Source organism: Dama dama, chromosome 33, assembly GCF_033118175.1.
Source record: "Dama dama isolate Ldn47 chromosome 33, ASM3311817v1, whole genome shotgun sequence".
In the NCBI taxonomy this organism is placed as follows: Eukaryota; Metazoa; Chordata; class Mammalia; order Artiodactyla; family Cervidae; genus Dama; species Dama dama.
Genome location: NC_083713.1, coordinates 37,492,631 through 37,636,809, shown reverse-complemented (window position 1 = coordinate 37,636,809; position 144,179 = coordinate 37,492,631). Strand labels below are relative to the sequence as shown.

General features: G+C 36.7%; 2 protein-coding genes across 5 annotated transcripts; both read left to right on the top strand.

Moving 5' to 3' along the window:
• Positions 1–26,763: 26,763 nt before the first annotated feature.
• Positions 26,764–126,449, top strand: PSMD14 (proteasome 26S subunit, non-ATPase 14). Of its 4 annotated transcripts, XM_061135310.1 has the most exons (12): positions 26,764–26,925; positions 35,185–35,314; positions 37,580–37,631; positions 82,974–83,045; positions 83,271–83,390; positions 85,399–85,469; positions 86,457–86,607; positions 100,619–100,726; positions 107,038–107,112; positions 113,123–113,248; positions 123,526–123,588; positions 126,034–126,449. In XM_061135310.1, exons 3-12 carry the CDS (start codon positions 37,584–37,586, stop codon positions 126,130–126,132), a joined length of 933 nt encoding a protein of 310 aa, XP_060991293.1. In that variant the 5' UTR covers positions 26,764–26,925; positions 35,185–35,314; positions 37,580–37,583; the 3' UTR covers positions 126,133–126,449. The 4 variants fall into 4 exon arrangements, with proteins under 4 accessions (XP_060991293.1, XP_060991295.1, XP_060991296.1 ...); XM_061135312.1 differs by lacking the exon at positions 37,580–37,631; XM_061135313.1 differs by lacking the exons at positions 35,185–35,314; positions 37,580–37,631.
• Positions 126,450–131,284: 4,835 nt separating this feature from the next.
• Positions 131,285–138,869, top strand: TBR1 (T-box brain transcription factor 1). Its single transcript, XM_061135757.1, has 6 exons — positions 131,285–131,976; positions 132,592–132,746; positions 133,111–133,232; positions 133,814–133,972; positions 134,904–134,965; positions 138,011–138,869. Exons 1-6 carry the CDS (start codon positions 131,285–131,287, stop codon positions 138,867–138,869), a joined length of 2,049 nt encoding a protein of 682 aa, XP_060991740.1.
• Positions 138,870–144,179: the final 5,310 nt, after the last annotated feature.

Below are 144,179 nucleotides of genomic sequence, written 5' to 3'. Positions count from 1 at the left end.
GACCTCACAAGCCGCCATATTAGCGTGATCACACCAAAATACCAGCTTGTGTTTACAGTTTCAGTCCTCCTGATGGCGGACGGGCGCGTGTACGCGAGCACTCGCTCTGTGTGCGCTGAATAGGATCACGATCCGGAGAGCTGAAAATGTAAACACAAGCTGGTATTATGGTGTGGCTGGCGGTTTGTGGTTCTTTGTTTGAATACTTTAAAAATGGGCACCCTGGCAAGAACAAAAGAGGCAGAAACAGAACTGCTCTGAAATGGCTTCTCTCATCTTTGTCCCGCCTCAGGTAGGCCCAAAATAACTTACCCACTTTGACGGGGTTCCCCGCAACCGTTTGTTTTTGCCTAGTTGGCTACACTTCAATGCAACAGTTTTGTTTTCAAAGGCAGGCCGTTCATTCTTTGCCTTTCGTAATTATAAATTATTTTCTGAGTATTTGCTAGCACTATATTTCTCCAGTCATTATTTACATCAAAATCTTCCAAGTGGCAAATTCATTGCAATGTCTGATGAGTTTAAGCAAGAACCTAAGTGCCTTCTGTGGCCTTGCTTTAATATTCACAAATCAGGAGTGGTTCTTTTACTTCAAATGAGGGTTGGCATCAGTATAACCCCATCAGACAATGTATCTACCTAGTGTTTTTGCTCATGCTATTTTAGTCATTAATTTTGAAGTGCAGAAGTTGACCTTAAGAGAGATGTAAAGGGGATAAATGCTTGAAATTATAAACTTTAGTTTAGCATAACATCTACTTGCATCGGTGGACCTTTCGTTTTCTCTCTAGCCTTTGTCATTTTTCCATCTTCACACTAAATATGTTCAATCACTGGTTTCCCACTGTGAAGTTTGATTCTGAAATAGATTTACTTGTAGGATGAAGAGATGAGCATATCATTTCAGGGAGAAAATTAAGACATATAAAGAAGAAGGCTGAAAGAAACTCATTTCCTGAAAAATGTCAACGTATCTCATGCTATGCTTGACTTCATAGTAAAGTACATTATCTTGCTTTTTAAAAAACAAAATTTTCTCTTTGGAATTAGGTATACCATCACTACCAAAAATTGATAAGCAAAGGAACAGTGGGTAGTATGGCAGGTCCCTTTTCTTAAATAAAAATTGCAAAATTGATTTTACACCTATTGAGGCAGCCATTCACTACTGTAAACTTATTTCTGACAACTGTTTCTTTTAGAATCTAATAAGTAATTGAAAAACAAAAGTGATTTTCTCAATATAATCGAAAGGCAGTTAATGTAAAGACATATACACAAACAACTCATGGTTGTAGACAGTTTTGATGTAGACTGCAGTACTTAATAAAGGAATAAGAGGGATCCTAGCTTGGGATTTTTAATGAAATGCCATTCAAATGGAAGCAAGTGATTTCAGAAGTGTTGTCAGTCACTTTAGACTGAAAAGAAATAACAAGAAATAGCTTTTAAGATATCAAATAATTTGCACTCAAATGCTGTACTATAGCACCTCGTCTTTGAATAGGCCAACAATTTGCCTTGTTTGTTTAAAACCTATTGTACATGATCCCTTCACGAGACTGCACAACTTGACTGATCTTTGCCATCTTATATCTTTCTTCTCTCTCTCCTTGTGAAATCCCTCACCAGTAGAGCTTGCAAGCATTTCTCAAATTATAATAAAGGAACCACCTACATGTACATCAATACTGACAGATCTCAATCATCTTATTTTCACGTGATGTATGTTAAGGCTCAATTGATGACTAAATTATGGAATTAATAGATATACTGGAAAAGTGAGTTTGGTCTTATCTTACACACCCATTTTAAGAACAGCTGTATGAAGCTATTTTGGAAACTCAATATCTATGGTAATATGTTCAAATATACAAATAATTAATGTACAAAGAATTGATATTTTCATAGATTTTATCTGCAATATCATATAAGTTCATATCTTGTGTGCTATATTTCATATTCCAGCAGAAAAAGTTTGTGCTACAGGATTTCATAGATTTAGTTTAGCTTTTAGTTTTAGAGATTCTTTTAAAAATTCTTTATTTCAAATATATGATTGTAATTTTGCAGAAAATTTAGAACATTCTTGAGCCTATAAACATTCTTATGACTGCTCACAATTTGTGTTGGCCCATACTTGCTAATACCATCATTTTCTTTAGCTACCTCATGCCACTAGTATCTGTCGATAGCAAATACAGACAAACAGCATTTAGGTTAGAAGGACTTTGGCAAATTTGTCTTGTGGAAACCTGCTAAGAAAGGTAAAATGGAGGTCAGAAAAGCTGTAGCAATGGTCTAATTCTGCATCTGTAGCAATAAGGGTTAAAAAGAAAAGGATGGATGATAGAGACGGATGATGGTGATGATTGTTCAACAGTATGACGTTACTTAATGCTACTGAACTATGCACTTAAAATGACTAAAATGGTGAATTTTATGTTTTGTGTATTTTACCACAATAAAAAACTTAGAGGTTAAAATTGTCTCTGATGAGAACTTAGAGACTGACTCTAAGAACCTACTTGCCCAACAAAAAAAGTGATTTCACTGCAGAAGAGATATAAACATATGGGAAAACAGGAACACCAAACTTTCTTTTCAATTCATTGGAGCAAACACAAGAATTCTTTGCCGTTGGAGTTGATTCAAGCACAGATTATCATGTAAAATCACCAAGCGATAATAGTAAAGTGAGACAAAGTTTATCAAATATTCTTTAGTTCCTCTCTATATTTTTTTGCAATTGGCCATCTTTTTTTTCTAGGTTATTTTTTTAAGTCGATGCACATGAGCATATAACTTATTTGTATGACTATTTATAAAAATGAAAAGGAATGAAGTTAAAAGTAGTGAAAAATAACACTGCCTTAAATACTAATGAATTTTAAGTAGTTGAATTTTTAAAAACTAAACCCTCAGTCATACTGTAGGGCCTACTTTCCTAACTTTTAATAGCTTTCTAAAAAAACTCCAACCTTGAAGTGCATGCAATTAGAAACATGCAACAGTGAGGCTAGGCTTAGTCACAGTACTATTTCAACGCAAACTGCTTCTATTTTTGGTGTCCTACAGAGAAATAGAATTAGAATGTTCTAACCTCTGCTCATTCTGTAGGTGAGAGTATAAAGCTGACTGCTTAAAAAATTGCGGTAGGGGGAGTCCTTCCAAGCCAACTCTTTCTCATGTTTTATGTATTAGGTGATTACTTTACTATGAAGTGGACAATTGTTTAAGGACAAATAATTAATTTTGTGTAAGTAATCAGTTCCAAACTCACTACGACAGATTGTCATGAATGTGGCCTCTCTATGGGCATCAGAACATGGTTTATGCCTGGTGGGTTTTTTTCCCTGCTATATGGTTTTGTAAGGCTAAAACAGAGTAATGTTAAAAGTTTATAGACTCATAGAACTGGGTGAATTTTGAATTCATCCAGTTCAAGCACCCCTTTGATGCCTGAATCTCTTTAAGTACTTAACACAGCCTTAGTATTAATATTTCTAGTGATGGTAATGCTTACTTCTGCTGGAGCATACATAATTGAGAACAGGAAAGCTGAGAAGTCAGGATTAAATTACAATTTCTTCATCTGTAAAAGATGTATACAATTGAGGGTTAAATGAAACAACCTATACAATCAGGCCTAGCACAGTACTAGAAATATAATGCTTATTAAAAATTTATATCACACTTACTCCTCTTTATGTTTCAAATATCTAGTGCTTATTAATGTCACATAATTTGAGAGGAGGTACCTGGTTGTCTGTTACTATGTTGGGTTCCCCTGGTGGCTCAGATAGTAAAGAATCTATCTGCAATGTGGGAGACCCTGGAGTAGGAAATGGCAACCCGCTCCAGTATTCTTGCCTGGAAAATCATAGGGACAGAGGAGCTTGGCAAGCTACAGTCTGTGGGGTTGCAAAGAGTCAGACCTGACTGAGCAAATAACACACACACTACCTGGTCGTCTGTTACTGTGTTAAGGTTGGGGTCACTGAAGCATCATTAGACTAATATTATGATATAAAACCGGGTCACAGTTTTTTTAACATAAAAAATGAAGCTACTTCTAATACATTAGATGCTTGTGGTGTTAGAGTAATAGCTGTGTCTTCTTGTTGTTCAGTTGCCAAGTTGTGTCCGATTTTTCGAGACCCCCTTGAACTGCAGCATGACAAACTTCCCTGTCCCTCACCACCCTCTGGAGTTTGCCCAAGTTCACGTCCATTGAATCAGTGATGCCATCCAACCGTTTCATCCTCATGTCATGATATATTTACATAAATATTTACCTGTTCAAATTTGGTTTTACCTTCCTACTCACTCCGCTTGTTCTAAACTCTCATCACAAATTTTAAAATCACCAGAAATTTTATAATAGCCTCAATTATGCTTGTCTTCAAAAATACATGGTTGCCTTTTTTCTTTCTTTCATTTACATATTTTGATTAATTAGATATTGAGTACAAAAACCTACTAAATTCCACATCTAGAATATCCCTATTTCTTAATTTTATATTCAGATATTTTAAAAACCCACAAAACTATGCTGTGATAAAATTGCATTAAACTAACAACTATAGTCTCTGAGCTGTTTTTAAATATTCCTAAAAAATTTCTAGTTCTATGATTATGATTATTATTAAAGCAATCTAAATATAAGCAGTTTTGTTGAAGATAAAGTAATTCAAATTATGAATATGTAACCTAAAACTTCTTAGAGTAATTAGCAGCTCTGGTTTACCTGAAAGATGCAGTTATCAGGAGCATGTAGTTTAATATTAGCACATCTCTAATATCGATGTTATTTAAAGCCATACATTAAGAATCATAAGCATCTGTAGTGACAGAAGAAGCATGCAACAAAGTACTGAAAAACTGGAATAGAATTAATTGGTTTTGGTCTACCCACTTCAAATGAGAAAATAGCAACAGAAAAAAATTAAACACTAAATGTATTCGTTAGGCAGGATCAGCAATCCTGCTGCCCACACATGATCTGCAATTAATTTGTAAATAAGAAGATTCATCACCTGGAGGATAATAAACTCTAGTTTTATGGCCCAAAAGACTAGACAAGTAAAAACCACTAATGAATGTACTGTATAAACATAGGGGCAAGAATGTACATTGGTTGAACAAGTGAGGATAACAAGGAGACTCTATTTTGTTATTAAAGTAGACCAAAAGATACATGACACATATCTGGAGATTTTTCTGAAGTGTTAACACTGCTCAAAACAGGGTCACTTAAAAGGCATGGAAAAGTGTTACTACAAGGTAAGAAAGGCAAAAGTTGATTTTTAGAAAGAATGTTTTTTTAAAAAGTAAAGATCAGTGTTTTTTAAAAAAAACAGATTAATATCTTAATTTTAATTGATTTTTCATAACTGCATATTAGAAAATCTTACTAATAATAAACTGAAGTGATTTTAGTTTAGATCTTAGTTTAGATTTAGTTTAGATCTTTATATGTGACTTGGACTATGAAGAGATGCCTTCAAACATTATTTATTGAGAAAATAAGTATTAAATGGAATTTCCAGTATTTCTGCACTTTGGGAAGAGGCTTAGATGTGAAAACTATTTTCCTTCCTCTAAGTTACAGTTGTATAACATGCCTTAATTTTAAACCATAAATAAAACACTCAACTTTATGTTGAACACACAAATGAAACTCCATTCAGATGAGAATTTATTCTTTAGTGCCAACTGAGAATTTTGAGAAACACAGAGAGATAAAAAAATCAATTTGGATGTTTATTTAAAATACAGGGTCCCGGTCTCCACCTCATACCAAGTGAAATACAATCTCTGCATGTGAAGTCTTGGCATCTGTATACAATTGTAGCAAAACCTCTTGTTGACTTTGAACCATACTAAAGTTTAAGAATGACTTTATTGTTAGTAAATATTTATTAGTTGGACTAGCGCCAACTAATTGATGCTTTTAAAGTTTGGTGTTGGAGAAGACTTTTGAGAGTCCCTTGGACTGCAAGGAGATCCAACCAGTCCATCCTAAAGGAGTGTTCATTGGAATGACTGATGTTGAAGCTGAAACTCCAATACTTTGGCCACCCGATGTGAAGAACTGACTCCTTGGAAAAAACCCTGATGCTGGCAAAGATTGAAGGCGTGAGGAGAAGGGTTTGACAGAGGATGAGATGGTTGTATGGCATCACCGACTCAATGGACATGAGTTTGGGTAAACTCCGGGAGTTGGTGGTGGACAGGGAGGCCACGGGGTCGCAAAGAGTCGGATATGACTGAGAACTGAACTGAACTGATTAGTTTCATTAGATGTTTCCTTTTCATAAACAAAATTTATTTTAATAGACACAGGAAAATACTTTTCCAAAGTGTAAAAATTAGACCTAAATTACTTTTATGAAATAAGTTCTTAGGCCTGGAATCACCTTAATGGGATCAATAATATTAGTGCTAAAATTAAAAGGAGAAAGAACTCAAGGGAAGTCTTAATACAGTAAATAGTATACAAAATTTTGAATGCTCTAGAACTTAACTGTTATTTATAAATATAGTATATATATTAAAATATATCACTTATTAAGCTGTTTCAAAGCTGAAACGCCAATACTTTGCCAACCTGATGTGAAGAACTGACTCCTTGGAAAAGACCCTGATGCTGGGAAAGATTGAAGGCAGGGGGAAAAGGGGTCAACAGAGGATGAGATGGCTGGATGGCATCAGCATCACTGACTCAATGGACATGAGTTTGAGTGAACTCTGGGAGTTGGCGATGGACAGGGAGGCCTGGTGTGCTGCAGTCCATGGGGTTGCAAAGAGTTGGACACGACTGAGTGACTGAACTGAACTGAACTGAAGCTGTGTCAATTATTAAAATTTAGTACTCAAAACAAATGTCATAAAGTATTCAAAATAAATGCTATAAAACATGCAAAGGTCTATGCAATTCATCAATAGGATTTGACCCAATTCTTTTTTTTTTTTTTTGGATTTGACCCAATTCTAATAATTCTATCTGCCTGCTTTATTTGATTATTAACATTAGAAGTAGCTGCACTTTAAAACAAAGTTGGGGGAAAGGGAACATTTGCTGCTAGCAGTTGCTTTTAAGAAGTGATATCTGGAAATAGAGCTGTGATGGCTGGGTAGGTAAGGCATTGGACTCAAAATCCAATGGGGTCTCCCTGCTCAGATTATAATCCTGCTCACAGCATTTCTCAGTGAAATTAAAAGATGTTGGCTCTTTGGAAGAAAAACAATGACAAACCTAGACAGTGTATTAAAAAGCAGAGACATTACTTTGCCTACAAATGTCCATATAGTCAAAGCTATGGTTTTTCCAGTAGTCATGTAGGGATGTGAGATCTGGACAATTAAAAAGACTGGGCAGTAAAAAATTGATGCCCTTGAACTGTGATGTTGGAGAAGACTCTTGAGAGTTCCTTGGACTGCAAGGAGATCCAACCAGTCAATTCTGAAGGAAATCAACCCTGAATATTCATTGGAAGCACTGATGCTGAAGCTGAAGCGCCAATACTTTGGCCACTTGATGCAAAGAGCCAACTCATTAGAAAAGACCCTGATGCTGGGAAAGACCAAAGGCAAGAGAAGGGGACAACAGAGGATGAGATGACTGGATGGCATCACCAACTCAATGGATAAGATTGAAAGCCCGTTTTAGAAAGATCTTAATCTTTATTGTTTAAAATGAACTTTTCTTTAAATCTTAAGGAGATAAATTTCACCAAACCTGAAAATTCACTTATGGGATTTACCTCAAAGGAAGACAGGGTTTTTTCCAAATAGTTTAACTTAAAGGGTAGAGAGTGTTACTTAGACATAGGCGCCATCTAGTGGCAAAGGGCGGTAGTTTGGGGGTAAGTGTTTTTTCATTGGATAAGAACAATATGAAACTGGCTACGTTTAGAAGTTTTGTTAAAGGCTTAAAAAAATGTCATTTTAAATTGTAGAGATTAAACTGAAAATTATTTACTGAATTTCAAAATAATTTATATTAATGAACATCACAGAACAAGGAAGAGGTTGAAAATTATGAAGGTAATATCAGCATATATAGTAAAGATATGGGCGATATAAAATGGAAAATCAATACAAATAGAATTTAAGAAAAAACTTTATTGAATATTGTTATAGATATTTACTATATACACACATTTTATGAAGAATGGTCTTCCTATGTTCAGAGCTCATTTTAAAAATTATTAATATGTGGAATTCTCTTTTCTCTGATGAAAGTGGTTACATCACTATATATTCAAAAAATTAGCCCACTGTAAGGAAAATTGGACTTTCTGATTATTTATAATTAACGAGTAAATGTTTATTAAGTAGATATTGTACATAACTAGGTTCTGGGGAATTAATGTGATTGAAAAAATATATAGTCTCTATTTATAATCTAACAAACTATAGCTTACATGACAAGAGATTAATTACAAAAGAAAATATTTAGTAGGAAAATTAATTTAAATGACATTCAAAACATATAACCACTGTATAAACAAAGCTCAAGGAAGCACATACTTGCTTATTCTGGTGCTTTGTACCAGCTCCAGAGAAATCATCTCTATTAAAAGTTTATTATGTCTGCTCATTATTTGGTCTGACATATATCTCTATAATTTCTTCCACAGGCATGTTCAAACATAAATATAATGTTTTCTTATATAAAGAATAATGTCGATTGTATGAAACCATATGTAACATGGCTGGGCCATGGTAGATATTTAGTTCCTTTAATTCTTTTAATCTTTAATACAGATAATCAAGAATAGTTATTGTGAAAACTGAACAAGTACTGAAGGGGAATGTTTTAGATGGGGTATGATTAGATAAGGGAAGATATAAGATGTTTTGAGTAAGATCTGGAACAGGGTGATAGGTATAAAAGGACAAAGAAGTAGCAAAAAGGCATATAAAATAGGAGCATAAAATTGAAAGTTAACATGTTGTATTAATGATTTAGAGATCTGTGTAAATGTATAGGTCAATGTGGAACGTAAAAAGAAATAACACAAGAATGTGATTAGAATCATGCAAGGAATTCTCTCTTAAAGATTTACTTTGTATCAATATGATAGGCAATAGGGAAAACTGTACTCGATATTAGGGTTATAAAGACTGATAAGATTAGATTCCTGAACTGAAAAAACACATAATAAACTAGGGTAAAAACACTTGCGGGGTATCCAAAATTATTTTGAATTTTACTCAGTTTATTGATAAATATATCCATTCAATGTTTTTATTTCTAAAGTGTTAATTTTCAGATTCTCATGCACTAATCACAGAGAAAGTGTCCATAGTTCTTTTGGTTGAAGAACCAAAGAACCATATCCCAGGACGATCCCTAATGTCAGTGCATTTTTCTCGATCCTTATGATTTTCAGGGTGATTGTCAAGATGTAGTTTGGCCATGAAAGTCCTCCTTAGATATCATTTTTTAATTCAGTATTCTACAGCAAGATTTGGAATGACTTGATGAGGTGTGCTGAATATTTTCTGCTGTTCATCCTCTTCACCCTGCTTTCTGCCCTAGGAGACTGGTTCCTAAAGACCAAATCATCTGGAGGCTGGTCTTAGCTTGAGACTGTGTGAATTCTGCTAAGGTCAGAGTTCCTGTCAGGTTGCCCATCCCCCAGAGCAACACTCATTTCAGCTTTGGTTACTACTACCTCCCTTTGCTGCTCAAGTCTAGGGAGAGTAATACCTTTATGTTGGCAGGTACTTCAACTGAATTCCTGCCCAGATCTTTGATTAAACTATCTTTTAATGGTATCTTTTGAATGTGTTTCTGTTTCCTGCTGGAATTCGGATATAAGGCTTCCAGTCACAGTCCCCAGAAGGAGATTATAGAAAAGGAATATACACTAAAAAAAAAAAAGACACTAGACAGAAGAGGCTATGTTTATGTTGTGGTAACAAACAAGAACTAAAACCTTAGTGGTTAAAAAAAATAATAAAATAAAATAAAATCTTAGTGGTTTAACACATAGAAGATTATTTCTCTGTCACTCAAAGGTCACTATCATTGATGTAATTCTTCAAGGCAGCTATCATTCATGTGTCACTTAGCAATCTCATCTTCTTTGGTTTTCTGGCTCCAGTTTCTTACCACAAGACATCCACATTTGCTGCTGCAGGGGGAAAAGGAACTGGAAAATTGCACAGTGGCTTTTTACTGCCTCAGCCGAGAAGCAAAACACGTCACTTCTTCTCATAGTTGATTGACTTGAAGCATCAGATCTCCCGGGCCAACTCCTAAGGGGCTGGGAACTTTAGTCCTGTGTGAGCTCAGGAAGGAAAAATGACATAGAATACCTACTATTGTGGTATAATAAGCAATATGTGCATGCGCAGTCACTAAGTCCTGTTTGACTTTTTGCAACCCCATGAACTGTAGCCTATCAGGGTCCTCTGTTCATGGGATTTCCCAGGCAAGAATACTGGAGTGGTTTGTCATTTCCTCCTCCAGGGGATCTTCCCGACCCAGGGATCGAACCCGCAACTCCTGTGTCTCCTGCACTGGCGGCAGATTCTTTATCACTAAGCTACCTGGGAAGTCCCATGATAAGCAATATCTTTGGCTTTTGTCCATGGTTCCTGGCACAGGGCTCCATTTTAACTTTCTGAGTGCTAGGAGTGACCCTTGTCATTCATAATAAGCCCGTTTATATCACACTTAAGTTTGTGCTGATGAGATAACTTAGAATAAGATCCCTAGATAGCCTCAGGATGGAACTGGTCACCAGAAAGACCAAACGATTAGTAGGAACTTGCACCCCCACCCACTGACTTCCAGGGAGGGGAGAGGGGCTGCATATTGAACTCTTTCAAACTCCTGAACAATGAAATTTAGAGAGCTTCCAGACTGATGAACAGATCAAGTTGGTGGGAGGGTGGCATACCTGGAGAGGACAAGGAAGCTCGGTGCCCTCCCCACCCAGTACTTTTCCATCTGCCTATTCCTTTGTGTCATTCATAATAAACTGGAATTACATGCATAGCATTTTCTTGAGTTCTATGAGTCATTCTAGCAAATTATCAAACCTTGGAGGGAGAAGAGGTAATAGGAACTCTGGAATTTGCAGCCAAGTTAGACAGATGTGGACTGTCTGGTACCAGGGACTTGGTACTTAGGCCTGATGTTTGAGTGAGAGCAGTATTATGAGGTTGAGTCCTTAAACTTGTAAAGTCCAACACTAACTCTGGGTAGTTAGGGTAGTTAGTATCAGAATAGTATTGAATTGTAGGACACTCAGATGGTGTCAGAGAATCAGAGAGTTAGAGATGTAGTGTTGGAAAAGACTAAATGTAGACATTGATAAGTTAAATTGTCATGTTAAAATTTAAGAGTAGCAAATGAAAAAGATCAAATATCATATACAAACTCAATTGATTTATAGGTCATATGCAATAACTATAATAATAACACATAATGTTTACTAAATGCTTTACAAATATTAAGCCATTTAATCCTCATAACAACCCCATTTAACAAGTAGCATAATTGTCCACATTCTGGCTCTAGAATTCATGCTATTAACCACTAATGCTAACATTTTATATATGTCTTTATTTGATTACAATTGCAATAGATATCAGCTTATTTTATAAGGTAGCAATAAACAATAGTAAATGTGGCATGAAAAGATATACAAAATGTTAACAATTAGTATATGAAACTGAAAATCTTCATAGTTTAGAAAAAAAAAAAATTTGCTCTTGGCAGTTGGTGGAGATAGACTCATCCCTAAAACTAAAGTACTAGAAAATAGAAACGGTGGTGGTTTAGTTGCTAAGTCGTGTCACTCTTTGTGACCCCATAAACTGTAGCCTGCCAAGCTGCTCCGTCCATGATTTTCCAGGCAAGAATACTAGAGTGGGTTGTCATTTACTTCTCCAGGGGGTCTTCCCTGATCTTCCTCACAGAGGGATCAAACCCATGTCTCCTGCGTTACAAGTGGATTCTTTACCGATTGAGCCACCAGGGAAGCCAATAGATTTGATGATATGTGAGAACTTATTACAGAAGTGTGACATTTCAAATCAGTAAGATAAAGACAAATTACTTAATAAAGTGAAGAACAGTTAGGTAGTAATCTTGAAAGAAATGAGAATTTAGAGACCTACTTTACTCCTTACACAAAAGTGAAATCCAGTTGATCAATAATTTTAAATGTAAAAGTGTTTGAAGAAGGAAGAATGATTGTTTAAAATATTTTTATGCTGTGAAATCCTTTTCTTTCTGGGTTGAGTATATCAACCTAGAAGCAAAAGCAAAATCAGCAAGCTTTCTTTGAAAGTTTTGTGCAGTAAAAAATAACATAAACAAATTTACAGAGGGTGCCAGGTTTTCTCACCCACCACATCAACAGAGCAGTTCGGCATTATTCTGTTTTATGTACTGATGCTCCATGTAAGGTTCTATCTGACAAAATGTTCTTGTACTAGAGTAAGATAAAGAAGAGGAAGAAGTTGAAAAACACTCTCTAGTTGTGCACACTAAGGCCCAGAGCAGTTAAAGTCACAAAGTCACAATCTGCTCTAGACTTGTGCTGTTTTGTTGTTTATTTTGTTTCTTTTTATTATCCCTTTGTTAAGATTAAAGAAACACTATATTGCCATTAAAATAAATCCTCTTTTTCAGTAATAAAATAGCCTATTGATTTTTTCAGTTTGTTTAGTCCTTAGTAGTTTTGAATCTTTTTCATGTGTCCTATTATTGATTATTTGATTACTTATTAGCACTGTCTAAAAATATGTAGGTTAGGAAAAATGGAATAGACTTTGCAAAGAAACATACAATGGGTGTGTTTCTTTTACAGTTATTTAAAAATTCTTCCAAACAATTAAAAATTCATTTAAAGAAAGTGAAAGTGAAGTCGCTCAGTCATGTCCAACTCTTTGCGACCCCATGGACTGTAGCCCACCAGGCTCCTCCATCCATGGAATTTTCTAGGCAAGAGTACTGGAGTGGGTTGCCATTTCCTTCTCCAGGGGATCATTAGAACTGCCTTAAAACTCCTTTCATAGTGTAAGCAAAATCTTGTGGACTCTGTCAAGGTATCTTTTTCTTATGCAGTTGTCAGGTGTGCAAGACAAGTACTTGTGTTTATTTGGAGTTTATCCTCCTAATGAATGCATTTCATTAAAAAAAAAAAATCATTAGAGGCCTTCCTTGATGGTCCACTGGTTAAGAATCCTCCTTGCAATGCAGGGGACACACGTTTGATCCTTGGTCTAGGAAGATTCCACACGCCGTGAGCAACTGAGTCTGTGTACCACAACTTGTGAGCCCACAAGCCACAACTACTGAAGAAAGAAAGAAAGAAAGGAAGGAAGGAAGGGAGGGAGGAAGGAAGGAAGGAAAGTCGCTCAGTCCTGCCCAACTCTTTGCAACCCCGTGGACAGTAGCCTGCACCAAGCTCCTCCGTCCATGGGATTTTCCAGGCAAGAGTACTGGAGTGGGTTGCCATTTCCTTCTCCAGGGGATCTTCCCGACCCAGGGATCGAACCTAGGTCTCCCGCATTGTAGACAGATGCGTTTCCATCTGAGCCAAGCCTGCATGCCTAAAGCCTGTGCTTCTCAGCAGGGGAGAAGCTTGTGCTCTGCAACAAGAAAAGACACTGAGATGAGAAGCCCGTGAACCACAACTTGAGAGTAGCCCACACTTGCTGTAACTAGAGAAAGCCAGCACTCAGCAACGAAGAACCGCTAGAGTCAGAAAGTTAAAAATGAAAATAAATAAATAAATCTTTTTAAAAAATTCATTAGCAACACACAGCCTAATGAAATTTGGCTTAATGCCAAATGTCCAAAATATCTTATTATAAAAAAGATGTCACCTTCAAGGCAATTGCATAGCACAGATACCATGGTTGGTATCACAACTCTAGAAAGCCGTTTTAACATGCTAGTCTCATAAAGTTACTTCTTATAAATATACGTAAATTAGCATTTATACATATGTGTACATATATGATTTGATGTTGCATTGCATGTGAATATTAATTTAAGTTTTTTTTATCAGAATGATTAATATTTCAGTTGCTCTTGTAAGTATTGATGGTCCAATCATGTTTTGAAACGTGAAATAAAAAATTCTTTCTCAGTAGGGAAAAGTAATCTGTGTTTATTTAATTCTTGATCAAATTATTTGTACTTTGAACATTGTACTCAATGGCTGAGATTTATTGTGAATGTTACCATCTACCTACAGAGAACTCTTGTCATTCATGAACATTAAATCCTCTTCATGAATTAGTTTATTTTTTCCCAAATTGTTTGGAATTCATTTATTTACACTAACATTTTTAAAGCTTAATTAAGGTTATTGCTTAATTTATTAAATACACAATAATTATACAAAGCTATCACAAAATGCTAAGAAAAAAAAGATTAACAAGGTTTATAGTGAACTAATCTACAAATAAGTTCATTACAAAAATAGTTATACTCCAGTAATAGGACTCTTTATAGATCCAATTAATATCATCCAACAAAGATAATCTTGTTTAAGCTACGTCATTAGAGGCTAAGAAAGCTTTTGAAGCTTAATTGGAGCAGTATTTTCTGATATTTAACACATTTTTTATTTAATTTTCCTATTTCTAAGTGGATCAAATTTATTTTATAAAAAGTTCAGAACTTTATGTAAGTCCTAACCAATGGTTCACTAATATTTTTCTCTTAAAACGGGAGCTAAGTGTAAGTTTCTGGATTTTATAAAATTAAGAAAAAATTTTTTTTCTAGTTCTTAAGAAGAGAATGGATTTTATGCAAACATTGTGCATATTGAAACAAATAATAAATGACAGTATTTTATTTCTCTGAATCCTGGGGTAGAAAAGCAGTTGGGTTTTTAGTAGTGATCTGATACACCCAATTGCCTTGAGTGAGAATACACATAAATAGCGTCTCCAAGTGATCACTTAAAATTAAAAAATAAAAAGAAGCCATAATCTAGAGACACTGAGCTACTAGGTCTTCATTCTTCTTCCTTTTGGGCACTCTCTACCCTAACAATTTTAGGAGAGATACTTTAGTTTCATTCACTTATAAACTCCCCAAATAGTAAATGGAAGATAGGACATTATCAGTCAAAAAATTGGGTATCTCCCTGTACCTCTTATTTTAAAAGAACTGAAATATTTGATACTATCCTTGCCAATGATAAAGCCTTCTTTGATTATAGCTAATGAAGCTCTTCAAAACTGTCATGCTATATCTTCTGTGGAATAGAGAACATTCAGTATTTTTCTTGAAATAACATTCAATTGAATTCACCTGTTAGAGTTTTATTTTCTAGGTTAAAACCCCCAAATTACTCTCATCTTTATTCATGCTTTCTATTATTAAAACAATTACTATTGTTGTTTGTTCGTTTTCTTGAAATGTGATAAAAGCTAGACATAGGATTCTAAAAGGGGCCTAGTCAATGGCAAAAATAGGAAGAAATTACATCCTTGCATATGCTTTCTTGAACAGGAATGGGGAGGGGGAGGTTAAGAACACAAATGAGAAAGATGGAGGTTGTGGTGAACTCTGTAACTGTAGGTAGTGGTAAGGAGACAGAGATATACCCTAAAAGCACCGAATGTGCCTGTGAAAATGGCCAGAAGCATAACACTATATGGAAAGGGGCAGGCAGCTTTGGGGGGTGAGGAGAGAAAATATGATGAAGATTGGTCATCCACCAAAATGGAAAATAAATTTTTAAGATTAAAATTAAATGTATTCTTTATCAGCCATCATGCGTGATGAAGTCAGCTTTTAACTGTGGATTACCACAGTCATTTTTCCTGTGTATGCTAGCAGAATTACATTACTTGCCAGTTTCAACTCACTGAAGAAAGTGAAAATTTGGGAATATTTATGCAAAGTTAATAACAAAACATGCATATTTTGAAGCAAAAAACAATGAAGAGATCTTAAAAATAGACTCAGGAATATGTAAAACCATTAGAAGGGGGTCAGATGGATTGGGTAATGATTTTAAGGATTTGCTTGGGGGCATTTGTGTTGGGATTTAAAGTATGATAAGCAGGATTTGATTGTTTTTTTGCTTTTTTTGCTACAAAGTGAAACAGGTAGACTCTATAGATGTGAAATAGTGGTCACTGGATATTTAAATATGAAATTCTTATAAACAAAATTCTGTGCAAAATGACTCAATATCATATATCATTTGCTTCAGTTCAGCTCAGTCACTCAGTCGTGTCTGACTCTTTGCGACCCCATGAACCGCAGCACGCCAGGCCTCCCTGTCCACCACCAACTCCCGGAGTCTATGCAAACCCATGTCCATCGAGTCGGTGATGCCACCCAACCATCTCATCCTCTGTCAACCCCTTTTCCCACTGCCTTCAATCTTTCCCAGCATGAGGGTCACATTTGTATATTCAGCTTATAGGCCACCATGGCTATTCTAAATATACTATTCTGAAACCAGAGCTTTTTCTTATAATTAATATTATCTATTCCTTGAATTTGGGATTATTAGAAGTGAAGTTTAAACTATTGGATAATTCTACCTATCATACCATACTCTTTGGTTATCCATATTTTCCAAGTTGAATATGCTTAATTCTAAGTACTATCCTAGACAAAAGTTACAAATCTGCTTTTAAAGTCCTATGTAAATATGTAAGTAAATATTAAGGTGTTCTAAAGCCAAAGTATTTGAGAAGAGAGAAGGTGTGAATCATTAGAAAAGATTGACCTGGGCTTGAAACTTGTGTGCTATATGCTAAGTCGCTTTAGTCATGTTCAACTCTTGGTAACCCTATGGACTGTAGTCCACCAGGCTCCTCTGTAAATGGGTTTCTCCAGGAAAGAATACTGGAATGGGTTGCCATCTCTCCTCCAGGGGATCTTCCCAACCCAGGGACCAAGCCCCCGTCTCTTATGTCTCCTGCATTGGCAGGTGGATTCTTTACTACCGGTGCCACCTGGGAAGCCCCTGGGCTTGAAACCTGAATTTTCTAAATTTCATGCTCATCATTTGAAAAGTGATGGTGTTGGACTTTTAAGTCCATGGTCAACTATTTTCTTGTTAACTCTTTGCCTGAGGTAGTTGAATCTCAATTTCCTTCTAAGACCCTAAAGTATACAGTGATAATCAAGACAGATACAGTCCCTGTCTTATGGAACTTAGGGTTGAGTGATAGTAAAAGCTGACATTATTTTTATAGGCCCAGTACTATGCTAAGTGCATCATACGCACTATTTCATTTAGTCACATAATCCTACCAGGTTGTTAATATTATTTTGATTTTATAAAGAAGAAGACTCAAGCTTATAGAGATTAGGTGACTTGCCCAAGGTAAGTAAAAGATGGAACCAAGATTTGATTGTAGAACTGTCAGATACCACGGTCTGGATTATTGCAGCCATGTAATAAGTCTTAGAGTCAAGTAGTATAAATAATTTACCTTTATTTTCTTTTTTTCCCACAGTTGTTTTGGTTATTTTAAGTCCTTTACATTTCCATATGAATTTAAGAATCAGCTTGGAGAGAATTGATAACCCAGCATTAAATCTGATTCCGTTACTTAGAAATATTTTGATCCTTTGGGGTCCTGCTTTTAAGCTTTTTAAGTAGGACCAAAACCTGCTTTTCACATATGGCTAGTCATTCCCCATTACTGAAACATACCATTCTTGGTGCTCTTACTGATGCTGTTTTAATTATGAGGTTTTTCCCTAAGGCTAGCTTTTATTATTGTTGTTATTCCCGGCCCTAATGAACCACTCTACCCTCTAATTCTTTCACACGGTTCTTTCCCCAGCCACATGCATGTACTGATTACCAATCAGCTGCATATTCAAGGTGGTCACTCTAGATCTCTGGCATTCTCCCTGTGTATCTCTCGCCTCTCTAGTTCTCTGCCTGATGAACTCTAGCAACCTGGCTTCCCCAGACTCCCACCTCTGTTTCTTCAATTCTGGTAGGCCTCTGGGTTCACCTGAGTTCTTTTCTTCCTGTGTTGAGACTTGGACATTTTCTCCAGGCAGTGAACTGGGACAACTGGAAGAACTAGAGCACTCTGCTCACTTGTTTTCCATCCCTCAGTGTTCATTGTCTTTTTTTTTTTTGGCTGCACCATGTGCTTTTGGAATCCTAGTTCCCCAACCAGGGATCAAACCCAGGCCCTCAGCAATGAAAGCACAGAGTCCTAACCACTGGACCACTGGGGACTTCCCCTCATTGTCCTTTGATGCTTGATGTCCATTGTCTTCTTCCTTCCCACTAGAGATGACAGTCTCTCTAACAGTTAGCCGTGAGAGTGTAAACAAAAGTGATTATGTGTAAGTTCTAGTTCAAGCTCTCAACTAAAAGCTGCTTGCCCCTAATTCCTCTTTCCCTTTCCTACATGCCATGATATGAGAGGATAAAGGCACAGCTGGGAGATGGACCCCAGGCTTCTGAGAACCTCATGGAGCAGTGCCACTCTGACCCCCTCACTACTGTGATCTTCAGGTGAGATAGAAAGAAATGTGATGACTTGTTTTGCTGCCGTTCAATTGCTCAGTTGTGTCTGACTCTTTGAAGCGCCATGGACTGCACCATGCCAGGCTTCCCTGTCTTTCACTATCTCCCAGAGCTTGCTCAAACTTGTGTCCATTGAGTCAGTTATACCATTCAACCATCTCATCCTCTGTTATCCCCTTCTCCTCCTGCCTTCAATTTTTCCCAGCATCAGGGTCTTTTCCAATGAGTTGGTTCTTCACATCAGGTGGCCAAAGTTTTGGAGCTTCAGCATCAGTCCTTCCAATTAATATTCAGGATTGATTTCCTTTAGGATACTGTTTTGATCTCTCCTTGCTGACCAGGGGACCCTCAAGAGTCTTCTCCAACGCCACAGTTCAAAAGCATCAATTCTTCGACACTCAGTGTTCTTTATGATCCAACTCTCATGTCCATACATGATTACTGGAAAAACCATAGCTTTGCCTATACTGAACATTGTAGGCAAAGTAATGTCTTTGCTTTTTAATATGCTGTCTAGATTGGTCATAGATTTTCCTCCAAGGAGCAAGCGTCTTTTAATTTCATGGCTGCAGTCACCATCTGCAGCGATTTTGGATAACTTGTTTAAGCTATTACTATTTCGGTCTTTGCTAAAGCAACTCATATACTAATCAGTACAGCCAAGGAAAGTAAATATCTTCCCAGATTCATACACATAGGAAGTAATACAGTTAATTTATCAATGCAGATTTATCTATGATCATAATCATTGTCCCAGGTTTCCCAAATTTTGGTTATATTTGTGCCATTTTCACAAGTTTTGCCATATCCACTTATTATTTGTGTCATTGTTTACTTAATATTTTTCCTTAAATAGATGCTTTTAGAAGAAATTGTTCTCTTAAGCAATAATAGTCATTAAATTAAAGGTCTGATATGCTCTTTATATATTTTTCTAGTATATATCAAAATAAATATATATCCATTAATATAAAAGATGTCCCCAGATGTCCAAAATCATCTTGTGTACCACCCGTGGTATTCATGAAAAACACTGAGAAATACACTGTATTTTGATTTTGCCTCTTAATTAATTAATCACAATGAGTAGAGATCACAGTGAGTAGAAAGACCAGACTCATCTGGAAGAATTAATTACATGATACACTTCCCTCACTGTATCCTCAAGATATTCAAGATAGTTGTTCACCAATTTCCTCTATTATTTGCCAATGTTATGAACAGATCTATGACTTTTCAAATTTCCCTGTTGAGTGTCGTCTCCTTGGAGCAGCATTCCAATCTCAGTGGACTGCTAAACCCATGCATCTGCCTGTTTTAGAAAGAAGGTAGTCACATACATTCTAAAGTGTCACAGACATCTAAAATTATACCTCTTAACACTTTAGAAAAATAAAATGATAACACAGAAGGAAGTGACATTAATTGCATATCAGTTGCTTTTCCACCAAATTAAAAAAAAAAATCACTAGTTACTATGAATTTTAGTTCTGCTACTAACTGGCAACAGGACCTTTGTCATGCAAAGTATCCTCTTCAGGTTTCATTTTACTGAAGTGAAAAATGAAGAGTTCGAAAATATGCAAAACAATAATAATAAGAACTCCATAGTAAAGAATGTGCCACAGTCATGACTTGGCATTTCAGAAAAGAGTAAATATAAATGGTCAACAAACACTTGAAAGATATTCAACTTTATTAGTAATCAGGAACACGTAAATTAAAGCAAAATGATACATCACTGTACTTTCATTAGCTTGGCAAAAATTAAGAGGTCCAACAAAATTAAATACTAGTGATGACGTAGAGCAGCAAGAAAGTTTGAACGTTAAATGGGATTACAATTTGACATTATCAAGTTAAAATTGACAACATGCATGCCTTTGAACCCAGCAATTTTGCTTGTAGGTATATAGTCTTGAGAATCTCTTGGTTAGATAGACCAGGGAATATAGAGAATGTTTATAGCAGCGTTGTTCATAATAGCAAAAAACAAAAAAACTAGAAGCGATCCAAATGCACATCAACTCAAGAATGATAAATGGTGATATAGTAATCAGTTCAGTTCATTTTAGTTGCTCAGTCGTGTCCAACTCTTTGTGACCCCCTGGGCCCCCTGGCAGCACCCCAGGCTTCCCTGTCCATCACCAACTCCTGGAGCCTACTCAAACTCATGTCATCCAACTATCTCATCCTCTGTCATCCCCGTAATACAATAACAAAAAAAACCTGGAAAAGACAGACAATAGAAATTTGCAAGTCTTCAGAATGTACATGGTAATTAAAACTTTCAGCCAGAATAAAATAGTACATAAAGCCCTATAGAATGAAAGGAGAATTGGATGGACAATGGCAGAGGAAAAAGGACCAACAAATTTCCTTTTCAAAAGGCAGAGGAAAAAAATCCATACAAAACCTTTAATACTCATCTAGTATCAATTTCCTTTACCCATTATAAATCAAATGTTATTTTCTGTCTTCCATATAGTTTCTTTCATCAGAAACCCTTTTGTATTGATCAAAATTACTTTGTAATACAAATTATCACTTTTTTTAATCTTTTTTTTTTTTTGGCTACACTGGCTTCCCTAGTGACTCATGTAGTAAAGAATCTGCTTGCAATGCAGGAGACTTGGGTTCGTTTCCGGGTTGGGAAGATCCCCTGGAGAAGGAAATGGCTACCCACTCCAGTATTCTTGCCCAGAGTATCCCATGGACAGAGGAGCCTGGCAGGCTACAGTCCACAGGGTCACAAAGAACTGGACACAACTTAGCGACTAACACATGCAGCAATGTGCAGGGCTTGCCCGATCTCACTATCCTGACCAAGGAATCAAACCTGTACCCCCAGCAGTGGAAGGGTGAAGGCCGAACTACTGGACCCCGAAGGAATTCCTCCCTGCTTTTTAAAAATCTTAACAATATATTTGGTTTCTGAACTTAAGGGATGTCAATTTGGAATCATTTGAGTTATCCTGTGTATTTTACTTACTTTGCTAGAATGCAGTAAGTTAAATTTTAGAGGCTTCTTGGAAACAGAGGTTATGCTTTTTTACCCAGTAGTAACTTGAATATGTACTCTGAATTCTGATTTATCCTTTTTATGGCATCTTTTCTTTGTAGGTGCTAAAAAAATCTTTGTTGAGTTATTTGCTCAAACAAAGAACAATAAAGAAATTACTTGAGAAAATTAAATTTTATTGACACCAAGGATACTTAGGCCACATCACCAAAAAAAATTATGGCAATATCAGTAGTGCCTTTTAAATTAAATGACAAATTGGAAGTGTTTAACAACATATGGTCCCTTTTTCTTGACATATATGATTAAGAATATATCTTTTTATCAAAATGTAAAATACCATCTGGCAGAAGTAACAATTATTCTATTGGCTTTATACATTAAATCACTGTACTTCAAAAAGTAAATATTTTCCTATTTTTCCTTTTTCTTGTGCTAGATCTATTTATAATATTCAAAACTGTATAATTCAAACACTATAATTAGGTATAACAATTAAAACTGATTTTGAATTTTGAACAGAAAACAATGTTTCTTAAATTTTTCCAAACATTTCTTAAAGTTTCATTTTGCAATAGCTCTTTTCTAATATTCATGATTGTAAATTTAGGCTATCTGAAAACCTACTGTTACGACTTCTTGTTAGACACATAGTTAGACTTTGTATATGAAAGGAATTATATGTATATGCATGTAGTGCTGTTTACAAAAAGGAAGGAATTTTTATAATAAGGTTCATGCATTTTGAACATATGTAGTAATGCTAATAGCCAGAGTTATTCATTCATTTGACAAACCTGTCAGGTTCAGAAGATACCAAAGGAGCAGGAAAAGTTTCTCTCTGACACAGGTATATTATATATCTAATAAGGTAAACTTCTGCAATATATGATTTTAGGAAACATATCAAACAATTCACAATTTTGTGCATACAGTGGGACTATATAGCCACACTGGGACTAACCCAAACAATGAATGCTTTAAGCATTAGATGTAATATTTGTATCAGATATGTGGCCTGAATTCTATAAATTTTATTTAACTTTAAAGAATTGATAATTTCAAGAGGGGCTATTAGATTTTAGATATTTCTGATCCTTTTGAGTATTCTTAGCAAGCAAACTACTTGAATAAATATCATTCTAATATTTAAGTATCTATGATGGCTAGGCCCTACCCACTGCTCTCAAGAAGCTTAAAATTTAGATGCCAAGGCAGACAAGTAAAATAAGGATGATAGAGTAGGACTGTAGGGTAAGCAATGTGAATGTTATTTACTGACCATACTTCAACCACTGGGGTAAAATATAGGGATGGGAGATGGAAGAAAGGACATTTTAGACAGAAGTCATACTTTGGTATGACTAAATAACAAATTTGAGGATTTTCTTCTCTTTTATATCAACTATATTGTAGTATAAACTATATACAATAAAATGTACTTAAGTGTACAGTATGATGAGTTTTGATAAACCACCACAATAAAGAAATAGAATATTTCTGACCACCCAAAAAGTTCTTTCACACCCCATGCAGCATCTAACTCCACATTGAACCCCCAAGAGAATCACTGATCTGCTTTCTGTCACTATGTATGTGATTCCATTTGTTTAGAGTTCATTAAAATTGTGTTTTACAATATGTACTCTTTTGTGTCTCTTTTCCATTAGTATGATGTTTTTGAAAGTCATCCATGTTGTTGCATATATAAGTGGTTTCCTCTTTACTGCTGAACATTATTGTGTTGTAAGGACATACCACATTTTATCCACTTACCAGTTGGGAAACAGTTGGATTATTTCCAGTTTGGGGCTATTATGAATAAAACTGCTATGAACTATTATGTTTAAGTCTTGGTGTGGACAAATGTTTTTATTTACTTTTGGTAAATATATAAAGTGGAGCTGCTGGGTCAAATGGTATTTTTTTTTTTTTTTTAGCTTGCAGGATCTTAGTTTCCTGAACAGGGATTGAACCTGGGCCACAGAAGTGAAAGTACTGAATGCTAACCATTGGACCACCGAGGAATTCTCTGGTAATTGTACTTTATAACTTCATTTTTTTAAAAAAAGAGGCCAGAATCGGAATTCCCTAGAGGTAACAGTTGTTAGGACTCTGTTCTTTCACTGCCTAGGTCTCTGTGTAGCCTGCTGCCATGCTTCCCTCCCCGCAAAATCCAACAATGCCAGAACAATTTTCAAAGTGGTCAAACCATTTACGTTACTGTTTGCATGGTAAATGTACTTTTTGTCCTCTTAGTTTCAAAATGTTTTGTCTTTAAATCTAAAATGTGTCTTTTGTGGCTTGCATATAGTTTTTTTTAAAACCCATTCTACAAATCTCTTTTAATTAGAATATTTAATCCATTTGTGATGCATTTATTTAGTTACATTTAATGTAATTACTTATGGAGAAGGCAATGGCACCCCACTCCAGTACTCTTGCCTGGAAAATCCCATGGACAAAGGAGCCTGGTGGGCAGCAGACCATGGGGTTGCTAAGAGTCGGACACGACAGAGCAACTTCACTTTCACGCAGTGGAGAAGGAAATGGCAACCTACTGCAGTGTTCTTGCCTGGAGAATCCCAGGGACGGGGGAGCCTGGTGGGCTGCCGTCTGTGGGGTTGCACAGAGTCGGACACGACTGAAGAGACTTAGCACTAGCAATGTAATTACTGATAAGATAGTATTCATGCCTGCCATTTTGCTATTTGTTTTCTTAATGTCATATATTTTTCTGTTCTTCTATTCCCTCTTACTCCCACCTTTTATGTTAAATACTTATTTGTACCTTTTAATTACATTTGTACCTTTAACTACCAGTCCATCCTAAAGGAAATCAGTCCTGGGTGTTCATTGGAAGGAGTGATGTTGAAGCTGAAACTCGAATATTTTGGCTACCTGATACGAAGAGCTGACTCATTTGAAAAGACCCTGATGTTGGAAAAGACTGAAGGCAGGAGGAGAAGGGGACGACAGATGAGATGGTTAGATGGCATCACTGCCTCAATGGACATGAGTTTGCGTAAACTCTGGGAGTTGGTGATGGACAGGGAGGCCTGGCGCACTGCGGTTCATGGGGTCGCAGAGTCAGACACGACTGAATTACCTTGTCATTTCTTTTATGATATATATTTTTGAGTATCTTCCTAGTGGTTGTTCTAGGCATTACTCAGTTTTGTTCTCTGAACACCTAGCAGGGCAGCTAATGGGTAAACGCTGTTGTCTTAGCGGTGGCTCCTATGGCAGGAGGAGAAGGGGCGACAGAGGATGAGGTGGTTGGATGGCATCACCAGTTCAATGGATTTGAGTTCGAGCAGGCTCCAGGAGTTGGTGATGGACAGGGAAGCCTGGCGTGCTGCAGTCCATGGGCTCCCAAAGAGTCAGATCCGACTGAGCTACAGAACTGAACTGGGGATTACAAGTACCAATTTAGAACAATACAGCTTGGATTAATACCAGTTTAATTTCAATAGTATACAAAACCTTAGCTACTATATAGCTTCATTCCTTCTTGCTTCCTTTGTACTGTAATTATGATACAAGTTAGGTCCTTATACATAATGTGCCTATCAACAAAGATTTTTAATTACTATGCAGCTGTATTTTAAATGGGAGAAAAAAGAATTATAAACAAAAAATACATTTATACTTTTATAATTACTTATATAGTTACAAGTTTCCTTTATATGGGTTTGAGTTATTGTCTAGCTTTTCATTTCAACCTGAAAGACTCCCTTTAGAATTTCTTGTATGTCAAGTTTCCTAGTGACAAATTGTTGTTATTTTTGTTTATACATGCATTTGGGGAATGTACTAATTTCTCCTTCATTTTTGAAGGATAGTTTTCCTGGATACAGAAGTCTTAGATGACAGTCTTTCAGCATTTTGAACATGTCATCCCACTGCTTTCTGCTTCAGTAGTTTTGGTTGTTTATAAATCTTATTTAGGATTATGTGAGGAGTGGCTTCTCTCTTTACACTTTCAAGATTCACTCCTTGACTTTCGTTTTCAACAGGTTAATTATAATGTGTCCAGGTGTGTATTTCTTTGAATTTATCCCACTTAGACTTTATCAAGCTTCATGGATGTGCGGATTAATTTTTTTTTTTAATAAATTTGTAAAGTTTGTGACCATTAAGTGTCATCACATAGTATCAATAGTGTATACATGTCAAACCCTATCTCTCAATCCTTTTTGTTCTCCCCTTTCCCCCTTAGTATCCATCCTTTAGTTCTCTACATCTGTGCTGCTATTTCTTCTTTGCAAATGAGATGGTCTATGCCGATTTTTTAGATAGCGATTTTTGAGTGGGAAATTCTGTATAATTGTGCCACTCAAACAGTTTTGGATTCAGATGTCGGAATCTTTCCTTTCCCTCTATCCAGTAGATTGACCACCTTTCTTGATTTAGGAATGCTTTAAAGATGCTAGTTATTTAGAACATATCTGACAAAGTGAGAGGGGCTTGGTAAACGTCCTGCCCTAAACAGAGCCTGTGCTGAATTGTGACATAAACTTGTCAGTAGTCATTTCTCGGGCGGTTTTGCTCTCTCAACACCTAGCAGGGGAGCTAATGGGTAAAAGGTTATTGTTGATAATTACTAGGAGAAATGTGAGTAAATTTTTTCTTAAGTTTTGTAAATTAAATTGGGCTTACAACAGATGGTTTCGCTATTAAGCAAATGTTTGTTTTCTTTGAAATTCAATCTTCACAAATTGGTAAAGACAAAAAGATGAATAGACTGCACTATGGAAAAGAACATCAGACCGACCGATTTCCACTGTTTTCACACTTCTCCCTTTTCTCTCTTGCTTCTCAGGTAACCACGTTAAGTTTAGTTCAACTGAACCTTTTCGTTTTGAAGTAGGGCCGGCCGCGATGAACACCAAAACGAGAGGAGTTCTGGACTTCGCATTCCTACACTTCCATTTCCTATCCAGTCACCTCCCAGGGAGCGCAGGCCAGCGTCTCGGGTCTCGGGCGGGCAGAGCGCGGAGAAGCGGGGAAGGCAGACGTGAGGGCGGAGCAGCGAGGATGTCCGAGGATGTCCGGCGCTAACTTCCGCCTCGCCCTCCAAGCCTGCAGTCAAGAAGCTGGCCCGCTCCGTCTGTCGCGGGCGCTACTCCAGGGACGCTGCCCGACTCCCGAGTCGTCTCCAATTGGCCGTCGGAGGAACGGAAGCCGAAGAGGAGCAGTGAACCCGGAAGTGCTTCGCAGCGGAGGCCCGGGCGACTCTTTTGAATGGAATCGGGCTGATTCATCGCCGGTTCGCCGAGCCGGAGCCGGGCCCAGTCCGAGCTGCTGCTGTCGCTGTCGCTGTCGCCGCGTCATCGCTCCTGGAAGACAAGGGTCCAGACCGCGACTTCCCGCTCCGCCCGCCTTCAGGTAAGCCTGTGAAGGCAGGCCTCAGATGTCCGCGGAGGCAGCCGCGGTAGGCCGCTGCTAGCCCCGTGCTTTCCTGAGTCACGTTGCCCAGCCGAGTTGCCACTGGGGCCCCGGGCGGTGAGGGTGGAGTCCAGGTTCCTTCGTCCTCCTCGCTGGCTTCCCGGGTCTCTGATTAAGTTAGGTCTGGATGTAGTTTCCTTCCGGGCGTTTCTGCTCCGCTGAATTCACCAGACTTTGGGAACCTCTGCTCCCTATAGAGGGAGAATCCTTGGTTTTGGCCACTGTTTGTGTTCTGTTGAAAGTTACCCCTGTGTTGAAAAACTTCCCACCAGACAGGAAACAAGGGTGAGAGAATAAAATGAACTTTACCGTTGACTGCATGTTTGCTTTATCACTTCTCCCAAGGATAGGCCTTGACCCATTTTCTTTTAGTTTTAGGTTTTTATCTCCCTTCAAAAACAAACAAAACCCAGAGTTGCACTGGTTTTTAACCTTGAAACTCTTAAAAACAAAGTGCGGTTATTTCTGCTCTGCCTTTGAACTTACTTTCAGTTTGTCCTAATTGAGTAGTTGTTGATGAGTTGATTACATTTCCTGTTTTCGGTAAAGTCGAGATCTGCTACTGTGTGTTACATCTTGGAACTCAGTTTTCTTGGGGACACTACATTGTATCAGTCAAAGAAGAAAAATGTAAAGTTCTTGGAAAAGTTTGGAAATAAATCCAGTGATCGAAGGAAAAATTCTTGAAATTAAAATGCTATCCAAAAGTTGGTAAAAGATTTAATGGGAAAGGTAAGGAAGAGGTTTTAAAAATGAGCAAGAAATGTACTTCTAGAGTGAAAATTATTTTTTTCCACTGCCCACAAAATTACTTAGTCCTGCTGACTCGATGTTTGTGAGTAAGCAAGACAGCCACTGATAATGGTGAAATAACAGAAAAAACGGAATACAGTTGTAATGCAGATGATTAATATAGTAGTCTTCTAGTTTTGTCCTATAAAACTACCAACTGGCTCATTTAAAGTTTAAATTGGGTATGTTTTAAACATTCAAACTTAAGTGGGTTACTGTGCATTTGAAAAGATTAAGATATATGGTGGCTGAAAATTAACTACAGGATGCATTTAGTGAAGTGGTGTTTCGAGAAAAACCTGAATATTGTCTTGATTTTGTTTCAGAACAAAGTTACATGTGGCCAACAGGAGAAAGTTCTGAAGTCATGATCTTTCAATGTAGCCTCACCTGTTGAGTTTGGGAGATGTTTTTCCTCCTAGGATGCTTGATGAATATTATATTATTGTTCTAATTGAAAAGCTGAATTTTTAACCTGTCTGACATGGGTTTAATTTACTTTTATACCTGTTTGTAAACCTTGTGTTTAATATCTATTTTCAGAACCCTTGTTTGAAAATCAGTAACACAAAGCGGTTGTGCTTAAAATTTGTTTTTAGTTTTTATAGCAATGTTTGTTTCCTTAGTTGTTGTCCACCTGTGAAAGCCTTACCTAAACACTTGTGATTATTACTCGTGAACTTGTCTTATACCCAGTTTGTTGCACTCAATTGACACTCATTATGTTTTTATGATATTTTGGTGTCCCCGTCTGTAAAGTGAGAATTGGATTAAATAATCTCTTCTGGCTCTAAGAGAATCCTAATAACAGTTACTGAGTATCTGTGAATGTCTCAGGTACTATGTTAGGTGCTTGTATTTTTTTTTCTTACAGCAGACTTGCAAGAAAGATACTACTCTCATTTTAAGGTGAGATCTGGAGTCTAGATCTAGAGTTTAGAAGAAGGGAACTTGTTCACGTCATATACAGAGAGGGTAGGTGAAGACTCCAGGATTCAAATCTAGGTCTGATTGCCTCCAGAGCCTTTCCAGCTGAATCTTTTCACTTTATGCTTTTTCTCTTGGGTTTGTATCATTCCTCTCAGGTAGAAGGTGAATTCTTTTGGTGCAAGTCACTAAATTCGTTAGTGACTCTATTTCTGTATCATCTTATATACAACGGTCATGAAGCCCTTATTTGTTAGTAAGTTGTGTCCCACTTTTTGTAAGTCGTGTCCCACTTTTTGTAGCCTGCCAGGCGCCTCTGTCCATGGGATTTCGCTGGAGTGGGTTGCCATTTCCTTCTCCGGGGGATCTTCCTGACCCAGGGACTGAACCTTGGGTCTCCTGCATTGACAGACAAATTCTTTATCTCTGAGCCACCAGGGAAGCCCTATATTCTAGGAACTATTTAATAAATGTTTTGTTTCAGTGCTGTAATTAGGAGATAGCACAAGATATTTACAATAATTCTATCCTTACTGTTCTAAATGGGGGGGGGGGGGAGATCTTGATTTCCAAATCTTATTTATATAATTAAATTTAATGTTGACTGTTTCTATTTCTTTAACTGAAGAAAGCCCTGAAGAAAGTGAGAGAAAGAAATTCCTAATTACTTTCCACAAATCAGAGAGTTAAGGAATTAGAAATACAGTGAGATCACAAATATGGAGTAAAGGATTTATCGTCTGAGAATAGTGTATAAGTGCTGCATGGATTGAGAAGTAAAAATGAAAAAATGAACTAGAAAACAGAAGAAAAACTCGACCAGATAAGGGCTTCATGATTTTGTTAGCTTAGTTTGGGAGGTGAGAAAGTGGAAAATCATGAGGATTTTGAAAGTACTGATACTTATTTTGTACTAGTTTTTTTACCAGAGTTCTAGACATTATATATGACATGTTAGGCATAAACACTATTCATATTATCTGATAATTTTTTAGCTAATAATATCGTGAACGAGCTCTTGAGTCCTTTTTTTTTTTCTTTCCTTTTCTTTTTGATAAATGTGAAAACTTAGTTTTGACCCATAGGCATTTTGCATTGCTTTTATTTCTGAGTATTTTAAATATTCTTTTTTAGTAAGTATTCTTTTATGTTCTAGTGTAACAACTTAAATTTTATGACCCCCTTTGCTAAGTTCTGCAAAAAACAGGTCCCTACTCTTCAGTGTGATTGATTCATTTTTTACTGTGAAATATGCCCAGTGTTTTGAAATTTACTAAAGGTCAAACTCTTTAGAAAGAACCTGTGTTGAGTGAGCTGTAGCTATGCTCATAGGATGAGCAGCTGATGACAGCAGCTAGCAGTCATTGTTTACTTCCTATGTGCCAAGCGTTATTAAATGTTATTTATGTTCATTGTCATCTTTAATATTCTGAGATAGATATTATCATTATCCCCATTTTACAGATGAGAAAACTGAGCCTGAGAGAGGTAGCCGACCCAAGGACACAGAGCTAAAACGTGTTGGAACCAGGGTTTGAATCCTGGCACTGAGACTCTAGACTCTTAAGCTCTTAACCTTAATACACCAAGAAAAACTGCCATCACCCTTTACCACCTGGGTCCAGTAGATCTTTTAAAATTTCTTACACCTTTAAGTCAGATCTTGAATAATTTACAGAAGTAAAAATAAAGGAATAGTAAAAAAAAAAAAAAAAAGTGTATTAGAAATGTTAATGAAATTTAAATATAGCGCATGCAGATTTTTGTTCTGTATTTTCCTGGTTTTGAATGTATATGTACCTGAAATGGATAACGTCATTTAAATGTAATTAGCTGTTCATCATCCATCATACATGAACCTACATGTTTTTAATAACGTCTCTTCAGAGGCCTTAGCTTATTTTTTCTTCTGGTTCTACTGGTACTTGCAATACTTTGTGTGTGTGTGTGTGTGTGTGTATGTGTTTTAAAATATGCATGTAATAAAATTTACCATTTTGACCTTTGTTAGGCTTACAGGTCAGTGGCGTTTAAGTACATTCACATTGTGCGATCACCACTATAATCCATCCCTGGAACTGTTTCATCTTCCCTGATGCAATAATTTTTAATTGTATAAGATAGTTTTTATTTTTTTATTTTTATTTTTTTTATAAGATAGTTTTTAAAGTAAGTTCGTAGTTTTGCTGAAGCAGGGATAACCATCATCTTTGCTCATAAAACATTCTTTTAGATTTATGAACACCAGATAGATAGTCCAGTGTTTTTTTTTTTTTTTAATTTGTGTTCTTTCCTTTTACTCACCTTCGTGTACACTTCAGCATTTGTCCACATTTGAACTGTATCGACATCATAAATGATAACAGAATATGTCAGCTCTTTTGCAAAACAGGTTCTTGTTAAAGTATGTAAAGAGTCCTTCTTGTTGAATACTAACTGGATATTTCATATTTCCTTTTTGATCTTAGAAATTCATTGTCCAACTCACCGATCCTTTAAAAAATAATTTTTGAGGTAAAATTCACATAACACAAAATTAACTTAAAATTTTTTTTAGTTATTAATTTTAATTCACGTATAGTTGAATAGTAATTTATACCAATCGGCTGTACAGCAAAGTGACTCAGTTATGCACATATATATATTCTTATATTCTTTTCAAAATTAGCCATTTTAAAGTGAAAAGTTTAATATCATTTCAGTTTAGTTCAGTCACTCAGTCGTGTCTGACTCTTTGCGACCCCACGAACCGCAGCACGCCAGGCCTCCCTGTCCATCACCAACTTCTGGAGTTTTCCCAAACTCATGTCCGTTGAGTTGGTGATGGCATCCAACCATCTCATCCTCTCTTGTCCCCTTCTCCTCCTGCCCTCAATCTTTCCCAGCATCAGGGTCTTTTCCAATGAGTCAGCTCTTCGCATCAGGTGGCCAAAGTATTGGAGTTTCAGCTTCAACATCAGTTCTACCAATGAACACCCTGGACTGATCTCCTTTAGGATGGACTGGTTGGATCTCCTTGCAATCCAAGGGACTCTCAAGAGTCTTCTCCAACACCACAGTTCAAAAGCATCAATTCTGTGCTCAGCTTTCTTTATAGTCCATCTCTCACATCCATACGCGACCACTGGAAAAACCATAGCCTTGATTAGATGGACCTTTGTTGACAAAGTAATGTCTCTGGTTTTTAATGTGCTGACTAGGTTGGTCATAACCTTCCTTCCAAAGAGTAAGCATCTTTTAATTTCATAGCTGCAATCACCATCTGCAGTGATTTTGGAGTCCCCCAAAATAAAGTTAGCCACTGTTTCCATTGTTTCCCCATCTATTTGCCATGAAGTGATGGGACCGGATGCCATGATTCTTAGTTTTCTGAATGTTGAGCTTTAAGCCAACTTTTTCACTCTCCTCTTTCACTTTCATCAAGAGGCTCTTTAGTTCTTCTTCACTTTCTGCCATAAGGGTGGTGTCATCTGCACATCTGAGGTTGTTGATTTCTCCCGGCAATCTTGATTCCAGCTGGTGCTTCCTCCAGCCCAGCGTTTCTCATGATGTACTCTCCATAGAAGTTAAATAAGCAGGGTGGCAATATACAGCTTTGATGTACTCCTTTTCCTATTTGGAACCAGTCTGTTGTTCCATGTCCAGTTCTAACTGTTGCTTCCTGACCTGCACACAGATTTCTCAAGAGGCAGGTCAGGTGGTCTGGTATTCCCGTCTCTTTAAGAATTTCCACATTTTGTTATGATCCACACAGTCAAAGGCTTTGGCATAGTCAATAAAGCAGACATAGATGTTTTTCTGGAACTCTCTTGCTTTTTGGATGATCCAGCTGATGTTGGCAATTTGATCTCTGGTTCCTCTGCCTTTTCCAAAACCAGCTTGAGCGTCTGGAAGTTCACGGTTCATGTATTGCTGAAGCCTGGCTTGGAGAATTTGGAGCATTACTTTACTAGTGTGTGAGATGAGTGCAATTGTGCGGTAGTTTGAGCATTCTTTGGCATTGCCTTTCTTAGGGATTGGAATGAAAACCTTTTCCAATCATTTAGTAGTTTCATAATGTTGTACAATTATCCTCTGTATATATTAATAGGTCTGAAACATTTCCATTCTTCTGAAGTAAAATCCCCTATCCATTAAGCAGTTTCTCCATTTTATTCCTTTCCCTGGCAATTATTCCTTCCCCTGGCATTTATTCCTTTCCCTGGCATTTGTTCCTTCCCCCTGGCAATCACCAGTCTGCATTTTATCTCTATGGATTTATATATTTTGGATACATCATATAAATGGAATCATTCAGTATATGACGTTTTGCACATGACTTCTTTCACAGAGCATGTTTTGAGATTCATCCACTCTGTAACATTTATCAATATTTAATACCTTTTTATAGTTGAATAACATTCCATATATTCCACTGTATGTATATATAGAATTTGTTTTATTTTTTCCTCCTTTTATGGACATTTGGGCTCTTTCCACCTTTTGGCTGTTGTGAATAGTGATGGTATAAACATGCGTGTACATGTACTTGTTTTGAATACCTGTTTTTAGTTCTTTTGGATATATACCTGGGAGTAGAATTTCTGGGTCATGTGGTAATTCTGTGTTGAACTTTTTGAAGAACTCCCAGAGTTTCCAACATTCCTTGGATTTTAAGTTTGAGAAAATTATCTAGGATATTGCCAGTGGTCTGAGATGTTTATATAGGGTGATTTTACCTGAATGATTTGGCAATGTCTGGAGACATTTTTTTTAAAGTATAGTTGATTTGTAATATTGTGTTAGTTTCTGGTATGCAGCAAAGTGATTCAAAGTTTTATACACACACACAGACACACACACACATTTGTATTAGATTGTTTTCCATTATATGTTATTATAAGACATTGAACATTGTTCACCATGTTATACGGCAAATCCTTGTTACTTGCCTATTTTCTGAATAGTAGTTTATACTGTTAATCCCATGCTCCTAGTTTATCCCTTCCTCACCCCCTTTCCCCTTTGGTGACTGTGTTTCTTTCCTATGTCTGTGAGTTTGTTTTTGTTTTGCATATAGATTTATTTGCATTATTTTTTTAGATTCCACATATAAGTGACATAATTTTTATCCTCTCTGTTTGACTTTGCTTAGTATGATAATCTCTAGGTCCATCTGTGTTGATGCAAGTGGCAGTGGTTCATTCTATTTTTTATGGCTGAGTAATATTCGTGTGTGTGTGTGTGTGTGTGTGTGTGTGTGAAATATTCTTGAACCAATCATCTGTTGATGGGCACTTGGGTTGCCTCCACGTCTTGACTTTTGTAAATAGTGCTGCTACAAACATTGGGATACATGTATCTTTTCTAATTGTCATCTTGTCCGGATATATGCCCAGGAGTCGGATTGCTGGATCATATGGTAGTTCTAATTTTAGTTTTTTAAGAAACCTCCATGTTGTTTTTCATAATAGCTGCACCAGTTGGCATCCCACCAACAGGGCAGGAAGGTTCCCTTTTTTGGAGACAGTTGTGATTATCACAGCTGTATTTGCTATGGGATCTAGTGGGTAGGGGCCAGGGATGCTGCTGAACATCCTGTAAGGCACAAGACAGCCCTCTACAACAGAAAAATTACTTGGTTCTGAGTGTCAGTAGTGCCAGAGGGTTTAGTCAATTTTATTGTCATCATTAGAGTGCTGGTTTTTTTTTTTTTTTACATTCACCTCGTGAATCTCTAATAATTGTGAAACTTTTTCTCTGTCAGTTCTCTCTTTGCTGTTAGGGGAAGAATATGAGGGATTGTGAAGTACTAGTTCAATGAAAGCTAACAAAAAAGACTACAAAGATGGTATCTCTGGTATTTTGTATCTTTTTGAAAGATGAAGCAGTGCTTTGGGCATCACCATAAAAACTGAAAGATGATGCAGTGGCTATAATGTATTTCACTGTTGCATTATTTGGGGTGATTACTTCACTATTGCATTATTTGGGGTGATCCTCCATTTTCTCCTTAGTTTAGTCTTTTTTGGCATAGTTGAGAATTATTGATTAGGACATGTCAGAATAATTCCTAGGATAATGAACTAACAAACTTTAAAGATATAGGGAAATTAACCACTAAGATTCCATAATATATTACAGATTTCTAATAATGTGCAATGAACCTATATGGTAATTTTGTTCTATTTAAAAATGAATATATCTTCTTTGTTCTTTAAAATTCCTCTAGAAAGACTGAAAGTCATGAGATAGCAATCTTTATATATAATTAGAACAGCTCAAAAAAAACTTTAGGAACAAAATTTGGATACAGGGATAATCACTATGCTCTATAGCTCCCTTGGGTGGTATTTCACTCTGTACTCTCAGGACATTATAATTAAAAATCAATTTTGATTTCTATTTTGTTTTTAGAAATTTTGCTTGATATATTTCCCTCCTTAGTTCTCAAAATAATTATATCTTATTTAATTAATTAATTAATTAAATTTTTTTTAGGAGAGAGGGGGAAAAAAAAAAGCCTTCAGAAAAATTATACCTGCCAGTATTAACAAGAACTTGAATTAAGAAATTTTTCATACTCAGCAAATTGAAGCTTAACACCACAAGAGCTGTAGCTACTGACCAGGTAAGAATTAAGAATGTATTTTACTTTTATTTATTCTTTCAGGATATTGTTATAACAATATTACGAAAATGTGTTACTTTTAACACAGATCAAAAGCCCAGATTTAAGAACTCTTGAAAGTCACAAGTAGCATTTTTGTTCTTGTCTGCTTTCTATAAACTTCTTAAAAGTAGTGTAATTTAGAACACTTATCAATATATTGCATTTCCAAATGTTGGTTTTTTATTAAACCTTATTATCTTATCTTAAATGTTTTAGTTTGCTAAATATTTTTTTCTGTTTGCTGAGACATCTCATTTTGCTAAAAACACAAGTTTGACCTGCCAGATTTTCTTTCCCTCTGCTCCCCACATAGCTCATGTATATTCACAGCATCTGGAGTCTGTGTAAAGTCATCAGAAACAACACAGGGGGAATAGATAAACTGAACACAGCTGGGAATTTACTTTGGCCTGGAATATATAAAGTGTCTAAATTTTTTCCCCCATTTGTTCTTTATGTTAGTAAGCTTGCACTGATCCAAAAGAATTTTTTTTTTCTTGGAAGGGAATAGTATTTTGCAGAGGAATAAATGTCTTTTATATTTTAAATACACAGGGCTTTAATTTGTTTTGTTTTCAGTCAACAGCCATTAAAAAGTACTGTGTATTGAATGCCATATTTGAGTTATGGAATTTTAATGAGAATTTAATGGAGAATTTATTTGTAAATGTTGCTGTTAGGAGTGTTAGTTAAGATTGTGAAGTGGAAGTTTTGTTTGGACTATCAAGTTTTCTTATGTGCCTTTTTGTTTTTTAAAGAGAGTTTATCTGTTATCAGTCTCACAAACTGGTGGCGTGAAGGATGCCAGACCCAAAACATGTTATTTTGTTTATATAAAACTCAAAAACCCTGAGAAGGTGTGCTGTTAGACCTTGGAATTCTACCTTTGCAGGCTGTTGGAGAATAGGAAGGGAGCATAAGAGATTCTTAGGTGCTGGTAAGGTTCTTTTTTCGTCTAGGTGGTGGTTATGGTCGTATGTTCACTTTGTACAGATTCCATGGTTGTTGTATCATTTGGGCACTTTTCTAAATTAGGATTTGAATGAAGTTTGCAGTATTAACAGTGTTAAATATTTGCAGGATTAAATTGTTAGCAGTTTCAACAAACATGATTAGGCAATAGTGTAATGATTATAAGTTAGTAGAGTTAGTAGAGCTGTTCTAACTAGTATAACAAAGTGGATAAGTGACTAAATTAATCTGTTAATGTTTATTTAGTTTCAAATATTGTTTGTAGTAATACCATTTTCTAATACATACATGTAGGAAGAAGAGGAATTTTAAGGCATAGCAGCAGTTTTCAAGTAGAAGAAATTGCCTCATTATTATTTAGTTGTACTAATATTAATTTTTATAATTTGATTACTCCTTTTTGTGTATTTGTGGCCATATTAGTACCCTTGATATTTTTTCCTTTGATTTCTTCTGTGAAATTTTTGAGCTTATAAGAGTATCTTCTGTAGTTACTCCAGAGATGAAAAAAATCAGATCGACATTTCAAAGTTAATCTTCTTTGTATTGATTTACTCTAAAATTGAGACCAGCAGCCGAATTTCCTTGGTGAAAATGGTGTATATCTTCACAGTATCTGATATAATGCAAACTATCTGTGTGGATTCTAGAACACTATCCTAATGCATTTAATGTTTACTTTATAATATTTCATTTAGGATAATGAGTGTGTTTTAAAGCCTTTGATGCTAATTCAGAGATCCATAATCTGCTCACAATGTCTTTCACATGTAGTTTTGATGATAACTGACAAGCTGTAAGTTAATTAGCACAGAACTTACTAATGAGGATGTTAAAATTTAATTTAAAAGTGAGGATTTTTATTTGTACACTCTGGACAAATTGAAGGAGATTCAATCATACATATGATAAGCATTTCAGGCACTTTTCCTCATTCAGGTACTTTATTAGATAACAATAAGAAAATATAATTAACTTAATGATAGCAAAGTTTTGAAAGTATGCTAAGATTGCTTGTCTTTAGAACTGGGGATAACCCAAAACCAAAGCAGTAAAATAAGGTCTGTTAATTAGCATGGAAGACAGCTTCTTGAATTAATATGTGGTGTTAATTAACAGGAAGTCTGATGTTGTGTTGTAATTACCACCAATATTTTTGACATACTGAGTGACTGAAGGTGCATTACATAGATAGCAACTGAGTCAACACTTTTGTGCTCAGGAACGTTTCTCTTTGTCTCTGTTTTCTAGAAGTATGGACAGACTTCTTAGACTTGGAGGAGGTATGCCTGGACTGGGCCAGGTTAGTATATGGACTGAGTGTTTCTTTGTGTGTTAATTACAAGCCTTTCACGAGTTATCCAAACAGAAAGAAATCACTCCCAAGAAATTCTCCTCATAGATAACCTTATGGTGAGAAGCTTCGCTTACTGCTGGGCGTTGTATACCAACACTAAGTAACTTGTGAGAATATGTTCTATTATCTTAATTTAATTTTCTCCTCGGAATAAGAATTTTCCCTGCTTTGATTTAAACTTTTGAGATATGCAAGATAATCACACTTGCCTTTTGGTTAAAAAAAGAGAGACTCATAATATCCTATTTCTGGTTTACAATGTAGACTAAAAGTAACACATGAAAAAGTAAACATTGCATACTATTGGCAAGATCCAGAAAACCCATAGAATGTATGTACGATCTTAACACTGATAAATTCCTTCTAGTAATTATGATACATGGATGAATAAGTAATACCTCTTTTTCCTTTAAATTTGGTATATATGATTTCTTTCACATTCTTACTAAAATTAAATTAATTTTCAGTTAGTTTTAATATTATCTTTTATGTTGTTCTGTACAGTTGAGGCAAATAGCCTCCAGATAGATTTCTATCTTAGGATATTCTGTCTACTTTCAGCTGAAGAAGAAATTTCTGCTTTTTTTGAATTCTACAGTGATTGTCTTCCCAGTCTTCCAGTCACAAAAAAGATGACTATGTGAGACTTTTATGTAATATATTATTTTATGTCAACATTTTGGGAGTATTTTTCTAACCCACCTTTAGAACCCTTTTAGTGATCAACTTTCCCATATTTCCGTATCACTATCAATGACTTTGTCTTCCTTTATTCATAGTAGTCTAATATTTTGTGTGAGAAATAGTTGTGTTTGAGATTTCATGAAATTTTCAATGTTTCTTAGGCACTTTTACAAGAATTCTGTGTTAGGCCCATTGTGCTTGATGACTAATAAACCTTTTCCTTTTAGGATGTTGAAATCATTTTATGATTCTGTATTTTATCCTTGCATAGACCATTTGTTAGTTTTGGCTATTTCTCATGTTCCTTTTCTGTAAGCATGTTTCTTTATGATTCTTCATTTTTCTAAAATCTTTGTAATATGTTTGCTTAAGAGGTCTAAGTTTCTCTGAACTTGGCCCCTAAAGTTGCTTTCATACTTTTGCAAACATTATAGATAGCTTCTAGAATTTTCTGATTCATTCTAAAATCAGCAATAATATTGTTTAAGTATATAAAAGTGTCAAAAGTGAACTGAGGTGTTGTATAGACGCTTCACATTAGCCTGCAAATTACATGTAGGTAAAGGTATTACCTTACTGGAATTCTTAAGAGAAGTTGCTTCAAATTTAAATACCAAAATAACTTTTCCCTTAAGTATTAGATGCAGTAAATTATATATCCATGCCAGAAATCCATGCCTGGAAATTGCTGGACATGAAATGATGGTTTGACGGACCACAAATTGATATACAACATACCTCGGTGACCACTGTAGACCTTTGCATTGAGCGGAACACTAAGTTGGTTCAGTAACCTGGCCTTGGTTTTGGATAATTTCATCAGCACGTGTTCCTCCTCAATTTGTATTCTTATTTGAACTTAAAATTGTGTTGTCTGAGAATCTGTTACTTCATGTGTTTCGTTTTTCTGATTAGATGACAGACTTTCAAAAGAATGATATATGGGGTTCTTATTTCTGTGATAACCTCGTTTGTCAAATACTAGGTGTTCAATAATTATATTTTTTCTTAAAATTTTATTTTGCTCTTGTTCTAGCTGTTACTTCAACAAAATGAAGTGTTGTGTATTATTTTGTAACAAGGAGTGGAAAAAGTTAAGTATTGTTTATTAAAAAAATTTGTTTTTGGCTGTGCATGCATGGCATACAGGATCTTAGTTCTCTGACCAGGGATCAAACCCACGCCTCTGCAGTGGAAGCAGGGAGTCTTAACCGCTGGAGTGCCAGGGAAGTCCCAAGTGTATTATTTAGTTTTAATAAAAAGTCAAAGTTCTTTGGATTGATAATAGCTCATTTCCATTTGATAATGTGTAGCAGCCAATAAAAGTAGAAAAGGAGATATAAGTTGTTTTATCCCTCCAAAAATAAGTGGGAAATGTTACTGTCTTACAATAAAATGGAAAAGTCAGAATTTCTTCATAAATAGGGGCAGGTTACTTGCTGTTAACGTTGCTGATGGCCCTTTAAAACATTGACATTGTAGCAGAAGTAAGTTTTCCATCCATCCTACTGACTGAGCTTTCTTTGACTAGAAATGACATTTCTCTTTTCCCTGGCCAATCCTTTCACTTATTCTCTGATCCCATCCTGTCTTGAAACCTTACTCATCTCCACTGACCTTTTTCTCTGTTACAAAGATATTTAAATGTCCTGTATCCCCCCAAAACTGCACTGCATCCTGCCATTAAATGTTTCATTTCCAGAATTCCTGTAGTAATAGCTTAGACTCACATATTCTACCTCCTTACTTCCATTGAGTGATGAGATTATATTCTGGCCTCCTCCATTACTGTACTAGAATTGTTCAAATTGTCAAGTGAGCCATCACTTTGAGTTCTCTTTTCACTGTTTTAATATATCGCATTGTTCACAGTGTCTTTCTTGAATCTTTCTTCCATTAACTTTATCCTGTTACTTTTCCTAGTTTTTCATTATGGTATGCATACCTTATAAGACAACTTAAAGTTTTTTAAAATGTTATTATTTGAACAGTAGCAGGCTAAAATCATTAAATCTGTCCATAATACCCTACTTCAGTATAACTTATCAGTAGTGAAGCAAAAACAGATGTTTTATTAGAACTATTACAGTTTGTAAATGAATAGCTTTTTGTTTCAAATATGTTTTTATTTTCTTTGCTACAGTGCTTATGAACTTGAAATTACTGAAAGATGTGAGATGATTGTATTAAAAGCATTTATTGCTCTCCTTAGACTGCTTGATTGTCTTTATAACTATCCCAACCTAGGTCTTGGCAACTAAGCTATTTCCAAAAGCAGTCAAGACTAAACCCAAGAGATGGGCATAGCCAAAGCATAGTCAGCAGTCTCTAAAAGTTTCTTTTAAAATAATTTAATAATAGTTACTTTATTTTATTTATTTATATTTTGGCCTTGCCACGTGGCTTACAGATCTTAGTTCTCTGATGGGGGATCGAACTCGTGTTTCCTGAAGTGAAGCTCAGTCCTAACCACTGGACCACCAGGGAATTCCACCCACAAGTTTAGGGGCTTCCCTTCTGATCTAGTGGCTAAGACTCTGCACTCCCAATGCAGGGGGCCTGGGTTTAATCCCTGGTCAGGAAACTAGAGCCCACATGCCCGTTCATGCCACAACTGAAAGATTCTGCATGCCACAGCTGAGACCTGGTGCAGCCCAATAAATACATATTAAAACAAATTTAAATAGAAGTTTGAGTTTAAGTCTGTTGGTCAATTTTAACTTTAGAAAGAGTTGAGATAAGATTAAAAGTAAATGAAACTGGAGTAAAATGTCAGTGGCATTATCTTGTATTTGAATTCTTTAGACCAGTGTTTTGACTTTTTTAATATGTTGGTTGGTATGCTATAGGGAATACCAAAGTAAACGAGAATATCATTATTTAGTCTAGGGACCTAACAATCTAGTAGACATACAGCAGTTATGTTTTAAGGGCCTGGCACATATTAACTACTTCGAATTAGCAAATGTTAGTGCTTATTATAAATAATGTGATTTTTATAGGATATGGTATTTAATTTTTTTACACAAAAAGGGAAAGTGAGACTGAATTGAAGAAATGATGCTTGAACTAAATTTCGTATTATAACCAAGAAATAACTGAGAAAAGCCAGGAGAGTAAGTGATATGAGGGGAAATAGTGGGAAAGGAAGCTGGTAAGGGAGTCTGGAGTAGATTAGATACAGGCATTCAACAGGTATTGAATGCCATTCTTAGTGATTTGACTTTTTCTCCAATTGTTGTACTTTGATGAAGACTTTTTATTTTTTTATCAGAGCTGTGAGATAATTCCACCTGTGTTTTTGAAAAGTAATTCTAGTGGTAGTTTGGAGAATAGGTAGGAGGAAAGAGTTTAAAGTCATCAATTATATGAAATATTATTGGCTTTTATCCTTCTAGGAACATAGTAGGATTATGCCTTTCCATCATTTTTGAATTTGGCCTGCTTGTGATTTTGCTTTGGCCAGTTGAGTGTGAATTGGAAATTAACAGGTCACTTTTAGACAGAAACTTTAAGGATCGGTGTGTGATTTGCTTGCCCTGGTAACCCAGGAAGCATGGAAATGGAATCTCTCTGAATGGAATCTCTCTGAGAGAGAGAGACATAACAACCTGTAAGTCAGAAATCCTATGACTTTTGTGTGAAATTCTTGAATTTTTTTAGTCTCTAGTTTTTAAGAAACATGGTATAGGCCCAGCTAAACACAAACTAAAAGCATATGTTTTACCTGTAAGTTACCAGATTGTATCTTTCTAACACTGACTTCAGTAACTTCTGATGCAAAAATAAGGGAAAATACTATAGGGGGTGGTCAGAAAAAGCTTTCTGAAAGTGATGAGATGTAAGATACATTTTGAAGGATTATTCTGGGTGACTAGACTTAAAAAAAGCTTCACAAATTGAATATGATCTTTTTTTATTTGTTATAACTCCCAAATCCACAGTGTATGGATTTTTTATTTAAAACCAATAACTATTTGTTGGTTTCTGTTATGAGTCTTGGAGCAGAAATGTTCTTTCAATTATTTATCGTATAGGTTTTAGTGTAACATTTTATAGAAGGGATTAATTTAATATAGTAATGGGGGAAATGACTGGAATAAATGAAGAAATAACACCATTTTCATGAATGATGAGTTTCAATATCACATGCCAGTTCTCTCCAGTTAATCGTAAATTCAATGCAGTTCCAATAAATATACCAACCAGAATTTTCATGGAATTAGAAAACTGATTATAAAATTTATATCAGAGAAAAAAAACCCAAGAATAGCAAAGAGATTCTTAGAAAGGAAAAAGAAATTTTGTTTTACCAAATATCAAAATATATTTTAACGCTGTGTGACTCAAGTAGTGTTTTGCTGGTATAGAGAGATAGGTGGTGGTTGTTGTTCGGTCACCAAGTTGTGTCTGATTCTTTGCAACTCCACAGACTGTAGCCTCCCTGTCTGTCACCATCTCCTGATCTGCCCAAGATAGAGAGGTAGATCAGTATAGTCGAATAGAAAGTCCAGAAATAGACTCATGTATATACGGAAACTTGATTTATAGTAGAGATGGTATTAAAAATTAGTGGGGAAGGAGAGGCCTATTCATTAAATGATGCTGAAGCAGGTGGCTTGCTTTATGGGAAGGAAAACTAATACTAAATTCCTACCTAATTCTGTGCACAAAAATCTATAGCAAGTGGATTAAAGATCTACCTATGAAAATTAAACTTTATAATTTTGGAAGACACACCTATTAGGATAGTTATTATCCAAAAAATGTAGCAAGTAAGCAACTGTTGGTGAGAGTATAGAGAAACCCTTGTGCATTGCTGGTAGGAATGTAAAATTGTGTGACCTCTGTGGAAAATGGTATGGTGGTTCCTCAAAAAATTAAATAGAATTATATGATCCAGCAATTCCGTATCTGGGTATATAGCCCAAATAATTGAAATTAGGGGCTCAAATAGATATTTGTACAGCCACTTTATAGCAGCAGCATTTGTAATAGCCAAAAGGTAGAAGCAGCTTGTATTTATTGATGGCTCACTGGATAAACAAAATGTGGTATATTAATATTGTGGATTATTATTCAACCTAAAAAGGGCTGACACATGCGTCAACATGGGTGAACCTTGAAGACATTATTCTGAATGAAATTAACCAGTCACAAAAGGACAAATATTTTATGATTTCGCTTAAATGAGTTACTAGTCTGATTCATAGAGACAAAAAGTAGGATGGTGGCTGCCAGGAGTTGGGGGTTGTAGTGGAATAAAGAGTTGGTGTTTAGTGGTACAGAGTTTCAGGTTGGGAAGACCAAAGTTCTGTAGACGGTGGTGATGATTGTACTGCTGCTGCTGCTGCTGCTAAGTCGCTTCAGTCGTGTCTGACTCTGTGCGACCCCATAGACGGCAGCCCACCAGGCTCCCCTGTCCCTGGGATTCTCCAGGCAAGAACACTGGAGTGGGTTGCCATTTCCTTCTCCAGTGCAGGAAAGTGAAAAGTGAAAGTGAAGACGCTCAGTCATGTCCGACTCTTAGTGACCCCATGGATAGCAGCCTACCAGGCTCCCCTGTCCCTGGGATTCTCCAGGCAAGAGTACTGGAGTGTGTTGCCATTGCCTTCTCCAATGATGGTACAACAGTGTGAATGTACTTAATGCCATGAAATTGTACACTTATCAATGGTTAAAATGGTAAATTCTATGTTATGAAAATAAAACAAGTGTTAGATTAATTTTTTTTAAACAAACACTTGTGAAGTGTTAATGAAGACTTAGGAAGCAACAATTCTCATGGAAGCCTTTTTTTCCTTAGGGTTGGTCTGGGTGTGACAGTTTGGATTATTGAAAAATTGCAAAGTACTTAAGTATCAAAATGCATTATGATGGAATATTATATAGCAGTTAAAGTGAACTAGGTTCTATATCTCAGTATGCATAATACAAACATATTAAGAGAAAATTTCAGGTTGTAGATATATACATACACTATGAAAGCATTAATGCTAATTCTTAAAACAGAGTAACTTTTTTTATTTTGTTTTTAGAATAACTTTTTTTAAAGGTAAAAGTATTACAAGTTCTAAAGCATCTCTGTCCAATAGAACTTTATGCTGTGAAGGAAATGTGCTGTATGTGCTAATACAATAGCTATTAGCCATATGTGGCTATTATTAAGGACTTCACAGGTGGCGCTAGTGGTACAGAACCACCTGCCAATGCAGGAGATGTAAGAGTTGCAGGTTCGATCCCTGGGTTGGGAAGATCCTCTGGAGGAGGGCACGGCAACCCACTCCAGTATTCTCACTTAGAGAGTTCCATGGATAGAGGAGCCTGGCAGGCTATGGTCCACAGGGTTGCAAAGAGCAGACATGACTGAAGTGACTTAGCATGCACACATGGCTGTTATTAAGCCTTTGAAATGTGCCTGGAACAACTGAATTTTTAATTTTACTGAATTTTAATTCACTTAAATTCCACAGCTGCATGTTGAGTCCATGATATGTACCAATATGACTTGAAGAAGTGAATTTTAAATTTTACTTAAATTGGAGTAATCACATGTAGTTAGTGGCTACCATGTTGTATACCACACGTCTGAATAACCCACATCAAGTTCATGAGAATGGAGGGAGACAAAAGGAATTTCCACTTCATAAATAATGTCCTGTCTTTTTAATAAGAACAACAATAAAGAAAAAGAACAACTCAGTGAATAACATTAAATAACATTTTCCTTTAGTTAAACTTCTTTTAAAAGCTGCCAAGTAAAACAAAATCAGAAATTCATTTTAATTTTATTTTCATGCCTTACTTAGATGTTCCATATTCTCTCTTAATCTTGGAGTTGAAGAGGGTAACACTTTAGAGGTTGCCAGAGACTAGATCATGTAGGGCCCTGTAGGAAATTCTCTTCCAAGTGACTTGGGAAGTTGTTAGAGATGTCTGAGCACAGGAGTTTTGCTAATCATACTTCCATTTTTAAAGAACCTGGATACTCTTGAAGATGAGACTTAAGGCAGGAATGAGTGTACTGTTGATGTTTACACCTGTCACATTTGAAACAAAACTTTTGTTTATTGCTGGTGCAGTAGCTTGAAAATAAGCAGATGTTTACAAAAGGCTTTTTATGAGTTTTTTATGTTACTGAGCTCTTTAACCTGTCTGTATTGACAGTTTTTATATACTGATGGATGCTTCTGGTTACGTTTTACCCCCATTTGATTCTTTGAGTATCTGTCCTGATGTGATCCTCTGAACATTTACAAAGAGCCTTTCTAAACATTGATAGATTAATTTGGTCATTTTTCTTCCTATTAAGAAGTAGGTAAAGTGTGAAAGTGTTAGTCGCTCATCATGCCTGACTTTGTGACCTGATGGACTGTAGCCCACCAGGCTCCTCTGTCCATGGAATTCTCCAGGCAAGAATACTGGAATGGGTTGCCATGCCCTTCTCCAGTGGAGCTTCCTGATCCAGGGATTGAACCTAGGTCTCTCGCATTGCAGACAGATTCTTTACTGTTTGAGTTAAAGGGTCAATAAACTTGAATTGTTTTATTTCTTTGCTTGACTACAGATAAATAGTGATTTTGCTTTAGAAACAAAGTAAAAGTACAAAATGCATGTGATCCTCTTCATTTCCTGCTCTTGACGTAATAATTTTATTATTTAAAAAGTATAGTTCCTCATTATTCATGTACTTGAGCTGATGTTTCTACTGTAGAAAATTAAGAAAGAGGTCAGGTCAAAAGCAAGCTAATTAGAGCATACTCTTTTTAGGTGTCATTGTAATGTAATTCTTCTGCATGGATATTAAACCCTATGAAAAATGTGATGCTCCTGAGAAGTCTCAAATCTGTTCTTGGGTGTTCTCAAGTAAAAGGGAAACAAATTTCTGGTCGTTGCACTGTGGTTAATCTGTGTTGTTTTGTTTGAACTTTCTAGTTGTGACTGGTCTTTCAAGGGGAAAGGTCGTTGACATTTGTGAATGTTAAATTTCTATTTCAATATGAAATTACCATAAATGACTTTGCTTGAATTCTTTAGAACATAAGGGGAGCAGAGATGTGTTTTCAATTACAGTGAAATTGTCTTCCAGAATTGATCACATTCTGATGAAATGAAGTCAAAATTCTGAGGAAAAACAAAATGTTAAGATTTTTAAAGTCAAGGATATGGTGGATCCATGACAACTGATACTGCTTTTGATAGAAAGGGTATATGGAGTGAGAAATAAGAGAAGATGCTTTTGTCTAGTATAGGAAAATAAAATATTATAGTAATATCTTAATATTCCAAATGTGTGGGATGTTATGATCATAAAAATTCAATTTATATCTTTTCCTTCCTTACCCTCAGCATCATTTTACATGTTTGATTTACTGGTCAGCTTGCTCATTTGGTACACTGATCTTCGGGCTTCCAGTCTTAAATTTGCGTAAACATGATTTCTAATTTTTTAGTTCATATTATCATTTGGACAGTTCTTTAGGTATCATGCTCACTTAAAATCTGGACAGTCATTGCCAGTGTTCTATCCCACAACATACGTTCAAGGTGGTTCTTCATGAGTTATTATCTGGGTTGAGCATCCTGGAAGTACGCCCCAAGAGCTGGTGATGGTCTCTACTGGGCAGCCTCCAGTGCTGCTTTTCAGACTGTCGTCAGTGATTTCACATGCTCTTCCCTCGAGGAGACTGAATGAATGCCTGTGTTGGGCACAGTGGGAAGGCTTAGGGACAATAAAAAGTTAAGTGATGACTGGGATAATTGTACTTTTCTGTTTCATTGTATATACATTTCCTATCTTTTTACCTGATTACATTCTTACCTGCCTGTGGTATCTCTCTGTTAACTGTCAGTTCTTTGTAGTGTTCTAAACACAAGAACCTGAGTAATTAGAAGCAAAATGCTTATCAAAAGTAGACAGAATGATAGAATATAATTTTGGAAAAACACCCCTTTCTCTTTTATAGAAAAGATGTTCTTTTACTTCGTGGGAAATTATTGTTTTATTACCTAAAAAAATACTTTTTTGTTACTATTATATTGCTGTATCACTTTAAGGAGATAATTGTAATTTTACTTCAGTTTGTAACTCGTTCCAGAGTTTCTGACTACGATTGCCTTCCCCCTTGCAGGTTCTGATTACCATATGCATTTCCTAGTTTCTGCTTTACAGGTAGAAACTGAGGTCTTCAAATATTTTATAGCTCAGTCTTTCTACAAGGTTCTTCCTTGGTGCTTTCCTTGGGGTCTGAAAATTGTAGGAATATAGGGAGATAGCCAGATTATCTGAATAGGGAATGTAGGTTTCAATGGGATTGGAGCGAATGTATGGACCTGTAAAGAGAATGCACATATTTTGACAGTTGTATCAGGATTCTTCTCTGGAATTTATAGAAGTAGGGGGGGAGAAAGGGATGAGAGCTAAATGGACGAATGCTGAGGGCTTGCATGATTTAATGTGAGTGTTCTGTGTATATAATCTCCTCATTTAATCTTCACAACAATCCTCTATGGGTAGGGATAGTTATTTCCATATTATTGGATCAAGTCTTGGAACTAACAGGAAGTGGAGCTAGAGTTGGAACCCAAGTCTTTCTGAGGCCAAAGCCTATTCTGCATCAACACCGTGTCCTTAGGTAGATAATATCTACCATGTTAGATACTTGCTTCATATAACATTAAGCTACTTGCTTCATAAATTAGAAAGCCTTAACAGTCTGGAATTTTTATTGGGCAAAATGTAGGTGAAGAGAAGATGCCTACAGTTTTTTTAGGAAACCTAAAATATTTGAGAGGATTTTTATTGGGCAAAATGTAGGTGAAGAGAAGATGCCTACAGTTTTTTTAGGAAACCTAAAATATTTGAGAGGATTTTTCTTTATGATGACGTTTGTTACATGGCCTATGTTTTTAAAATATTTAAGGAATGAGTAACTATTTTATTCATTTTAGTCCTTATGATTGTATCTCGACATTGATAAAGACAGAGGAAACAAACAGTACAACTTTTAAAAGAAGATTTACGTTTCTTACTCCTTTTAGTTTATAAAACATTTTCCTTACTGTTCAGAAACTGATTAGTACTCTAAGCTAGTTGTTAAAATGTGTGGTTTCATTAAAAAATTTATTTTGGGAAAGAGGTTTCTATTAATCTAATTTGAATGACCAATCTTGTTGTACCTTGACTTGTAATAATGAAAGAAGAGGTACAGAGAGCTGTTTTATTTGAATAATAGACTTGCCAATTAGCCATCAAGTGCTTCCATCTGTGAAATTGTTGATCAGATGGGTTAGCTGGGATGTTTCCAGACTAGGGCATCATAAATGGCACTTGAAAACTGTCACTTTGATGATGAGGTTTCAAGTATTATACTGCTTGATGCTGTGGAACCTTTTTTTCCCTTTGCAGTACCATGTTTTTTTAGAACATACTGATCCCACTTATGAATTCTGTGGCATCAAGAGAACTTGGGAGACCTGCCACTGATGTAAAGTTCTGCTTAATCTGCTCTGGCCTGTGCTGAGATTAAACCAGAGTATTAACAGCTTCTTTCATGGCCTTCACAGTACTGTTGGTTGGTGATCTGACTGGCAGAGGCAGGCGGTGCTCATTGCCTGTGGGCAATGGAACTGGCACATGTTGACAAGTTTCTTTGCACTTTTCCATTAATATAAACTCATTTTCAGATGTTTACTCCCCTCAGTAAATGTATAGTAGTCTAAGGCCACATTAAGTGTTTCTATGTAGTAATCATAAGAAGTGAACTTAACATCTGTCCTATATATTTTTAAAGGATTTAACTTATATATTGATAATTATTATATTTAAAAATTTAATAATAACTTGGAAATATAAATTTCTGGAAATAATTGTCATATATCCTTCTTTACAATGCTGTGTCTTCCTTGCTTGGTCTTATATTTTATAGGATGTTTTCATTAGTAAGTTGACTTCCTTGAATGCTTGTGGATATGATTAGGTGTTGGGAGTCCCTGTATGATTTTCCTGTCTCATAGGACTGTGTCTTGCTTTTCTTTCCCTATAAACCCAGATTCCTCAAATTTGGGCAGACTTCCTGGTCACCAGTCTGTGTGGGGACAAATTTATGCCCTTTTCCCTTTGTGGACACCAGCTTGCCCTTCTGTTTACCCTGGCACAGATCTCTGACCTGCCTAAACTCATTGTGAAAGGCAGTATGTTTTGGGCAATGGTGAAAGGCATGCTCTGGACCTAGGCTAGACCCAGCAACGGCTGAGCTCTCCGGAAGAGGAAGAGAGTAAGAATGCTGTGTCAGGGTGCAGGAAAGTGGATGGTTTGGGATCTTGTTCCTATTTGTTTTTCTCCCAGGGTAGATTTTCATATATTTGAATTGTCCCTAGGTCCTTCGGCTTCCCTGAGCTGATCCTCTGTCTCCGGATGAGAGAAAAGTATCAATTATAATGTTTGGTTGGTTGTTATTTGGGAGTATCTGACCACTGTACCTTTTTGTTCTCAAAGGTTTGACTATTCCCTCTCCTAGGCAAAAATGTCCAGTAGTAAGTGAATAACATTGATTAGGCAACAGGTTTCTGTTTTACAGGTGAGAAAATTGAGGCATGTAACAATTCAGTTGTTCAGTGTGCTGTGTCATTTGAAGAAATAGGACATTTGGGGAAAAAAGTGACTTCAAAGTAGAACCGAGACCGTCACTGTTAAGTGCTCTTCTATAGAGCTTTAAACAGAAGTGTAAGAAGAGAAGAGGTGTGACGGTATTACCTGTACCTTTCTTCCTAAAAGAACAGAACTTTCTCCTGTGCCTTTTGACCGTAGTTACTCTTTCATACCTTGTAAGCATTTTTTTCCTGATGTTTTTTTCTGTCCCTGTTCCTTAATTCCTCAGAAATAGCAGCTCTGTAATTTTTTTGCATGGTGTCTCTAATAGTATTTTGAATAGAAGAACAGTTCGTACAGTTAGGGTAGTGGGCAGGAGCATTTCTAGGCAGTCTAGGAGAGAGGATTTCTGTCCCTTACCCTCCAGCTGTTATGCCTTAGAACTTCTGAGCCTTTTATGCTTCTGAGTAGCATAAATCATGCAATTCTTTTGAGAACCAAACAAGGTATTTTAAAAAAGGTAAATCATTATTTTAAAATAGGTGATATTTGACATGTTACAGAGTTAAAAAGTTAACTGTGCATATGTGAAATGTGTCCATGCCTTTTCTTTCCCCTTCCCTAGGAACTGTTACTAATTCCTTTCTGTTCTTCCAAAAATATTCTGTATTGGTGCTGTCCAATAGAACATTCCTTGAGCATAGAAATGTGTTATATCTTGCTGCCTAGTATGGTAGCCACGAGCCATGTGGCTATTAAGCCCTTTAAGTATGAGTGGTATGACTGAAGGACTAAATTTTAAATTTGATTTTAAATAGTTTAAAGTTTAAGCACCTGCATATGGCCAATGGCTACTGTATTAAACAGTGTTGTATGTATATTTGGGTTGGCCAGAAACATCTTTTTTTTTCCCCCATAAGATGGATCTAGTAGCACTTAGTTGTCTTCAACTTCATTTGAAACAATTTTGTTAGATTGTATTGTGACAGCTGTCATATCAGTGTGCATTAAAAAAAAGCTTATCAAAATAGGTGAATTTTTGTGTAGCTGTTTTAATATTGAAGATTGAAGAAAAAGCAACGTTTTAGGCATCTTATGTCTTATTTCAAGAAAGGTAAAAAATGCAACTGAAATGCAAAAAAGCAAAGATTTGTGCAGTGTATGGAGAAGGTGCTGTGACTGATTGAAGGTGTCAAAAATCGTTCGTGAAGTTTCGAGCTGGAGATGTCTTGCTGGATGATGCTCCACAGTCAGGTAGACCAGTTGAGATTGATAGTGATCGAACTGAGGCTTTAATTGAGAATAATTAATGTTATTCCATGCAGGAGAGAGTCAACATACTTAAAATATGCATATCAAGTGTTGAAAATCATTTCTCGCTTTGATGTTTGGCTTCCACGTAAGTTAAGTGAAAAGAACCTTCCTGACTATTTCCACATGTGATTCTCCACTTAAATGTAGTGAAAATGTTTGTTTTTGAAACAAATTATGATGGATGATGAAAAGTGGCTACTGTACAATAATGTGAAGCAGAAGAGATTGTAGAGCAAGCTAGATGAACTTCTACCAGCCACACCAAAGGCCAGTCTTCATCCAAGAAGGTGGTGGTATGTATATGGTAGGATTGGAAGGGAGTCCTCTATTAGGAACTCCTTCTGGAAAACCAAATGATTAATTCCAACAAGTACTGCTACCAATTAGGCCAAATGAAAGCAGAACTCAACAAAAAGCATTTGGAATTAGTCAGAAGAAAACGCATTCTTGTGTCAGGATAAAACAGGACCTCTTATTTCTTTGATGGCTAGGCATAAACTGCTGGGGAGTTCTGACTGACCCACTGTATTCACCAGACATTGTACCTTCAGATTTCCATTTGTTTTAGTCTTTACAAAATTCTCTTAATGGAAAAACTTCAGTTCCTTGGAAGACTGTAAAAGGCACCTGGAACAGTTCTTTGCTCAAAAAGATAAAAAGTCTTGCTTGGGAAGATAAGAATATGAAGTTGTCTGAAAAATGGCAAAAGGTAGTGGAACAAAGCGGTGAATACTTTGTTCAGCATGGTGAAATGAAAATTTGTCTTTTACTTAAAAACCGAAGGAGATTTTTGGCCAACCCAATACTTAATAGTACATTCTGGAGATTGGCCCCTTGTGTATATTGATACATGTGTATATAGGTGCCTCCTTTTCTTTAAATGGTTGTTTGCTATTCCATTTTATGTATGAACCATGATATATTTAACCAGTCCTCTGTCAATACATGCTTAATTTGTTTTCTGTCTTAATGTTTTCACAAGGATATTTACTACATCACTGGCAGCTTTGAATTTAGGCTTTTCCACTTACCTTGATCACCTTGGAGACATTGATTGACTTTGAGCCTCGGCTTCCTCATTTTTACATGGCAGGCACAGTAGTATCCACTTTGTAGGATTATGTGATTATTAGAAGTAATTTATGTAAAAGATTCAAGAATGGTATTAGGAGCTCAAATTAGGTGTAGTAGATAATAGCCTCACTGTTACTTACTGTTTTAATAATGAGACCATAACAACTCCAGAGGCTGATGTTTAATGTTAAATTGTGGCAGAACATTCAGGAGGCTTTGCTTAGCTCATTTCAGGTTTGTAAGTACAGACAATCTCTACCTTTTATTCCCTTCTGTGAATTGTACATAGCCATCTGTGGATTACTTTTCATATGCTAATTTAGAACTTTTGTATATCAGCTGGCAAAATTGTACATTTCAAGCTCTTAACATGGTGCCTTGCCTGTCAGCCAATGGTTAAATTTAAGCAAGATCACAGTCTTAATACAACATTGCCTGTGCTTGAATATTTTATAATATATTTGAATATTGGTGGAAAACAGGAAAATAAAAATGCTGATACTATTTAGAAGCAGCCATAAAATTACATGGATTAGGAAGCATAATTATGAGTTTAGATATAACTTTTTTCTTTAGTATTTTCAGTGATATTGCTTATAAAAAAAATCTTTAGAAGTATATTGAAAAAGTAAACTTTTTGCAGTATGAGTTCTTGACCACAGGTGATTTTTACGTTCTTAATACACTGGTAGCTATTACACTGGCAACTATTAATAAGTGTATTTTAAGTTTTGCTTGACTTCACTTTTCATAAAATTTAAGATCTGTTGTTAACACTTTGCACTGTCATAAGAATTGTTTTCTTATTCAAAGTTCTTTACAGAAAAGTTAGTTTAATTTTTTAAAGTTAATAATCAAAATTTTAACAGGTATACAAGTATACAGATTAAGAACCAATTTCAGGCATGTTCTTTGTCTGTATACTATGAAGGATGTGTGCTGGGGGTTTTTTGTTACTGTTTTTAATCTCAGTACCTAAATGGCATGTATGTGAGTGAAACTCAGTTAAAGAAAAAACAAAGTATTAGCCTTGTTATATCTAAATTTAGTTAGCTTTAATATTGATATTTATTTCTAAAGCATATTTACACATTGTATTAAAATTAGAATTGCTATTTTTTGATAGACACTGGTATTTTAAATATTATAAATTTGTCATTAAAACTAGTAGGTGGGATGGTAGCAGCTGCGTGCCAGGTACTGTACATGTGCAGTGTATGTTTATGCCGTTTAATCCTTTAATAACCAGGACTGTGGGTGTGATTTGCCCCATTTCACAAGGGAAAGTGAGCCTGAGTTTTAAACTATGCAGTGAGGCATAAACCTCATATTTAGTTTTCTAATTCCAAAATAGTTTGGGAGGGAGTTTATCAGATTGCTCCTAAGCAGCAGCATCTTCCTTATGTACTGACTTTATAGTAATTACCTGGTGCAAATGGTTATTTTTTGTTCATAGTGAAAGTCTCCGGACTGCCTCTGCATATGATTTTGGGCAGCAAGTAATAATAATTTTAGTATTTGTAATCATTGAAATGATACACTGAATCAAAGGGATTGGACTGTGGGCCAAGAGATTTGGTTCCGAATATACCTGACATGTAGATTGCAGTTATTTAAATTATCTATGTTTATTTTCCTATGTGTATCTGTTCCTATCTGTATGTTCTATGGAAGTGTGATTATACCTCTTTGACTGCTTCATTGTTTTAAGGATCAATTAAAAATAAAACAATGAGAGGATTTAAAAATGTTTTGTAAAGTCATACAGCACTCAGCAAATACTTTAAAATATTGGCTGTCTCTAAGCACATAACATTGTGGTGAGTTGTCAAGTCTTGATGAAGCATCCCTAAACTAGATTTGTCTCCTTACACCATAATTTCTCTTAAGTTTTGGAGCTGCCTTTGGAACTGCAAATTATGAGATAGATTTGGAGACTGCAGAGAGAAAGAGGGGGAAAGTGTGTGTGTGTGTGTGTGTGTGTGTGTGTGTGTGTGTGTGTGTGTGTGCGCGCGCGCGCTATAATTCAGTTACACTGTAGATATAAGCAGGAGTTGATATTTTTTTTCTGAAAGAAAAGCTCTTCTTACAAAGTTTTAATTGGCATCTCTGAATGAGTGCTGTTTTTTGCCATGATGCCTGAATTTGCTGAATAGCTGTAACAGATCATATTATCTACCCTGTTTGTAGGTCTTTTTTCAGTTTTATGCTTACAAAAGAGTTTTATTTTGTAGTCGCTATATTTAAGAATGATTGTAAGAGAAGGTACTAAGAAGGGCATTAAATAACTTCAGAATATCTTTGAGTTATAAAAAGTTAGGATAGAAGTATTTATAAGCCTTTTGTTTTTGTTTTATTTACTAAGATATAATTAGCACACACTAAACAGTGCATACTTAAAGTATGTAATTTGGTAAGTTTTGAGATGTATACATACACTTATGAAGCCATCACTGCAATTATGATGGTAAACATCCACCAACCCCCTCCCCTCAAATTTATTTAGATACTTTGTAATCCCTCTCCTTTTACTCTTCCTCGGGCAACCATTCACCTGCTTTTATACATTAGATTTAATTTTCTAGACTGTTAAGCACGTGGAATTATAGAGTAGATACTCTTTTGGTCTGGTTTTCATTACCATAAGTATTCTGAGATTCTTCTCTGAGTGGTTATCAGTAGCTTGTTCTCTTTTATTACTAAGTAGTAGTATTTCATTGGCTAGATGTGAGAGTTGGACTGTGAAGAAAGCTGAGCGCCGAAAAATTGATGCGTTTGAACTGTGGTGTTGGAGAAGACTCTTGAGAGTCCCTTGGACTGCAAGGATATCCAGCCAGTCCATCCTAAAGGAGGTCAGTCCTGGGTGCTCATTGGAAGGACTGATGCTGAAGCTGAAACTCCCAATACTTTGGCCACTTCATGCGAAGAGTCAACTCATTGGAAAAGACCCTGATGCTGGGAGAGATTGGGGGCAGGAGGAGAAGGGGACGACAGAGGATTAGATGACTGGATGGCATCACCGACTTGATGGACATGAGTTTGAGTCAACTCCGGGAGTTGGTGATGGACAGGGAAGCCTGGTGTGCTGTGATTCATGGGGTCGCAAAGAGTCGGACACGACTGAGCGACTGAACTGAACTGAGACATACCACACTTTATCTATTCACCTGTTTATAAGTATTCTAGTGTTTTCTGATTTGGGGCTGTTACAAATAAAACTGCTATGAACATCGTGTACATGTTTCGTTTCTCTTGGATAAATACCTAGATGTGGAATAGCTGCATTATATGGTTAAGTGTGTGTTTAACTTACTGAAAACTGCCAAACTTTTCAAAAATGACTTACTGTTTTCCATTCCCATCAAAGTGTGAGAATTCCAGTCCCTTCACATCCTTGCAAATATGTGGTATGTGTTATGGTTAATCTTTTTCATTTTAACGATTCCAAAAGGTAGTATCTGATTATACTTTTAGTTTGTGTTTTCTTAATGATTATGATGTTGAGCATTTTTTCATGTGCTAATTTGCCATTTATATATATATTTTTTAGTGAGGTCTTTATTCAGGTTTGCTGCCCAGTTTTTACTGGGTTATCATATTAATGAATTTTCTGAGTTCTTTGTACATTCTACATATAAGTCCTTTATCAAATATGTGATTTGCAGATATTTTCTCCCAATCGTTGGCTTACTTTTTTACTCTGTTAGTGTTTTTCAAAGAGCAGAGTTCTTAACTTTACAGTCTATAAAAATTTTCTGTTATAAATTGTACTTTGGTGTGATATCAAAGACTTTTATGCCAGTTTAAGGTCACAAAGGTATCCTCTTTTCTTCAAGAAGTTTTATAGTTTAATGTTTTACATTTAGTTCTGTGATCCATTTTGAATTAGTTTTTGTATATGATGCAAGATATGGATCATGTTCAGTTTTTAAAACAACTTTGCATGTGAATATCCAATTGTTATAGCACCAATTGTTGATTATTTTTTCTCTACCTCTGTGTTGTACTGTTACTGGAAATCAGTTCTCCCTATATGTGTGGTCCTATATCTGGAATCTCCATTCTATTCCATTATATTTATCTTTTTAAGCCAATATTGCACAGTCTTGAATACTGGAACGCTATAACACATGTTGAAATCAGGTTGTGTTAGTCCTCCAGGGTTTTTTTTAATAGCCATTGTTAAATGTTGTTATTGGCCATTCTAGGTCCCTTTGTATCTTTATATATGCTTAAAAATTAAGTACGTCAATTTCAATAAATAAAAATCTGCTGGGGTTTTGACTGATGGTGTATCAGATCTATACATCAGTTTGGGGAGTATTGACATCTTAACCATATTGAGTCTTCTAACCATGAACACAGGTTATCTCTATTTATTTAGATCTCTAATTTTTCTCAGTAATTTTTTGTAGTTTTCCGTGTACAGAATTTTTATATCCTGTAATGTTTATGTCCAAGTATTTCATATCTTTGATGCTATTATAAGCAGTATTTTTCTTTCATTGATTTTCTTGTCTATAAAAAAGGCAGTTTTACTTTTTCCTTTCCAATCTGGATGCCTTTTATTTCTTTCCTTATTGGACTGACTGTAAATGTCAGTGAAATGTTGAATAGAAGTGGTAAAAGTAGACATTCCTGTCTTGTTCCTGATCTTAGGGGGAAAGCATTTATTATTTCACCATCAAGTGTGGTATGAGCTGTTTGTTTTAAATAGATGTTCTTTATCAGATTACAGAAGTTCTCTGCTTGCTGTTTTTACTTTCTACCAAGTTTTCATCAGGAATGGATGTTGGATGTTTTTAAAATTCATATTCTGCATCTTTTGAGATGATCATATCAACTCTTTATTGATATGTAATGTTTTCTTTTAGCTCTTGCAATGTTCTGTGATCTGAAATTGTTTGATAGCATCCCAGCTTTCTTTTGATTGCTATTAATGTGGTATATCTTTCCATGTCTTTTTCCTGTTAATATATTCGGGTCTTCATTCAACCTATTTGAATTATCTTTCTTGTAAGCAGTATATAGGTAGGTCTTGTTTGTTTTTAATCCACTCTGATAATCTTGGCTTTTTTAATTGAGATTTTAAGATTATTTGCATTTAATGTAATTATTATATAACTAAGTTTCAGTCTGTTGTTGTTCAGTCACTCAGTTGTGTCTGACTCTTTGCAACCCCATGGACTGCAGCATGCCAGGCTTCCCTGTCCTTCACTATTTCCTAGAGTTTGCTCAAACTCATGTCCGTTGAATCGGTGATGCCATCCAGCAGTCTCATCCTGTGTTGCCCGCTTTTCCTCCTGCCTTCAGTCTTTCCTAGCATCAGGATCTTTTCCAGTGAGTCGGCTCTTCATATCAGGTGGCCAAGGTATTGGAGCCTTAGCTTCAGCGTCAGTCCTTCTAAGAATATTCAGGATTGATTTCCTTTAGGATTTTGACTGGTTTGATCAATTGCAGCCCAAGGGACTCTCAAGAGTCCAACACCACAGTTCAAAAGTATCAATTCTTTGGCACTCAGCCTTCTTTACGATCCAACTCTCACATCTGTACAATGACTACTGCAAAAACCATAGCTTTGACTATACGAACTTTGTCAGAACAGTGATGTGTCTGCTTTTTAATGTTTTCTAGTTTTGTCATAGCTTTTTCCCCAAGGAGCAAGTGTCTCTTAATTCATGGCTGCAGTAACCGTCCACAGTAATTTTGGAGCCCAAGAAAATAAAGTTTCAGTCTATTACTATTTTCATAGTATTTTTCTCATTTGTTCTTTTGTTGTTTTTTCCTATTTCTACCTCCTTCAGGTCATATAATATTACCTCACTTATAGCAAATGAATGTTAAAATAATATATTTTGTATCTCATGGTGGCATGTTGGGCTTCCCAGGTGGCTCAGTGGTAAAGAATCTGCATGCCAGTTCAGGAGACTCAGGTTTGATCCTTGGATCAGGGAGATCCCCTGGAGTGGGAAATGGCAACCCACTCCACTGTTCTTGCCTAGAAAATTCCATGGACAGAGGAGGTTGGTGGGCTTCAGTCCATGGGGTGGCAAAGAGTTGGATGCGACCTAGTGACTGAGTGTGCACTGGTATATTGCTGTTATACTTTTTAGTCTTACTTGTTATAAAGTGTATAGTTTACTTTTATTATTTTTGATTGAGTAGTCTTTTTTTTTTATTGTACTAAAATATTTGTTAACAAAGTTTGCCCATTTAACGATTCTTACGTGTATGGTTCAGACGTTAGGTACATTCACACTGTTGTGCACTTAACACCAGCATTCCACTCCATAACTTTTTCATCATCCCATGCAGAAACACACAGAAAAGAGGGCTTACCTGGTGACTCAGACAGTGAAGAATCTGCCTGCAATGTCGGGTCCCTGGATCGGGAAGATCCCCTGGAGCAGGAAATGGCAACCCACTCTAGTATTTTTGCTTGGAGAATTCCATGGGCAGACAGTCAGTCCATGGGGTTGCAAGAGTTGGACATGACTGAACAACTAACACACACACATACATACAGAAACTCTGTACCTCTTACTAAGCAATAATTCATCATTCCCCTCTCTTCCAACCCCTGACAACCACCATTTTACTTTCTGTTTCTACTCTCGGTGCCTCATAATTGGAATCAGAAAAGGTCCATCTAGTCAAGGCTGTGGTTTTTCCAGTAGTCATGTATGGATTGTGAGAGTTGGATTATAAAGAAAGCTGAGCACCAAAGAATTGATGCTTTTGAACTGTGGTGTTGGAGAAGACTCTGGGGAGTCCCTTGGACTGCAAGGAGATCCAACCAGTCCATCCTAAAGGAGATCAGTCCTGAGTGTTCATTGGAAGGTCTGATGTTGAAGCTTAAACTCCAATACTTTGGCCACCTGATGCGAAGAGCTGACTCATTGGAAAAGATCCTGATGCTGGGAGGGATTGGGGGCAGGAGGAGAAGGGGACGACAGAGGATGAGATGGTTGGATGGCATCACTGACTCAATGGACATGAGTTTGGGTGGGCTCCAGGAGTTGGTGTTGGACAGGGAGGGCTGGCGTGCTGCAGTTCATAGTGTCGCAAAGACTTGGACATGACTGAGCGACTGAACTGAACTGAACTGATATAATATTTGCCCTTTTGTGACTGGCTTGTTTTGTTTAGCCTAATATCTTCAGGGTTCATCCACGTTGTACCATGTGTCAGAATTTCCTTCCTTTTAAAGGCTGAATAATATTCCATGTATGATATACAACATTTTGTTTATTCATCTGATGTTGAATATTTGGGTTGTTTCAACCTTTTGACTATTGTGAATAATGCTGCTGTGAACATTGGTGTACAAATACCTGTTCTAATCAATGAGTTTAATTCTTTTGGGTATATACCCGGAAGTGGAATTGCAGGATTAGTTAATTAATTAATTCTGTTTTTAAGTTTTTGAGGAACTGCTGTAATATTTTTCACAGCAATCTCTTTTAAAGAGATTTAAATAATAAGAAAAAAAATCATATATTTACATATGTCCTTTTAGTTTTCTGTGTTCTGTCTTTTGTGTGGATGTATTTTATCTGGTATTTTCTGTTTGCCTGAAGGACATAATATGTTTTGCATGCTGATCTGCTGCCCACTAAAAAACAAAAAGAAAAAAGACTATTTTTCTTTTAGTATTGAGCTGTTAAAGTTCTTTACATATTATAGACAAAATCCTCCATATATGATTTGTAAATATTTTCTTCCAGTCTATAGGTTCTCCTTTCACTTTTTAAAATTTAATTTCTTTATTTTAACTGGGGGCTACTTACTTTACAATATTGTGGTTTTTGCCATACATTGACATGGATCAGCCCCAGGTGCACATGTGTCCCCCCATCCTGAAGCCACCTCCTTTCCCACCCCATCCCTCTGGGTTGTCCCAGAACACTAGCTTTCAGCACCCTGCTTCATGCATCGAACTTGCACTGATCATCTGTTTTACACATGGTAATATACATGTTTCAATGCTGTTCTCGCAAATCATCCCACCCTCGCCTTCTCCCACAGAGTCCCAAAGTCTGTTCTTTACATCTGTGTCTCTTTTGCTGTCTTTCATGTAGGGTTGTCATTACCATCTTTCTAAATTCCATATGTATGTGTTAATATACTGTATTGGTGCTTCTCTTTCTGACTTACTTCACTCTGTATAATAGGCTCCAGTTTCATCCACCTCATTAGAATTGAGTCAAATGCATTCTTTTTTGTACCCGAGTAATATTCCGTTGTGTGTATGTACCACAACTTACTTACCCGTTCATCTGCCAATGGATATCGAGGTTGCTTCCATGTCCTAGCTATTGTGAACAGTGCTGCAATGAACATTGGGGTACATATGTGTCTTTCAGTTCTGGTTTCCTTGGTGGTACACCCAGCAGTAGGATTGCTGGGTCGTATGGCAGTTCTATTTCCAGTTTGTAAAGGAATTTCCACACTGTTCTTCATAGTCACTGTACTAGTTTACATTCCCACCAACAGTGTAAGAGGCTTCCCTTTACTCTGCACCCTCTCCAGCATTTATTGTTTGTAGACTTTGATGGCAGCCATTCTGACCGGCATGAGATGATACTTCTTTGTGGTTTTGATTTGCATTTCTCTGATAATGAGTGATGTTGAGCATCTTTTCATGTGTCTGTTAGCCATCTGTATGTCTTCTTTGGAGAAATGCCTGTTTAGTTCTTTGGCCCACTTTTTGATTGGGTCGTTTATTTTTCTGGTATTGAGCTGCGTGAGCTGCTTGTATATTTTGGAGATTAATTCTTTGTCAGTTATTTCATTTGCTATTATTTTCTCCCATTCTTATGGCTTCCTTTTCACCTTGCTTATGGTTTCCTTCATTGTGCAACAGCTTTTAAATTTCATTAGGTCCCATTTGTTTGTTTTTGTTTTTATTTCCATTACTCTGGAAGGTGGGTCCTAGAGGATTTTGCAGTGATTTATGTCAGAGAGAGTTCTGCCTATGTTTTCCTATAAGAGTTTTATAGTTTCTGGTCTTTTCACTTTCTTGATGATGATCAGTCTTCTTTTATGATCTGTGTTGTTTTTTCCCCCCCTTTGGCTGCACTGTGTGGCATGTGAGTTCTTAGTTCTCAGACCAGGGATCTAACCCATGACCCTTACAGTGGAAGCAGTCTGTTAAGTCTGTAAGCAAAGACTTAACCACTGGACTGCTAGGCAAGTCCTATCACTTGCGCTTTGATATTGTATTGAGAAATCAGTGTTTAGCCGGAGTTCATGAAGATTTACTCCTTTTTTCTTAAGAGTTTTATGATTTTAACTCTTACATTTAGTTCTGTGATCCACTTTCTACATGATGTGAGGTGGGGATCTTGCTTTTGCATGTAGATGTCTCGTTGTCTCAACACCATCTGTTGGAAAGACTTTTCCTGTTGAATTGTCTTGGCTTCTTTATCAAAGATTTATTGATCATAAATGTTAGAGTTTATTTCTGAACTTTGAAATCTGTTTCATTGTCTCTTTATCTGTCCTTATTCTGCAATACTTGAAAGATTTTTCTTCTTATCGCTTGTTTTTAGTTGTGATGGGTAGTGATGTAGGTTTCTTCATATTTCTTGTGCTTAATGTTTTACTGAGCTTCCCGTATCTATAGGTTTATTATTTTTGCAAAGTTTCAACAAAGTTTGAAATTTTTAAAAGATATTTTTTTCTGTTCTCCTACCACCTTTCCCACCCTTTCAAGAATCATAGTGATACGTATATTTTTCTTTTTGTAGTAGTCCCGTTGTTTTTGATGGCTCTGTTAATTTTATTTCCAACGTCTTTGGTTTCATTTCCTGTTGCTGTGTCTTCAAAGTCACTCTTTTTTTTTTTTTCCTGTCCAGTGTCTGATCTTCCATTAATCCTATCCAGTATATTTTTCATCTTACAGCTTTTTTTTCCACTTTTTGACCACCTGTGGACACCCTAAAGATAAAGCTCCCCAAGTGTCTCTAGATTCACTGCATACTTTATCTTGTTGCCACTGATGAATTGTGGCATTCATTAGAAGAAGTTTGATTTGAGTCATTTTTATATCTTTCATGTCTCTAGTTAACTTTTTGATAGGTATAATAAGATTTTAATATCCTTGTCTATTATTTTTTTACCATCTTTTTTATTCTAGATTGGTTTTAATTAATTGATTTATCTCCTAGTTGTGCATGCGTGGTAATTTTTTTAACTAGGGCCTGACATTGTGAGTTTTGCCTTGTGTGTTGGCTGTTTTTTATTCTTATGAAATATTCTTGATATTTGTTATGGGATGCAGTTAAATTATTTGGAACCTGTTTGATTCTTCCTAGTTTTGCTTTTATAACTTGTTGGGTGAGACTGGAGCAGTGCTTAGTCTCAGACTTGTTTTTTTCCACTGTTGAGGCAAGGCCTTTCTGTCTAATCAATGCCTTGTGCATTCAAATGTTTTCCTGTTTGGCTGATGGGGATAAGCATTATTACTAGTGCTATGTGAGAGGTAGGTACTCCTCTTTTTGGTGTTTTTCCCCACCCTCATGCAGTTTCCTCATACACTTGAACTGATCAGTACTCAGTTGATTATTCAAGGAGGAACCTCAGAAGATCCCAGGGTTTTTTTTTTCTCTTTGCGGCTATTTTCTCTCTGGTACTCTGCTGATAACTCTAGCTGCTTTGGTCTCCCAGTATCTCAGCTCTTAACATCTCAGTTCAGAGAGTTCAGTAGACTGCCTGCCTGGTTTCCTTCCCCCCTGCACTGCAGCTTGGAAACTCAAAGCAACAAACTAGAGTCGTAGCAGGGTTTACCTCCTTTGTTTTCCAAGTTCTCAGAGGTCACTGTCTTTTGTTGCTTGATCAACAGTGTCTTACGAGCTTTTCTTTTATATAGTTTTGTCTATTTTTTATTTGTTTCTGTTGGGAATGTAAATATAGTCCTTTATTACTCTCTTTTGAATGTAAGCAGGTGCCTCTTTTATTTACTTTTTAATAAGAAAAATGGTGTGGGACTAGAGATTCTGGAGGGGATTATCCTTTCTATTGGAACTTTAAAGAGATCAGTATTAGATTGTACTTAGATTTTAAGAAAATATGCAGAGAGTGAATAATAATCGAAATCAAATTAACAGAAAGTGCTATTCTTTCTTAGCTTTCAGAGTTACTAAATAAGCAAGATAGGTTATTGCTTTATGAACACATGAAATTAAATATGTAGGGCAGAATTTCTTAAATATGATAGCACGAATACTAAAGGGACAGTGATAAATTTACGTTGAAACTTAAAATTTGTTTTTCTTTATGATATGATAAAATAAGTAGATAATATTAATATTAAGTAGTTAATATTTGTGGAACACTTACATGTGCCAGGCACTGTTCTAAGTATTTTAAATATATTAACTCATTCAGTCTTTTCAGCAATTATATGAAGTTGGGTGGTTGTTATAATCTTAATTTTTTTTTTTCAGATAAAACTGAGGCATGAAGAAATGTAAAAAGCAAAGTGGTGAGCCACAGATTGGGAAAGATATATATATCTAACATATAATGGACAAAACACTAGTCATAAATATATGTATTTTGTTTCTTTAAATCAGTAAGAAAATGATATTTTTAAATTGGCAAAAGATAGGAATATTAGAAGAAGGAACACAAATGGTTTATAAACATGTATAAGCTAGTAGTAGTGTACAGCCGTCTTGTGCATTTTGGTAAAATCTAGTAATGGTAAAGATTTGCTTACCCTGCGAACTGAGAGATCTTTTCCTAATTATATTCCCTACGGAAAGTGTCCCATGTGGCTGCTAGAACATTCACAACAGTATTGTTTATAACCCCTTGGTACTCCTTTCTTAAAGGTCTGGGTCATAAATATTTTAGACTTGTGGACCAAATGGTTTCTGTTGCAACCACTCAATTTCATCCTGCCATTGTAGTGTTAAAGCAGCCATACATAATACAAAATGAATGTGCCTGGCTATATTCCAACAAAACTTCATTTTCAAAAACAGTCAGCTGGCTCTCCCACAGGCCCCAGTTTGCTGATCTGTAGTTTATAATATCAAAAAAATTGAAAACAACCTAATTGTCCATCAGGAGGAAAATACATAACTTTGCTTAAGGGGCTTTTGTAAAGTAGGTGATCTTCACATATCTGCATGATTAATCCACATTAACATACTAGAGGAAAAAGGCCAGTAGAGGAATAAATATGTTCTGAGTTTTAATATATAATTTTAAAGCATGCAAATACTGTAATATTATATATTACCTATATTTGCTTACATAGTGAAAGTATGAGGAGATGCATGATAATCACCAGAAATTAGAATAGTGGCTACAACAGGGGTTATGGAGAGGGTGCAATCAGTCAGGAGGATGATGCAGAAGCTTCAGCCTAACTTTCAGTGATGTTTTATTTCATAAGCTGTTTAGTGAGTATACTACAGTCTTTTGTGTCTCCTCAATAAGTTTTAAAAGAAACTAACAGTGGTTAGAAAAAAACATTAGTTGTTTGCTCTGTGGATGGTTGTCACTTTGCTCATTCCCTCTCAGCTGCTCACCTAACTGCCTCATTGGCCTCTCTTTTGCCCAGGGAGGCAACTTTCTACTCTTAGGCCTAAGGCGGATTTAATTCCCTAAATAATAATAAGCCTTGTGTCCAGTCTGCTGCCTAATTGGCTTCCTATCTCACTTTCTTAGTTTCTAAGTATGTTTTGTTGTTGTTCACAGTTGCTAGGTCTTGTCCAGCTCTTTTGACCCCATGACCTGCAACAAGCCAGGCTTCCCTGTCTTTCACTATCTCTCAGAGTTTGCTCAAATTCATGTCCATTGAGTTGTTAGCTTCCTTTTCTCTAGCCTCTCATTTTTCCAGCCTTGTGGATATACTGCTTCTGAGAGAAGGGATCTACAGTTCTTAATGGAGACCACACAAGCATAGGATTGCCTTTGGCATTTTCATGTCTGCTTGGCTCACAGAGGCATCAGAACGCCTTTCTTGGCATGTTTGTGGGTGAGATAGTGATCAAAAAAATAAAAACCGAAACTGCATTTATTTATAAAGAGATTGAGGTGTTATTTATTGAGCATCTTTTTGTGTGTGTGCAGGATACTGTTTCTCTAGTGTGGACTTCTCTCAGTTATGATAGTAGCCTCTTCTATTAGATAGTCTATCAACTAGCAATAGTAGTATGCAGAGTACTGACCCATTGCTGCACAAAGTTACGAACTAGTGAATCCCAAACCCTTATACAGTGTTTTACTTAATGGGGACTTCATAACACGGTGAGAAGAGTGTGTAGCAGAGACAGTCTAGTGTCACCAAGGAGTGTGGCTCTGGGTATGCCTGGTGAGTCTACAGTCAGCAGCTGAGTCCGTTCCCTGCCTCAGATGACTGAGGCAGACCGACAGGGCCATGTGTACAGTGTGCTCAGAACTATATTTTCTTACCTAAAGTGAAAAGCGTATTTGTCATTTAATGAATGATTACTTTAACATTTAGCGAGAGAAGATATTTCAAAGTAGATGCTGATTTCCAATAAGAATAAAAATATGATTTGTGTATTATTGAGATATAAATTTCATGTGTGCTTTTTTTTTTTTCTATAAGAGGAAACTGAGTGACCATTTGGCAAGAGCACTTTATTACTTAATTGAAGACAAAGAGGTAACAGTTCACTTTGAGAAAGCTATTGGTGTGTGTAATAATATAAAGTTGTCTCTGGCTTAAGCTACACAGAACACATGAAATGGGGGAGAGAGTTAGAATATGGTCTTAGAACAGAAACTACTTGTTACTTGGAAATAGGGTTGTTGTAGTTCACAAAGGAAAATACTGGATGCCCAGTTTAGTTTGAACTTCAGGTAAACAATAAATATTTTAAAAATTTAAGTATATCCCAAATACTGCATGGGATGTACATATTAAAAAGTATTCATTTATCTAAATTCAGATTTAACTAATAGTTTATTTTTCTGCCCTATTTGAGGATAAACTTCAGTGGTTTATAAGAGAAGAACACTAGTCCCACTCAGAGTAAAATGTTAGGATGCTTAATTTTCAGTGAATAACTGATTGCTGTAATGGCTTTTGGTAGTCTTATATTGTTGCTCTTCGGGCAGGGTGTAACCCGCCATGTAGATAGACTACATATAGTGTTACTATAGCTGCATTGGTTTGAATTTCCACTTTGTATAGTAATATCAGGTCTTGATTAAACAAGGTAATAGGAAGGAAAGAAGATCTCAGATAATTTCTAATAAGAATAAAAAACCAAAATTAGTTAAAGGGGAGATATGTATGGATTTTATGTCCATGTAATGTTTATAGTTATCACCAGAGTGCTATTATGTGGGTGGTAAGAGGCAGTCAGATTCTGGAAATTTGGGAGATGGCCTGAGGTTTATTTACTTGTATAATTGTCTTGTCTCCTACCTCCATTTTAAAGACTAGCACAGCATGGAATTGGTTCATCATATACGTAGTGCCTGTCATAGTTCGTAGCACACAGAGTTTTCCCAAGTCCTTTTTTTTTTCCTCTCCTATTCACACCAACGTGTTTTTTGAATTCCCTCTCCTCTGTATGTATGGTGCTTTTTCTTATATATCGTTCCTTGGTCTTTCTCTTCTTTCATCAGATGAGATAAATAACATATTTGAAAAAATATAAAGCAGGATACCCCCAAACAGGCAAGGTTATTACTATTCTGTGTTAACGCCTCTAGAGCCTGGCGCTTACGGCTGCTTAGTGGCTCTCACAGCTGATCACAGTAGCATCCATTTAACCCTCGGCTCCTCTGATCAGTGATCCAGCTAATCCCAGTCTTGAACTGTGTCTTCTCTTCCAGGGGTACCCATTGCTTGGATATCACACAATCAGCTTTTTATAAATACTTACTGAAAAAAGATTTTATTTTGAGATCTTTATATGTTAAACAGAAATAGCCCTTGGCCTCAAGATTGAGTCAGATAGAATATAGGTGCAAATTCCATAAACTAAAGAGATACTACATATTACTTACTGTATGACAGCATTTTGTATGGAAAGCATGTCATCTTCTCTGTTGTCTTACAACTGTGTATTTCTTTTAAGCGTGTCAGAGAACTCCAAACTGATTTGTATTCTGAAGTGCTGAACATTTTTCATAAAAGGCAAAAGTGTGGATAAGAAAAAGCACTTCTTTTAAAAATGGTCTTTGAAAAAAGTCACATCCTCAGTAAAAATACCCATTGAAATAGAAGCAGTATTAACTCATGTTTGGCTGCTTAAGAATCCATTTGTTGTTCAGTTGCTGAGTTGTGTCTGACTCTGACACCCTGTGGACTGCAGCATGCCAGGCTTCCCTGTCTGGGAAACTGGAGTTTGCTCAGACTCATGTCCATTGAGTCATTGATACCATCAACCATTTCATCCTCTGTCTTGCCCTTCTCCTCTTGTCCTCAAATCTTACCTTGCATCAGTGTATTTTCCAGTGAGTTGGCTCTTCATATCAGGTGGCCAAAGTATTGGAGCTTCAGCTTCAGCATCAGTCTTTTTCAATGAATATTCAGGGTTGATTTCTTTTAGGATTGACTGGTTTGATCTTCAGCCCATTTTATATTTTTTAAAAAGTTTTGAATGGTAATGTGCAGGGTAATGGCTTTTTTATGTCTCTCTGCCTTTATGTGTTATTTTCTTTCCTTGGAATGCCTTTCCTTGCCACTCCTCTCCTTTTTGTTTTGCTTGGATAAGTTCTACATATTTTTCAGTTCTTAGCATAAGGGAAGAGTGTATCAAATACATAACTCTGACTTCTGTGTCCACTGTATATGCTTGTGTGGTGCTTTTGTAGTTTTTCTTGCTTGCCTTCTGGTTTGTAAACCTATTCAGGGCATCCGTGCTTGTGCGCTAAGTCACTTCAGTTGAGTCCCACTCTTTGTGACCCTGTGGACCATAGCCCACCAAGCTCTTCTGTTCATGGGATTCTCCAGGCAAGATTCTCCAGGGATTCTCCATTCTACTGGAATGGGTTGACATGCCCTTCTCCAGGGAATCTTCTTGACCCGGGGATTGAACTTGCATCGATCTCTGACTTCTGTATCCACAATATATGCTTTTGTGGTGCTTTTATAGTTTTTCTTGCGTGCCTTCTGGTTTGAAAACCTTTTAGGGGCAGGGGCCTGTTTACCTTTGTATAACCAGTACATGGCATTGGGCTCTCAGGTCTGTGGTGGTTGAGTAAATAAATAAAAAACATGTACTCTTTGTATGTGTGTATAATATTCCATAGATGACTTTGCATACTATACTTTAGAAGATGAGCAGCTACTTAATTATGAATGCTTCCCAAAATAACCAGTTTATTTGTGACTGACTATATTTTACATGTTTTGTAATTTAAATACATAAATAGTTGAACAGTATAAAAGGAAAAAGGGCCATCAGTGCCTATAAAAGCTTTAAAGTCAAAGCCAATTGTAGGATCTGTTTTGGAACAGTTCTAATACCTTAATGCTCTGTTGTAGGACTTTTGAGATTCTCCTTGATTCTGGGACCCTATGTCCAATTATAAAAGATAGCATGTTTTAGCCACTCCTAAACATTTGAAGTTATAGCTTCTGAGATCATCCCATAAAAGGAATTTTGGCTTTTTGGCAACCAGTCATCAGGATATGCTTTGACAGTGCACCCTATCAAAATAATGAAACTTAATTACAAAGGTGTTTAACTCATATATGTTTCAAAACATTTTCATAATAGGGATTCTTATATGGACATTGTGGAAATTAAAAGTTTAAGCAGTCCTGTATGAATTATGCCTCTTTATAACAGAGGGAGTTAAGGACTGTACTTGTTCCTTCCTCATTTCTATGGGGCAGAGTGAAAGTCACGCAGAATGGGACACAATTGGTCCCTGTTCTAATAAGATGGATTTCATAAATGGCTAAAGTGGTTGGGTACTCGATGGACATGCTGCTGCTGCTGCTGCTGCTGCTAAGTCGCTTCAGTCGTGTCCGACTCTTTGCGACCCCATGGACTGCAGCCCACCAGGCTCCTCTGCCCATGGGATTTTCCAGGCAAGAGTACTGGAGTGGGTTGCCATTGCCTTCTCCGCGATGGACATGAGTTTCAGTAAACTCTGGGAGTTGGTGATGGACAGGGAGGCCTAGCGTGCTGCAATTCTTGGGGTCGCAAAGAGTCTGACACGACTGAGCGACTGAACTGAGCTGAACTGAAAGTGGTTGGTGCTTGTGGCATAGTTTACACACACACATTTTTAAGTAGGTGAAAACTGTTTCAAGGTGAGTATCAGGAGTGGTCTTAAAGAGAAAGAAATGTCACAGTTGGGCATTATTCACTAGGCCACCGGTCCCTGTGTTACTTTGATCAGGTATCTTTATAGACAAGTAATGGTGTTATCTCCCCTTTTCCCCGACTGCTACCTTGCCTCACCCCACTGCCTGTTCCCACTGAAATTTTTATATTCTCAAAATGTTGACTCCAGGATAGTTCCTTAGGTTTGCTATATTGGAGGAGCTCAGTAGACCTAAGGGAAAATGTCAGTTTCCAGAGAGGCAGGAACTGAGTTTGTCAATGATCAAAAGACTTGAAAGAAGGAGATGAATGATAAAAGGGAGGAAGAGAATAAATATTAGGGTATAGGAATATAGCAGGTATAATTCTCATTTTTTGACATCTTCAAACCATTAAATTGCCTACTATTATCTCAACCCTTGCTGATCAAGTTTTTAGTTAAGTGTATTGTTGGTTAGAGTTACTTGAGAGCTCTGCTGTACAACAGTAGATGAAATTATGTCTATTGTCATGCTGGTAGTTTTTTATTGATTTGTCACAAGTCATAGGCATTATAGATTTACTAGTGTTTAGTTCTTACTCTGATAATATTTTTATTAAGGAAAATACCTCCAAGATTATTCAGTGGTGAAAGATGTAGCATATGTGTGTTAATTTTTTAATCATAATATTTAGAATATTATTTATGTAATTGAGTTTTAAATGGCTATAATGCTTATTATATGGAAATATTAGTATTTATACACATGGCATTTCAAAAGCAATGCATCATTATTTTAACATTCCTATTATTCTTCTTCTTTCCTTCTTTTTGTCTTTTTTTTTTTTTTTTAAGAATTAATGTGCCATCTGGAAACCTCTGAGATCATGCCATAAAAGGAATTTTGGCTTTTTGGCAACCAGTCATTAGGATATGCTTTGACTCTGCACCTTATCAGAATAATGAAACTTAATTAGAAAGGTGTTTAACTTATATATGTTTCAAAACATTTCATAATGGAGATTCTTGTATGAACATTGTGGAAATTAAAAAATTATTACTATGTCCCAAGGTTAAGATATTTAAGTTACCATTATGAGATAGCCCATGTATCTTAAACAGAATGGTAAATCAAAGCCCTATGTGACTAAATGGTTCTGAGCTAATTTTAAACACTATATCCTGTATCTTTTTTCAGTGTTAAAGTAAGCAAATATGTTTAGTTTATATGTTTTTCAGAGAGGAGAGTTGCAATATTACAGTGCAATTAACTTGCTCTGTTCTTCTCTTCTGAATAACATAGACATTGGAACTGTCAGCCAAAGGACCTTTTTTTGGAACATTTTTTTTTAACTCTAAAAAGTAACAAGTTTTTAAAATTAATTGAGAGAAAACAGCTGAAAGCATGCATTGAAAGGGTTAAGTCGACATGAAAGAATTCATTTCCACTTTAATGACCTAGCCTTGCTGGGTTAGGACGATAGGGAACATGCTTCTGACTTGTACTCCTATTGCCAATTAACACCTCCTATAACAGGTTGCCTCAGCTAGTCATTGAAGCTCAGGCAGTAGAAGTAGTTTACATGCAGCTTGTTTTTCACACTAGTTGTTTAATACTCACAAAATTAAAGTATTAAAAGGTTGTTTCTTACCTTGCTCGGTAAGAGATAAACAGTACAGTGGTAGTTGTTTGTATATGTTTGAATTTGCTTCTTTTCTGCTCAGGTACCCCCTGCCTAGGGGTTTTTAACTGAGGAAACTGAAGGTGGTGGTTTCATCAAATTTTAAAATTTTTGACGGAATTTGTGAAGGACTGTATTGCAATGCCAGAAATTAAGAATTATTTCCTGTCAGCTATTTAATATATGCTTAGGTTTTATTTTATTTTTTAGAATAGTCACCTTCATTTGTTAATAAAATGTTCTTTTTTTGTTGTTGAAAAACATTTTAACAGACCTAAAAGATAATTCTATTATGCAGGACCAAATATACACTTTAAAATAGCCATTATAAAAATAAATAAATCCATGTAATATTTTAATCCTAGAAACAACTTTTAAATAAGTCTAGAAATGTTTTATGTCATTGCCCAAGGTAACTTATATTTTTAGCTTTTTTTGGACTGTTGCAGTTCAGTGATATTACTTATTTTACATTTCTTTTTAAGTGACACTTCGGTTCATGTTTAATCAGCAGGTATTTTAATAACATTATAGAATTGGCTAAATAATTGATACCAGTTCACACTAAGAGAAAGGTGGAGTAATATAACTAATAGTGTTAACAAATTTGTTAAAAGGCCTGAGTAGGTAACACTTTGAGGTGTTAGTTTTTATCCTCTTATAATGGTAAATGCCTTTTTTTTTTTTTTTTAAGGACTTAGTCAACAAGGGCTGCCCAAGTAAAAGTCAGGGCTTTTTACGCTGGATCAGATTTTAACCTTCTAATGGGGCAGGTGGGGAAGCCCCACAAAAACAACTCATATCTTTTTTAATTTAACCACATTTAAAATTTGTGAACCTGGATGACAGTTTGTTTTACTAAATGTAACAGATCAAAGTATAACAGATTAAAACTCAATTGTACAGAGTTTGATGCCCTTTTGGAGTTCCTGATAGGTATTACATCACTGGTCAGGTAGATCTTCATGTATGTGTGTATAAAAGGTCAGTCACACTACTTGTGCCTGTGGATTACCTGTTTTACCTTGCAGTTCTGTTAGATAGCTAACTTATACTCTTAGTAAGTTTAAACGTATGAATTCACCCTACCTCATTCTAAACAAACTTAACTTTAAAAAGTCAGGTGGGATGAGGAGGAAGATGGGAGGGAGGTCCAGGAGGGAGGGGATATGGGTGTACCTATGGCTGATTCTTGCTGATGTATGACAGAAAACCACAAAATTCTGTAAAGCAATTATCCTTCCATTAAAAAAATGAAGTGGCAAAAAAAAGAGTCAGGTTTACTTAAAGTGATTTTAATGTTATGCCTGTAGGATTTGAGTATTATGGATTTATATAGCAAAAGTAATTATTTCAATTTCTTATTTGTATGAGTGAAAGTGAAAGTCCCTCAGTCATGTCTGACTCTTTGCGACCCCATGGGCTATACAGTCCATAGAATTCTCCAGGCCAGAATACTGCAATGGGTAGCCTTTCCCTTCTCTGGAGGATCTTCCCAACCCAGGGATTGAACCCAGGTCTCCTGCATTGCAGGTGGATTCTTTACCAGCTGAGCTACAAGGGAAGCCCTATTTGTATGAGGGGTATGTGCATTTTAGTTCCATGTCTTTTTATAGCAGTGTGTAACTAAATCATTCTCCAGTTTTTTTCCAACTTATATACATAATTTTCCAATTTTTATATATATATTATTATTTTTCTACCATTTGTGTAAGGGTTAGTTGCTCAGTTGCGTCTGATTCTTTGCAACCCCATGGACTGTAGCGTAGCCTGCCAGGCTCCTCTGTCCATGGAGTTTTCCAGCAAGAATACTGGAGTGGGTTGCCATTTCCTTCTGCAGGGGATCTTCTTGATCCAGGGCTCGAACCTGGGTCTCTTGCATTGCAGGCAGATTCATTACCATCTGAGCCACCAGGGAAGCCCTTTGTATGCTGTGATTAAAAAAACAGCCCTAAATGTTATGTGTGACTAGTTTCTTACAGTATGTTTTAATAAAAAGGCATATTTTTGTTTTCATGGTAGTGTACATACTGTGTTATAAGTAAATTCAGTAGTGCCTTTTGCTCTGCTAAGCCCCCTGTGCCCGTTTAGATTCAGTAAATAAGGGAAGCCCAGAGTTGTTCCCTGTTCTTGGTGGGCATACTAACTTTCAGGTAGAAAGAACATCTATTTATTCTCAAGACTTATTTCTGTTTTCTTTAATAGGAAATGGCTCCAGGTGGCAGAGGATTCTAAAATTGTAAACAAAGAAAAAGAACTAAGCCTCCAGAATAAAAGTAGATTTGGCCATCTGAAAACGGGATGCTATGCTATAGTGGAAAGAGCACATTGCTAGAAGTCAAAAATTGCATTTTATTTCTGATAATCTGTGCCAGTGTGTGTTTAATCTGTCTTTCCAACTATACTATAAGCTTCTTGAAGCTTCAGTGCTAGACCCATGGTAAATACTTAAATATTATTTGGAACCTGAGCTTGATCTCTGCCTCACATTTGAAAAAATGATAAATTGTTTCACAGCCTGAAAAGGAAAGTCCAGATTTTCTCTGAGAGGACCATGTGGACCATGGAATGAATTGGAAAACTTCAGGTTAAACAAAGATAAACAGATTTTTTTCCAATCCAGGATTTTTCTTAGACATGAATTTGAGAGGTAGAGTGGATATTCATGATGTCTTAGACTTACTTAACTAGAAGTGAACTATTATGGATGGTGTTTCCTTGAAACTTTTCACAAAAATGAATATTTTAAAATATATCTCTGTCATACTGCAGAATAACAAAAGAATTGATAAAACTTGGTGCTATATTGACTATAAGGACCGAAGGAGAGTCAGTGAAAATTTTGCCTAGGTTTCTAGTTTGAGACTTAACATTAAAATAAGTTGGGAAGGTTAGTTTGTAGAGAAACATGGGAAGTTTGATTTTTGAAGATGTTGAATTTGAGATGGCTCCCTTGGAAAACAATATGATAATTCGTAGTATACTAAGTTAAAAACAAACCCCCAAAATATTTAATTAGTCATCAAATGTTTGAACCCCTTCTGTAACATTTTTCCCACTTGAACAAATTATGTTTGAATAACTGCAATTACAGGGAATTCATTAACTGGAACTCTTTAGATAGTTTGAACCAGTAGAAGCTTTTTCTTATATAGAGCCCATATTCAGTCTCCCCATAAGCTTTATTCCATTTACCCATAGTTCAGTGGTTCTCAAGTTTTAGCAGGCATCAGAATCACCTGGAGGGCTTTCTAAAAACCAAGATTTCTGGACTCTGCTCCCAGAATTTCTGATTCAGTAGGAATGTGCACTTATAACAAATTGCCAAGTGATGCTGATGTATCTGATTTAGGGACTGCACTTTAAGAGCTGTTAGTCTGAACTTTGACAACTCTTTATATATTTGAAGATGGCTGTTTTGTACCTTGTCTTTTCCAAGCTTTATTAAGTTCTTTTGGATACTTCCTATATATCATGATATTAAGTCACTAGCTCAGATTCTGAGAGTGAGCTCTGTAGTGGAATCCCTTACATATAGTCAAAAGCCAGTCAAAAAAAGACCTCTTCCTTCAGTGCCCTTAAAATACTTTGCTGGTAAACGTAGAAGCTTGTGTGATTGCTCCTAATTTACCTCTGTTATCATTAGCCTCCAGGACGGGAGAGAACTCTGCCTCCAGTTAATGTACTGAACAGCCATACTCCTTTTTATTAGCTTTCTTTTTAAATTAGGGGAAGGTTCCTTCAGTGTTACAAGTTAAAAGTATTCAATATAGCAGCAGGCTAGGGTAGTTTTAACTTAAGGTAATATTGCTAATTAAGATGGCTAGAGTCATCTGAGATCTCAGAGAAAGGAGTTTTAAACAGTATTTTTAAATTATTGGTTGTTATTTTGTTCTTAGGTTTATCTGCATTATTAAAAGATTTATCATGAATGTTCTGGTTCATGCCAACATCTCTATTTACTTAAATGATTTCTAGTAGTGTAAACGCAGGTTAAAAAGTTTGTGCAGTTTTAAGGCTCTTGATGTGCATTGCTCAGTTGCTTTTTTGATAGATTGTACTAATTCACTTTCCCACCAATAGTGCTGAGAGTGTATCTTTTATCACACCCGCTCCAAAATTGGGCATTGTAAAGCTTGTTTGATAGGAACAACAGCAACAACAATGTCTTAATGTGTTAATTGGCATTTCTTAATTAAAGGAGGTCAACTAGTAAGGTTGAACATTTTTCATATTTATTTCATTATTTCTTATGTAATTAGTTGCTTTATATTCTTTGCCCATGTTTCCAGTAAGATTTTAGTATTTTGTTAACTTGGGTATTGACTTGTCATAAATGAGGCAACTATTTTTTCAAGGTTTTTTCTTTTTTAGTGGAGGCATACCTCATTTTAGCTAGTTTCACTTTATTGTCCGTTGCAGATAATTGTTTGTGTTTTTTTTTTGTCCCCACAAATTGAGCATTTGTGGTAACCCCGCATTGAGAATGTCTGTTGTGCCGTTTTTCTAACAGCATTTATTTCCTTCGTGTCTCTGTGTCATGATTCGGTAGTTCTCAATATTTCAGACCCTCCACCAGCAAAAAGATTATGACTCACTGAAACCTGAGATGACGGTTAACATTTTTTTAGCAATAAAGTGTTTTTAAAGTATGTACATTTTTTTAATCACAGTGCTATTGCACACTTAACAGATTACAGTATAGTATAAACATAACTTTTATATGTACTTGGAAACCAAAATATTTATATGGCTTGAATTATTGCAATATTTACTTTATTAGAATGGTCTGAAATTGAACTCACAGTGCTTCCAATGTATGCCTGTATTCAGCAATTTTAGGTTATATTGTCAGTTTTATATTGTTTTATTTGTTTAGTTGAGTTTGTACCCAGAATGTGTTTCCTTGCCTAGCTCTAGTTAATTAACTGTGTTTAAACTAAAATATCCATCAATAAACATTCATACTCCTCTTCCTGTAGCCCCTAACAACCATCATTATATTGTCTGTCCTTATGATTTTGTCTGCTGTAAGTACTTCATGATGTAAGTGGAATCACATAGTACTTGTCATTTTTGATTGGCTTATTTCACTTAAAATAACGTCTTCAAAGTTCACCCATACTGTAGCATATTGCAGAATTTCTTTTTAAAGACTGAATAATATTCCACCATGTGTGTATATACCACATTTTGCTTATCCATTCATTCATTGGTGGACATTTGGCTTGCTTCTACTCTTTAGCTCTTGTGAATAATGTTGCTGTGAACACTGGTGTACAGACATCTTTTTGAGAACCTGCCTTCATTTTTGGCATGTTATATACCCAGATATAGAATTACTAGATCTTACAGTATTCTGTTTTTAATTTTTGAGAAACTACCATGCTATTTTTCACAACAGCTGTCCTATTTTGTATTCCCACCAAGCGTCGCAAGGTTTTCTGTTTATTCACATCCTCACCAGCACTTGTTTTCTGTTTTTGTGTGTGTGTGTTTTGTTAGTAGCCATACTAATAGGTGGTATTTCATATATATCTTCTTTGGAGAAATATCTGTTCAAGTTCTTTGCCTATTTTTAATCAGGTTTTTTGTTGTTTTAGGAGTTGTCTTTGTATTTTGGATATATGATTTACAGTTATTGTTTTGGCACCCTTGTCATTCTTGTTAAAAATCATTTGACTGTATACACCAGGGTTTATTTTTGAGCTTTCTGTTCAGTTCCACTGGTTTTTATGTCTGTCCCTATGTGTAGTACCATGTTTTTTTTTATTACTGTCTTTGTAGTAATTTTGAAACCAGGAACTGTGAGTCTTTTAATTTTGTTTTCTTTTGAAGATTCTTTGGCTCTTCAGGGTTCCTTGAGATTTCATATGACTTTAGGATAGGTATTCCGTTTCTGCAAAAGTTTTCATTGAAATTTTGACAGAGATTGCTTTGAATCTGTAGATCACTTTGAGTAGTCTTGACATTTTAACAATATTAAATTTTCCAGTTCATGAACATGGGATGTGTTTCTATTTATTTATATCTTCTCTAATTTCTTGCAGCAGTATATGTGGTTTCCATTGTACAAGTCTTTCATTTCCTTGGTTAACTTAATTCCTAAGTATCTCATTCTTTTTTATGACATTGTAAATGAAATTATTTTTGTAATTTCTTTTTCAGATTGTTCATTATTTGTTAATGAGATGCATTGTTTTTGAGTGTTGACTTTGTGTCCTGATACTTTACTGAATGTACTTATTAGATCTAATATCCTTTTCATGGAGACTTCAGGGTTCTTTTGGTGGAGTTTTCAGGGAATGTCAACTCAACTCAAGTATTCTTGCCTGAAGAATTCCGTGGACAGAGGAGCCTGCTGGCTCCAAGGGGTGGCAAAGAGTCAGAAATGACTGAGTAACTAACATGCTTTCAGGATTTTCTATGTATAAGATTATATTATCTCAAATAGATAATTTTAGTTTTTCCTTTCTTGTTTGCATGCCCTTTACTTTTTTTCCTTGCCTCGTTGCTCTCACTAGAACTTCTTGTACTATGTTGAGTAGCAGTGGTGGTTTAGTTGCTAAGTCATGTCCGACTCTTACAACCCCATGAACTGTATGTAGTCCATCAGGTTCCTCTGTCCATGGGATTTCCCAGGCAAGCATACTGGAGTGGGCTTCCATTTCATTCTCCAGGGGATCTTCCCGACACGGGGATCAAACCCACGTCTCCTTCATTGCAGGTCAACTCTTTACTGATGGAACCACCAGGGAAGCAAGTGGTGAAAGCAGGCATCTTTGCCTTGTTCCTCATCTTAGAGGAAAAGTTTTCAGTTTTTCACCAACATGGGACATTATGTTCACTGTGGATTTTTAATCTATGACTTTTATTGTGTTGAGGTAGAGTTCTTCTGTACCTAGTTTGTCAAGTGTTTTTATCATGAAAGAGTGTTGAATTTTGTCAGTTGCTTTTTCTGCATAGAAATGATCATTTATCCCCCCCTTCATTTGCTTAATGTGGTATATTACATTGGTCAGTTTCTGTTTGTTGAACCATCCTTGCATTGCCAGTTTTAATCCCACTCAGTCGTATATATAGATAGTCTTTTGAATATGCTCCTGTGTTCTATTAGTATTTTGTTAAGGATTTTTTCACTGATGTTTGTAAGAGATGCTGGTCTGTCTGTAGTTTTCTTATCTTGTAGTGGTTTTGTCTGGTTTTGGTATTGGGGTAGTGTTGACCTCACAAAATGAATTAGGAAGTGTTCCCTTAACCAGTATTTTTATCATGGTTTTGGTTATGATTTGATTTGTTTTTAAATATCAGTCAGTTCTCTGGGTAGTAGTAATGTGATATGGAGAAAGAAATTTAATGTGAGATGTTTTCCATATTAAGTAGTTAAAAAAAACGAGATAAAATAGACTGATTCTGTGGGAATAACTTGGAACTAAATGAAATGAAACTTTGTGGAACAATATAATAGTCCATCTAGTTTCAAGACAGGTAACCTGAATTTATTAATACCACTGGGACTGTCATAAAAAGAAGCTCTAAAATCAGCTTCAGAGCTAAATATTTTATTAATAAGCTTGTTCAAATTTAAATTTTAAAACATATATAATTTAGTATATGTACATTTTATTAGAACATAGAAAATGGGAAGTTGTAAACTTTCCAGACATTTAATAAATTGAGTATAGTGGTATCAAAACCTGACAAATTTAACAGAAAAAATAAAATGCCTGGTCAGTCTCACTTATGTAAAAATAATATACTAATATATAAAATAATATAAACATATTTTTAAATGTTAACATAATAATAAAACTTGAACAATTTATCCTGGAAATGTAAAATGATTTACTACTAGGAAATCTATTGATGTAATACATCCCTGAAGAAAGGCAAGGTGGGTAAAACACAGTGGCCATTGTGGCTTGTTTTATAAAAAGAAACATATACATGAATTTCCATAAACCACATATGAGAGACTTTTACAAGAGACTTTTACTTCATTTATATTTTTTCATTACCAGTATATTTGGTCTTAACTTATGTTGTTTGCTGTTTTTGTTTCGTTCCCTTCTTGGTACTCTGATTTTTATTGTCAGTTTTGTCTTAGCTTTTTCTTCTCCAGTGATTTGGTAAGGTCTATATTCAGTTTTAATGATTATCATGGTATTTTACAGTTGTTCAAAAGACTCTTAAATCCATATTTATATACTAGTCTAAGTCAACACTTATTAAACACATCTCTTTTTTTCCCCTTCTATATGTCAGATGGACTTTTGTATACTTTATTTCTCCCCATTGCTCTATAAAGTTATTGGGTAATATCTGTAGTTTTGAACCCTGGTTATTTGTATTTTTTAGATCTGTCTCTGTTTTTAACTGTCTTTCAGTAGTCTTAACAGATTGTTCTATATAATGGCTTCTCCATTTTTGACTTTCTAATTTTGATTTGTGGGGTCTCAACTGGATCATTTTCAAGAAGTTCTTTGAAGGAAGATTGCTGGAATCATATTTTCTGAGTCCTTGTATATTTAGTAATATATTTGTAGGCTTTCAGACTTTTTTTTTTTTGACCAAGTATAATGTATTTGACTTCACAGAGTTTCTCTCTTAAAAGTCTGAAACTGTGCCATTTAATGTTGCAAAGAAATCCAAAGTCAACCTGAGTTGATTTTTTTCTTCAGGTTATTGAGTTTTCCTATTTCTATGGTTTTAGAAATTATGCTTTATCTATGCAGTTAAGATTTACCTAAACTTTTACAAGCACTTTTCTTCATTGGTTATTGTCATTGACATTTAGTAGTACAAAAGTTGAGTTTTTTTTTTAATTCAAGAAATTTTCTTTTGCTTTGTCTTAATTGTTGCTTTCCATTTCTTATTTTCTTCTTAGGATCAACTGTATTTCATAGCTTACATCTCCTTACTTTCTCTTTAAGTATCATTATGTTTCTAATAGTTTTCATCTCTAACTTTTTATTCTGCATTCTAAGACATTTTCTACAGTTTATATTCTACATCACTGAATTAAATGTGTGATAGTGTTATTTTTATCCTTGTTTCCTCCAGTGTAATTTTAATTCTGCATTATTTTTCATGCTTTCACCTTGGTCTGTCCTCCAGTATTCTATTCCAAAGATAAGAAATCATGTTGTAATCTACTGATGCCAAATAGTTTTCTAGAAATTTGTTTATGATTCCTACTTGTAAATGACTTTCCTCTCCTTGAATTGTCTGAATGGTATTCCTCATGAGTGTTTGCCGGAAGGCAATGTAGGTGAGTTGTCCACAGCTCCGCATTTTCTCAGCTCAGGTGATCTCTGACCTACAGCAGTACTGTTTCTTACATAATTGTCTTAGCTTAGTTTCCAGAGTCTTTAATGGAGTTTTCTTCACCTTCATTTCCTGGTTGTGTGCTATTCTGAACAAGTGAGCATAATGATAGAAAAATGATAGCAGATATTCTTTGCTACTGGAGATCCTTAACACATCTATCCTATAGACAGTGTCTTGCCAGGTTGTTTTGGGGGCAATTTGTTCTAACTAGAACAAGAAACAGAATAGTAATGGAGGGGGCAATAGAAAATACTGGCTGCCGTCTCGAAACATAGCACCCGTACAATAGAGAAACCAGCTGCGTGGTTTGCTGTTAGTGTGTTTCTGAATCAGAAGACCATAGAGAGAAGCTAAGGATCTTTACATATACTTGCATGTGGCTTGTTCTCAGGCCCAGGGTAACTGGTGGGTATTTTTCTTTTCTCTTCTTTTGACTTACACTACCTTAATTTGCTCATTCTTTTGTTTTTTTTCCAACCATTTCTTACTGAGTTCCATGTACCAGGCACTTTGCTAGGTACAGGATATTATATACTGTTGAACAGAACAGCGTTCTTTCATTGATGGGAGAAGTAGTTTCTGAATTTTGTTGACAGTGCATTTTGGTGATGATGTGATGCTTTATTTCCCTATTCTTCTTCTTCTTCTTTTCTTAGTAAGTATTTTCTGGCAAGTTGAGAAAGGTTATATTAATAACTATAACCTAAATACAGTTTTAAATTCTTTTGTTGTGAGCAGTTTTTAAGTTGCTCTGAATCAGAAAATAATTTTTATAAATATAATATTCATTATCTTGATCTTAAAGTATTATTTCTCCCCAAACTTCTTGTGATGACTAATTTACTACTGTCTTCTCTTTTTTCTTAAACTTTCTTAGCTTTCTTAGATGAATAAAATTGTCATATCAACAAAATTACCATGTTTTATTTGATCTCAACAAATGTTTTGGCATTATAGCACTTTAGTTTACCTTAGAGTTTTCATAACTAGTTGAAAGGCAAGCAGTAAAGCTGTATTAGGTGATAATAGATTGAAGAATTTGGTACTTTTTAAAATGTATTATCTGGTATTTATTTTTAAACATAATATTTGAAGGATTTTATTTTTCTCACCACTTTGTATATAAGCGAAAAGAGGTAATTTTTATATGTGTTGCTTATATTTAGAGAAAAGGTATTCTGGAATTTTTTATACTCAGTGCTTCCAGTAAATATTATGAGCTTTTAAACAAAACAAAACAGAATTTCACAGAATTTGGCGTATAAATAGACAAGAAGAAACATAAAGTACACAGAGACCTATAAGTGTGAAATGTAATGAATAAAGCAATTGTTTAATTTTAGTAATAAGCAAGGCCATAAAAGCAAGTTAGAGCATTGATTTACAGTTTAGATAACTAACATTCATTAAATAATTTGTAACAGTTATTGTTAAGGAAAGGGGACTTTAAGCAAAACAGGACCTGGCAGTTAAAAGTACATGTCACTTTATTCTCCCAAAATCCTCAGTATTAAAAAAAAAGAAGCTTTCTGTATGCACTGATTGGGGCAGAATTAATTTTATAAGATTGTAGTCATATTGAGGGTAAGAACTATATGTAAATTACTTTGTGCCATAGAATGTTATAGTAAAAAAAAGCTGTGGTGCTTTTGATGAAGAAGACAAAATCTTTAGGGAGAAACATAGTGTCTTCTTAGGTAAGATTAATAGTAATGTTTTCTTTAAAGGTAGTTGTCAGGATTTGGAAGTCTTTTCCATTAGCTACACCAGTCTCAGCCAGTTTGCTCACATCTGAGGCAGTTTTGTTAAATTTGATGTTGTGTAGGGGAAGGGAACAACTTCAGGTGAAGTGCAGAGCATGTTGTTTTCACAGCTCTTTCACCTAGGGATTAGAAGTCTTCTCCGCCTCCCTACTTCATCCCCATACTGAAGTATCGGCAGAGATCCCAAAGCCCCAATCTACATGCTGTCTTTAGCTGAAAATCATGCTCACAGAATTTACTGTTTGTGTTGGTTCTTCAGTTAATCATACTAGTCCAGCTGCAGTTTGCTTTCACATTGAGGTAAGAAACATAGCTAATTGGTGTATTGTATCTATTTTGTAGTGGAGGTGAGCTAGCATTGCTGAAAGATTCATGCATTACATCCATTGGAAACTTGCCTGAATGCTAAGTTTGATATTTTCTACAGGTTTGATATTTGCAAGCTTGTTTTGATTGTTTATCTTGTAGCTGAATAAAAGGATACTTAACATGTTTTCTCTAAACTCTTAAAATAATCATGTTTAAATAATGTGGGACTTTAATTTTGAACTCATAATTTCTATGTATTTATAATGATTTCCATGCTTGTTTCTAGGGGCCACCTACAGATGCTCCTGCAGTGGACACAGCAGAACAAGTCTATATCTCTTCCCTGGCACTGTTAAAAGTAAGTGTTGAATGGAGTTACTGCTTTTACTGAGCTCTGCTGCTTTCTCTGTGTCTTTTACATTGAAATATTTTTCATAGTAACCCTCTCATACATAAACTTGTTTTAGGTGCATGTATAAATAGAGTGGTTTTATTTCCACTGAAACACAGTTAGGTTATTAATTAAAAGAGGGGTGTTCGAAGAGCTCAAAGGCTTTGTGTCTGTGTATCTTCCTCTTTACAGATGTTAAAACATGGTCGAGCTGGAGTTCCAATGGAAGTTATGGGTCTTATGCTTGGAGAATTTGTGGATGATTACACCGTCAGAGTGATTGATGTGTTTGCTATGCCACAGTCAGGAACAGTGAGTACCTTTATGGTTGCCTGCTGCAAGTAAATGTGTTTCTTTTTTCTTTTCCTATGCAAAATAACTCATATTGTAATTTTATTGATAGAAAAATTAATTATAAAGGATTAATAATAATTTTTAGACTGTATTGAGTTAAATCTTGTAGATGAATTATGAATTCCCTATAGGTCTACAGACTGAGTGATGCTAACATTTAATCCCTTTACTTGTTCTTTCAGCTTTAACTAGCATAGTGTACTGGATTTATGCTATTTTAATATGGTAGGATATTAGTTTGATTAGTTTGAATACTTAGTTCAAAAGTTTTCAGAGACTCAATTAAAGTTTTAAATCATGAACACTGTCTAGTCCTCATGTTTTGTTCTTACTGTTTTGAAATAGCACCCATTTAAAAATGTTCTATATATGGTGATATATGACTCTTAAGCTTTTCCTATTCAAAATGTTAAGTTTAAAAAAACCAGAAACCATGACAGACTTTAGTTCTTTTTGCCTGGTTGTGGTATTTTGTCATAGACTAAGCATACTGCATACTGATTGTGAAAGTCCTCTACCCATCTACCCATGGGAGTTTTTTGTGGGGTTGTTTTTTTTTTTCCTGTTTTGTTTAATGCATTGGACTTGTAGATAGGTGTGTATTATGATTTTTAAAAACTGGCCAAAACCAAAAACCATTTACTGACTTTCCAAAAAAATAACACACGTATTCTTCTCATCCATTTGCGTAGGAGAATATGTATATTTATCTGATGAATGTCCTTATGTGGATATCTGTTATAGTAAAGGGTTCTTAAGTTTTAATATCCTTTATTTCCTTGTAAATGTTTGTTTGATCATATAAAATAGAATATTTGATCTCTATGTTCACTCTGTGTAGTAGAATTGGAAAGTTTCTCTTCTAGCCCAAGAGTTAGCAAACTTTTTCTGTAAAGACATATGTCTCTGTCTCATATTCTTGTTTTTTTTTTAAACCACCCTTTAAAAATGTAAAAAAACATTCTTAGCCTGTAGGCAGCAGATTGCATACCCCTGTTCTTGAGGATGCACTCTCAATTAGAATTCAAAATACTGTTTGTTTTGGTGGGAAGAAGTGCTTATGTTAACTGGTTTGTTTAAGTAGATTAGACTTAAATTCCTGATGTTAGAGGGAAGCCTTGAGGGAGCTATAATGACAGTAATCTATCACTGGAGAGATGAGATGAATGCCTTTAATTCTTACATGTCCTAAAATTTTCTTTTGGTTGAACTAGCAAAATAATGTAGCATTTAAAAGACTTGGTTACAGATTGTCTCTTGTGGGAAATTTTTTGAGAATGCTTTTATATTTGAGGTAATATTTCAAATGTATGTTATTTCCCACCAATTGCCTAATCTACCAAGAAGTCTTAAAAAAAGCACTGAACTTCCTCCCCTCCCAGCTCAGCCACCCAAAAAAACAAGCAAAATGAACTCTTTAAATTGTTAAATTATTTTCCTTCCAGGGTCTTTACATTACTGAAGAAAAAAAAAAGAAAAAGACTTGAACTGTTGATTATAACAATAGCCAAATAGTCATAGAACTTTGAATGAGATGGAAGGGACTTATTGCCTATCAGTTATCAGAGGATGATTTTAGGAAGTATGCTTGCCTAGACAGATCTAAACAAGAAGCTATTGATTCACTAATATGGTATTTCTTGTGTGGGTGTGTATTTGTGTGTGTACACATTAGTCATGACTGTAAACTCTTATAAAGCATCCTAAAAATTACCTTAATTCATTAACAGCAGTTTGGTACTTGACAATTTTTTGGTACTTGGCAATTTAAAAAGTTTTATTGATGTATGATTTATAATGAATGGCATGGGTATCAAATATGGGTATCAAAATCTATTAAATTATTTTGGTATCCCCAAATAATGTACATAGGTTTCTTGGCAGTGGCTTTTTGTTCATTATCTTGTAATACAAATTTTTTTTATTGTTGTAGAAGCTAACCATTTTTTTATTCTTTCTAAACCAGGGCGTTAGTGTGGAGGCAGTTGATCCAGTGTTCCAAGCTAAAATGTTGGATATGTTGAAGCAGACAGGAAGGTAAATATTTCAAGTGATCATATAATGGAATAATGGGAAATATTTTCAGAAATATGTCTCAGAATTTTAGATGTTTATGAATATCATTCTTAGGGGAAAAAAACTGTGTTGTTAATGTGATAGTGTTACTCTTAGTGCTTACCTATCTAGTATCTCTTTCCTGTAGAGTCAAAGAAATTTGCCAGTCAGAAAAATGTCTCATGTTAAAATTCTCAACCATTCCATAGTAAACTTGGACTGTAGCTTCCCTCTGTTTAGCATATGGAGTTACTCTCTAGTCACTTATAATTGAAAGAGCTTGTATGTTCCAAAATTCAAGAGTTGCAGCTAAATAAAATTCTGAATATTGAATTATATTTGTAGTCATATCGAGTTTTACAGACAGGGAAAGTAGAATTCAAATATTGTTCAGGTTTTTTACCCCAGATTAAATCTCTCAATAGTTGTCATTCTCTTGCTCAAATTCTTCTACTGTGGAAAAAACTTCAAAATTAATGTTAGCAAAAGGCTCAGCAGCTGGGCAGAACAGTGCAAATTGGTTTTTGACTGAGTTCCTAGTTCTCTTGCTGGTTTAATTGATATTTAATCCTTTCACAACAGTGGATCCTGGTGTCCATTGTTAAAAATGTACTCTGTCTGAAAAATTCAACTCCCAGAGCTAAGGAGTTAAAGAGTAGATATTTACTTGAATGCTGAAAGGGTAAAAACTGGCTCTGAGAAAGTGTGGTAACAAGGTGAAAAACTGAAAGCCTTATCTACCACTGCTAATGTGCATCTCTTAATGATAGCACTCCTTTGTCACACTTATTCATTTCCATGTTTTCTGGGTAATATGGTGTATGATTCAGTGTTTCTAATGGTGTTTTTTCACACCTGTGTGTTTTTCATCTCTTCTTAATTTATACCCTGTTAGTGTGTTGTTTCTTTTCATATCATAAATGTATTACTTGTTCTATTCTGAACGGCTAAATGCCCTCTTTGTTTCAGGCCTGAGATGGTTGTTGGTTGGTATCACAGTCACCCTGGCTTTGGTTGTTGGCTTTCTGGTGTGGATATCAACACTCAGCAGAGCTTTGAAGCCTTGTCGGAGAGAGCTGTGGCAGTGGTTGTGGATCCCATTCAGAGTGTAAAAGGAAAGGTAGAGTGGATTCTGTCTTTATTAGCATCTCCTGCCACATTCTGTTTACAGATACATTAAATAAAAATCTATTTTGTTTAAAGCTTTTCTTAATTACAGAATGAAACCCTGGTCTCTTTACTTAAAAAAACAACCAAACAAAAAACTTACAAGTCAATAAATGTGTCTTGGTATTGTTACTAGCAGTTTAACTATTTAGAGATTTGTTTCTTCTTTAATCAGTCATAAGTGTTTATCTTAAAATAATTTTATTTCATAGATTTAAGAATGTTAAATCATACTGAAAGCCTGCTTTTCACATTTTATTAATATTTTCATAAACATTTCTCTACCTTTTATTTTAAAATGGTAAATTTGGGATTGGCACAATGTTTACCAAATCTGGTTTAATAGCTCTGTTTTGCAGACATTGTACAGGGCATATTCTGGAGTTGTATGTTGCAAATATTTTAGACAATGAAAACTTGCCCCAAACACTTGGTATCAACCGTTTGCATTTTGGGAGTGAGGACAGAGATGAATGTTTAGATATGCTAAATGATTCTGAAAAGAGATTAACTTGCAAAGCATATTGGGTTATATTTGTTCTTGTTGAAATCTTTTGTTCTTGTTTAGTTCTTTTTTCCTTCTTTCTTTTCTTTTTTCCTTCTTTTTTTTGTTCGTTCATTCTTTTTTTTTTTTTTTTTTCCTTCTTTTTCTTTCTTACTAGCCCCATATGCCATTTTCCTATTTCCTGCCTCATGACAGCAGGGAGCAGCTCTATTATCACCTTCACAGAGCTGTCTGCAAATGTGAGAGGCAATTCGATTTTGCTCAACCACAGGGAGAGTGGATTAGAAAAACTACAGAACATACAGAAATTGGCTAGGTGGTTACTGCTTTAAAATACTGCTGAGGTGTCTTGTTTGAGCATGTACTTCCATTGTAGTGTAGAATAATTGTTAAAATAAAATCACAATACGTTTATGGAATCCTTTTTATGCAGCTTTTACAAATAATTTTTGGAGCACTTAAAAATAAATATTAGCTTGCTATATGAGACCTGGAGTTTGATAGTAATGCAGATTACATTTACATCTGCTCACCAGCTCAAACAAACTAAATATGGTTGTTAAAACATGGGAGTTTTTTTCTGTCATGAATTTGAAGTTGAACACTTTTTGACATTATATTACTATGATGAATAAAAATTGAGGTCTTCTCTAAATCATGATACTATTAGATGTGATTTAGCTTTTCAGAGGCAGAAACTAGCCACAAAAATAATAATAGAAACTGATAGTAGGCAGGTCTGACTGGGTGACTTCTGAGGCTTGCTGTATACCTGTATTTCAACTTATTTACTTTCTTTTTCTATTAAATGTGTTGTTTTTTAACTGATACAGATAAAAGGAATTGAAAATCCTTGAATTTTGTTAGTTTTATGAATTATAGTACAGTATAGTATTTCTTAAGTTTAATTCTCTGATAATTAAGATACCTTTTAAAAAAGTAACCCATAAGTAACTCATTTAAGTAATAATTATTTCAGAAATATAACTATCTGATTAAACCCCCCCCACAACACTTATAAATAATAACTGAAACTTAAATTTAAATATAATTAGAATTCTGTTTTGTAGTTTTAGTGTGACTTTTTATGATACTTAACTTGTGATAGTGGCTAGTTTGTAAAGGAAAATATAAAGTTAAATACAATGAAAGAAAGCATTTTCAAAATAGAATGTAAGTAAATGAATATGTGTTTTGGTTATCTTGTTTAAAGTATTTTAAATGGCAGCTTTAGTTTCCAAACCTAGTTTAGGTATTATATAATAGTGGAGTTTGCATTGTTTGTTTCTAATTAAGCATAACTCATGTTAAAAGAGTGCGTTCATTAAAAAATGCACTTGTATCACATGACAGTTGTAATGTGGTAAAGTGTAGTGTTTTAAAATGTATATCAAAGACTACTTTATGGAATTACATGTATCACTGTCTAGTTTTATATGTCTTGAAAAAATATTTTTGGAAAAAATTTAGTATTAGCATCTATCATTATTTCACATCACTTGTTGTACCTAACATATATATATTCATGCAATTATATTACCTCAAATAAGGATCTAGTTCTTTGTCAATAATTTAACTTCATTTATAAGGTACCTGAGTTTGGTTATCATTTATAGTTCTCTCAGTGTCTCAAAACTATGAATTAAATTAAGTTTTAGTAAATCCATGGCCAGAGTGTTCTAGTTAAATCATTAAATTTAAGAATATAAACTTAAAAAATAATAATAACATAGGACTCGCCCTTCCCCTTCTCTGTACAAGATTTAGCAAAACTGTTAAAATGATTAGATCAAGAGTTAAAAAATGACAGTCTATGTATAAATGATTTAAGTTGGGTCTCTGTTCTTTTAATACTTCTTTCCTGTATATTTTTATCTTTTAATTTTTGTAAGTCCTAGTATTATCGCCCTGATTTTGAGTGATTAGGTAAAAATGGATTCTTTCTTTGTAATCTCAATCCATAAAGTTTGATTTCCTTTTATTATTTCATTTTTTTCCTTGACTCTATATGAATTTCTTGCTATGTGCCAGGTATTGTGGTAATAACCATATGAATTTAACTCATTTATTCTTTTTGGTAATTCTGGAAATAGACTCTATTGTTCTGTCAATAAAAGAGTAAAAAAAAATTTATAGTCAGAGAGATCACTTTGCCCCAAATCATCCTATTATGTAATAAACAGCAGAACAAGTATAAGAATCTAGGTCTATAAAAGTAAAGAACTCAAGCTGTTTACTGACTCTTTAATATGAACAATGTAATCAGAATCACTTGGGAATGGAAAATTAGTACCAAAGTCATTGCAGGGCCTTTTCTTAATTTACATTGGTAGATGTCATTCTCTTCAGCATAAGTCAGAGGAAGGAACTGTACATTTTCTCAGAGTTCTCAATAGTTCTGTGTGCTATTTTTAGTAGGTATTATATATTAATTGATTTTCTTATATAGTATTTTTCTATTAATTAAAAATAATTTAGGCAGACTCATGTTTGTCAGCTTTTGTGATATCCCTAACCAGCATAAACAATCAAATGTACTATATGATAAATAATCCATATCTCTGTATATTGTGTAAGCCTGCAAGTATTTTTAAATGAGACAGGTGAAAAATTAATGATAATAACATTTGTAATTTAAATGGAGTATAAGCTTATAGAAATTACCATTGAGTTCTTCTCTAAATTTACCAGTAGAATAAGTTTTTAGGATTCTCTTTTAGTTTACTTATAATGAAAACACATATGAAAACGTTTTAATCTTCAGTTTTCAAGAGGCGTGGTTGCAGCCTCTTGCTTAATGTTTTGTTATCCTGTATATTCAGCCTACAACTGGACTCGATGAATTTAGAAGTAAATTCAGCTTGTAATATGACTATACTTCTTCATTAGGGCAGAAAGAATAATCACTTTGTGCAAAGTCAAAACTAGACTACAACTATTACTACTTTTTTTGAGAACTAATTTTCTTGACAAGATTCCTGTCAATAAAATGTTCAGATGTTACCTGCTGACTCCAAACAATCTTTGTATCTATTCCCTATTTTGAAAGCATAAAAAAAAAAAATCACTGAAACCCCTTTATCCCAAATAAATCTTCACACTGGCTGGACTTTCTTGAAGATTTTTTGTTTACTTTGATTGGAAATATCCAATGGGCTTCTGAAAATATGGTGTTTTATCTGGTTTCAGATCAACTCATCATCAGATACTTCTTAAGTGTACCTGATATGCTTATTTGCTAATGATTTTGGGGTATTAAATAAATAAAAAATGGTCTTGGCCTCTTTGAGAAGTCATACGTATTTAGTGTCACTAGTAAGCCAGGTAACATTCTGCCAATTATATGCTGGTAATCCTACACTGCATACTGATATAATACAAACTAACTATACTGTACTGCTTTGTTTCTGTAACTAAGTATTGAATTGGTTGCTAGTGACAAATAATTCAACTAATACTTAGAACCTTTTATGTATCGACATGCAATAAAATACTATTGTGTAGCAAACATAGTAAATGCAAATTAAATGAAATGTAGGCAGAAATCAGTGTAAGCTGCACAGAGTAAATGAAACTTGGACCAAATTTTAAGGACATTACTTAGAAAAAAGGAGCTTGTACTTTATGCGGAAAATGTAGAAATGATACCATTCAAAGTGGTTCTTTGTTCATTCTTTTTTCGCAGAATGATGTTAGAATGTTTCGCAGAATTATATTAGAATATAAAATGAGTAGTTTTTATTGTTGTTTTTTAATCAGTGTTTTACATAAAAGTTAGGGCTTTGAAGAGTAGAAACAAATAAAGGAGGAAAGAATTAGGGAATGAATAAGAGCTTATTTTTTATTTTCAGATATCTAGAAGGTTATGTCTTTTTCAAGGTAAGGGGGGAAATAGTTTACTTATCCAAGAAATTTTCTATTAGAAAGTTTTAAGATGGTGGAGATTTTAAACTGTTCAATAATAGTTTTGTTTCTTATTATTAAAAATTATATTTCATAAAGGCTGAGGATAAGTAGAGCACAGGCTTTGGGGTCAAGTCTGCATTAGAATTCAGTTTTAACTTTTTTTACAGCATGACCTTGAGTATGTTATCTAATACTCTTGATGTTCAGTTTTCTCATCTGTAAAACAGGGATTTTAGTAACTATCTCATAGTGTTATGAATATTGTGAAGTGATGTATAGTATATACACACTCTGCACATGCATGTAGAAGATGTGCAATAAATGTCGCTTCACTATTCTAAAGATTAAAATAATTGATACTTAAAAGGAAAACCAACTAGCATATTTTTAAAAATAGAATCTGAATATTTTTGAAAATTTTAAGAATAAGTGTATAAATTAATTACTAATTTGCTCACTTTAGGAAGGTGAAGGTAACAGCTACAAAAGAAATGAAAAATTTCCCTTTTTATATTTTGTACATTCAGACTAATTTAAGAATAGTCATCTAATTCAGCTGATGTTTTTATTGGGCACTTATTGCTTTTCCAGCATATTTCTCTGGGGCATGCTGATGAAAAAGAATGTGAACATATTATGTTAAAATTCTGACCTTTGAGGTAATTGATGTGTTTAAAATCATTTTGTGTTTTATTCATCTGTCTATGGACTTCCCCAGTGGCTCAGTGGTAAAGAATTCGCCTGCCAGGCAGGAGCTGCAGGAGATGGGGGTTCGATCCCTGAGTTGGGAAGATTCCGTGGAGGAGGGGAGAATCCCGTGGACAGTGGAGCCTGGTGGGCTACAGTCTGTAGGGTCGCAAAGAGTCAATCACAAATGAAATGACTTCACACACACACACACACACACACACACATCTGTAGGGTCGCAAAGAGTCAATCACGAATGAAATGACTTCACACACACACACAAACACACACACACACACCCCTAAATTTTGTCTCCCCCACACAAATGAAATGACTTCACACACACACACACCCCCCTAAATTATGTCTCCCCCACAAGATTGAAGCTTCTTTTAAGGGAGAAATTTTTCCTTATCCTGAAATTCGTGCATTGTTTGCAAAAAATAGTTTTTTTCATAAGTGGTTATAAAATAAAATCAAGGACTGAGTATGTCAGTGGTCAACTATTACCAATTCTGACTTAACATGTAAGAAAACTGCAGCTAATTTTGTGAGGTTTAGGAAGTAATTTGTATATGTTAGTGATGATAGAGTCACATTTTAAATGAGTGAAACATGAGATTGACAAGGTCAGTGAGCCAGTGTTTCATAGACATTAGCCTTGATAGATCTGAATTTTGTGTAATCAGAGCTAGAGTTCAAGTTTGTCATGTCATTTGTCTTTTAAAGCTAGTGGAATATATTTAGCTATTATTCATAAGATTTTCTTTTCATCAGCATCCCATAAAAGTTAATTTCAGGGCTGAATAGTCCCTATCTTGAATTTTGTATACACACACACACCTTTTCTTTGCCTAGTTTTCCAGGCTGAAAGAGAAAAATAGAAAATAGGACACATAAAAATTCTATTTCTATTCCTAATATAGCTTTGTGAGCATACTCATCCAACTCTTGGAACAAGTTTAGTTACTATATTATCTTTTGTTTGTGCCCTGTTTTTCACTCTTAGTATCAATTTGAAGTTTTATAACATTCAGATATAATCTGTGAGGATGTCTTAAGAAAATATTTTAGGTGTTAGTGTGCATATACTATTCCTGCTAGACTTAATAGTTTATAACACTAATTTATCTATATAATCAGAAATTGTCAGTTAAGAATGTTAAAGCAATTTTATGTTTAAAATTCTATGTATAAATCTGATATACAACTAACAGTTCCTAAGTGTCATTCTTTTAATTTCAAACTTCTGTATTAATAATACAATTTGTGGGCAAATTTATTGTTGTTTAGTAATTCTGTACATTTGAGTGATAAGAAATCTGCTTCAAATTAGTTTGAATTCAACTGTTTCTGTAAAAATGCAGGAAAACCTTTAAAACACTGTCCCATTATCTATAAAAATATTGTTTATTGGCTCTTTTACCTCTTGAATGCTTTTCTATCTTCAATGGAATGAACCCTGGTCATTCATTCTACAGACATTGGTCGATCATACTGTGTGCCAGGCATGCCATGGACACACAAGGCATTAAGATCTACTCCCTGTTTTAATGCCAGTGTTGTACCGGAAAATGGAACCTGTAACTTTATATAAAAGGTCTTTTCATAGCCCATATATATTAGTTGGTTAATTTCATACTCAAATGATTTGACATTAACCCTTGTTAATTGTGATGATGTTTCTGAGCCTAGGACTTGGTTTTGTCTGCTTTAGCATGTTGTTATCTCTATAATTTCCTCTGGAGGGTAGAATTGACTATGGTTGTAGATTTTCTTCTAAGTCATAATTGATCATTATTCTAATAATCAGTGGTTATTCTTAGACCACTAGTAAGCTTTTCAATTGATGCCTGCTGCCACTTTTTGTATTCCAAATAGCTTTTCTGTATACAGTTTTTATTCCTAATTAAACACAAATCAAAGGGGAATGGACTTTCCTGGCGGTCTAGTGGTTAAAACTCCATGCTTCCATTGCAGAGTGTGCGGGTTCCATCCCTGGTCAGGAAACTAAGATCCCGTATGCCATGCAGTGTGGCCAAAAAAAAACCCAACAACCAAAAATGCTCTCTTGGAGCTTTTCAGTTTAATAGATAATCTATTAAATCTTTTCTGTACTATATGCATTAGGGGTCCAAGAACTCTGCTGGGGAATGGATATTTGGTGGCATATAAAACACAAACCTTCCTGGGAAGTAACTGAATCTAAGAGTGGTCTTTTTTTTTGCTTTTGTGTTAGGATAACTGTTCCATCAGATAACTTGGTGATGAAGACTACTGGCTTTGGCATCCTGTGTATGTACAGATGATAGTGGTGTCACTTACTGGTTGTCATTCATTTAATTTATTCAAGTCCTTGGAGCCTCAGTTTCCTTATCCATAAATTAAGAATATCAATGCCTACCTCTTGGTTGTTGAGTATTAGTGTAATTTCTATGCAATATTTAAGTAATAAACCCAGTAAAAATATGTAAAAAGGACACATACCAAAGTAATTGAGTTTTACATTTTTTTTCCTACGAAAATGACTGTACCTTTTGAGAAATGGCAGTTTGAAGGATGTATTTGTGGCTTTTTTGTTTTTTAAGGTGATGTTAAAGCACAAGAAGTGTATATAAATCCTTTATTTCCCTTATCCCCTCCATACTACCTTTCTAATGTGGGTGAGCCCTAGCTTTTAGTCTCTGGAGCCTTTTATTCCTTTACTTTATGTGGAACTGTCAATAAACATACTAATTGTGTTGCTTTCTTTTGTCTACTAAACAGGAGTCTGAAGTCACTTGTCCTTTTTGTATTGACTGACAGGGTAGCCACCGATAGATTTGGTAATCCTAAGTTCGTTACCCAACCAGTGACCCAGAGATGCTGGTCTCTTGTAGCTCATTAATAGTCCCTGAGGAATTCAGTTTTTAATTTCACTGTTTATTAGTCACCTCTAATTCTAGAAATACCTATCCTAGAGGAATACCAAAATTCTAGGCATATTGTCTTTTTTTTTTTAATATTTAGTGTAGCTGTTACATTTTTTATTTTATTTAGAAATTTTCCTAGGGGAATTTGTCTTAAACTTTAACACTGTACTGCAGTAGCAATATTCTGCATAGTTTACTGTCAGTTTGAGTGCTCCAAGAATCAAATGCCAGAATAGGATTTGGTCTCTGCAAGAGATTTATTTGGGGAAACACCTTTAGTGGATAAAAGGGAGACTCTTCAGACAGCAGTACAGGTCTGACAATGTGGAAGGAGAAAGGGAAGGAAGGATTGAGTAGGAAGAGCATCATACTGCATGCAGCATATGCCTAAGAAAGTTTCAGCCAGGCTGTTGGGGGAGTCCTTGAGACTGTTGTCCTTTAGAAGAAGCCCTTATTTGGTAGGAATGGCTATGTTTGTAGTACCTTTAGTGTGCCCAGTCATTGACTAGGAATAGCCCTAGGGAGATGTGTCCTGGGGAACCCCCAGAGGATGCAAAAGTGTAGCATCTGGAGTTTGTGAGTCAGCTATGCTCTCTGCAGTAGGTTCTGCTGAAAGGAGATCCAGGCTGGGCAAGTCCATGACTGCCACAGTTAATAGCACTAAGAACCATAGTGGTAGGTACACAAACATTGTTTTATTTAATTTTATCAAATGGCATCATTCATGAGCACATGGTGACACTGGAAAGTCAAATAGCGGTTAACTTAGCTCACTTAATTCACAGGTGATAGAACCAGAATTCTAACTTAGGCAGGTTTCTGACTCCACAGTGTCTTAAGCATTTAAATACCTATACCATACTGAGTACATGCATAGACTATAAAAATTCTGCTAAACTTTATTTCGTGACTTAACTATATTCTTTTTAGAAAGTTTCATGAATATAAAAATGTCTAATTACCTTTCACCATACTAGTTTCCAGAGATCGATTTGTTTTCATTAAAGTATATATATTCAGAGCTGTGGCTTTACTGTTTGAATTTTGATGCATGTCTTCACTTGTCAAAAAAAAGTACATTATGCTAGTTACACTCCATCCCCCTTTTCTCCCAATATATTGAAGTTGTACTACAAATCTCTAGCTACAATAAGCAATTCTCCAAGGATGAAGAAGGAAAATGTACATACACACAGGAATTTCTTTTCCAGAACTAAAATTGACGTTTTATAAATAATTTCCGTGTTGCAAAGTTGAGACTAAGAAATCACAGCAATTCAGTGATATGCATTTGGCATGAGTCAGTTTTAGTTCTTAGTGCTTTTCATTGGAAATGGCATAAAATGTAAGATTTCTTTGAATTTTTTATGCTGTGGGCTTACAAGAGACATAAGATGTTTTTCTCTTATAGATGTCTGGCAGTGCATGGCAGCAGAAGTAACGAAATGGTCACAAACCCCAGCAGTACTTCCCAAGTCACATGCATCCTTAATTTTTAAAGAATCTAGAAACAACCTAAGCAGTTGATAACAGGTCATTTCTAGGTGATAAAGGATATTTGATATGGGGTGTTGCTTTTCTTTCCACACCTAGTATTTTTATAGTCATTTAGAGACCTACTTTACATGGTGGTGGGTTTATATGTGTTTAAATATGTAACCTAACTGGTAATTGAATTGTAACTCTTTTCTTCTTTTCTTGATGTTTGACATTGATTTTGAGGTCTGAATTTTTTTTTTCAAGCTTTTTTCCCCTGGCTCATTTTATATATAAACACTTCCCATAGTCATTGACTTCAAAATAAGGGCAGTTGAGAATGCCAAATGTAGCTACTGTTGAAAAAACAAAAGAGAGAAGGAGAGAAACTGTGGATTATAGTATGTACTGCCAGAAGTACTTATGTATTTTTCGTATTAAATAATTTTACAAGCTTTACTTAAAAAATAGTCTCCTTTGAATGTAAAAATTGGGAAATTATAGATTGATGCTTTAGAAATTTAGTCTCGTCTTTCAGTGACCTAATAGTTGATATGAAAACATGAATTTAAAAATAAATAGCATATTGGTTAAACTGTACTATACTCATGAAAGAAGCCAAAAAATTATGGATTAAACTGAATCTGGAAATAATTACAGTTTTGTGTCCTAAACCAGATTCGTTTTTAAAATGAAATGATAGGTCCTTGACCCTTGGGCGTGCTTGGAATAAATATGGAACACGGTATTGTTTTTAAAACTATTTTGCTTTTATAAGCTAAGACAGATGTACAAAAAAGATGCAGTTTTTATTTTGTATTGGCAGCTTCCAAATATTTAGTATCTATTTCCAAGAGTTGCAATTAGTAAAGCTACCATGGTACTGAAATCTGCACATCCCACAAGCTAATTATATTTGCAAGGTCAGAGTGAATACATATTTTCAGAAAAATAAAGGGTTATATAAATATGTGTCTTCTACTTGGCTGTTATATCACAGTTTGTTGATCTGGAGTATAATGTGTACAATTCACAAATTTGTCTGATAACAGAAAGTGGTGTGTGATTGTGTTTATTTTACTAACCAGTATATTCACAGCAATCACTTCCAAATATCTCTCCAGTAAAGATGTGTTAATTACAAAACAGACAAGGTCTTCTATTATATTAAAGCTACTAACAAGAAGACAGCAGGAATCACACATGTAAATAGCATCATCAACCCCTATTTTAGTCCTCTGTTTTGATCTGTGAGTTGCGCATAGACCAAAGGTGCTATTAAAGACTGAGTGTATGAAATAGGCAGCATTATATGAACAAAATTTATTCAACAAGAAAACAGACCTTTAACATGAATTTAACAAGCCTGAGAAATTATAAACTATCATATGCTGCAGATTCATGCAGTGATAATAAACAAAAAAGGAAAGTAAGAGGTTTCCCTAAGCTAGCCAAACTGCTAATGGTTTTGTTATAAGCTGTCTACTGTTGCAGTGACCTCTGAAAAGTCTCAAGGCACTTGTACCAGAAAAAATTAAGTGGTCAGGCTGGTGAACAGAGATTCAATGTGCGTAGGACTGTAGCATGGAAAGGAATTATGAAAGTCTAGCCTCATATTCCTGAAAATACATGTCATACTTTCGCTTGGAAGTTTTTGTTGGTACATATTAAAGAGAGAGTTTTTGGGCAAAGTTTTTTGGTTAAATTACTTTTTGGATTTATAAGCTTATAACATAGGCTGAACTGGTTTAATGTATATATACATTAAAAAATACCATTCAGAAAATTAATATAGCTCGAAAAAATGGATTTTGCCCCTGCCCCCCTCCCATACCTTAATTAATCCTAGGGGGTTCTTTGTTCAGTATATTTGTGTCTAAGATTTCCATCCTCATCCATGGATGACCACTTTGCTGTCATTCTGTTGCATCATGCTGTAAATACATAAACATGGAGAAGCGCCTTCAGCTTATACACACCTCCAAGTGCTCACTAGGGCTTTTCTTTGAATCTTTGTGTGGCATAATTAACACCTTCCTCACCCATTGCTCGTTAGTGCACTGGACATTAATGAGTCTATTTTGATAGTTGTTCTGAAGGAGAAACTTACTTATTCTCACAGTGCAAAAAAGCAATTACAAAATTGTATAGAAATTAAAATGTAGACTATATTGCCGTATTTATATTTTTATTGCATACTAAATCTAATTTTAGTCTGCAGGTTGTTGAACATGTTAGTTTCCTTAAGACAGTTGCTATAGTGATGGCAGCAAATTCCTTTGATCTTGGTGTAGTTATTCATTTTCCATTGGCTATCATATTGTCAGTCAGAAATTGTCAGTCTAAGCATTTAATTTCACATAGGTTGGAACAGCATATTAAATTCTTGAATTTTTCTCTTAATTTTAAAAAGAATTAAAAAATTTCAATTTCAGATTGTTTTTAACTGGTCACAGTAATCTATTTAACTGGTATTTCCATTTCCTTTTTATGAAGTTTCATACCTGTTTATAATATTCCAGAGAAATATTATAGACTTTTTCCTGTAAAATACCTGGTTTGTTGCTTTGGTTTGAAGGCATTTTATATAAAAATGCATCTTGTGATAAATAATGGAATTTTCATAGTTTTGTAGGAGTGTTCTTTTTCTATAAATTGTACCGAAATCTTTAAATGGAGTCAAATTATTTTAAAAAACAATTGGACCAAAGCAGTGCTTTGCTCTTAAACACTTACTGCTATTGGTTAGGGAGTCAATTCTTAATTTTGTATTTATTTAAGTTGTACTTCTGTCTGTCAGAATAGTCTCTTTTACCTTCTTTGGCCTACATTTTATCTTATTTTTATGTGCTTTTTAGTAGAAAATGTTAGAAAATTTTTCTTTGATATGTTTTTAAACAACTGACTGATCATATCTGATTAAAGCATGCTTGATAGTAGTACTTATTATTGCTTTCTGAAAAATATGATTAAAAAAATCAAGTGTAAGCAAGAGGTATAAACCTAGGCCATATTTATTTATACATAAATGTAAACATTAAGGCTGAATTACAGTTATTGTATAAAAAGAAAAAAGTTTTCACAAACTTTTAAATCATGCATGTTCTGGGGATACTAGGTTTTATTTTAAGGCAAGAAGAATCTTTGGGGAAATTCAAACTGTTAGAAATAAAAGCAAAAGGCAAGGTTGATTATTTATTTATTTATTTATTTGGCTGCTGGAATAGACAAGAGGCCTTAGATTGTGTCGCTTGTCAGAGTGCTTTGATCTAAGTTTGTACTTTTGTACCTTCATATTTTCAGACTTCATTACATTCCAATTGACTTATTTTGGAAATTTTTGTTTTGTTTTTTTTTTACTTAATATCCTCAAACAATAATTATACAAATGAGAAACAGTCTAGTTGACAACAGCTTTTGAAATATTGATAAATCTCAGTTGTTTAGCACCTTGAAAGGCAAACCTAGAAATACTATTGTATCCTGCTTTAAGATATTTTTATATGAAGAATGTATTGAGTTTATTCTCTAGGTGATTGATTTACGTTCTCTAAAAGAGACATGTGTCTTGAGATCCCAGGTTCTTTGCATAAAGCTTAACAATATTTAAAACCTTTAACAAGTTCTTTTAAATCCATGATAATGAACAGAGAAAAGCATTCAGATAAGAGAAAATCATTCAGATAATAGGTGATTCTTGTTAAATCTCTTATTGTGTAAGAGCTAATTGATGATTTGTATCATATCAGGATTGGAAGTTTTTCTCTATAAAAATATTGAATCCAGCAAAAAGAGAATACCCATCGTTATTTGTTTACTTTGAACTTAGAACTGTATCATTCTGTACCATGTTCCTAACTTAAAGCATAGATGACCTTGGTTTTCTTGTATTGTGCCTCTTATTCTTGAGAGTGGTTTGGACATTTAAGGCCATCAGACAAGGTATAAAGTTTTTTATAGTCACAAGAAGTAAAAGGTATCTGACTAGAAGAGAATACGTGGAGCACCTGCCTTGCTGGTTGTAATTTTGTTGTCATTTCAAGTATTGCGGTGGTACAATTGATGTGACAGGGCTGGGCTTTCGATGTGGTCCCTTAGCTTGTGCTCACTTTCAGTTTCAGTTTCTCTTTGTCATTCATTTTGATTAGGTAAAATTTAGGTGACAGACATGCACACCAATGAAGGCTGTTTGGTATAAGTTTAGTAATGACGTGTTTCAATAATAAAGATGCAAAGTTAATATTTTCCTTTACTGCTTCATGAAAATTGCAATAATTGGTGTCACCTTACATTACAAGATAGAGGGTGGTGTGCTGATGGCACAGTCAGCAGGGGTTCTTTTTTATTAATATTATAATTAAATGATTTTCTGGAAATAGGCCAGAAACAGATGCAAGTTGATCATGCCTTGTCCACTGTTGCTTGGCATCATCACTTGCTTTTTAAAAAAGAAATGACCTGACACCTTGTTTTTACAGGTTGTTATCGATGCCTTCAGATTGATCAATGCTAATATGATGGTCTTAGGACATGAACCAAGACAAACAACCTCAAATCTGGGTCACCTAAACAAGCCATCTATTCAGGTAATGCCTGTATTTGATTATGTGTTAAAACTGTTTTACATTTTAAAAGTCTGTTATAAATGACCAGTTTAAGATCCAAAACTTAGTCTTTTAATTTGTTTTGCAATTAATTTTTCTTGTGCTTTAAAAGGAGATTATGAAAATAGTGTTGAAAAAGTTAGGTTTGTTGTATATGAGTCTGCTTTTAGTGATGTCTTTAAACTTCGCTAACATAGTTTGAGGACATCCTTGTGGGGGGCAGAGTAGATCCTTAATCTTCAGAGTACCTTACAGTTTTGTTGCTTAATAGTGTAGTAAAGGGCTGATGGGGTTTAAGTGGAGTGTGTTAGGTATCATAGTACCATTATTGATTGGTTAGTAGACTTTTCTCTTAGTACCTAGTGGTAAATTGCTGTATACTTTAAGGGGTTCCCAGAAGCAGTTCCTAAATAGTACTAAATATTTCTTCGTTTTTTTTTTTTTTGCCTAATCCCTTCTTTTAAAACAATTCATATAAGACACAGCTACATACTGCTTTTGATTAGTTTGTATCTTGTTCTTTCTAGTGATGTCAGCCATATTATTAAAGTTATTTAGACACTTAATATCCTCCTGAGTGATTAGTGTTTTCTTTGTATCGTTCACATACCTCATTGTTTTTACACAAATCTTTATTGTCTGCAAAAATTATTTTAATATGTTTTTAAATGCACCACAACCTGTGTCTGTATAGTTAATTGCTTCTCTGAAGAATAATTAAAAGAACACAAATACCATGTTTGGTTAAATAGAACACACAGGACAGAGACATTATAGTAGCTGTTGCTGCTCCACTTCTGAAGCCTTGCTCTGAGATGTGGTTGTCTTTGGGGAGTTGTGGTTTTGACAGTTAGCCATGGTTAAGCTTGGCTATACTTCGATAACTTTATACTTTCAGATGCTTAGTTTTCAGCAGTCACTCATTTGAAGCCTTCATCAGAGTGAAAAATTTTTTTTCCCAAAGGATTGAGGTGTGTTGCTTTTGAAAAAATTATTTTAGACGTCAGCGAAAACTACACGTACAATGAGTATGAAATAAGCTACTCGTGTTTTTGATTGAGTACAGACAAGCCCATGCTTGCATGTTACAAGAGAATATATTATTGGACCAGTTTAGCCTGTGCTAATGACCTTTCTTGTAAACCCCCATAGTATCATACTGCTTCATTATTTTTTGCAAAAGGTTAAGTAGCATCTCACAGTCTAAGATCATTGTGATTACTGCATAGTGTGTGTCTGCCAGAAGTTTCTACTAATTGCAAGTCAACAGCCACCTGTTGCAGATATTGTCTTTTAAATTTAAATGCTGCTGTTTAACCTTAAAAAATTGAGTGTAATTAAATAATTAAAATCTCGTTCTTTTTACATCAATCCAGTTTGTATTTTTTTACCTGATAGTCTGTAATTTAAGGTGAACCTTATGAAGCTTTCCAAACTGAAGTTAAAGGGATCTGTGTATATAACAGCTGTAGCATCATTGTTTTTCATTTCTTCTTAGTTTGTTTTGCCTTCCAATTAAAATCTGTAAATATATTTATTTCACAGTTTATATAGCACCCATCAGGAAAATATCTATCTGGGTGCTTTGCAGTTTTGAGACAATTCCAGTACTAAAACACTCAAATGGGATCAAGCCAAAAAGTGACAGAAGAAGGGCACACCTTAATACAATTTCTTAGTTTTCTAAGACAAGGTGGAAGGAAGGCAACCTAGAAGAACTTGACGTGAATGGTGATATTCATAATAGAATTTTAAGATGTTTTGGCAGAATCTGTACCTCAGGGATCAGAAACGTTTCAGAAAGGCCATGCCTCTTATTTTGGAGGAAGATTAGTTTGTGTTTAGAGGGATCTTGTTCCTAAACCAACTTATAAGTAGTAGGAATAGGAACCTGACAGGTACCATTAGCCCTCATGCTGGTGTTTGCTAATGCTTTTGCTAATGCTTTGCTGATTTTTTTACTATCATACTTAAAGTAGGGGGGGAATATTAGGGTTATATTGTAAACTACTATTTAATATATTGAGGAAAGTTCAAAATACGTTAAGGTAAAGATTATGAAATCACATATACAAGTACTCCTCTTTGAAAAAATATATATTAAAAACTGTGCGTATGTATTTACACCACAATGTTAGTATTGATTGCCTTTGGGTAATAGGATTATGGATTTTTTTCTTGTTTTTCCTTCTCTATTTCTTAAACTTTTTGCAGTGAAACATACTGCTTTTAGAAGATGTTACTTTTAAGCACTAATAGCAATGTTAATAGCAATGTTGGACAACATTGCTATCTACCAAAACAAGGCTAATAGACAAAGTTTATATGAACTTTCATGTTTTAAATAAGAGAAGTCATTAACAGAGTCATTTCCAATAGAGAGGGAAAAGTGTAATGCCTGTACTGTATGTAGTGTTTTCTATTAATGTTTGTAACTGTAATACTATTTTGTATGTGTAACATGTGACTAATACTGTCAAAATGTATAGAATTGAGAATTAGCAAACATTTATTTTATTAAACCTATTTCACAAAAAATTATTCAACATTTCAAGTCCTTAAAGGTCAGTTTGTATGAAGATTGGTTGTCAGCTGCCTGGAAGTTAACTGACTATTGATGCATAGATGCATTGTACTAGGATTGTGAGCCCCTTAAGTGTAGCTCTGAGTACAACTGCATTGTCTTAACAGAATTAAACTCTTCGAAAAACATTATTTTCAGTAGTTAAGCAGTTGTAAAACAGTTGCTCTAGAAAGAACCATTGTGGTCATTTTGTAGATGAGGAGACTTGAGGCCCCGCATATTTGTGATTTGCCTAGGTTACCTAGTGAGTTGTAGGAACTGTAAGCAGAGCTTCTTCTTTTATACTATATTTAGAAGATTCATTCATTTTGGCATAGCTAATATACATATACAGCCCAAAATTCAAAACTTACAAAAAAAGTATTTAGCAAAGATTCTCCCTTCTGCATTTGCCATTTGCAGCCTAGTTCACCCAGCAGGGAACAAAGTGCATGTTTTGTTTGTTTTCAGTTATTATATTTATATAAAGAAAGCTTCATTTTAAGGTATGATTTAATGGATGATATTTAGCAGCACACTTTCAGTTTATCAATGTAAAATAAGGCAAACAGATTCATCTTTAGATCTAAATAAATATGCCTTAACAGCATGAAACTTTTTTTTAACCTATCAAGAACCTATAAATAGGTTATTACACATTTCATAAGCTGTGTGTTTTATAATATGCCTGTTTTCCACACAGTGAGCAAATGAAGTTAGAACTTCTCATTTCTCCTGAGTAGTCTGGACATTGCCAGAAAGTATGATTTCACCATAATGATTATTGGTGTACTTTTCTTCAGATCTATCATACCAACAAAATTATAAAGCTCTATTCTTAAGATTAACTTAAGTATAGAAATAACCTGAAAGTCAAATCAGTGGGATCTCAGAACTCCTCTTTGTCTAGTTACTTCTCTAGATTACTCTTTGTCTAAAATAAATAGCATCTTAGACTGATATTGAGTATCAACCTAGGAAGAACTCCCTTCTTTGAAAGTTTGACAACCTTAGAGCAAAGAAAACAAGGGTCAGCATAGCCACGAAGCAAATAAGCTAAGTCCTGCTAGTAATTCTAAAATGTATTGTCCTAGAAACAGTGCTCTAAAAGGTGATTTGCTTCCCAGGTCAGCCACTGAAAGCTTACAGCCCACAGTATAAACAGTATAGAACAGTACCTTGCTTTTTAATAGTGCTTCTGTGAGAAATTGTTGCAGGTTTCAAATAATGAATGAATGAGTTTCATGACAAAATCCTGTTTTACTGAAGAATTGCCTAAATTTTCCTAAATCCATCATATGTTTTGTTAAGTGTAGATTTATAAATTAGGTATTGATGTTTTCCAAAATTTCCTGGTTATGAAACTTCTTTGTTGGCCTGATATACTACGGCATTTTCAGCTTGGCCCTTTCAAGAAAGAGGCTAGTCTCCTCCTTGGTAAAGCTAATCTTATATTTGGTGTATGCTGCCACAACTTGTAATTCAGTGTCAACTAGATTGGTGAATTTGAAAAAATTTATTTTTCACTAAGCTAAATAAAAGAGCCCACACCTTTTGGGCTTATGTGGAATAAGGACTCAACGGGGCCAGTTTACTTATGATTTGGGATGAATGTAATGGGGGGACGCAGCAGGTGAGTAAGTGAAATTAGAAGATAGTTTGAGGGTATCATTTGGATTAAATTTATATTTGTTTATTATTGTCCCTGCTAATCTTTCATACTACCTGTGTTAGTTTTACTACTTTTATCTGAATAACGTAATTGAAAATCAAGTAGGTAGTGCCTTCAAGTTCTAAACTGTGTTTCAGCAGTACAGTTGATCTCCAAAATGTGGACCTGTCTGTGTGCCCATTTGGCTGACTTCTGTATCTATTGGCTATACCATTACTAGCTCTGTGGCCACTGTGTAAAATTATACAGTTGGAGCGCATAAAAGCATTTGTATGAGAGGTTAGTTGGCACCTGAAATCTAGCCTAAGCTTCACTCTCTAGCCAGGCTGTGTCTGCCACCTTTTTTTAAATTCTTCCACCGAGAGGATGTATTTCCTACTTTGCATAAAGGTGAGTACCGTTTAAGGGAGGCACTGATTAGCCCCACTGTTTGATCCTCACAGTAGTACACATATTATGCACTGAAATTTAACTCACTGTTCTTGATTATTGAAATGAATAAGGATTTAATAGATCCTCTTAGTACTTTAATTGCACATGTCAACCATTTTATTATAGCAGATGTTAGAAATATGAGAATGGATTTTTGCAGTACATAATCTAAAATGGGTTAGTATTTGGTGGGGTGATTTTGCTAGCAAAATTTAATAATAAGACTATGCTTTGTTTTCATTCTCATTCTTAAGAGTACAAAGAATTGAAGAATTTCTGAGATACATTGTAGCATCATAGTATGGTAGAAAAAACATGGGCTTTGGAGTCAAAAAGTCTTAGGCTCAGATCCTAGTTTTGCCTTTTATTAGGTAGAAACTAGTACAAATTGAGATTAGTGTCTTATTTCCTCATCTGTCAGAAATACATACGGAACCAGCCTACCTTACTAGGTTGCTGTGAAGATTAGAAGACTTATTTTGTAAAGCAGATGCCAGGTGCTCATCAAATGTTTTCTGTCTACCCCCTTTTTTTTACATCAACACCTTAAGACTACACTATACAAATCTAATTATATAGTTTATCTTTAGATTCCTGAGAGTTAACCCCAAAGCCCTTTTTGTTTTTGTACTTGAAAATATATCCAATGTACATTTCTGAGCTTTAATGTTTTAGAAGGCTGATTGAGGAGTCCATAGAAACTGTTGTGGACCTCATTTGAACCTCTGCTGCTAAGTTATTTAAGCAATTGTGACACATTTCCAGCACATGCAGGGTTATTGTTTCTTAATAAAACCATGCCATTAGCTTAATTTTTTGTTATGGTCTCCCTGTTTTTCTCAGTGATTGAGTACAGTGGAAAGTACTTAGCCAAATGGGCACACAGACAGGTCTATATTTTAGAGATTAACTTTTCTGCTGAAATTCCCAGTTTTGAACTTAAAGGCGCTACCTACCTGATTTTCAATTACAGTATTTAGATAAAAGTAGTAAAGCTAACACAAGCAGTATGAAAGATTAACAGGGACAATAATAAATATAAATTTAATCCAAATGATATCTATAAGTACTGCTTAGTGAGAGTGCCTGTCACTAGACCCAGTACAGAACAGATTCCATTTTATTAATTTAGAGACATGTGCAGACAGTTATTTTTAATATATTAGAACTGAATTAAAAAGGGAAACTCCAGATTAATGTTGTGGGTGAAGGAATAATTATTTTATTACAGCTTTTTAGACTTTTCTGTAAGTAAGAAAGAGCCCCTGCCTAGATGATCATAAAATTAGACTTAATAAATTATGTGCTATTTATAAATTATGAATAGTTAATTTCTAAGTTAGATTATGATGAAGTCAAACTGTTTCTGACTCTGAGCAAGGCTACTAAAACTGTTGACTTTGTGCTGCTATATCATGCTTTAAAGAATGTGTGCCCCATACCTCAGAACCTCACTCCTAAACTTTAGCTGAAAAAAAAATAGTTTAATATTTATTTTGGATAAACAGTCATTTTTAGGAAGATATAAAGATATTGTCTACCAGATGAGTCAGTAGTTTCAAACAGCTGTATTTATTTTATTAGATGAAAAATACTAATTTGTCCTTTTTCTAATCATTTATATAGGCATTAATTCATGGACTAAACAGACATTATTATTCCATTACTATTAACTATCGGAAAAACGAATTGGAACAGAAGGTGAGCTTTAATTTTTTACCTTCGAGGAGGAAAAATGTCTATTTCAACAATATAACTGTTACCTGGTTTATTTGAATTTAAATTGTTGACCGCTTTCATTTATTGTAGTCAAAAGTTTTTTCATTCCTCTTGAATTGCAGCATAAAACAAAGGAATATTTTATTGGACAAATTAAAAGACAGTTTTACCTTCTTGGTATGTGCTAAAGTAGAGGAAGAAGTAGGAAACAAACATTCCAGCTTGGTTTTATGATAAATTAGAAAAATCTTTCTTCTAGGTCTGTGATTTTTATGGTTAATTTATCTTCTCCAATAAAATAACCTTTTGTCACTAAATTGCTAAATAGATAACTTTCCAGATTTGAAAGGAATAAATTAGATTGTATTTGTATTGTGTTTTTTAAAAAGTACCATGTTACTTAGGATAAACTAAAGGTGAGTCAAAAGGGAAATGCATTTTAAGGATTTTCAGATATTCAGAGTTAAATTTGTACACCTTTTTATAGTAGTAAAATTTGATACTTTAAAAACTGCCTAGCATCTTGATGAATTAATGTTTTTTTCAGTTCAGTTCAGTCACTCAGTCGTGTCTGACTCCCTGCGGCCCCATGAACCGCAGCACGCCAGGTCTCCCTGTCCATCACCAACTCCCGGAGTCCACCCAAACCCATGTCCATTGAGTCGGTGATGCCATCCAACCATCTCATCCTCTGTTGTCCCCTTCTCCTGCCCTCAGTCTTTCCCAGCATCAGGGTCTTTTCCAATGAGTCAGCTGTTTTTATCAGGTGGCCAAAATATTGGAGTCTCAGCTTCAACATCAGTCCTTCCAGTGAACATCCAGGACTAATCTCCTTTAGGGTGGACTGGTTGGTTCTCCTTGCAGTCCAAGGGACTCTCGAGTCTTCTCCAAAAGCATCTCCAAAAACTTCTTCAAAAGCATCAATTCTTCGGTGCTCAGCTTTATTTATAGTCCAACTCTCACATCCATACATGACTACTGGAAAAACCATAGTCTTGACTAGATGGACCCTTGTTGGCAAAGTAATGTCTCTGTGTGCTGTCTAGGTTGGTGATAACTTTCCTTCCAAGGAGTAAGCGTCTTTTAATTTCATAGCTGCAATCACCATCTGCAGTGATTTTGGAGCCCAAAAAAATAAAGTCAGCCACTGTTTCCCCTGTTTGCCCATCTGTTTGCCATGAAGTGATGGGACCGGATGCCATGATCTTAGTTTTCTGAAGGTTGAGCTTTAAGCCAACTTTTTCACTCTCCTCTTTCACTTTCATCAAGAGGCTCTTCAGTTCTTCACTTTCTGCTATAAGGGTGGTGTCATCTGCATATCTGAGGTTATTGATATTTCTCCCAGCAGTCTTGATTCCAGCTTGTGCTTCTTCCAGCCTAGTGTTTCTCGTGATGTACTTCATATAAGTTAAATAAGCAGGGTGACAATATACAGCCTTAATGTACTTCTTTATTGATTTGGAACCAGTCTGTTGTTCCATGTCCAGTTCTAACTGTTGCTTCCTAACCTGCATACAGATTTCTCAAGAGGCAGGTCAGGTGGTCTGGTATTCCCATCTCTTTCAGAATTTTCCACATTTTGTTGTGATCCACACAGTCAAAGGCTTTGGCATAGTCAATAAAGCAGACATAGATGTTTTTCTGGAACTCTCTTGCTTTTTCTATGATCCAGCAGATGTTGGCAATTTGACCTCTGGTTCCTCTGCCTTTTCTAAAACCAGCTTGAACATCTGGAAGTTCACGGTTCCCGTATTGCTGAAGCCTGGCTTGGAGAATTTGGAGCATTACTTCACTGGTGTGTGAAATGAGTGCAAATGTGCGGTAGTTTGAGAATTCTTTAGAATTGCCTTTCTTGGGGATTGAAATGAAAACTGACCTTTTCCAGTACTGTGGCCCCTGCTGAGTTTTCCAAATTTGCTGATATAATGAGTGCAGCACTTTCACAGCATCATCTTTCAGGATTTGAAATAGCTAGAATTCCATCACCTCCACTAGCTTTGTTTGTAGTGATGCTTCCTAAGGCCCACTTCACTTCACATTCCAGGGTGTCTGGCTCTAGATGAGTGATCACACCATCGTGATTATCTGGGTCATGAAGATCTTTTTTGTACAGTTCTTCTGTGTATTCTTGCCACCTCTTCTTACTATCTTCTGCTTCTGTTAGGTCCCTACCATTTCTGTCCTTTATTGAGCCCATCTTTGCGTGAAATGTTCCCTTGGTATCTCTAATCTTCTTGAAGAGACCTCTAGTCTTTCCCATTCTATTTTTCGTCTATTTCTTTGCATTGATCGCTGAGGAAGGCTTTCTCATCTCTCCTTGCTGTTTTTTGGAACTCTGCATTCAGATGCTTGTCTTTCCTTTTCTCCTTTGTTTTTCACTTCCCTTCTTTTCACAGCTATTTGTAAGGCCTCCTCAGGCAGCCATTTTGCCTTTTTGCATTTTTTTTCATGAAGATGGTCTTGATCCCTGTCTCCTGTATAATGTCATAAATCTCCATCCATAATTCATCAGGCACTCTGTCAGATCTAGTCCCTTAAATCTATTTCTCACTTCCACTGTATAGTCATAAGGGATTTGATTTAGGTCATAACCTGAATGGTCTAGTGGTTTTCCCTACTTTCTTCAATTTCAGTCTGAGTTTGGCAATAAGAAGTTAATGATCTGAGCCACAGTCAGCTCCCGGTCTTGTTTTTGCTGACTGTATAGAGCTTCTCCATCTTTGGCTGCAAAGAATATAATCAGTCTGATTTCTGTGTTGGCCATCTGGTGATGTCCATGTGTAGAGTCTTCTCTTGTGTTGTTGGAAGAGGGTGTTTACTATGACCAGTGCATTCTCTTGGCAAAACTCTATTAGCCTTTGCCCTGCTTCATTCTGTACACCAAGGCCAATTTTGCCTGTTACTCCAGGTGTTTCTTGACTTCCTACTTTTGCATTCCAGTCCCCTATAATGAAAAGGACATCTTTTTTGGGTAAAATTTGATACTTTAAAAATTACCTAGCATCTTGATGAAGCATTCTTTAGCTTCTACTATTTTAGGGTTATCTTGAGTACAGCTTTTCTGTCAACTAGTTAGAAATATTCTGCCTATTGCTTTTTGAAATTATAATCTGAACTTCTTTTTTCTTTCTTTTTTACTGCAATTGTTCATCCTCCAAATAATCTTCTTGCGTTTCTCTCTGAGAAAGCCTTAAAAAAGTCTTAAAGAGCAGGAGTACTGTTGACAGTCAGTAAGCTTTGCATACTACATGCACTCTGAAGTTCAAACGTGATAAGTAATCAGTAGTAAACAAGATCTTCTTACTAGTTGAAAGTGTTCCCCACAGAATTACCTTAGAAGGGATTCTAGTGCATATGGTGTATTGGAGGTAGAATAGGAGGGCTCCCTATAATACTCCCTTTTTCAACCAGATCACTTCCATTTTCTGGCTCATTTATATTTTGTGGGGAGCATGTGCCATGTAAGATTTTCTGAAGTTTGATAATCTGTTGATTTAAAACTTCTAAGCCACCAATAAACTCCCTCAAAGGTCCATGGTTTTGAGTGAGGTGCTGCAGGGGGCCAGTTCTTCCTTGACCTGAGGGGAGACACAGAACCATAAAACTCTCTTCCGTCTGTTTGCTTTTGTTCCAAAGTTCATAGCAGCTTTGGTAGATTTAGTTGATAACTGAAAGAACATTTTCAACACATATTTTAATTTTATGTAGACTAGATACAGGCCGTGGGTAAAAAGGGTACCACTCAGACACAAACTGAAAAATTCATTCAGATACATAAATATATTATAAATATGTTGTCAGTCTTATATCTGACACCTAACTGTTTGGAAATATCCATCTAATTACATCAGACTTTTCTTTTTCTTTTTCTTCTTTCTTTTATAGTATCCTATAAACTTAGCTACCATCCTTGGTATTAAAAAAGCACACATATAAATAATTAATTAATAGTATATTTATGTTCCTAGCATAGCTCAGTTCAGGTGCTTTCTTAATGTCAAAAGCCCTGCCTTTATTCTTATCCCACCAACTTGTATACTTAACTCCAGGTCTTACCTGAGGGGCCCAGTGCAATCCTTGTCCAGGCAGGGTGGGATTATTATTCTGCTCTGTGGGGACTTTTTTGGTTTGCTTTCGAAGTGTCCAAAAATCCTGTTCTCAACACTTAATTAAAGGTAGCTTTATAACATTGGTATATATAGCTTTATAGCATTCCCTGGGTTGGGAAGATCCCCTGGAGAAGGAAACAGCACCTCACTCCAGTATTCTTGCTTGGAGAATTCCATGGACAGAGGAACCTGGTGGGCTACAGTCCATGGGGTCGCAAAGAGCTGGACACAACTGAGTGAATAACACTTTCACTGTCTTATAACATTGGTAGTTGCAACTGCACCAAAATTTCCCGAAGATGTATTTTCTAAAACATTATCCATGGCGAAGATGGGAAGCACTCAAAGAAATTGGGGCTACATATGCAGGAGTTTTCCAGGTTTTTTCAAACTACTCTTGCCTCCATGAGCCCTAGGGGAGGAATCAGGGAATTTGGAGCTTTTGTGTCTTAAAAATGCTCATAGGTGATTTTGACTTGTAGCTTATTCTTCAGCATAAGGAAAACTTTGAACTGATTTTAGCTGCAAACAGTTCTTTTGAATTAAACTCACTTCTGACTGTGTCTTTAGAGCCTCGTGCCTTGTGGATCTCACTTAAAGTATACTGCTTCTAGGACCTACTGTATAGCACAGGGAACTCTGTTTAATGGTGTATGACAGCCTGGATGGGAGGGGACTTTGGGGGAGAATGGTTATATGTGTACGTATGGCTGAGTCTATTTGCTGTTCCCCTGAAGCTATCACCTTGTTAATCGGTATACCCCAATACAAAATAAAAAGTTAAATAAAGTATACTGGTTCTCATAGCAAGAAAACAACAATCATTTTGTAGCTACCATTTTTTTGATATTGTGTAGTTTTATCAATCATTTAGAAAACTCTTCTTATTCACTGATACGCCTCAACTGAAGGACATTATTTATAGAACAGGACTTTAAGAAAAACTGTCTTAGGAATTTGAACTTGAAAATTGACGAATTTCTAAGAATTCAGAACTAGGAGTCCAGTTTGAGAATTAATGAGCTAAGGTGTTTAGTTCTGTGATCACTAATAGGATCTGATCCTAGTTTGCTGATGTGATTGCAAACTGGATGAATCTGATTTTCTTCGCAGTTTTATGACTTTTCATTCTGATATAAAATTTAAATTTAAAAAATTATAGACAGACTATTGGAATTTGAAGGAAACTTGCAGATTATATACAAGCCTTCAATTCATAGGTAATGTAAACAAAGGCTCAGAAAGACTGACACAAAGTCATTCAGTAAATGAGAGCGTTTACCTCCTTATCTTGTTATTTGAAAGCTGGACTATATGAACTGTTAGAAATCCTTTGCATAACATAGTAGTTTCATTCATTCAGTATATACTTATTGAGTATTTGCTATGATCAGATTATGATCTAGATTCTAGAATCTAGACCGTGGTGATTTTGAATTAAAGTTCTTGCCCTGTTGATTTCTCTTTAGTGAGAGAGAAATGCACTAAATAAGAAAACACAAGTTTCAGCTGTTTATAGTGTTATAAAAATAATAAAACAGGTTAAGGAAAGAAAGATGTTTAGGATAGTGTGGAGTGGCTTTTTTATAAGGTGGTGAGAAGTGGCATCTATCCCTAAGGAAGTGAGAAAGGTAAGCTATACAAAGATAAAGAAAATAGCCTTTGAGGCAGAGGGACAGCAAATGCAAAGGCCATGGGGTTGGAGTATTCCTTAGAGTTTCATTAATATAAATTTAGGAGGATGCTCTTTAGGGTTTATTTAAATTAATAAAATTAAATTTAAATTCATTAATTCCAAAAGTTGTTTGTGAAGTTGTTTTTCAAGACATAAAGGAAATTTCTTCAGTATAGAAGCGTAAGTAATTTTTCTTTATGTTTTTTAGATGTTGTTAAATTTGCATAAGAAGAGTTGGATGGAAGGTTTGACACTTCAGGACTACAGTGAACACTGTAAACATAATGAATCAGTGGTAAAAGAGATGTTGGAATTAGCAAAAAATTACAATAAGGTAAAAACTTATTTTCAACATTTATTTCTTATAACCTTTGGAATATGTGCGATTAGATATCAGGCATTATATAAACAGTTAAAAGCAGAGTGGCCTATTTCATAGATCAAATAGTAAATATTTTAGGCTAAACAGGCCATCCCGGCCATCCAGTCTGTTGCAACTACTCAACTCTGCCGTTACAGTGTAAAAGTAGCCGCAGACAATAAATACATAAAGGAATGAGTGAAGCTGTGTCTTAGTAAAACATTTACTAAAACTGGCATCCAGCGAGATTTGACCCATGGCCTGTAGTTAGCCAGCCCCTGTGGTAGACCATGTAAAATGGTCTTTTACATTTGAAATCTCTCCATTATTCAGAGGACTTTTTCTGGGAAGGGAAGGAGGAACAAGGAGATGTGAACAACAATAGCATTTAGTGCTTCATAACATGTAACTTATGAAATTTCCTGTTTTTCATTAAATAAGTATTTATTGAAAACCTGTTAGATGCCAGGCTCTGGGGATATAGTAAAAAAATAAGACCTATCCTCCTGGAATTCATTTTCTGGCCGAGGAAACAAAGTCAACAAATAAACACAACACAATACATTATAATTAATGCTGTGAAGACAGTAAACAGGATGATATAAAGAAGAGCAAAGGGAGACCACTTCATATGAGGATGTAAGAAAAGTTATAATTTTGAGAATCTCCTAAAAATGTTTATTGTACGCTAAAGTATATATGGGGCTTTCCAGGTAGCTCAGTGGTAAAGAATCCACCTGTCAATGCAGGAGACACAGGAGACTTGGACTTGATTCCTGGTTCGGGAAGGTCCCCTGGAATAGGAAATGGCAAACCACTCTGGCATTCTTGCCTGGGAAATCTCATGGTCAGAAGAGCCTGGCAGCGTACAGTCCACAGGATTGCAAAAAGTCGGATGTGACCGAAAGGCTGAGCACATGCACACACACAGATATACGTGGTCGTGATAACATTTTATTCACAAATTTCTGTTCTTCACAATTTGAAGCTAGAGGTCCACAATCAAGGTATTGGCAGGGCCTTGCTCCCTGTGTAGCCTCTAGCAGGGAAGGATCCTTCTGTTTCTTTTTCCACTTCTGTTGGTCCCCAGGTATTCTTTGGCTTGTGGCAGCATAATTCTAAACTATAACCAAGGTTATGATTTCAGTGTATCCTTTTAGGGCGGACATGATTCAACTCATAACGTATGTTTTTCTACTTTTTTGACCAAAATCCATATAAAGAATAGATTTTACATTTCGACCCAATACATGGAATGTATTTGTATGTATGTGTATATAAGTGAAGTGAAAGTCACTCAGTTGTGTCCAACTCTTTGCAAGCCAATGGGACTATATAGTTCATGGAATTTTCCAGGCCAGAATACTGGAGTGGGTAGCCTTTGCCTTCTCCAGGGATTACAACAGAAGTTCTGTGAAACAATATTTACCCTTTTACAAGTGATACATTCTGTTTTCTTTCTCATTTGACTTGATTTCATTCTGTTTCAGTTATATATATATACATATTATGTACATGGACATATAGCTTGTGATCTATTAAAGGATCAAAAACCTGCGATATGTAAAACATATATACACACTGTATGTACAGTGTTATGGTTACAAATATCTATCAAATATCTTCTGTGCAATTTTCAGTGAAAACAGGGATTCTTCCTTCATCTTTAGGAAAATAAGAGCAGTAAGAAAAGTTCAGTACCAGAGTACTAGACCATAACTGGTGTGTTTGATAACACCTTAGTATTCCAATTGTCCACAGACCAGCTGCATCAGTTTCACTTGTAATCAGTGCAGGCTCTTTGACCTACTAAATCAGAATCTACATTTTAACAAGATTTCCAAGAAATTTGTATACCCATTCAAGTTAGAACTTAGAGAACACTGCCATAGAGAATTCCAGGTGAAGTCCTGTAGTTCAAAGCTTTTTGTTTTCAGCTGGGAGAGACCCAGGATGCTTTTTTTAGAGAATAATAACATTTGAACTAGGCCTTAAAGCATGAGTAAGATTTGTATATACAAAGAAATGTTACCCCAAGCCAGCTACATATCATGAGCAAAGACTCGGAGACAAAATAGGCAAGGGCATCTTTAGGAAACTGTGTTTGGGTAGAGTACATCAGAAGCGTGTACATGAAAGGCTAAATAGTGGGCTAATAGAGATTTTTTAATTACTGAAGTCAAATAACAGTCTGGAAAATCAGGATAGTTTATTTTTTGATTAGGGGCATGATATACCGAGAACCTGACTTTAGAAACATAATTTAACAAGAGTATAGAAGAAAGTATTGTAAGAGGAGATTTGAAATGGAGATTCTTCTTAGGAGGAACTTCCTGTTACCCAAACAAACGTAGTAAGTGTCTGTGTGGATTATAGCAGTGGTAGTAGGAACAGAGGTATCAACAGATTAGTAAAAGAAAATGTGCCAGTTGGGTAGATAAAGTGAAAGAAGAAGGAATAAAAGATTAATTAAAGTTCTCCTGCCTAGGTAACTTGAAGTATGTTAATACTGTTAACATTTCCAATTTAAGTAGAAGTAGAAAGATTGAGGGGCTTCCCTGGTAAAGAATCCACCTGCAGTGCAGGAGATGCGGGTTTGATCCCTGGGTCAGGAGGATCCCCTGGAGGAGAGCATGGCAACCTACTCCAGTATTCTTGCCTGGTGAAACTCATGGACAGAGGAACCTGGTGGGCTATCATTCATAGGGTTGCACAGAGTCAGACACCACTGAAGCGACTTAACACATATGCATGCACTGAAAGACTGAGAAAGGATATGAAGAGATTAAACAAGTAAGGAATTCCCTGGCAGTCCATTAGTTAGGATTCTACACTTTAACTGCTGAGGGTACAGGTTTAATCCTTGGTCAGGGAACTAAGATCCCACAAGCCACAGTGTGGCAAAAAAGAAAAATAGAATTTAAATAAACAATTCACTAAGTGGGACTAAAAATTGACAGCAAGGGCTAGAGCTTTTGGAGACAGGTAAAATTGATATTAGTTGTCACAGTTAAAATTGGTATTAGTTGTCACAGCAAAAAAAAAAAATTTAATTTTTTTCTTTTTAATTTAAAGACATCTTACAAAATATTAGCCAAGAGATAGTGTGTAAGATTTCCCGAGAGTTAACAACCAGTCTTTTGAGAGAATGGAGAGCTTTGGAAAAAATGTTGATGAGCCCATACAAGCTAAAATCCAGCAGAATTAGGGTTGGCTTTGAAGAACATTGCCCTGATTTATATGTAGTGTTCCAGCTAGAAATCTCCATTGGTTCTAGATTATAGGGAAATATATATATAATGTTTCTAGTATATGTTGTAGAGATTAAAGAGAAGAAATTATTGTATTTAAAACAGTTAACTTTTGTACATTAAAAAGTTAAGACTTAAGTTATTATTCAGCAGACTGTAGGAATGGTTTTCATTTCTCTGTAACATTACAAGTTTAAGTAAATTCTTATTGGTATCACTGCCAGGAAATAACCTATTTATGGTTACTGCTGCCCATCCACAGAAGTTTTTCCTATTTTACAGTTTTAAAAAATCTCTGTAGTACTCAAAAACTTGTAAGGTTTGGTTATAAAATGAAAACAATGTGTAAGCTGTGATATGAAGGAGTCCAAATTTGGGGCTGTAATTCCCTCTGTGATTGAAAGAGAATGTGGTGGAGTTTTTAGTAACACTTAAAATATAAAAAGAAAGGCCCATACAACTAGTTCCTCATAGTATTCTTTTTAATTGGTTGGCGTTTTAAACTAAGGTAATTACAGTTAGGTGCCAGTTAGCTCTGAAAGTGAAAGAAGGTTAGAAAATAATTAAATTCTTTTGTATCAAGTTTTTGATTTCAGGTCTGAAGTCCACGCTGAGAGTCTGCTTGACTGTTAATCGTTGATTTCTCTGTAATTACTGAACTTCAACACCCACAACTCTTTCATTCCAAATCTACTAGTTTATTCATGCCAAGATGCATCAGTATTTTAAAACTGATAATATTTGATTAGATATTTGTAAATAAGTATGCCAGTGAAAAAAGGAATTGTAGAAGGCATTTTTAAGAATAGCATAAAAACATAAAAATTTACTTTGTTTTCAAACATGTGGCCCTATAAATTCAGAGATTTGATAGTTTACATTTTGGGTAGAAAAACTTACTGCTTAGTAACCGGAAAGAAAGTTTGGATGCAACTTTTATGTAACATAAAATAAGTAATTATATGATAACATTGGTTTACTAAAGTAGCTGTATTAAATAAGAAAGTCTTGTTTTGTGCTAGTGCAATAAGATAAGAAAAACAAAATAATATATAAATATTAGGAAATCAGGCCAGATTATCATTATTTAAGTATGATAAGATATGTTTGCAATTAAACATAGAAATATATGAAACTAAGCTAGAATGCTATTAGAACTATTATGATTGAGAATTATATAGGTTACAGTAACCATGCAGTTGCATATGGTGAAACGAGTTATAAAAGGCAAATCAATTCACGGTAGCATCCAAAATTACAAAATACTTAGGAATAACTACCATAAAAATGTAAACGTATAAATATATATGACTTTTTTGAAATACAGTAAAAAAAAAATTTGTGAATAAATTCCCTTGTTTCTGTAAGGGAAGACTCAATATTTGTAAAGATGTGGTCAAGCTTCCCAAAGGTTACTTCAGTGTTAGTAAAAATGTCAGTGAGCTTTTAAAATTTTGATAACAATAAAGTTTGTCTCCAATAAAAATGACATTTATTGAATGCTTGTTATGAGTCTGACCAGCAGAAAGTATTTATACCTATAACACAGAAAAGGCTAGTATCCAAAGAGTACATAATAGACACATAAATCCTACAAAATAATTTTAAAAAGCAATAATAAATTGACAACAAAACTGGCAAACTCACTGAAGACAAGTGGCATATAAACATGAAAAAAAGTTCAACTTTATTATAAAGTATTCAGAGAAAAAGTTAATAGTATAAGTAGTTTCTTTTTTCTTTTCAAATAGAAAAAAGTGGTTTGGGAGAATGTGCCACTAGTGGGAAAATAAAGTGATATATAGCATTTTTGAAGGCCATCTCCCATTTTATCTTTCACTTTTAAGTGCATGTAGCTCTTTAAGCCAACATGTTCTCTTTTAAGGATTTATTATGAAGAATGAAATTTATAAGTACTAACTTAAAGAAATATTTAAAACTTGCTCTTTTGTATATAAAACGAAATTGTGTAACAATATTAAAAGTTCGTGCTATGTTACCTTCCCTCCATTTTTCAGTGATACCTCCCTATCTCTCATATATCTCAGTGTATTATACTGTTAACAGTGTTACCTCTAAGGTGGACGGTAGGGGAATTTTATACTTAATGTAAATCCTGGATTTTTTTCAGTTTTTGCACCAAGTATGTTTTATTTATTACTAAGATTGTGTTAGCTTGAAGTAACAATGGCTTAAACAAGATAGGAGTGTATATCTCTTGCAGTTCAAGGCCATGTGAAACTTTGAAATTACTGCAAACCCAGATATCTCCATCTTTTGCTCCACTTTCCCTGTATTGGCTTTTGTCCTTTGTATTTCGTCATGATTCCTGGGTTGCTAAAGCTTTAGCCATCCCATCTGAGTTTCAAGCAACAGGAAGAAATGCAGGGGCAAAAAGGATATTTCTCAGATAAATCAGTTCCTTTTCAGGATCCTTTTCTTCTATAAGTCCCACACAGCACTTCTGATTATATCTCATTGGCAGAACTTAGTCAAGTGGACATACTTTGCTTTGAGAAAGGCTCTACAATACAGTCTTTTACCTGGGAACATAGCTGCGTTTAATAAAATCAAGGCTATATTACAAAAGAAGGAAAAGACATATATTGGGTATGTAACTAGTAGTAGAGTCTGCCATAGGAATTTTTTTCTACAAGCTCAACTACAGTTTCTATTATGTAAACAACACTTGCATGGGCACACACATGTGCTCTTTATTTTATATGTTTTACATAATTACACTTTAAAGTTGGATTCCTTCTAGTATTTTTAGAAAGAATTTACACTGTTCGGGATCATTTAACAAATCATGGGTTTGCTTTATTCAGACTGTGTCATTAAAAACTAATTATTTCCCAAATTGCCATGAATGTTGCTTTGAGGTCTTTGGAGATAGATAGGACTATATTTAAGTCACAGTTTTATTGTGGCTTATTATTGACTGTGTGTCCCCATCATTCACTGAGTATACTCCTTTTTTGTTTATTTCATGCTGTATTATAATTTGTGATTTATAGGCAGGTAGAGTAAATCTCAAATGTGACCTTCTTGAAGAACTGTCTTACTTGTAGTGAGTACTTAATAGTTATTTACTAATTATAAAATATTGAAAATTCTACTTTTGAGGACATGCATGAAAGCATTTTCAAAAGAGTTAGAAAGAAAATTTATAGTATAAATATTGATGTAATTAACTTATAGGAAGGAGATAGTGCCTAATTTCTTTATGTAAAATGTAGATTGATTATTTCACTGGACTGTTTTAAGGATTTTGTAAATTACTATGTATATGTTAACGTTTAATTACTAGTGACTGTAGGAAACCCACTTTTTTGTTTTCCATATTCGCATCTGTAATACTTTCTCAGAGAGTTTTCTAATTGTTTCATGTTTGTTAATTTTGCTTTCCCAAGTATGTTTTCTAAAAGCCATTTCTTTAAACTTACTCTCAATCCTCATAACCCATAATAGTTAAATAGTTAATTCAGTTAAATAGTCAATTCATTGACTGTATAAAAATCAAGAAAAAAGTACAATGTTATGTTCACTGGCAGTTATGCAGAGATTGTTTAATGATGAAATAATATACCATACACGTGATTTTTTATAAAGCATGTGCTTAAATGTGAGCATGGCATGTTATAGAGTGAATACAGCAAACATGTCAAAGGGAAAAAAAGAAGCCCAGAAATGGGCTTGGGTGGAATGATTGGTTGGTATCACCAACATAATGGACACAAGTTTGAGCAAACTCTGGGAGAAAGTGAAAGCAAGGAAGCCTGGCATGCTCCAGTCCATGGGGTCGCAAAGAATCAGACACGACTTAGTGACTGAACAAAAATAAAGTGAAATAAGAGACATATGTCATAAAAGCAGAGGTTAAAGAATTAAAAAAGAAGAGGGTGTATTAGAAAAGGTCTTCAGAAAGTCCAGGTAAATGGAATCTATTGGAATTTACAAGGTGGAGAGATCCTTAAAATCATATTAATGAAGTGCCCAGGATCCAATCCATGTTTGTCAAAGGGAAAATTAAAATGGTCAAATTTAAAACAGAGGTTTTCCATTTGAGAAATTTGACCATTACCAGAAAAAAGACAGTGAGATTAATGGGTTTGGTAAAAGCCTCTTTAAGATAGGGGTACATCTGAGGGGATTGTGATAACATTACAGACCAAATTCCAGGAATTTCTTAGAACTGTGCAGACCGTGCATGATGGGATAGCCATCTGGGGGTCTTTGTTGATAAACTGTTAAAAACGTTTCAAGTGTGAATAGCCACAAACATTTTCAGTGCTTTTTTGTTGGTTGAGTAAACCGAAGAGCACGAATGCAAAAGCAAAATTTGATGCCAAATCACAGAAGTTGCCATAAACACAGAAGTTCCCCTAGTGAGGACATTGCCTGTGCCTGAATTTCATTTGTTTCTGCTGGTACCATTTCTTATTTTTTCCTGGTGACTAGCCAGAATGAAGACGAACTGGTCTTGCCCAGAATGGTAAAGTGATAAAGGTAGATGGAGAAAATATTTAGGGGTTTGTTGTGATGATCTGATCTATCTCAGAATGTAAGAGATGTGCTTACTCTTTTGTCATGGGGGTTTGCAACCTTCATATATGCCTAAATCTACAGCTGCTCCTCATTTTCCAGATGGCATCTATGGCTGGGAGTACTTTTTACCATCTGCACTTCTCAAAGAGTTTGTGAACTCTCTCTTTTAATTATTGGAAATGGAAAAACTAATTGGTAAAGTGGTTAAATGATATAAAAGATTTTAAAAACTGAGAGCTTTTTTATATTCTTTTTATTTTTATATTCTGTTTAACCTTTCAAATAAGATCAATGCTTTAAGTGGTTTTTTACTTTCATCTTTGCATGTCTGCCATCTTTGATATTTGCAACACTCCAGAATACTGCATAATAGCTGTTTTGTACATGGATTGGTATTTTGAGCCAAATTCCAAAACCCTTACCTCCTTCCAATACTGTAAAGTACTATTGTTGGCATGAGCATGGAACAACTAACACTGAATGGATATAGAGTACAAACTTATGTGAATTGTTCCATTCATCTAATGTTTTCAGATTGGTAAGATACAGTGTCATGATTTGTAAAGGTAATTTAGAAAGACAAACTTTTTATGTGTTGCCAGTGTTTGCATGTATGTAAAACACTAAGATAATGGGAGACACAGTTTTGGAGATCCTTTTTTTAGCTAGCTGAGAATAATGAGTGACATCTGACTCTGAAAATGAACATATTCTCTGTCTAGGGAATTCTGGATTTGGAGTGTTATTAACTTATTTTCTCTTCTTTCAATCTTATGAGTCATAAATACATTTCCTAGTGATGTGTTGTAAATAAGGATCCTGTAATAATCAGTAGATAGATACAGTACTTATTCACCATCTTTTCTCTTTAGGCTGGTTCTACTGGGGAAAATTCTCCAGATAGTTTGTCCATTTATAAAATTAGATACTTGCCATCTTTGCTCATTTTCAAGTTCTCTGTTTACAAAACTATTAAGAAGGTGTGAAATGCAGCCAAACTTCCCAGTTTATGGGAAATGTCTGATGATTGCAGTTCCTACATGTTCATTGTTCACACATGAAGAAATTTGGCAGCTGTGAGATTATTAAGTTTAGAGTATCCAAATCTAACCCTCACTGGGATTTTGGTTTCCTGCTTTCTACCCCTACCTTCTCACTGCCCACCCCCCCCGCTTTGTAACCATATTAAGTGCTGTGGTATTATTTCTTAAGATTGATGATACTTAAATTTTCTTCATTTTCCATTTATTAAAATGCTATGAATAAATCAGAGACTAGGAGTTCACCTGATGCAGAGTCCTAGTATCAGGCAGTGGCATACTCAAAACTGTTAAGAAGGAGGTTCCTTAAACTTAGAATTCTCAGTAGTTTATGTGGTGGTGCCATTATTAGGGTAGAGGGCAAGAGAGGTAGCTAATATAAATGCTGTAATTATTTCAAAATTATTCTAGAGAATTTATGATCATACACATAAAAGTTTGTAGCTGACTATGAAAATAGTAGAAAGTGATTTGTTTATATGGTTTGATTGATTTAATTTTTCCTTGATTTGGCATTTAATTCAAGTAATTTTTTGGTGTTGAACACCTCAGATTACTCTATTTCTTCATGATTATGAAAAATCATATGGAGAAATGAGAATTTTTTCTGAGTACATATTTTACTTTTAGAGATTTAAATATGTGAAAATATTAAGGGAAGATACTATATGATCTGTTAGGTGTGGATCAAAAGTCAGCAGCAGGTCCTTTGATCCTAAGTGTTTTGCTGTGCTGTGCGTAGTCGCTCAGTCCTGTCTGACTCTTTGTGACCCCATGGGCTGTAGTCTGCCCTCTGTCCATGGAATTCTCCAGGCAAGAATACTGGAGTGGGCTGCCATGCCCTCCTCCAGGGGATCTTTCCAACCCAGGGATTGAACTTGTGTGTCTTATGTCTCCTGCATTGGTAGACAGGTTCTTTACCACTAGTGCCACCTGGAAAGCCTCCTAATAGATACTGGGTATGCGTGGGTTTGGCCAACAAGAAAAAAGAGACAAAAATAATAGGAAATTGTGGGAGAAACATAGAGAAAGTAGGAAAAGAAGACAAACTAGTTAGTACCCCAGTGCCACAAGCAGCTGCCTTAGGTTCTTCCTTCCTCCCGTTTAGCCATCCATCATATAATTCCATAACAGTTTTCAAATGGTTAACACTTCCATTTGGTGATCCAATTTGATATTTTCAGTTTTTGGGGGGTTTTTTTGGACAAATTTCTCAAGTCTGTTTTCAAAATGATGGTGGTGATAGTTTTTATTACCCTGAAGGATTAGCAGAACTGCTTTTTTGCCCAATAAATTGCTTGAATAAAATAGTCTTGAATGAAAATTAATGATCATCATCATCTTTGATTATTTTGCAGTGGGAAAAGCACATTTAGAATCTGAAACTCTGTCCTTTGTGTTTCCTTCACAGGCTGTAGAAGAAGAAGATAAGATGACCCCTGAACAGCTGGCAATAAAGAATGTTGGCAAGCAGGTAAGGTGTACTGTAATAGGTCATGTAGTCACAGAATAACATGTTCTTGAGAGTTAAAACTATTTTGGAGCCTGTATGATTTTTTTTCTCCCCTGTTTTCACTCTACATTTTTCTTCTGTCATGTAAATGTGATGCTAATTTTAAAGGTCACTGAATTATTTGATGTCAGAGTCTTTTTGCCATCTATAGAGAAGTAAATCACAAATATATACCTATGAGAGATTATCTTTAGTGAAAATAGTAGAAATAAATTAGGAAACTTGCATCCTGAGTTAATTTTCCAAGTATTGTTTTTATCTAAAATAATATTATCCTTGAAGATAATAGAATGGTGGGTTTATTTCATACATAACAGTTTTTTAAATGATGTATAATTTGTCAATATGTAGACTTCAATTTATAGGTAATATTCTTGAGAAAGCTTAAAGCCCTGTTGGATTTTACTGAGTGAAGAGAAAGGGTTTCAAGTATTTGCTCTTTCACTTTACCAAGATGAAATATATATTTTAGTTCCTATTTTTCTGAAGGTTTGGGGGGAACACACCAACCAATTAAAAGAATCTACAGATTAATTAGACTGTTTTTTAAAGAATGTTGATTACATTTTTTCATTTCATGGAACATGGTTATCATATTGCTGATGTTGGCAGAATCTTGATATTTCAGATGCAAGACACTAAGCTGTCTTTGCTTTCAGCCATCCTACCATATGCTCTGATCCCATCACATCTCACAAGCTATGTAGGTTTGGGCCAGGACCATTCTTGGATGGGAAATCTCTAAGAATCACCCAGCTGCCACAAGAAGTAATGTAGATAACTGCGGGAAGTGTGTTACCAATTTGCCGCAAAACCAGTTACTCCAATAGAGCAGTAGGGGCAAAGGTTCTAACTCAAATATCATAATTGACGAAGTCAAATCCCACTGCATTCTGAATATCATGGTTTAAATAACAGTAGAAACCCTCCAAAACCAAAATGAGATATAATTCATCTTATTCTTTCATCCTGTGTGATACAGTCACCCTTGTTGTCTTTTCCCACTACATATTTTATTTTAATAGGAATATTAGATCACCACCTTGGAACCTAGCATTCAGTAACTATTTCTTGAATAAATGACTCTGATGCTATAGTTTCTTGATGTAGATTCAGTTTAACAGTTAGCAGCAAATAAAAGGAGTAAATCAAAAATGAAACTGAAAATATATATAATTGCAAAGTTTAATAATCATCACAATCATTTTTTAAAATATCATACTTCACTAGTTTGGCCTAGTGCGTGGCAAAGGCAAAACTGGCTATAATGGAATCAGACCAGTGTCTTTTTCTCTCGCCAGTGTTGGACTCATTCACCTAAAATGCCCTAAGGCTTGTTTTTTTTTAACTATAGAAAATTTAATATTATGGTCTACTTATTTGAAATTATCTGTAGCGTGGTGTGCCTCTGGGTGTTTTAAAGAAATCAACGTATTGAAATTGTAGTTCAGAAAGCAACAGCCAAGAAGTAATTTCAGTGGTGAACATTTTTTTAAAGTTAGGATTCTTGGTATTTTAGCAATGCATATAAGAAAATAATGCTTTAATTGAGAATTTTTTATTTTGTACAATGTATACTCTTTATTTCAAAGCTTTCAAGTTTTTAGCTGAAATATTTCAATCAGGTCTGCCTTAAACATAAATGTATATTAAGCATTTTAATTTAACTTCCTTTATTACAGTGCAACCTTAAGCCTTATTTTTAACTCATATTTCAAATACAGATTTGATCAGGTTTACGTTAACGGATTGTACCTATATTCTTTTCTGTGATACATTTTTTCAAAATAGCTACATGAAATATTCTTAACATTTTAGAATTGATCCAAATTGTATTTAAATTTTTAAGTTACTAATAGTGACTTTTGATCCAAGAGTATTTCTGATTTAAAGTACTATTTGTGAAATATTAAAGTCATATAGAAATTAAATTAAAATTATAGAGGAAGTGATGAGATTCACATTGAACTCTTACCTATTGGTATGTGTCTGCTTTGAGCAAAGTACCCTCTCAGACATTGAATATATGTGAATGGCAGAAAATACACACCTATAATCAAGCTTATACATACATATAAAATACTCTTAATATTTTTTATCAGATGATTTAAAACTGTATAGAATTCCTTGTGACTCTTTATAATTTCTGCTGCAATCATAACATTGTGTAAATCAGCCTTTCATTTATTTTATCAGCTCCTTAACATTTTAACAGATTTAGTAATCCTGAAAATGTAATAGCATATTAGGAAAAGAAAATTTTTAAATATATATATATATATACATTTAAGTTTGGCTTTCTTTACCGATTTCATCAGCTACTGAAAAAAAATCTAAGCAATTCATCTACCAGTAATATGGTTCTTATTTTTTTTTTTTCCTTTCCTTCTTCTTTTTTTCTTCTAGGACCCCAAACGTCATTTGGAGGAACATGTGGATGTACTTATGACTTCAAATATTGTCCAGTGTTTAGCAGCTATGTTGGATACTGTTGTATTTAAATAAAGTAATGGAAAAAGCTTTTAGTGATACTTTCAGTGTATAGTCCTCTGTTGTTCCTAATGCTGAAAATCAAGGGACCTCTGAAGGTGTATTTGGTTAAAAGTAAGACATCTGGCATCATTTGCAGCACTGTAACACCTTCAGTCTCCATTGTGCAATTACTTCTGTTTCTTTAGTCAGGGTCTTTGCAGATTCCAAAGTTGTATAAGAATACATCAAAGTGGACAAATTTTGTTAAGATCCCATTTAATATTTGAAGAAATCAGTAACACAAATATATTTTGATTGTTGCTTACAAAATAAAATACATTTACAATCTATGTCTCCTGAGGTCTTTTTGGCACTGGGTGGAATTGACAGAATAACATTTGACAGTGCTCTAGATATCTCACACAAAGATACGTTTCCCTTTGCAATTTAAGATAACACAAAATATCAGTATGATAACAAAACTTCACAAAGGTAAAATGACTGCCATTAATGAGTGGCTACCTCATAAGTGAGTAACCCAGAAAAATGTTGACATATTAAAAGTATTTGTCACAAGTTAATATTGTATACGCAATATCTTGTTAACACATTATACTTCCAGTATTTCAGATAAGTAATATAAGAAGAAAAGGGAGGCAATTTAAATTTAGACTTCTGTGATTTTCTTTTTAAAGGGTACATTCCACCAACATTGTTGAGATTGTCTGGGAGTTAGTTGCCTGCTGCATACTTCGCTAGACTTTAGCTGAGACAGCTGTAGAAGGTGTGTAATGTCTTCAAAGCAAAATGAAAAATGAAGCCATAATGTGAATTTAATATCTTGAGTACATAAGCAATACGTTTGTCATTGTTCTCTCTCATCTCAAATTAACTGAGATGGACCCAGTTTCCTGATAAAGACAAAAATTTGACTAATGGCAGTTTTCAGAGATATTTCAACCTGTTTCTGACTTGATGTACATAAGTAATTGTTCTCATTAGTACTCATTCATGGGACATTACCTTACCAGGTGCTCCAAGAAATGTGCAAAAAGTATGGAGACAAATAACATTTAATTCTGTCTCTCCCTTTGTGAAAATACGCTAAAAATGTTTCTAAGGCTTCATTAAAGGGGAGTTTACTTGGGGATTTAGAACTGAGACTTAGCCTCTGCTGGAGGTGGTATGAACAATATGATGAACCAAATTACTGTCCCATTTGAATAATCCTAGGCTTTCCTTGGTAGCCTAATGAAAAGTTGCTAGAAACTTAAGTGGAAATGGCTTAAATTCCCAGTATGTTTCACAGTCTCATTTTTGGTGGAATGAGGTGTTTTGAGCATTTCTTGATTGTCCTGTGGTTTCTTCTTTTAAAGACAGTGATGGTATATTTTATGTAGGACATGTAATATGTATTAATTGTTGGGATTATAACAGCTAACCATTTACAATTAAAATATAAGAGTTGAAGTTAGTAGAAGTTTTCCTTTTGCCTGCTTTAAACTTGTGTGCAAGCTGGGTTTTTTTTTTTTTCATACATGATTTTTCCCCATACATAAATAAGGTTCTGTGACTTCTTTCACAGATACTGTTCATGAAAGCTAGTAAAGATTTTTTTGGTACAATATGCCCTCAGAAGAAGGTCTCAGTAATCGAGGGGCTGTTCTCAACATTCCATTGGAAACTTTTTTTTCTTTCTCTTTCACTTAAGTCCCCCCTGAAAAACAGCTCCTGAGTGAATAAAATGACTGAGAAGGCTTATTATACAAGGCCTGCCTTTTGTTCTTACTTGGTCACTTCATCTTCCTGGACTTCCCACTGTCACATACCATATTCTCCCACTTGATTCATGTTGGAGACAGTCCCAATTTCAAAACCTTACCAAAATCCCTTCTAGAAAAAACCCTAAATTTTTATAGATTTGGAGTCCATCAAAAGGAGGATGCCCAAAGAGGCTTTGTGAACACCTTTGTCTTGGAATGCACATCTGTTTTAGCAGCAGCAGCCTGATAGCCTAGGCAGGCATTGAAACAACTTACTTAACCACAAGTTCTATAAGCCACTTCAGGTGTGTGTGTGTACATGTGTGCTTATATGAGCACATTTATGGATTTTGCTGCGCTAGAACCAAAACTTGCCTCAGATGTCCTGCTTTCCTCTTAGACTAGTATGGGGGCATCAAAAACTCCAGCCTGACTATTCAGTGTGATCTGCTTGGACCAGGAGCACCTGGGTCTTCTGGGAGCTCATCATACATACAGACCTACTGAATCAGAATCAAGAATCCTGGTGTGGGTCGTATGCAACTTTTAAAGTTCGAGAAGCCCAGCTCTACAGAAGTATGAGGCAAGAGCAGATGTGCTGGTCCTGAGAAAAACCTTAGTTTTCCTTCTTGATCATGCATATTAAAGGCATAAACCTGTATTGAGGAATCACTGAATGCAGTCCTGATTATCTGAGTGAGTGTTCCTGTTTATCTTCTAATCCAATGCCTTAAAAACTGAGAAAGGTGCACTCTCCCTCTTCTGAACTTTAACATGTCATTTTCGCATTCTTCATTTTTAAAAAAAGCCAACTCAGGGTACTAGGAATAAAAAAAACCTGACAAAGAGCCCAGGTAGAGTCTCTCCTTTTTCGCTACACACTTAAGGCTCTGTCCCACTGAGGGAGTGAGAGGTGGGCAACCTTGGAAACAGTGGAAAGAAAGGCATTCGGGGACAAAGAAGTTAATGAAAGGAGAAAGCAACAGTAGGCAAAACAGGGCAAAAGGCTCTCAGGAGAAATGGCGATAGAAGTAAGAGGGAAAAAAAAAAAAGCATCAATAATGTCATAGCCACGGTTCCTTCCCCCACCTCCCAACACCTTAGTAATTAAGCCCCTGCTTGTTTATGAAGCATTTTAAAGGAAAATGGGGTCTGGCTGTATTTTTCTCCTAGAAAACTATCTCGGCTTGAGTCTGGGACATCTGGTCATCAACCCTTCCAGCCCTGGGCCGCCCGCATCGGACCTTGCTTGCGGCGCCGTGGTGGAGGCCGCAGCTGATGCCCACTGCGGCCGAGGCGCCCGAACCGCCACGGGGGCGCAGTCCGGTCTGGACGCTGACCGCTGGGCCCACCCAGGCGGCGCTCTCCAAATGCGCCCGCATAGGCACAGGTCGAGTCTGGCAACCCCTCGCTATCAAGCGCAGGACCCACCCAGTGTCCCGGGTGCCCTTTCCCTCCGGGAGCGGCGGGGGCGAGGAGAAGGCAGATACACTCTGGGAGGAAGGCACGAGCTCCACCGGGCGGAGGCGCCCAGGCCGAGCCTCCGGCACGGAAAGAGTGTGTCCCCCTGGGGTACGCGCCAGCCGCCGCGCTCCCCGGGTATCCGGGCGGGTCCCCCTCGCGATCGCCAGAGTGCTGGGGAACCTACTCTCGGGCGCTTAGAGACCTTAGACAATGGAGCCGGAGCAAGGCGGCTGGCCTAGGGCCGAGCGCCGAGCGCGGGGGTGGCTTCTCCCGCCGCCGGCCCCCGCGGTGCCCCGCGTGGAGCCGGCCCGCCAGCCAGCTCGCGGGGCCGAGCCGAGCTCTGGCGCTGAGCTCCTCCTTCTGGTTCCCGCGCGGCTCGGCCGTCCCGGGAAAGCCACAGGAGGGCAGGTTGGCGGGTGCCGGCCACGCGAAGCAGCTTTGGGCGGTGAACCCTCTGCTGCTCTTGGCGCTCCGTTTCGGGTGGAGACTGAGTTGCTCTGTGGAGCCAGTATCAGGAGCTCTCTTCTTACACCTCGGGGTTGCTTGCCTCGTGCCATCTATTTGTGCCAGCATCCTTTTAAACTGGTTCTTTTCTCTATCCCTCTTTAAATTCTTTCTCATTTTAAAATTATTGGCATGGATTCTTTTTCTCCCCTCCAGATTATATAAACATTACACACACACACACACACACGCGCGCGCGCGCGCGCGTCTTCCATAAAGATCACTGCGTTGACACCGCTTCCACTCTGTCTTCCCAGATCAGCGCTTCTAGCGAACCCATTTGCGCGAGGACTCGGCCCTCTCTTTTCCTGGCGAGGCTTTTGAACCTGTCGCCAAGGCCGTACCTCGGAGAGAAGGAAGTGCAGTGGGACGTGAGGGATGCATGGCGCCTGCCCCCAGTTAGATGCTCTTCAGATAATCTGCGACCAAGCTCGCTGATTAAATATTTAGGAAAGACCTCGTAAACATCACTGCAAATACATTAAGGCACTTCAACCCGACAGCTTATGATTATTTCAAAACTTAAAAAGGAGATCATTGATTGTCACTGTTTCTGTGCTCAACCAAGAAACTGAATCTTCCCGTGGTGGGTGGATGGGGTGGCTGAATTGCTTGCTTTTCTCCCCCAAGACTCCCCCTTGCCGCTCACTTTCATGGCTGTGGCGCTCAGTAGCAGTGATTTATTTATTTCTGTATGGAGTTAAAAGGGTGTGCGTTGGTGGGGGTGTTCGTTGAGGACACGCAGGACCTGATCACAAAGGACTAGCTCAGGTGTCTTGTGCTTCTGTATTAACTGGAAAAGACAGACTCTGGAACTTTTACAGGGCGAGAAGAGGCCACCGGCTCGCGCTTTGTATACTTTGCACTTGAAATCGTTACATTCAACTGAATATTTGGCTCATTCAGATCCGAAAAGTCTCCTAGCATCGTCGAATTCCCTCCTCCGCCCCTCAGCTCCAAAGGAGGGGGAGGGGGTAGGTAGGAAATGTTTAGTAAATTGCACATCTTTGAATCTTCCTAAAGCAGTGGTCACAAAGCTTAAAGGTGACACAACAGTGCTCACGTAAAACCAACACACATTCCCCACCCCCCTTAAACCAACAATAAAATCATCCCCTTCAATTTGCCATGATCGCTGCGACCAGGAGCCAGGTGATTATCCTAATTAATGTCTATCTAATTAAATTACTGTCAGCAGTTAACCAATGGCAGGAGCCGTTTCATCGGCTGCACAAGCAGCAAGATCAAAAGTGAGCCTTTTCTGATTGCTGCATAGTGTCAATTGGCCAATCTCTTCTCCCAGGGAAAAAAAAAAAAAGTAAATCAAACCTTTGAGAAGCATTTGCTGGTTGAAGTGCTTTCTGTCTAGTGAGGGGGTCTGTGGATTTCTAGTTTATGATAAATAGGACTTTAAAAACCAGGGACGGGAGGGCGCGTGTTCAGGTTCTAGAGATATGCAGCTGGAGCACTGCCTTTCTCCTTCTATCATGCTCTCCAAGAAATTTCTCAATGTGAGCAGCAGCTACCCACATTCAGGCGGATCTGAGCTTGTCTTGCACGATCATCCCATTATCTCGACCGCTGACAACCTGGAGAGAAGTTCACCTTTGAAAAAAATTACCAGGGGGATGACGAATCAGTCAGATACAGACAATTTTCCTGACTCCAAGGACTCACCAGGGGACGTCCAGAGAAGTAAACTCTCTCCTGTCTTGGACGGGGTCTCTGAGCTTCGTCACAGTTTCGATGGCTCTGCTGCGGATCGCTACCTCCTGTCTCAGTCCAGCCAGCCACAGTCCGCGACCACTGCTCCCAGTGCCATGTTCCCGTACCCCGGCCAGCACGGACCGGCTCACCCCGCCTTCTCCATCGGCAGCCCCAGCCGCTACATGGCCCACCACCCGGTCATCACCAACGGAGCCTACAACAGCCTCCTGTCCAACTCCTCACCGCAGGGCTACCCCACCGCCGGCTACCCCTACCCGCAGCAGTACGGCCACTCCTACCAGGGAGCCCCGTTCTACCAGTTCTCCTCCGCACAGCCCGGGCTGGTGCCCGGCAAGGCGCAGGTGTACCTCTGCAACAGGCCCCTTTGGCTGAAATTTCACCGGCACCAAACGGAGATGATCATCACCAAACAGGGAAGGTAATGCTACATTCTTGGCTGCCGCTGCTCCAGGCGCGGCCGGGGGGCATGTGTACCCGCGCTGTGACCGCCGCGGCAGCGACGATTTGGGGTCGGGAGCGGAGTGGAAGGCGCTCTGGCGCGTCCTAGAGTTGGCTGGTGTTGGAAAAAACGGAAAGTGGAAGGTATAACCACCGCGGTGATGTCGGGGAGCGGGGCGGGGGGTGGGGTGGGGTGGGTTTCCCCGCTCTAGAAAGGTGGTCGGAGAGCCAGTCAGTGGCCGGAGAAAGGAGAGAGAGAGAGGGGGAGAGCCCTGGCCTGTGGCCGGGAGATGGGAGGGACGCATCAATGCCCGATACACCGACAGGTGGAGATTCGGGTCGCCAACCTCGCTTTCCACCTGGGCAGTGATACCTGCCGACTCCCCATTCCAGTTCATTCGCCGATCTCCCAGACTTCAGTCCCTCTTCTTTTTCTCCCCCACCACCCTTTTTCCAATCCAGCAAACGTTCGCTCATCGATGCTCAGAGAATAAGTTTTGCTTTGCTATCTGGCGCCGCGCTTCTTGCATTTAATCTTTAACATTTATGTTTTTTTTTCCCCCCTTGTTGTCTCCCCCCTCCCTAATTTAAATAGGCGCATGTTTCCTTTTTTAAGTTTTAACATTTCTGGTCTCGATCCCACGGCTCATTACAATATTTTTGTGGATGTGATTTTGGCGGATCCCAATCACTGGAGGTTTCAAGGAGGCAAATGGGTTCCTTGCGGCAAAGCGGACACCAATGTGCAAGGCAAGTCCTTCCAATTAACACGTCTTCCTGACACTTATTTAGGTGAGAATGATTAATTAAAGCCTTTGTGGACTGGCTCGAGCGACTTTTAAAACGATCGGCCAATGACTTCTAAAAGGAACCTAGGAGGATGGGGGAGAGACTGAGCGACGAGAAGGGGGAGGATTATGCAAAAGCTATTTTAATCATTCCCAGTTAATAGGAAGAAAGCGCGGCCTTAAAAAAGCCCCAGCTAATGGGCCTTACAGTGGAATAAGGGGTGTGTGTCTGTGTGTGTGTGTGTGTGTGTGTGTGTCCTGCGTGGTGAGGAGTTGGGACTGGGCAGTGCCCCGGGCACATGTAAACAACTTGTCTCTTTCTCTAGGAAATCGGGTCTATATGCATCCGGATTCCCCCAACACGGGGGCTCACTGGATGCGTCAAGAAATCTCTTTTGGAAAATTAAAACTTACAAACAACAAAGGAGCGTCAAACAACAATGGGCAGGTCAGTGGCTCAAGCGCTCACTTCTCTCTCTCTCTCTCACGCACACTCACTTATACACACTCGTTCCTGCCTAAGATCCAATTCATCACTTTAAATTAACATGAGGAACGACACGTTTCTTTGCTTCATTAAGGAGACTTTTTAAAAATTCTATTTCCGTTCTCCCAAATTATATTAAACAATCTACAAAGTTGTTCTTGTCCCCCTCGCCCCCCCTCTCTGGCCCAATTCCTGAGTTCCCAACCTTCACAAGTACAAATATTTGGTTGATTTGAGAAGGGAGTGCGCAGGATCTGCAGGTTGTGAAAATCTTTGTTGCTCCTTAAAGGAGAACTGGGAGAAGGGCCCTGAGGGCTGGGCGGTCGGGTTCGGTTTTCCTCTGGTGCTCGGCCGTTGCGTGCTCCGGTGGAACGAGGGCCGGTCTGCTTCGGCCAGCCAGTCACCAGCCGGGCGAGGCCCGCGATCAGTTTCCCGGGGCGGCGGGCTCCTCGCAGATTCCACACGGCCCGCGGCTCACAGCCCCTTGCAGGCAGACCGCGTTAACGTGCCGCCGGGCGCTTCCCTTTCTTTCCGCCGGACAGATGGTGGTTTTGCAGTCCTTGCACAAGTACCAGCCCCGCCTGCATGTAGTGGAAGTGAACGAGGACGGCACGGAGGACACCAGCCAGCCCGGCCGCGTGCAGACGTTCACTTTTCCCGAGACTCAGTTCATCGCCGTCACTGCCTACCAGAACACCGATGTAAGGAGGCCTAGGGGCTGGGCGCGCGGCGGGCGGCGCAGGCTTCCCCCGGCCCGCGGCGGTAGCGGAGGCCATCCCCGGCTCGGGCACTAACATCCGCCACAGCTGGCTCTGCTATGCCTTTTAGGAGTAGGGTCAGGGGCCTGCTGGGCACCTTCCGTTTATACCTAACCGGTGGGAAAACGCTTCCTATTCGTCTCCGACGCGGGTCACCCGGGCCACCTTCAAGGTGACCAGGATTTCTAGAGCCTCTGGGAATTTTGATTTAGTTTTCAAACATCAGTTTCTGGGTGATCGAAAGAAACGCATATTCATGATTTAAAAACTAACATAAATCAAATTACTGGGGACTATGGAGTGAGCTTCCTAGCACTCATTTGCAAGTTTGCAAAAACTTATTTTACTATTGTTGATTTGACTACTAGAAGTGATAGCGTTTCTTTTAAAACAGGAAAATATCATAAATGAAAGATATGCATTTATTTGCAATCAAAACTGATTTCAAGATGCAACTTGTGGGTTCTTCAAGTTGTGTATCAGGAGCGACTAACTTAAAAATATGATGAAGCATTTAAGATAGGTGACATTTTTTAGGAATGAATTCAAGTGCCCCTTAAAAATTTTTGCCTGAGTAAGTGCATTTACATAACAAGCATTTTTAAAAATGAGCATTTTGAACCAGTTTAGGACACACGAGAGCTAATGGAAAGCTATACTTTAGTTTTAGTCACCATTAATTTAAACATAACTTTCATCATACTTTTTTCCTCTTTTCACCCATGCCCTCAAAATTTTCAGTTAGGGAAACCTTGCTGTTTAATGAAATTGTAGGCCTTTAGCCCCTGTAAAAAGTGGCAGATGACATATTCTTAAACACCCAATCTGCTGTATAAAAAGTAAAGTTATATTAATCTTTTTTTCTTTTTTCCAGATTACACAACTGAAAATAGATCACAACCCCTTTGCTAAAGGATTTCGGGATAATTATGATACGTAAGTAGTTTTGCACCTTCTCAAATTTGTGGAATTGGGCTCTGGGTCAAAGGTGGATTGTTTTGTACAAGGCTTTTGGAAGCTAGAAAGTGTGAAGACAGTTGTTTTCGGGGTTTTCCCTTTCTTTTTTGACGGCTCCTCTTCTCTCTGGTGACCTGGCTTGGTACTTCTGTGTTTTGGGTCAAAGGTTTCCTCCACCTATTTTTAGCTTTCATATGAATTACAAAGTTGTTGGCGGGGAACCTAGGGCTGGCTGGCTGGGGAAGCTGCCCTGGTTCCCGCGTGCGGGAGTTGTGTGTGTTGCTGCAGATGCTCAGCTCAGATTGTCTGTGTCTGAAACCGCCCGATTCTGCCTGAAAGTGCATGTGGCTCTGGCAGTTGTTACAGTCTCCTTGGCATATGTGACTTTTATTTACCCATTTCCAAGTTTTGTGTAATAGCTTTTCCTGTGCAAGTTTACCATGGACTGAATAAAAATGTGCACCCACTACAGGCAAGTTCACGAGCACAGCTGATGGTGCAGTCATTTCAGGCTTTGGGAAGGACCCAGGTGCTGTTGCAGTGTATTATTTGTGCTTTGAAAGAAAAATATTTCCTCTTTTATCATTTGTATCTGGGTGTGTTTTAATTAAATGTGCTGATTTCCTTTTCTCCAGGCCTCCCTTACCTATTTCCATTTCTTGTCTATCAAAATGCTGTCCTCTGGGGGCCACAGTAGGTGTAAACTGAACCCTTCCTGGGCTTGTTCTGGCATTCTCTTGCTCAGAGCCCAGGTACAGTGCTGAGGAGTTCACAGAGAGTTATATGGCAAGATCTAACTCTGGACTGTGGGGATCCCTTCACTTTTCTCTGACCATAGAAGGAAAGGATACATTAATTTTAATTTCATGGCTTGCATTACGTGCTGGGGCTAGAACTACAGAGTTGAAGCTATCTTTGATTAGGAATAGATTAAATTTGTGGAGGAGACAAGTGGCTCTCTCCAGGTAGATACCAAAGTTCCCTCCTGATATTTTTTGTAACAAATTGAAGAGAATCATCAACAATTATAGACTGTAACTGTCAAGTGTATCCCTCAAAAGTGATCCAAAGGAAGCAAGCCTCATCAGTATGATTCTCCAGGAAAAAAAAGAAAAAAAGAAAAACTTGGCTACTCTAGTCCTTCTTCACAATCTAAAAAGGTGGGCTCAGCACGGTGGAAAGCGTGTGGCCCAGGAGACCAGAGATACTGGTCTCTGTACTAGGGGGGGTCTTGTAGATTTTGAGCTTTTAATTCTGCTGTGAACATCTGTTCCAAAGCATTTTATTTTGCACAAATCAATTCGGTAATCCCAAGTGGGTTGGGACCTGGATGGGCATATAAACTGTATCTTTTGCAGATTGTTTTTTTTTTTCTATTCCTTTTAAAAATATTGTGGTGGTAAACAGAGAAGATATTTGCACCTTGCTGGTTATGTTCCCTTCCTGCCTCCCTCTACTTGTTCTTATTTGAGACTTGAATTAAGTTTCAAGAGGGAAATTTTGTTCAGTCAGCAAACTGTATCCGAGCAGCCACAGCATAACCCTCATCTGTCCCTCTTCTGGTTGACTTCTGTTGGAAAAGCCACTTCCGTTTGATTCTTGAATCACTATATATTTATCATAAAAAGCTTCTTTAGCTATACAAATGGCTATCTTAGAGATTTATGGCTTAGAGTAGAATGGTTTTTGATACTGTCTCTCTTTCCACCTTACGTTGGTTATTTGGGCCTGGCTCACTTTTGGAGAAACAGGGAAAAGAGTTCAGGGGGACCAGGGTGTTTGCTTGGCCACTCACTAGGGAATCTCCTCCCCAAAGTATTGAGGTCTTACAAGACTGAGGCTCTCTTTCAAAACAGTCTGTTGCTTAAAGATTAAAACATTTATGTGTGAGCTAAAAAAGGGAGGCATGTGTGTGATGTGTATGAGAAAATAACGTCTACCAATCTTGATCCCGTCTCTGGTTCCTTCTCAATTCTAATGGGATCTTACAGGCCCCTGTGGGGCCTAGAGTGAACCTTTGATTATCTTATCTAAGGTAATTCCCAGAAACACAATCACTGCCTGTGGTTGGGCAAGTTATTTAACTTTCCTTTGACTCAGTCTTCATCTGTAAGGTAGGATAATAATGGTACCTAACTTGGAAAACTGTGATGGTTAAATAATGATCTGTACAGCCCTAGACAAGGGTGCCTGGAACATAGTCAAGTTGTATAAGGATGAGCTGTTACCAGTGGGAGATTCTTGGCGGAGGTTGATAATTGTACTTTTAAGAGTTTGCCCACATTTTTTCCCTTTTTTAAACCAGTAACAAATCAAAAGCTGGGGAGAGAAGCTCAAAGAATAATTTTCCTTTGTAAAATAATTTTATTGATTGATGACTTTATTTCCACGTAGTAATTCTAGTTTGTATGGTTGGGGGGGGATGGTTAAAGGAACACACAGGGGAAAACAATAGACAGTAAGTACCATGGAGGCTTCCAGCAATCACCCTCGGATCTCAGAAGACTGTCCAAGGCCAATCTGATGCTCAGTACCAGGGGGGACCCCGCGTGTGTGTCAGATGGCAGAAAGTGGTCTTAAAAGGGTGGAGTGGGTAACCGGTTTAGAAATTTCACTCAGAAACTCTCACCGCAGAAGAAAGGCCCACTGGGCAAATGCCACCTGAGCCCCTGGGCAGATCTGTCTCAATCTGTGCACATATATTGGAGAAGTGGGTGAGCATCCCCTGCCCGTGCCCTTCTCTCGGCCCTCTGTGCACTTGGGGAGAGAGCGCAAGAGAGGAGGGAAGCCTTCCTCTTCATCTGTATCAGCTTTAGGTCCCTGAATGGACAAATCGGTTCCTTTATAATTTCACGGTTTATTTTGGAGAGGATGCAAGTCTGTGACCTTTTGTCTGTCTTTATCCTGGACGGCAGGTTACACGTGGAGAGTGTGGGGGTGGGCGACCAGGGGTGGTCTTCTCTTTAGCGCCCCCGAAAGGACCTTGCGCCACCCTTCGGTTCTCTCTCTCTCCCTCCCTCGCAGGATCTACACCGGCTGCGACATGGACCGCCTGACCCCCTCGCCCAACGACTCCCCGCGCTCGCAGATCGTGCCCGGGGCCCGCTACGCCATGGCCGGCTCTTTCCTGCAGGACCAGTTCGTGAGCAACTACGCCAAGGCCCGTTTCCACCCGGGCGCGGGCGCCGGCCCCGGGCCGGGCACGGACCGCAGCGTGCCGCACACCAACGGGCTGCTGTCGCCGCAGCAGGCCGAGGACCCGGGCGCGCCGTCGCCGCAGCGCTGGTTTGTGACTCCGGCCAACAACCGGCTGGACTTCGCCGCCTCGGCCTACGACACGGCCACGGACTTCGCGGGCAACGCGGCCACGCTGCTCTCGTACGCGGCGGCGGGCGTGAAGGCGCTGCCGCTGCAGGCGGCTGGCTGCACGGGCCGCCCGCTCGGCTACTACGCCGACCCGTCGGGCTGGGGCGCGCGCAGCCCACCGCAGTACTGCGGCGCCAAGTCGGGCTCGGTGCTGCCCTGCTGGCCCAACAGCGCCGCGGCCGCCGCGCGCATGGCCGGCGCCAACCCCTACCTGGGCGAGGAGGCCGAGGGCCTGGCCGCCGAGCGTTCGCCGCTGCCGCCGGGCGCCGCCGAGGACGCCAAGCCCAAGGACCTGTCCGACTCCAGCTGGATCGAGACGCCCTCCTCTATCAAGTCCATCGACTCGAGCGACTCGGGGATTTACGAGCAGGCCAAACGGAGGCGGATCTCGCCCGCCGACACGCCGGTGTCCGAGAGCTCGTCCCCGCTCAAGAGCGAGGTGCTGGCCCAGCGGGACTGCGAGAAGAACTGCGCCAAGGACATAGGCGGCTACTATGGCTTCTACTCACACAGCTAGGCCGGCCCTGCCCGCCCCGGCCCCGCGCCCCGCCGCGGCCCGGCCCCAGCCGGCCCCTCGCGCTTCTCCCCCTGCGCCTCCTGCTCACGCCCCACCTCGCGCACTCCCTCAGTTTATTTGACCCTTGAACGCCGTCTGCAGCGCATTAGTACAGGTCTCCTGAGTGTGATTTTAACCTTCTTCTTCTTCTTCTTCTTCTTTTTTTGCACAGCAGTTTCTGCAGTTAGCGCACCGACCTTCAACTTGGCTGTAAACCTTTTCGGTTTGCCTACTTAACTCTCCTTCTGTGAAGTTATCCTGACGTTTCCCCTCCCCTCGTCTTTTTCTCACCCTCTCCTTGTCTTTCTCCTCCTGAAACTCTTCACCTTTAGGAGACCTGGGCAGTCCTGTCAGGCAGCAACGATTCCGACCCGCCAAGTCTCGGCCTCCCCATTAACCGTAGGATGTTGACTGTAGAACCTGGACCCTCCCAGCGCGTCCTTTCTTATCCCCGAGTGGATGGATGGATGGATGGTAGGGATGTTAATAATTCTAGTGGAACAAAGCCTGTGAAATGACTGTATATAGTGTTAATTTATTGTAACGAATGGCTAGTTTTTATTCACATTGTCAAGGCACAAAACCAGTTCACGCTTAAACTTTCTCATTCATTTCTTTTCCTTTTTCTCCAACTCCCCCCGCCCCTGAAAAATGTTTTCTTGTGAGATTATTAACAGTATTCTAAGAGGCTCTGGAAACTCGAAAGACTAGATAATGAAGAGTTTCTCACTTGTCCTCAATTCACTGCATGAAATAACTACCCTGTGCCCTACTGCACACAAATAGCTAAGGAGAATCTGACCAAACACCTGTAAAGGATAGGTGTCTGTTCATAGGCAAGTCGATTAAGTGGCATGATGCCTGCAAAGCAAAGTTAACGAGTTACATGTTTTTTCCCCCTTCCTTCTAAATAGAATAGCTCGACATCAGCAATATTATTTTGCCTTATTTGTTTTTCCCCAAAGTGCCAAATCCATTACTGGTCTGTGCAGGTGCCAAATATGCTGACAAACTGTTTCTGAATATCTTTCAGTTCCCCCCTCCACCTTTATATGCTGTAAATCTTTGTAATGAATATTCTACTAATGATATAGATGACTGAATTGTTGGTTAACTATAGTGTAGTCTAGTGAAGATGAATTGTGTGAGTTGTATATTTTACTGCATTTTAGTTTTGAAAATGATTTCCCCGCCACCTAGAAACAGCTGAAATTTGACTTCCTTGGGAAAACACTAGCATTAATGCAAGTAAGACTGTTTATTCCCCCCTCTAAGTCTTGTTATATTTGATAAGGAGCACTGATCCCCCTGAAAATAGATTAGTAGAATTTCTAATGTTGTGTAGCAAACCTATACTTTTTTTTTGTATTTTAAAATTAATGTGAAATATGCATCATACACAATACTCAATCTAGATTCCAGTCCATTGGGGGGATTTTTTTTTCCTAATAGGAATTCAGGGTCTAAACGTGTGTATATTTTGGCTCTTCTGTAAATCTAATGTTGTGATTTTTATATTTGTTTCGTTTTGTCTGTGAACTGAATAATTTATACAAGGACACACTCCATTGAGAAACGTTTTGTTTTTTGCTCGTTTGTATCGTCTGTGTATAACAAGTAAAATAAATCTGGTAAAACTCTATGGTGTTTGAAAGCAGTTTACAGTTTGAAAATTTAATTAGAGGTGATTATTTTTAAGGGCTGAGGAAGAATAGCCTGTCTCTACTCCAATATGGGGCATTCTGTGTAGTGGGAACTACATCCCATTTTCCTCTTAAATTTGTTAATATACCACTACCAGTAATTACTTTTCTCTGTCTTATTTACAACTACTTAGTTCCCTGTGAGTCGAGTTCACTTTGTTACACTCGTTTTTTTTTTTTCCTTCAGGAAAATGTACATGCTTCCTTATATCTGTAAGTAGGAAATAACATGAGCAGGAAATGGAGGGTCTTTAATAAGATATTAAGTATTTCTTGGAATTTCACAAAGTCAAGAGGGAGGCTTTGGGCAAGAGAAGAGTGTAATTTAAATGCTTGTCAAAATAGGCTGTTGACCGCAGCTTTAGTCAGATGTTGAAAATTCTGGTCTTTAAGTACAAGGCCTTGGAGTTGAGTGGTGAATCCGTAAATGAAAACACAGAATGGCCTACGTTTCTTGAGTGGATTATTTTGGGGGGATAGGGAGGGGTTGGAGTGGGGAAAGTACTCATAGAGCAAACTCATGAAAGGTCGATATTTAACCACTGAGCTTAAAACTTGCTTTAGGAGGTATCTGTGGAGCACCACTCCATTTCTTCTACAGTGGATTTCCTGCGCCCATCCTGCCCAAGCCAGGTCCCCATCCCTTGAGAAAAAATGCAGAATGTGGATATTCCAGCTGGGAGGGGGCTAGTTGCGTCTTAGTCAAGGGGTCCACAGAGCTCTCTTTTACTTTTGTCTCCAGAGAAAGGAGATCCAAGAAAGGTGGAAAATGGTCCAGCATTCCTGTTTGGCCTAGGCCAGTCTCAGGTTATGGGGCGAAATTTACCACCACCCAGAGATGGTCCTTTGCAATTTGACAGATGTAAAGAGGCTTCAAAGTACCAATTAAAATGAAAATTGGAGGGGGGAACAAAACCGATTTGCCTTCCTTGGGTAATCTGGCCACTAGACGGCGTTCCGCCGAGTTTTGTCTGCCACATAGAAATGCGATGACTGATTTTCCTTTGTGTTTGTTTCTCCCGGATCACACCTAAGAACTAAACAAGAGGACAAAAAGTACAGAACAGGGGGCCTGCGTGGCGAGTGAGGTGGCGCGGTGTATTCTTGTAATCATCCCCCGGCCCGGCGCTCCTGCGACCTCGGTGCCAGCGAGCAGGAGGCGCACGTGCAGCCGGGAGGCCCGGGGGCGCCCAGGCCGAGGGCGAGGGGCTGCGGAGCCGCTAAGGGTTCCGGGGGGTGAGCCTGGGGGTCGGAGCGCGGCTCCGGGCCAGGCCCGCCGCCCTCGGGCCAGAGACCACGAGCAAAGGAGTCGGTGTCATGTGCGGAAACGAAGCTCTTAGAAGCCGAGGATAGATTTCACAGGAACGTAGTGCCTTGTACTGAAAGACGCACTTAGCTGCTATTAGGAAGTACTTAAAAAAATTGGGGAGGTCGTTTCCCTTGCAGCTCTGCACCATCTGCTGTGTGGACTGAGTCAGCGTGAGGTAAATTTGCAGCTCCGCGCTCCTCTCTGAGGCAGTGTGCTTTCCTGTCCCTTTCAAGCATGATCGTTTCTCCTGGCTTCCAAAGAGTCTTGGGTGTCTGGTGAAGTGACACTGTCAGTGTGTCTGAGAAGCTGCTGCTGTTTCAAGGAAATCGGAGTGTTTTTGGGGAGGGCCTGCGGGAACCAGAGTTCGCGTCCCGGGTTAGATTTCGAGTTGCCTTTTTATCTCCCTGAGGGTAGGAGTCAGGGTAGGGACGGAGAAGGATGACGAATCCTCCCCGTAAACTGCAGATTTTCTGTTTTCAAAAGTGGCTTTTCAAAAAGAGAAAGGAAGAAAAAAAGACGAGCGTGCGGCTCTTTCTTCTGGCTCAAGCCTTCCCGCCACTCGCGTCGCGCGCCATCTTAACTCCTTGCCCACCAGCAGCTTGGGGCCGAGCGCGGCGGGCCGGCGCCGCTGGAGCCCGGAGATGCTGCGCCCTAGGTGCCTCACCTTGGGGCCGAAGCCGCGGGGTCAGGGCGGCCGACTGGCGGGCACTGAGCGCGCTGTGACCGAGTGCATCCGGGAGCCCAGGCCGGCGGGGACGGACGTCCGCACGAGCTCGGCCGGCAGTGCGGCGGCTCCGAAGGCCTGGGCCCGCAGCTGAGCCTGGGCCCAGGCTCTCTGGCTTCACCGTTGGGTGGGCGCGCTGCTCTCTTCTGGCTGTTCCGGCCGCGGGTTCCAGGCCGCGAGTCCAGATAGGGATCCAGGCCGCGGGTCTAGACAGGGGGCCCAGCGAAGGTCCAGACCCGGAATCCAGGCGGTTCTCCGGTTCCTTCAAGAGCCTGGTCCAGCGCGGCTCCCGGCCTCGCCTCTAGCCTTGGGTGCGGCCCTCCTGCGCTTGTGGCTCCGCCAGAACCAAGCCAGGCAACCTACTAGGATTTAGGACATGGAAGCCTTTTTAGGCCTAGGGGAAATTTACTGGGTTTGTTTAAAAAAAAATCAGGTCGGTTTCTGACTCTAGGACTGACTTAACATTCTCCAAGCTCTTAAAATGTAATTTAGGGTCTACAGAGAACTTTATGAACCTTCTTCCCTCCTGCGCTTACATTTTCTTATAAATCCTGCTGTTAAAACTGGTTTACTTATGACCCACTTTTTTTGTGTGTGTGTGATGTTAAGTATCTATTCTTTTAGTACTGAAGCCTTCAGGAATGTTGTACTTTCTGTTTAGGGTGCAGGCTTGGGAAAAAAAGCCTTTTAAATAGAGGTCGTTACATTCCTGGAGAATTTAAAATGCATTGTAGCAATATTTGGGCAAGGTATTTGTGTCTATAGTGATTTTATAAAATACTCTGCTTGTCCTCTGGTACAGCACCTTTTCTGTCTGTATATGAGTTCTTTTATTATGTATATGTTTTAGCCATGGAGATGGGAAAAACCACAGAGCTTATGATCTTGTGTGAAAACAGACCAGTCTAGATCCCCCAAAGGAAACAGTAACAATTATTTTTATTTTTAGAATTAAAAAAACAAAAAAACAAAACTTGCTTTGAAGAAGTTAGCTTTAAAGACCAAGGATAAGCATTCGATTTTTAAGATATTTAATTTACTCTGGTGTGTGGGCAATTGCTTGGTTAATTTTAATATTTTAAAGAGTAAGTGTTCTTCGTAATATCTGTAGGATCAATCTTTTAAAAGGTGGCTGAGAATTTTTAAGCAAGTTGAATCTGTATGATTTGTTGAATTTACAATCTGAGTGCAAGATTTACTTTTGGGCAGTTAGATTTTCTTTTGCCAGAACAAGATACATTTCTCAAGGAAGACAGAGACAAAGTAGGCAGGATTTTAGACATTGCATTATACTTGGTTTAATTCTGTTGCTTTGAGATTTGTGTCTTCCTGGTTCTGGTCTTCAGCTTGTAAATTAGGTTGCAGCATATTTAAAAATATATTCTCTTGAAAGAAAACCCGACTGCTTTCACAATAAAGTAAACTTGATGGTGTACAAGTCACTGGTCTCATCTGAGATGATTATATCTGCCTTGCGTGTATTTTACACCCACAGTATGGTTTGCAGCGGTGTTCAAGGCATAGCGTGAAAAATT

Bases quoted from the DNA above. Each gene is read 5' to 3' on its own strand.
- PSMD14 (XM_061135310.1), top strand. From the start codon at position 37,584: ATGGACAGACTTCTTAGACTTGGAGGAGGTATGCCTGGACTGGGCCAG. The intron at 100,727-107,037 runs GTAATGCCTGTA...TCATTTATATAG, and splicing joins TAAACAAGCCATCTATTCAG to GCATTAATTCATGGACTAAA. The intron at 123,589-126,033 runs GTAAGGTGTACT...TTTTTCTTCTAG, and splicing joins TAAAGAATGTTGGCAAGCAG to GACCCCAAACGTCATTTGGA.
- TBR1 (XM_061135757.1), top strand. From the start codon at position 131,285: ATGCAGCTGGAGCACTGCCTTTCTCCTTCTATCATGCTCTCCAAGAAA. The intron at 132,747-133,110 runs GCAAGTCCTTCC...CTCTTTCTCTAG, and splicing joins AGCGGACACCAATGTGCAAG to GAAATCGGGTCTATATGCAT. The intron at 134,966-138,010 runs GTAAGTAGTTTT...CCTCCCTCGCAG, and splicing joins TTTCGGGATAATTATGATAC to GATCTACACCGGCTGCGACA.